This window comes from Notothenia rossii (genome assembly GCF_949606895.1).
Source record: "Notothenia rossii genome assembly, chromosome: 4".
In the NCBI taxonomy this organism is placed as follows: domain Eukaryota; kingdom Metazoa; phylum Chordata; class Actinopteri; order Perciformes; family Nototheniidae; genus Notothenia; species Notothenia rossii.
The window spans coordinates 29010412-29134374 of record NC_136902.1 but is presented as its reverse complement, the minus strand read 5'-3'; the positions used below and the strand labels follow the sequence as shown (position 1 = coordinate 29134374).

Here is a 123963-nt window from a genome sequence, read left to right as displayed (position 1 = left end):
AAATGCAAAACACATCACTACAAGTATATTCACTATTAACGAGAGTTCAGTCTACTATTTATTATTTTTGATATCAAGGAATAATTGCTAATTTATGAAAGATATTTCAAAGATAATCCACATAATTTCCTCTACACTGGTAGACTGATGATACATCCTTTATAAACCTTTACACTCACCAGTCCCTTCGGTCAAAATGGGCTGGCAATGGAAGTTTTTGTTGACAAGAAATTTGCCATACTTTATGGTGTATGAACTGATGTCCCTGTGCACTATGCTAAGAAATCAGTGGGGATTTTCCTCCAGTGCTTAGTGTTTATGGGTGGGCCATCACTGCAGCACAGAGATGACTTGATCATTATTATCACCAGTAGTCTAGGTAGAGTGCTCTGAGGAGGGGTTAATGCTCAGTGGGTTAAGTCGTTACTTGGAGACGTGGAACACTTTAGGATCCACCGGGACAACAAAGTGTGTATGGGCTTGGTCCGATGGGGGAAAACAAAAGCATCATCAGCTATGGTTGGGATGAAGAATGCTCCTGAGAGAGAGACAATGTTCTGTCTACAGTAGCCCAGCATTAAAGGATGTGTACTGTTTGTTCCTGATCTATTTAGCTTTTGTCTCTTGACATCCACATTTTGCAGATAAAATAATGGATATATGCACTCTATAAAATCCTGCGTCACGAACAATTGCTAGGGTTTCATGGCGAATTCTGTAAACCTCAAAATTGTAGGATGAAACCAATTGCTTTCCAACAGTTCTCTTCTTTGGGATGGTCTGTATCCCATCTTAATGTAACAAAGACATACCTTGCACATATTAACTGTCAGAATATAAGATAGTATAATGTATACTTCCCAAAAAATTATGTTAATTGTCTGTAACTGAAACGCTAAATATCTGATTTTCTGCCAGTAGGAGTCTCTAAATCAAAACAAAAGATGGAGTTAGGTGGCGCCGTAAAGTAGCGTGGGGTGTTAAAATAAAATATTACTTTACTGTCAGATCAAGTCTAAAAATGTTCTTGCAAAACAGTGACTCCATTTGCTACATCAACAAGGTAAGCAAGGAAACAGACATCTAACACAACATTACAATGACTAAAGACAATGTACAAGACCCTTTATTGTACATTTGGAAAGGAATTACACTCTGTATTCATTTTAAGGACTGACTGGTGCACAATAGTGGTGCATCAGTCAGTCCTGATGGGCAAGAGTTCTTAATTTTAACCTTATAAAAGACTGGAATCTTGAATTTGTCGATTTGATGGTAGGAATACATATTGGCTGTTTTTAATTGTTCCCATCAAATTGTAGATACAGGTTGTTGTTGTTGTTGTTGTTGTTGTCGCCACCACCATTGCAGTCAGTTTACCCTGTAAGGAATACTTCATCCTTCAGGAGGTTATCACTGGAGCAGAATATTCCCCAGGGGTCTCCTATTGTCCCAAACAGGCTCACCCAGTTATTAAAACCAGGAAATTAAAAGAAGTTTCACATTGAAATTCAGTTTTTATCCAATGCAGTTTAGGTGTCGCTAACATTCACTAAACTAGTTCTTCTGAAAAGATGATTTAAATCTTTTTTCCAGTAAATAGTTAAAAACAAACAACATCTAAGAAAAGTTTATCATGAAAATATGGATTAAAACCGGATAAAATGTCAATGTATTACAGCTTCTGGCAGACAACCACAACACGTGTAAAAGGGATATGATGCCATTACAGGTTACCAAAAGTTACATGGTAATTTGATGAAATTATCTATAAGTTTGAAAAGTGTTGAAAATATTAAGGATCATATAAGGACACAACTGTAGTTCTAGTTTTTTTTGAAGGGTTAATGTGAAAATGTTACAACATTAACTTTATAAAGAACAACCAGTGGTAGACAGACTCATGCTGAAAACACCGCCCAGTGCGTGTGCTTGTGTTCTGGGTGTGAGTTTCCACCGGGACTCATCGGCCCAGGTTAATGCTGCTGAGATTTAGTTGCCCCTGGATACACCCCTGCCTGTCTGCTGCATACATGTGTTGTGAAGCTTCTTCAGCAGAGCTCCGGACCACCTGGGGGAGGAAGATTATCGTCTGCATTCAGCCTTGTGATGAGCAGGGAGGAAAAAGAACGGTCCACACCTCGATTCACTTTCAATATCAATGTCAATTTTTATTGTCAAACAGTGTTGTTAATGGTCGCCAATAATTTGAATAAGGAGAGTTTAACAATTGCTTATATTCTTCTGTAAAGAAAATCCCTAATTGTATAACTAACTCAACCTCTTATATGATGATGATGAACATGGTAGCTTTTTATGTCTTGATATAGCAACTGTTTAAAATAAAAATGTACATTAGGGCTACATATACAAGTTGAATAATTGATTAATTGATGAACAGAAAATGAATCAGCAACTACTTTGGTAATCCAATCATTTAAAAAATAAATGTAATGGAAAAATTGTTGAAAATGCATTTTATTATAGCCTAAGATTTCTGTATTTTATGTAATTAGAATGATTGTATTTTGGTTTTGACTGAAAAAACAAGACATTTAAATGGACTAGAGAAACTGGCATGACATTTCCCCTTTTTTCTGACATTTTATCGACAAGAAAATGTATTTAAAAAATATTCATACGATTTATTTATACTGAAAATAATGGCTTGCTGCAGACCTATTTAAAATGGTCATAGAAAGTCAACTTTTTTTCCTCCAATACATTATAGGGTCGCTTTAGCTTACTCTATGCTTTGCGCTCACATGCAGACAGATACACAGTAAGTAGCACTATCTCACAGTATTAGCGAGAGCTCAGAGTAGAAATCAGATTAGAAAAAGAGGCAAAATGGCAATGCAAATATTGCCTAATATGATCTCATACAGTTCATAAAACGGGTGACATTACACGAGGCTAAGCCCATAATGACCTTGCTTTTTATAGGCAGGTTGGGGTGCAGTAATCTGATTTAGTGTAATCTCCTACAATCTCTGATAAATGCTTACAGCATGTATCTCTGAGAGGTCAGATCCTATTGGTCCGCTTTGAGCCATTACTGACATCTGCTGTTCACATGAACAGGGCCTGGTTCACATGGAGCTAAATCGAGTTAGTGCTCATCTTTAGAAGAACTCAACTATTTAAATGTGATTGAGCAATGCTGTAAAATAACATAAGTGAGGATTATTCCTAATATCAGATCATGTTTTCAATGTTTTGTGAATGTCCAATATGGTTGAATTGTTTCCACTACATGTATGTGACAAGCCCTCTCTTCATTTTTTATCTTTAAAAAGGCCTAAAATACACATGAAATCCATATCTAATATATTCATTTTTCAAATTCTGATCTTTTACACAATTTGTTATTGCACCATGAAGTCAAATTTGATAAAAACAAATGTACATATTGTGAATGCCGTCCATAAAAATACCCGCTTTAAATGCTTTCCCTGTAAATATTTTCAACATAAAACGATTCATTTCAGTTTTTCCAATTTGTGAAGAGGGGCAAATACTCAGCCACCTTGTATGTTTTGTTTTTGGGCCCCATATATACACATATATATATTTCTTTTAACCCTTAAATTTGTTCTGCATCCTTGGGGATAGTCATTTGACAGGCTGTGTCCATGTGCGATATGGGTGTAGTATTGTGTAAAAAGGGTGTAAATGTTGTAATATAAGTGTTTTGGGGTTCAATAACAGTGTAATATCTGTGACATAACGGTGTAATATGGGTGAAGTTTGGGTGTAATAATGGAGTATTATGGGTGAAATAAAATAGCAATCCGAAATATTAATATGTGCTTGCCCATTTAAGGGTTAAGTGTTGTCTATGTATTCAATAGTTAAAACATTGTGTCCACTTAGAATATAATAAGAATGATCAACGAGTAGTGTGCAGATATTTGTACCTCTTTTGTGCTTATTCTTCAGTTCTAGTGTAGACACCTGTTCATAAACCACTCTAATGATTTTGGACTATGCCCAGAGTGGTAAGTAATCCGGCCCTAACTTACTTACAGTATTTCAAATAGGCCTACACTACAACACTTCCAATGCCATAACATTCCTGGAATTCCAAAACGGCTGGAGGGGCCAGTGGGGACGTCAAGGAGTTCCTAACGGACGGTACGTGTTAGTTCAGCGATCTAGTGCAGTACTGGGCCCGGTCCACAGGCCTCAGGATGGGAGTGACGGACTGAAGGGATTCAGGGGAAATATAGTTTGATTTTCATTCTGAATCAGTCATCAACCAATACGTTTTGTGCATAAGTTGAAACATAAGGGGGGTGTTAGTTAAACACCGTGATTTCTGGGGCCAAATGCAAATATTTAATTTATTTGTAGCATGAAATTATCTAATTCGTGATTGATGAATTATAATAACATGCTCATTGGTTGGAATATACATGATAAAGACTGTTATTGTTGTTATTCACAAAGCATTTAAGCTTACAGCTCCAACTCCTGCTATTATTACCAATACATTTGTTCATAGCTGATAAATAGGATGTAGTTTTGTTTTACGCATGGTCTTTATACAAAATGACTGTTTTATATTAATTATCTATATAATTCATATTTGACAGACTGCACCTTGTTTGGCCTCAAGTGTGAACTCTGCCCGCTGAATTTGATGGCTCTAGCACCAGCAGTGCTACAGTATGTACTGTATACATCTGCTGGTTTACATCAGCTGACACACCCTGAACCATGATATAATACAGCTGCCGAGATGGTGGTGATGTACCGCCCCCCCCTGGTGGTGGGATTAAATATGCAGTCATTTGCTTCAAGCTTTATAAATCAATTTAGAGCGAGTCAGATTTGTGAACAAAACTTAGTTTAATATTTCTTAATAAATAATCTACACATTTCTTAATGTTGGCAACATAAATGTACGGTATATCAAATGTGTGTGTGGTATGTCAGTGTGTGTGTGTATGTGTAGATTTAAATCTGGCTAGCCTCCAGGTACTTTAGACTAGAGGTCAGTCAGCAGCCGAGGAGAGCGTGGCCATCAGGGTGACTCTGTAAACATTGGTCTCGTCCCCCTTCAAGGTAAGTGGCACACATGTCTGCACCACCTCGTAGGGCTGAAACACACACACACACACACACACACACACACACACACACACACACACACACACACACACACACACACACACACACACACACACACACACACACACACACACACACACACACACACACACACACACACACACACACACACACACACACACACACACACACACACACACACACACACACACACACACACACACACACACACACACACACAGGTGTTGCTATAAAAGCTGATTAAACAAGTCAATTGAACTATTTCTATTTAAAAACGTTTGTTCAGTGTTTCCACCAGGATTTAAAATCCACAGCCAAACCCTTTCATACTGTGTAATTCAGCATTCATTTCTTATTGATGCTAACACACCGTACGTATATATATACATTTTTACTTTTCTCTTTTCCTCCGTACCCAAATCTCTAAAAACGGGGGTAAAACGGAGCTGATCCAGATTTGCGTCCGATATGACGTAATATCGGCAATGCAGACCCAAAGCACTTTCAGAAACGTTGCTATCAGAAACAATTCCCGACTGTTTTGGACGTAATATGGTCGGTGTTTACATTAGCATTACTAACACTCAGAGCTAACCTGTACTGGAGAGCATGTGTGTGAAGAAGCAGGAAATAAAAAGGAACTCACCTTGTGGTATAACCGGCAAGAGAGAAAGCCTTTGAGCTCCATACTGTTTCAGAAATAATCCATGATATGGCGTTTCATCACGGCAGTATTTAGTTTAGACAGTAGCTGCCGGGTCCCGCATGAGCTCAGCCCCCTCCTTTTTTAATTTGGTATCAATTTATTATTATTATTTTTTTAAAGCTTTATACCCCAAATCAGCACTTTTGAAACAGGAAGGGAAATAGAGGGATATGAGGCATGGCTAGAATGGCTGATCTGTTTGGTATTTTGAGCAAAACACTTCATAGACATGTTTTTTATATATTTTTATACAGTGGGGCAAAAAAGTATTTAGTCAGCCACCAATTGTGCAAGTTCTCCCACTTAAAAAAGGATGAGAGACGCCTGTAATTTTCATCCTAGGTAAACCTCAACTATGGGAGACAAAATGAGAAAAAAAAATCTGGAAAATCACATTTTTAAAGAATTTATTTGCCAATTATGGTGGAAAATAAGTATTTGGTCAATAACAAAAGTTCATCTCAATACTTTGTTATATACCCTTTGTTGGCAATGACAGAGGTCAAACGTTTTCTGTAAGTCTTCACAAGGTTTTCACACAATGTTGCTGGTATTTTGGCCCATTCCTCCATGCAGATCTCCTCTAGAGCAGTGATGTTTTGGGGCTGTCGCTGGGCAACACGGACTTTCAACTCCCTCCAAAGATTTTCTATGGGGTTGAGATCTGGAGACTGGCTAGGCCACTCCAGGACCTTGAAATGCTTCTTACGAAGCCACTCCTTCGTTGCCTGGGCGGTGTGTTTGGGATCATTGTCATGCTGAAAGACCCAGCCACGTTTCATCTTCAATGCCCTTGCTGATGGAAGGAGGTTGTCACTCAAAATCTCACAATACATGGCCCCATTCATTCTTTCCTTTACACGGATCAGTCGTCCTGGTCCCTTTGCAGAAAAGCAGCCCCAAAACATGATGTTTCCACCCCCATGTTTCACAGTAGGTATGGTGTTCTTTGGATGCAACTCAGCATTCTTTCTCCTCCAAACACGTCTAGTTGAGTTTTTACGAAAAAGTTATATTTTGGTTTCATCTGACCATATGACATTCTCCCAATCCTCTTCTGGATCATCTAAATGCTCTCTAGCAAACTTCAGACGGGCCTGGACATGTACTGGCTTAAGCAGGGGGACACGTCTGGCACTGCAGGATTTGAGTCCCTGGCGGCATAGTGTGTCACTGATGGTAGCCTTTGTTGATTTGGTCCCAGCTCTTTGCAGGTCATTGACTATTTTTGCTCACCGTTCTTGTGATCATTTTGACCCCACGGGGTGAGATCTTGCGTGGAGCCCCAGATCGAGGGAGATTATCAGTGGTCTTGTATGTCTTCCATTTTCTAATAATTGCTCCCACAGTTGATTTCTTCACACCAAGCTGCTTACCTATTGCAGATTCAGTCTTCCCAGCCTGGTGCAGGTCTACAATTTTGTTTCTGGTGTCCTTTGACAGCTCTTTGTTCTTGGCCATAGTGGAGTTTGGAGTGTGACTGTTTGAGGTTGTGGACAGGTGTCTTTTATACTGATAACGAGTTCAAACAGGTGCCATTAATACAGTTAACGAGTGGAGGACAGAGGAGGCTCTTAAAGAAGAAGTTACAGGTCTGTGAGAGCCAGGAATCTTGTTTGTTTGTAGGTGACCAAATACTTATTTTACCGAGGAATTTACCAATTAATTCATTACAAATCCTACAATGTGATTTCCTGGATTCTTTCCCCCCATTCTGTCTCTCATAGTTGAGGTATACCTAGGATGAAAATTACAGGCCTCTCTCATCTTTTTAAGTGGGAGAACTTGCACAATTGGTGGCTGACTAAATACTTTTTTGGCCCACTGTATATCTGAGACCTAGGCTATTGCCTAAAAATAGCATGATAGGTGACCTTTAAAGTAAACTGAATAATAGGAGATTTTGCTGTAAAATCAAGACTTGTAAGAGAAAAACCTTTAAGACACGTCTTTAAATGAATTCTGATTAATGCTAACATTTTAACCTGCACCCTCCTCTGTAAAGGTTGGTTTCTCCTCTATAAAAGTGGTGATACTGTCCTCACCTTGTATCCACTGTGGGGACTCCATGTGATGGTGACGGTGCGCTTGTGGCCCGTCTCCACGATGCCTTTGCTGGGCTCCACAGTGAAGCCTTGCTGCTGCAGAGACGCCACGTTCTCCCAGTGAAACTCACCACTCTGGGGGACAACAGAGAGTGAGTCATCACACACACACACACACACACACACACACACACACACACACACACACACACACACACACACACACACACACACACACACACACACACACACACACACACACACACACACACACACACACACACACACACACACACACACACACACACACAATAATATTTTAGTTTGAATGATGATCCTAAGAGAAACCCTGACTCTTATTAAGATAAGATGGACCTTCATTTTCCCCGTGTGGAAATTCAGGTGTCATAGCAGCAACAGCAACGAGGGTAAACATAGGACAGATATGAACTCATACAAGGATAATAATAATAATAATAATAATAATAATAATAGATGAAATAAAGAAATGTAAGAATAAAAGTGTAGGAAAAATATGTGAAAGAAAAGTGACAGTTTAAGTTAAAGTTGTACATATATTCAGATACCTATAGTTATGAGATTATTCAATATATACATTCTCGTCATTTGGAAGTATGAGTCCCACTTTTACATAATTTTGAGAGTCGTCATACAGACAGTGCAGGTTATTTGGATCGAGTGTTATGATGTTTTATGAACTCCCTTATGATGCACTGCAGTACACATGATGCAGCATTTAGCAGCATCAGTACCTTCTTGCTGGGCTGGGTGGAGCGGATGGAGCCCACCTGAAGCTCCCTCACAGCGGGGTTGATAGCCCCCCCGCTGTAGCCGGCCCTCAGGGTCACCAGCACAGGGATGGTGGGCTTCTCCATCACCTCTGACTCTGCTCCAAACAGACGACCAGAGGACAGTTAGGTCTATTTATAACCAATAATACGTACTTTCACCGGACCAGTGGCAAAAAACAACATTTTGGTTGGACTAAAATACCTTAACCACTATGGGGTGGAAATGAATCCAACTTTGTACCAATATTCAAGGTCCCCTGAGGATGACTTGGGGAGCCCCTGACTTTTCAAATAGTGCAGTTTTAAGTCAAAAGTGTCCGAAAATTTGGTCACTTGCATAGACCCTCCAGAAAAACGCGGGCAAAAATCCTTGATTATGCGATTAAACATGCGGGGGTTTTATGTGATTTTATGCGGTGAAATTGCGGGAAGTTGCGAAATATGCTAAATATGTGGGGTAAAAGAATAACAATTTTTTTAAATATTGAGCTGTCTTATTTATTCTCTCTCACACACAACCTGCCACTAACATTAAACCCCTTTACTATTCAATTAAACACATTCAATGTTTATATATTGTAAAAGCAATTGGGCTATTTTAATCTCACACACACACACACACCCCCCCCCCCACACACACACATACACACACACACACACACACTTCTCCACCTCATTCTGTTTTCATTTACTCGTTCGTTATCTGACCAGCTTCAATCTTGTAGGCTACTCACTTCGTTTTTTGTAGCCCTCGAAAGGGTTTTGGAGGTTGAGGCCTTGGTGAACGTGAGTTGAATGGCTTTCTTGTCCGCAGCAGCAGAAAGCATTTTCGAATGTTTGAATGAATCAGAGCGGGTCGCCACCGTCGATTTTCTCTTATGCTCCAACACACAGTTGCACGGGGTGCAGAATAGTTTCCCCCCCCTTTTTGCCCGGTCTTTAGTAGAAATGTTCGTCGGTAAATGAGATGGATTAGATTTTTTTCATCTTGGTGTTTTCTCTATCGTGTGAGCTCCACACATTCACTCTATACAGTGTTGTTTACATTCTGTGATGCGCGAGCTGATGACGACGAGTTCACTTTTTTCCCCCTCAATTTTGTGTGGAAAAATGCGGGGATTATGCGGCCTTTTGATAAATATGCGGCCTTTTAAAAATCTGCGCCATTTTGATGATTATGCGGTAAATTCTGCGATCGCAGAATCGCGTTTTCCTGGAGGTCTAAACTTGCAGCAATGCCAATGCGGAAAAAAATTAGACTTTACTTCTAGAGAAATATTATGTGACATAAAAATCACCGTACAAAAATGACAGTACGAATTCTAGCAAAGCACAAGCTCTCCTCCAAATACAGATGCTGTCATAATGCTCCAACAGCACTTGGATTTACTGTTTTAGTTTGGGATTTCCGGTGACCTAATCCAGGAAGTGCGCCTATTATCTGGAAGCTGTTGACAAGCACACTCTCAGCTCCTTATGATTAGCTTCAATGACTACAACACATTCTTAGTCATATCTTTAGTTTCTGTGTCTGTATTTTCACTGCCTTCAGTATCTTTGAGACCATTTTTGCATGGATAATTTCCAATTTCTAACAGAAGGTGGAGGATACCTGTGATTTGAGGTTGAGCGGTGATCAGTGGAGGGAGGAGGGATTCGATGGGCACCGTTAGAGGGTCTCCTCCACACAGATACATGTTGTGTGAAGAGGCTGCCCCCCTCAGATCCAACACACACACTACACTCTGAGAGACAGAAAGGATACAGGGTTAGGTTGTATTATGTCATCAAGTGATTATAGAGTCATAAAGTGATCAGCGTATAATAATAATTTTGCCCGAACCATGGCATACTTTTAAAGGTAAGTCACGTTTTCTATATAGCACATTTCAACTACAAAACTATTGAAAGTATTTACACAGCGTGCACAAGAGAGAGGGAAAACAGAATAATCACATATGTTGTTAGTATGTTGGAGAATAAAAACTGAACGCTGATATTCAAGTGCGTAGAGTCACGTTTTTAGTCCTGTGGGTGGGAGTGTTTCTGTGTGGTGTTCTGCTCACCTTATTCCTGAGCTCTACGGTCATCCTGTCAGAGTAGCAGACAGACGGGTGGTCCGGCTGGAAGCTGACCATGAGGTCCTGACTCTGTCCTGGAGCGATGCTGCCCTCTGCTGGCAGAACGCTGAACACACTCAGCCCGCTAAGGTTCTGAGTTCCTGCTCAGGATATAACAGAAGTGATGTAGTACTGTCATTTGTTATTATAAACAGTATTTTAAAAAGTAACAAACAAAGTATGACATTATAATAATAATAATAATAAGACAAGTATTTGTTTTGTGTTAATTATGGCCAAAATAATAATATTCTATAAAAATACTATGTACTTTTTGGATAATTCAGGACTTTATTTATAATCTTGAGTATGTTAATACCATAATGTTTCTACTTTTACTTTGTTAAAGGATCTGAGTATTTATTGCAACCCTGGTTACAAGTGCTGCTTTTCAAATAAATTAAAACAAACATTTTAATTGAGATATCAAATGAGAACTCTTATTTTATTTTCTATTTCTGGCAGAAAACACATTTTGCTGGAAAGGTAGCCAAATGTTTGAGTCCTGGTTGGTTAAGGGGAACCAATAACATGTATATATTTTAGGATTGACCCATTATAAGATCTTTCTGGGTCTTCAAAAAAACTATTAAAATTACACTTAAAGGGGACCTATCATGCAAAATGCACTTTTGTACGTCCTTTATACATGAATATGTGTCCCCGGTGTTCCAGGGAACTCACAAAGTGTCAAAAAACACAACCCTCTCTTTTCCTCCATACCCAAATCTCTAAAAACGGGGCTGCAACGGATCTGATTCAGACTGATACAGATTTGAAAGTTCTCTGATGTCAGGAACGAGGAGCTCCGCCTATATGGCCAACTCTCCACCTATCAAGGGAATGTGTGGGGTTGGGCCACGGCCGGCCTTTGCCGCTCGAAAGCGCTAGAGACGCTGTAGTACATATGCCAGGCCTGTAAGTGGCGCTGTAGTCTGCCACAAAAGCAGCGAAGAAGACTTCCCGCGCATGGTTGCCATGGTTGCCCTTCTGTTTATTCTCCGCTGTGGCACTTTTTCTCCCTCCCCGAGGCAAGCGTTTGCTCCTGCTGCTGTAGTTCAATGCAATCCCTCCCTCGCTATAATTCTCTCCGGTAGTCCACCAACAGGTGACAAACACCCACCTCTCCGCCTCTTCCAAAGGAACGAGCAGAGTGTGGCAGAGTTTCAGTTAGATTTTTTTTCGCCGGTCAACATGTCCGTTAAAAGTTTAAATCTTCCGGACAAAATTAGAAAAGTGCCGGTCAAAGGTCTTGTTATTTATTGAGTTTTAAAACAAATGAATAATAACTCTATATAATCAAATAAGAATAAAACACGGAGGACGGAGATCTCTTTTTCTCCCCCTCTTCTGACAGCCCAGCAGCTGATATCAAAGCACGCTCCCCTCTCCTGCAGGGGGGCGTGGTCAGCTGCAGCTAATTTGCATTAAAGCTACTTCACAGAATCAGCCCCTTTAAAGACAGGGCTGGAAAGAGCAAATAGAGCAAAATGAGGCATGGCTAAAAGGCAGGATCTGTTCGGTATTTTGAAAAAAAAACTATATTTATATACTTTATATAGGTATGGCCCTACAATATATTGTTCAAATATAGCATGATATGTCCACTTTAACACTGATCTGCAGCTGCAATTTCCCATATTATATTTAGGAAGTATTTTCTGGTAAAGCGTCCAGAAAATGAATGACAGCCCAACCTATAGTGGATTTAGAATGATCTGAGAATGACATCTGGTCTCAGGTCACCTGTTGAATGGTGCAGCGTTAATATATCTTACCCACAGTAGGCTGGAGCTGAGAGCCTGAGTAACGCCCCAGCAGTGAGGCTACACCATCAGCTCCCCCCGGAGGCCTGGAGGGGCAGAGGCTGGCCAGCTGCACCCTGAAGCCCACTGCCACCGCCGAGCTGTTCTGCATCTGCACGAAAAACAGGAATTAAAGTCAGTTAAAGACATGTCTGCTCAAAAGCATCAGGGTAATCAGTGCAGCCGAATCCAGTTACAGAGTTCATTGTTTTAAAGGTCCGATATTATGAAGAAATTCACTTTTTCATGGCTTTTAAACATAAATATGTCCACGGTGTGTAAAGACATTCACAAAATGTTCAGAAAAAAACATACTCTATTGTACTTTTTGTATAATATATATACTTTGTCAATTATAGATGTGTTTGTAAGTATCAGCACCACCTGAAACTTCTCTACCTGGCGGCCATTGTGCTTTTTAGCCAACTGATTAGCCCCAAAATGTTAAAGGGAGAAAAACGCTGAGCTTTTGTTAGCTGGACGTGTTCCAATTATCCTGGACGAGTCAGCACTGGAGCACTTCCTGTTGCCTTATGTTGAAGTCAATGGGTTATTAAATTAGTTTGGTGAGTGGATAAACTTAATATTTGACAAAAATGTGCCAAAAAGTAGAACATTTCTGAATGTGTGAACAAAACATTTTACCGTGACATGTTTGTTGGCCGGGGTCAGTGGACGACGACACTGCCTATTCTTTCAAAAAGAGGCTTAAGAATCGGGCGATAACAACTCTCTGTAACTACTGATACAAAAAGAATCTTGCTGTCAGCACTTTGTTGACTGACCTTCAGGACGTGCAAGGTGCTCTCCTTCTCCAGCACATAGCCAAGGTCCAGGAGACCTCCAGGGTGAGAGCAGGTGACAGCGGGGAGCACCCCCTCCCCACGAAGAGTCATCTCAAGGGTCATCTTCTGGCAACGCACCTCCAGAGTCTCACTGAACTGCAGAACAGTAGAAGGTTGTTAAATAACGTTGGAAAATCTAACAGCTAAAACTAATAAGGAAAAACAAGTACTGTGGGAAAAGTTTGAGGAAACAGCCAGCCATCTGTGGTCAATTCAAATCCATGGTCAATGGAGAGCATATCAAACCAGTATAAGCTAACCTTTTTGGCTCCCTTCTTCTTTTAGGATTCATTTTCAAGTTGTTTTCATTGGTTTTAAAGGCTCTTAATAGTTTAGGACAGGGGTAGGAGTCACAATGCTTGCTTTGCTATTGCTTATTATTCTTATTATCATCTTCATTTCTGTTTACACCACTTTTAATTCTTATTGGTTATCACTTCCGGCAATTGTCACATGGGTGTGGTTGATTTGTATTTAGGTCACCTGTGGGAAGCCGGTTTTGTGTATGACGAAGAGGAGAGGGTGAATTGCTCTGACACTTTCTGTTGACCGTGTGTTTGGATATTGTTTTTTCTGTGTCTTTATTAAACACCATGAACTGACTACGGACTTTTGTACAGAACTAGTCACAGCGAAGAGCAAGTTTCAGCCTCTCAGCGGAGTAATTCATAGGGAGTTGTTGCTGCTAAAACAAGCCTTCATTGCTAAATCGTTGTTTCATAATCATTACTGAAGCTTAGATCCTCTGCTGCTAGATTTAAAAGAAACAAATAATTAATTAAATAAAATAATTTAACATTTAACATTTTCAACTACAATTGTAAAACTTTTATTTATCATTGCTTTAACTTTCATTCTTCCTTTGTATTTATTATTATTATTTTTTATGTTCTTTTACGTCATTTGTTTCATTTCTATTTTTAACATGTTCTTTTGCTTGGTTTTATTCCAACGTTTTTATTTATTTAGCTTGATTCACTTTATTGTAAAGCATTTTGAACTATACGTTCGGTATAAAGGGAGCTATATAAATAACGTTTACATTTTTTTATTTTATTCTACACAGTTAACAGACCTTTTTCTCCAGAGATGGACTGAAGGCCAGCACCAAAGTGTGTGTTTCCCCAGGTCTGATGCATCTGAGAGCATTCAGGAGGGAAAAAGGACCGTGGACATCCAGCACTGACGACCTCAGCTTGGAAACAGTCAAAGAAAACAGTGGCAAACAGTTCATATTATTTATATCATAATGTGTAGAGCAAAGTAGTATAGGGCCAGTTTAGGGTTAAGAAATACCAGTTTCATTCGACTATTAAGTCAGGACAAACAAAGATGCCTTATCTATAGAATATTATAAAAGGTAAAACTATTTAGGATTCTTTACCTTTATTTAGTGTCATTTTCTAAGTCAATTCAAGTAGTTGTTTATGCTTTTATTTTGAAGGCAGCTTTGAGCATTTTGTATTTATTGGAGAAAGGCAGCAGGGCAAGATAGGTAAACAGTTGTCATTTGACGTTTGGATCATTGAAATGAAATGCACAAAGGACATTGTTGGGTGGACATAGGACAATGCCTCAGCAGCAGTTTCAATTCAGAGTTTGTTTTTTTTGTTTTATTTAGTTTCCTGCTGCTGTACACATCAAGTGGGATTTTGTAACACTCTTTGCATTAGCCCTACAAAACACGACTCCTCCTTCTGTAGTAATGTGTTAAAAGGTTTAGTTTGATCAGGATACATCCAAAGATTCCTTTGAAATGTTCTGGACTGTAAACCTCTTGACCACTTTTTCTCCTGAGGACACAAGACAAAAACAAAACACAAGGGTAAGGATGAGAAAAATAAAATGTCTGTATGGTAGATGCACGTGTGAACACTTTAAATCACTCACCCACTGCCACCTGATGGAAGTCTATGCTCTTATGCCCGTTGTTGGATGTGACCACCAGAGGGGGCTGTACAGTGGGACACTGCAGCTGCAGGTAGAGCGTGTTGAAGGAGCTGGGGAGATATTAGCAGAGGTGGGAGAAGTACTCAGATCTTGTACTTGAGTCAAAGTATAAGTACCAGAGTGTAGGAATACTCTGTTACAAGAATAAGTCCTGCAATCAAAATGTTCCTCAAGGAGAAAGTATTGCCATCTAAATATACTTAAAGTACTCATTCTGCAGATTGGTCCATTTCAGAATAATATATATGATGTGTTTTATAATTATTGTTGCATTACGTGTTATCAAAGCTGGTACAGATGCAGCTAGTTTGAATGACTTTGAATACTGCAGGGTAGATGGTGAATTTACTCCAGGTGGAACTAAAGTCTGAATTAATACTTGATTATATTTCACATTATTAATCCAAATCTGTAAAGTAATTAATACTAAAGGTATTAAGTAAATGTAGTGGAGTAAAAGTAAACCATTTACCTCTGAATTGTAGCGGAGTAAAAGTACAAAGTAGTATAAAATGAAAATACTCAAGTAAAGTGTGCTCATGCTAAAAACATTTTACCACGAATACTGATATACATTTTTTTTCTCTCTTGTGTGTACAGTATGACTTGGAAAGTTAGAGATAGCAAGTTAGGTAACATAACTCTCCTGCCTTTATTTGGTTAAAATTGTACTCTTAGAATGTTAATACTCAGTTTGTAGTTAGAGAAATTAAAACTCACAAGGAAAAAACATGAATGCTTTTATTCCTAGTTCTTCTTTATTAAGCCTGTGTCTTTTTGTCCCAGATGGGTTTATGCATTCTTACGTTGGTTGCTGTATAGTAGCTTGGTATAGGCTTGGTAGAGATATGTTACTTTGGTCAAACAGCAGACCTTATTTACAGCATGAATCAAAATCTAAGGCAAACAAATGGTAGTGCAGGTAGAGAAAAGGAGTTTGTGGATTAAAATGGAGGTCTCATATTTAGGTTTTAGGATCAAAACTGATCTGTACTGAATGAAAATCACCCGGCACTCGATGGAAACAGATATAAGATATTGCGAAACGAAATGTTTGCCCACAACACGACTACATTGTGACAGGGTCCACAGTGTGTCCACAGCTCTGTAGAAGCTGACTCAGCATTACCTCCACGCCGGCTGGGCCTGCAGATCTTCCTCCGGAGGATCTCCGTCCGACACGAAGCAGGAGACGGTGTGCTCGCTGTAGCGCTGGGTGAAGGAGTACAGCAGAGACGCCCTGGCCTCCTCAAAATGCTCTGACCTGGTAGGAAACAACTCTTTATTTCATCAAGTCTGCCAGTTCTGTTGAGATAATACTCTATATGGTGTGATCACTGCGACACAAAATAAATGGGAATACTGATGAAAGCGTTGGAAGAACAGGGAACGCTTTGTGTTTCAGGTTTGTTGTGAATTGGGTTCAGCCTTCTTCCCTGTGAAAGGAGCTTTCAAGGAGATGTATCCCGGATAACAATGTATTCTCTTTTGGCAGTACTACTCTTTGAAATTTGATTCATGAATATTTATTTATGAATATTTGCTTTGCTGGCCTTTCTGTCCAGAAAACTGGGTTTTTCAAGGTCAATTGTACAGACCCGTGCTACAGCGGTCCAAAACACTTACATTAGGGTAAACGCGCTGTACTTTCAAAAACGATGCAAATATCTAAACACAAATGTGGCAAATCACATGCAAATATAGAAGAAACATCATCACAGAACATGCACAGCTTTTACTAAAAGCGCTGCATAAAAGAAACGCTGCAAACACTAAATACTGCAAATAGAAAATGCTGCAAGAAGCTCAAAACACAATGCAAACAGGGAAACTCAAATGTGATGGGACTGGGACTAGAGCACTTGTTGACATTTGGGGATTATTCAATTGGTTAACAATCACGGTCACTGTTGGCACATGTTTGTAGTACACGTTTTATGATTGTAAATGTTTTGTTAGATAGCTTACAGAAAAACTGTTATACAAGTGGAAAGGAATCATGTAATCATAATATTGAAACAAGCCAATTAATGGTACATTTAAGGTAGGCTTCCAGTGACACGACAGTTGGCCAACTTTATGATCCCCGAACGTCAACAAGCACTCCGGTCCTATCTGTGCGGATCACGTTTGCCCTTGTCAGCCACCGTACATTTGTGATACTAAGCAAGCAAGGTTGATGACATCAAGGGAATCAAAATATGTCTTTGTAGAAATAAAAACCCCTCCTACCCAGGCTGTATGTCGGCAGGTTCTGGTGATTCAGTTAGTAGTTCGGTCTGTGGAACGTCTGACACCTTACTGTTCTTTGGAATCACTGGGGCCTTCTTCCCTTTACTGGTCTCCACTGGGAGATCCTTTTTAGCCTTGAAACACACAAACACAGTAGCTGACGGGTTCATACTGAGGTTAGCTTCCGCATTCTGTGTAAACACCAGCTTGTTCAGGAAAGTGACAAATAGAGTAAACTGGGCGAGAAGTGCTTACATGTAAAGCCCCTGACCCCACACCAGCAGGAGGTGACTGGAGCAGGTGTGTGTGTGTGTGTGTGTGTGTGTGTGTGTGTGTGTGTGTGTGTGTGTGTGTGTGTGTGTGTGTGTGTGTGTGTGTGTACCTCCAGTTCAGCTTGTCTGCTCCTCTCCAGCTCCTTCTCACGTAGCAGCTTGGCTCGGAGGAAGAGACGCAGCGCCTCCTCTCTGATGTCGTCGTCTAACAGTCTGGGTCTGAACGTCACCTGGATCAGGCATCTCTACGCGAGGAGAGATGGTGATATGACAAGAGTTTCTCACATTTAGAATATAAAGCTTCTTGACCAGTTTTCTTCCTCACTGAGGATTTTTATTTTAAGCCTGTTCTTCTTATAACTCATTTAAGGTTTAAATGAGTTTCGGGGAGTCTCCTGTTGTGGAATTTCTCTAGCGTGAAACGAGGAGGATAATCGCTGTTTTCAATTGCAGACTATTTACTGGATTTCTCCCACTGGGCCACTGTTATTGGGTTGAAAAAAAACAAAATAGAATGCAATTATTTCCGTAAACACAACATTCTTCCACTCTAGTGATGGAAACTTTTGAACTGTCGCAACCCAAAAACAATAAACTGAAATCTTAAAGGAGCCATGTCATGCTAATTTTCAGGTTCATATTTGTATTTTGTGCCTCTACTGCAGGGGTGCCCACACTTTTTTGGCTGGTGAGCTACTTTTGAAATGACCAGCCCCCCGAGGTCTACCATCCAAAAATAAAATCCCAAATTGCAACGGTTGCTGAATAACACGTTTTATTTATACATGGGATAACTACAATAGGGCTGCAACAAACGACTAATTTGATAATCGATTAATCTATCGATTAATGAAGCGATTAATCAATTAATCGCTCTTATTTAGCCATCAACTTTTAGATTTAGCTTGAGGTTGTTTTAGGCATGTGGAAACTAACAATGAAGAAAATAAAGATGAATACTTGATACAAAAATACATATATTATTCAATTAACTTAAGAAATTGTGAACAAAATTAACATTGCTTTTTATATAAATTAAATAAATAATGTTTCACATCAAAAGAAACAACAATGTTTTAACAAATCGTATTAAATAATGTGATGACAGAACTGTGAACAGAATAGCTGAAACTTTAACAAAATAAATAACTCAGTTACCTCTAATCATTAACCCATGTTTGTTGAGTTAACTCCGTGTGTTGCTGCTAGCATACATAACACCTGACGTGGAAACGTTACTCGTGGATGGGGCTAAAGAGCTACTAGAAAGACAGTCGAACCCGGTGCATTCCTCCGTCTGAATGTGGTGCACTTTTGCTAAATGTTTAGACAAATTGTTCGTGTTACCGCCCTTACATGCTAAACTGTTATTGCACTCTTGGCAACGAGCATTGTCCATATCGAGATGGGTAACATTTAACCACACCTTGGAGCGCTTCTCTCCGCTATCCCCGCCGTGTGTTGCTGCATGTAGCAGCCGCGTGTGTGTAAACTGCCCCGCCCCCTCGCACACAGACGGGGGAGAGATCTCGTCTGGATTTGTCGTGTTTATCGTGTTATTAACTCCTGAATTAAGTGCCAGGGAGGTCAAGGGAGGAGGGATCATGTTTATTTTAACGGAGCTGGATTTTTTTTTTTATGAATGACTCGCGATCTACCAGCATTGCCCCCGCGGTCGACCGGTCGACCGCAGTCGACGTACTGGGCACCTCTGCTCTACTGTGACCTGTCTCCATGCTTTAATGTTCAAAAACCTCTTTATTTTCATTTCATTTCAAACCTTTATTTATCCAGGTGTATCCCATTGAGAACATTGATCTCTTTTTCAAGGGAGACCTGCTCAAGTTGGTTCCGCATGAAAAATAAAAAAACATAAACAGAACAACAAAAGGACATCATACAGCATCAAGTGAGTATTTTTCTCATACTGCCTGTGCTGCAGCACCTCTTTTCACCCTCTGTCTAAAACCAGAGCACCAGAGTACTGTCTGCTCTTCCTACTACTACTGAAGTAAACAAAGGAGTTCAAGGGAGGCGTATCAGGCAGGGGGGGGGGGGACTTTGGGATTTTAGCCTTTGCAGACCATTTACATGCACACAAACCTATGTAACACACTCCAAAAAGCATAATAGGCCTCTTTAAACAGCAGCTGTGTAGATTTGCTCAGTTACTTCCAACACCTCTCCTCCACATTTTTGACAGGGGCTGACACCAAACTCTTTAAAGAGCTTCAAGCAAAGAGGTCAAAATGAAACATTTTATGGTCATTGCAAAAAAAAATCTTTATTTTTCCAAAACGCCTATACTGAAATGAATCTTTGTCCAGAAAAGCCATTGATATTGTAGCACAATTAAAAACCACATGTTCACTTCTGTTAGATGTCCAGTAGAGTGCATCATCACACCATACAGGAATCTGTGAGCCAATGGCAGCTGTAATGGCAGTTTGTATCACTGTAGTTCTGTTGAAGTCAAACTGGAAACGTTCCTCATATATCCTGTAGATTATTACATGTTTTTGCCAGTCCCAGGTTTGGTGTCTTGTCTTTACATAGTAAAATTAGACATCACATTCAAAAGCTCAACTCCATTTTGATCTGATCTTATGTAGCCTACAGTTTGATTGCGGTTTTGCAACACAAGGTACATTTATATTTTGGAAGCTAATGATTAAATGAAAAACACAACCTTTGGAGATCAGCAGGGACAGGATGGGGGGAAATTAATATTAGTGCTAAAATATTCTTCAGCTGTCCCAAAAGTGCTAAAAACATGATAGTTTATAGAAGTTCTCACAGTCCATATTAAAGAGGCATTCCAGAAATGTAGTATTGCTCTTCCATGAACTCCAAGGAATCACAAGACATTTTAAAAGACTTGCAATTTAACAATTATTTATCAAATATAAATATTTAAATCTATTTTGTATTGGAGATTTTACTATAACTTCTTATGTTTTTAAAAATATCTTTATTTGTACTTATTTTGTATTGGACATTTCCCTTTAACTTCGTATGCTTATGTCAATACATTTATTTTATTTTAACTTTTTAATGCAAATTCCATCTATATTATTTTTGCATCATTTTTTATTTTATTATTGTAATCTTTTATTTGTTTTATTCTAAAATTGCCAATTTCAATGAAACCCAATTTCCCCCGGCATAAATCAAGTATTTTGATTGTGAGTCAAATTGGTGACGTGCCCCTTTAATATCAAGGTAAACAATAGAGGTGTGTTACTCCACCTCTCCAGGCAGCAGGCGGCCCGCGCTGGGGGTGATGCTGAGGTCTGAAGGCTGGGGCAGGCTGAAGGAGAACATTCTGGGGGGAGCCATGGTGTCCTTGGTTACTGGAGGGGCTGGTTGTTGGTTCTGGTGATTGATGGTTTGATGGTTGGTTTGATGGTTGGTCAGGTAGAGCATGGCAGTGGAGCGGTCCCCTACTGCTGTGGCCCCAAACTGCACCAGAGAGTGGGAGAGCTGCAACGGAGGGCGGACCCCCACTGCCTGGCAAGTGACGGGGAAATCTCTGGTGATAAAGACAATAAGAGATATAGATCAAACATATTGAATAAGCTGAACTGAATCATATCCATCAACTGATGCCATCAGGGACATATTGGTCTATAAATCATCAGATCCATCTATGATATCAAATCAATCAGAATACTTGATTTACAATCAAAAAAATCAAATAAACCAAAGATAAACAATTTTTAATATAAAAATGATTATATTCATATAAGAAGTTATAGTAAAATGTCAAATAAAATATGTAATAAAATAGAATAAAATATTAACAAAACAAAAAAATGTGCAATAAAACTGAAAATGTTATTAATATATTTCTAAAAACATGAGAAGTTATAATAAAATGTACAATAAAATATAAAATAAAAATAAATACAATAACAAATATTTGTATAAACATAAGAAGTTCAAGTAAAACTCGGCACATTGAACTACAATACATAACATGCATAAAACAATACACAGTGATGCTAGCACAGTGTTAGATTGAAAGGTAACCTGTTTATTCCTGATTTGCAGTGGAGCTGGAAGCTGTACTCCTTGGCCTTGTTGGCGCTGAAGATCAGATCAACCTCCAGAGTCTCTTGTGGGAGCAGAGTGCCGAACCCATCGTTGGGCTGGACCTCCATGAACTGCATTGCAAAGAAGAGAAACCTACAGAATTACTGTCATGACATTAACGTTTTTTGAGTAAATCAAACCCTCTATTTTGGGATCCTTTCAATGTAATTACATTCAGTAGTTATCTCTCTATTGACTGTTTGCATTGAATAGATCAAATATATCGACCAATTTAGTATTTTAACTTCCTGTTTGCATTGGAAGTGGGAATGTGTCCATGTGTGGCTTTACATCTACTTCTTCTGCCTACACTTTAGCAAATATCTGGGGAGTTTATATACTATAACATAGAGCCGTAATAACTGCCAGAGCCAGATAAAGCCGGATCAAATTAAAGACAACAACTGGCAGCTATTTTTATTGCACCCCTTATTAGATTAGTGCCATTAACACAGCAATAAAAGCAGAAGTCTAGGAAAACACTGGAAAATTAACATTCTAAAATTGGGTCGGCAGTTTAAGGATTGTGGTGTTTTTTGTTGGTAATGTCTGAGTACACCATTCCCAGGTAATCAAGTTGATTCAATCTCATTAATACTGTTTACTATCCACTCTTTTAAATGAATCAGATCTGTACCAGGTTATAGCTTACAGTGCTGCTGCTTCACATTCCAAATATCCAACTGTTTTATTTCTACCAAAGCAGCTCCTCGACGAGCGTTTGCTGTAGTGCTGAACTGCATTTGCTGTTTCCACGGTAACCACAGAGGTTGCCAAATCAACCAGGACTGAAATCTAAAGGATTTGCAACTTTAAAGGTTGAACAAAAAAAGCAAATCTAAAAAATAAATGAATAGGAGAGCTGTGAAAGCAAGAGTAAGGAGGAATTTCCAACAGTGAATAGATATTTATTGAATAACTAAATATGAGTCTCCTAAGCACCTGACATCATGAAGTAATCAGTTCTTAGCAAAATATTGGTTTATACTTAATTGATTTGAACAGTCAGTTGTGTCAACACGGTCAGATGAAGGTTTTTTCATTTTTTGTCATTCTTTTAAAGAAACATGTGTTGTTATTGTGTTTATATATTATAACACCACATGAACTACATGTCATATTTATTTTTTAAATGAAGAACACTGATTATTTATACTTAATATTTAAAGTTAATGTACAAAATAAAGGTATTTCAAAACTGGGTTTTTCAAAATGGTGTGAATTCACAAAGAAATCTATGAAATGAATCTATTTCTTATTAATAAACCCTAATATGACGTACTTGAGGACTTTGAACTATTGTTGAATTGATTAAATGAAACCATGACCTTTATATATGTATTATTTAAAATAAGTGTATAAGTATTTAAAAAAAAAAAAGAATATGACCGAATGCTTGTTTTGTCCCTTATCTCAAGAATCAGTGGAAAAAGAAGAAATTAGATTTAGTGAGTTTCCTATGGCATGGATCCAAGTGACTGTACATCAAAAGTACAGTAATATTAAACACAAGCCTATCGCAGTACTACAAACTGAAAAGAGAGAAGCTCTTGAGCCGTGTGCCGTACGTCTGGAACGCCCAAAAAGCCAAAGTCCTGGGGCAGCAGGGAGGTGTTGGTGAGGCGGACGCTGCTCCTCACCGACTGGTTAACGGAGCAAAAGCCAAAGTCCACCTGGGCCCGGTCAAAGAGCAGCTCTGAGCAGGTCACCACGGCCTGCATGGTGAAAGGGACCGGCTTCACCTGAACGCACACACAAAAGCAGCTTTACAGATCTTGGGATATTTTTCTTCAATGAATAATCAAAAAAGAGGATCAGTTCCCTTTATACATGTTACAACACCGCATTAGTTTCTCTTTACTTCATTCTAATTTCATAATAATGTAATGATGGTTGGTTTATATAACATACATGGCTTCCAGTGGCTGTTCTGAAAAACTGCTCTGCACTGGTATCACTTTTTAAATCTTAATTACATGATTTAATTTGCAGACTGAAGAGAAAAGCATTGCCAAGAACAAAGACGCCTCCTTAAGTCCCTGATTTCAGAAATATGAGCTTTTTGGGGGATTACTTTACAGATGACCAAGTGGCTGTTAAAGTCAAGATGCAATACAACATTCCTTTTGAATTCATTAAGATCAAATCTGTATTCATATTTTCCACTTATTCAACAATATATGCCAAGATAATAGTTTTGTTGTAATTTTACAACAAAATCGAATCATTTTTCTTTTTACGTGACCTCATACCAACCGATTTCAACCAATGATAAACATAAATCATCCACAACTTTTAGCGGCAACATAGCCACAGTCCTCTTTAGCTCCATGTCGTGCTACATTCTAAGCCCACCCACTTTTAACAGTCCAAATATTTGCGCATGATTTGATTCAAATCCCTCTTGTTACTGTACAGTGCTCAGATATTTGTTACACTGGGACTGGGAAAAAAGTCTCCCAGTGCGACAGGGTGGCCAATCCCCCAGGAAGTTAGTTGGGCATTGAAGCAAATTTGTGTAGTGGCCAAACCGTGGTACTTCAACTTCCATGTCAGTCGTGTGACGTGATTGGGCCCTAAAAATACTTTTTACCATAGTGAGGCGAAGTCCCTCCCCTTCCGGGGGAGCTTCATGGGACCTTATTTCTGAAAAAGTATGTATTGAAGTCAATGGCGAGAGAAAGATTATCTTTCGATCCCGTTTGAATTGTGCAACGAATTACACATATGATGTTTGTCAATTTAAAAGATCATTTTGCCAGTCAAAACAATTAAAATGTGTCGTAAAACTATGAAGTAACACTTTTTTTTGTGTGAAACCGCTCAGTGAACTAAACTCCTGCCTCGCACCACACACCAAGACGGCCGTCACGTTAGCACATTTCACTTCTTTCTTTCAGAATGAGGCGAAAAGTATTAAAAGAGGTGAAAATCACTACAAGTCTGGCCATGTTGAGAGCTGTACATACAGTACACACAAGGGGAGTTAGTCGGTTCCGTAAGAGCCAGCATGCGGGACCGGGATTCTGGGATTTGTAGTCTTTCTAGTTGTGTATTTTTCATAGTCTCATATTTCAACAGTTTTACAAGTGACAGTGACTTTTTTGACATGGAAATTATTTTTTAAGATTGACAAACATCATATGTGTAATTCATGGCCCAATTCAAACGGGATCGAAAGATAATCTTTCTCTCCCCATTGACTTCAATAAATAATTTTTCCGAAATAAGGTCCCATGGGTCGGAAGTAATGGGGCGGATTTCGCCTCTCTGTAGACTTACATTGGGAAATAGACGTCTGTAAATCAGCTACTACTATACTTACTATATATACTTTTTGGGAGGTAAATAAACTACCCACCCAATAAGAACACTTTAATAGCCGTAATATAAATAAGTGATTCTTGACTGAACCCACATTTTTGTATCTTCATTCAGGCCATTTTTGGCTCCATGAGCCACTGAGTAATTGTCAACGCTGCACCCAGTTGTATTAATACATCCATGATTGTGGCTCATTCTGTGCTTAAAAAATAGTTCCTTGACACTAAATAAGGCTAAGCTCAAAGATTATTGAAGATAAATCAATAATGGATGCACTGTCAATATAGGTTGGTATCAAATAATTGGTTTTGGTCTTTTTATGGGATTGATTGGCAATATGAAAATATATTGTATTATCAGCCTTTTCCTTTAACAATTCTTTATGTATGAGCAGCACTACTTTTGAAAACTAAGTAATCTTGGGAGCTGTGTTTTTTTACTCAAGATCACATCTTCCTGGATCATGTCAACAGATGAACTTGTTTATAGCTCTCTGCATCATTGCTGTCCTGGCTGTTCTGGTGTCTGGTGACCATACGACAGCGTGTGTGTTTGTGTGTGTGTGTTGGTCTAATGCCAGGGGCTCAGGGTCTAGGGCGGAGGGCAACAGCTTTGGTGCTCCACATGAGCATCCTGGCCCAGTCTTTGGCTCTGCTTCCCCCCCACAATCCTCTCCTCTCAGGAAGACTTGGAATATGGGCTGGATGGGGGGGAAGGTGACGATCTGGCAAGAAGACCAACCAGATTTAGATTAGCTGAGAAAGAGGATTGGCATCGATGCAACACTAATGTTTAAGCAGCTGCTCCGTGTTTTTGAATAAAGGCTGCTGCTGACGAGCTGAAGGAATTCAGTCGCTAGGAGATATTTATTTTGCGCTTCAAGGACTTCTGGGTTTATATATTTCCAAATGCAAGTTTGTTTTAAAAAAAGGATGTGTTAAGAGATGTATGCCTCTTGAGGGAAACTATTTATGTTGTTTGACACAGATTGGAAAACGGTCTCCCCGACAGTGTTTGTTGCACAATAATGCCCCGTTTAACAACAAATTCATGATGTGGACCGTTCTAAAGACACAGCTCTGAGACCACTCAACATTTTTCTTAAATCTCAATCTCTAAATGTATGGCAGCCATTCCATTCCAGTACCAGATCAATTTTGTCAGTAGTTTATGGAATACAATTTAAAAAAAATCGATTTACACAACTCATACCCATAGATAATTTTGCAATGGTCTCTTAATTTCTTTCAGAGCTGTATATTGTAATATGTTCATCGCATTAAGACACACCTATTATATGTGATTATTGAAAACTAATTAGGAATAAACTGATTCCAGATTGAGCATCTACATGTTTTAGTCCTCACTGAGTGCAAACAAATAAATAAAGCCTAGATCAGATATTATCAAGCCCTAGGTATCAAAAAAAGTTTGTGCAGCCATTGGAAAGCTGCAAAAAAACATTTAAAGTGGCCACATTATGGTCATTTTCAGGTTCATATTTGTATTTAATGTCTCTACAGTGACATGTCTCCATGCTTTAATGTTCAAAAAGCTCTTTATTTTCCTCATACTGCCTGTGCTGCAGCACCTCTTTTCACCCTCCGTCTGAAACCAGAGCCCAGTCTGCTCTGAGTGGTTAGCTGACTGGCTCTATTGTGATTGGTCAACCGCTTAGAGATGTCCCAGCCCTTAGCCTATTGGAGCGCTAGCCAATAGGAGCGCGAGTGTGACATAGTGATGTCATTATGTTATGGAAGTAAACAAAGGAGTCCAATGGAGGCGTTGAGGAAGGGGGGGAGTGTGTGGGAGAAAACCCAGCTTACATCAGTTCACTTTCAGATTCTTGGACAGTTTTATTTATTTTTCTAACAATGAACCATTCTGAATTCCACTCTGATTGACTTCTTCTCCAGAACAATAACTGTTTACCTCAGTAATAAGAGCCATTTGCCAGGACCAAACATGATTTATTGGCAATAAAGTTGATATAATTGAAATTGATGACCAGGACAGATGCCTACATTAAGCTGACATTCATCCATCTGCTGCCTGCTGTGTCTCAGCAGTTTGTTGAGAAACATCGTCAAGAAAAATGATTGCATTTGTTTCTGAAAAGTGTTTTTTTCTGTTACTTTAGTATGACGGATGGCGCTGAATAATACAACAGCCTCAGGTGCTGCTGATGAGAGGGGAAAGCCAGAGCAGAGATGTGAATCACAGCTTTTTAGTTGCATTTGGCAATAAGACACGGGGGAATGTTTTTCTCAAAATGTGCCCAAAATTAACCCAGAATAAATATATACATCATATAAATGTGAACACATTTCAGCTGCACATTGTTTTTAAAAAGTGTCATCTCCAAGGCAGGTAATTAAATTGTTCCTGACAACAATGTAACATAGATGACTTACCAATTTACATGTTGTATCCACATAGGCTTGTACCTTTTTAAGAGTTTATTAAAAATCACTTTGTATTTATTCTGTAAGCCACAAGCATTACCACATGTTAAAAGGCATGAGATTTAACAAAAGTAACCACAACAAAAATGTAATACATGCCAAAAATGGCCAGATAATATGTACGCAATGGAACAAGAAGAAAACACACACTCTGTTCCCTTTTGAGCTTTGAGAGACATTTTCAGTGAAACCATATGGGGTAACCTTTATGCTCGGCTTATTAGCACCCATAGAGTAACTGGGCCTTGGGGGTATGAGATAATTTTAGCTTGTTACCAGCAAAATGGGTTACAACCTTCAGCCGCTCTGCCTCTATTAGAAACAAAGTAGGACATAAGCCCTTTATTTTGCACAATAAGAAAGATGTTTTCAGATAAAAAGGGAGGTTAACTGTAAAATACACTGCGTGTGTTTTATGTTACAAACCTGGCCTGCTACTAGCACTGTTAGAGGAACCTCTAGGACTCCTGTATCTTCGTCAAAAAGCTCCATGGCATCTTTGGATAAGGAGATCCTGTGAGAGAGTGATACAACATGCAGGTACACTGTGAGGACACATGCTATCATGCACACAATCTCATCATGAACTGAATAAAGCAGAGACCCCAATACAGTGGTGCAGTGACGACGTATTTCTGTAGGCCGACCCGGAACTGAGCATTACAAGCGCTCCCTCTACTAAAGCAATAATCCAGTGGATTTTTTAATAATGCAGACAAATAAGCTTTGTGGCAACCAAACCTTTATGCTATTTACATGTTTTGATCATCAGGATAATCTTCACATATTTACACCACTTGAGTAGTTTTTGAAACGAAATGCCTGAAGAAAATTGCGTAAAACTAACTACATCACAGTTGCATGACCTCACCTTAAGACATCCAAGCTAAAATCTGACTTGTTTTTGGTGTTTGCATAAGAGGGACTATTGACTTATGGAATAGACAAGCTAATTGTGTTGCTAGGAGTCAGACAGAATATCTGGAGATATTGGGATTTACGAAAACATGGCCGCACCCGGATATATCTGACAACATTATTTCCATTGATTGCTTCCTGACAGTTCGGGCAATGTTTCCATCAACAACGTTTCCAACTTTTCTTTTGATGGTTTCCAGACTTTTGATGGTTTGGGAAGACACTGAGTTCCATTGGCTACACTGAATTTTATTGCACGTTTTTATTTAAAACTATGTTTGTTTACATATTCAATTATTTCATTCTAATATGGTGCAACCCTACTTAATTTCCCCCTAGGGTTAATAAAGTATTTTTGATTGATTCAAGTATTTTATGTCGTAGAACAAACATAAAAATCGTATGAGCTTGTATTAACCTCAGATCTTATTTCAGGCATCTAACCAATAACACATACAAAAAAAATGTTGACCTGGAGACAAGGGAACTAGAAGTGGTAATATGCCAAATCATTTTAAGATTTAAGGACTCATTCCGGCACCACCCCCTTAATAAAAAACATTAGGTGGAGCTTTTCAAAGAAAGACAAAGATTCAGACCCATTACTTTAACCCACGACTGTGGGATCGGCTCACCAGGGAAAGCATGGGAGAGATGTAGAGCGCGCCTCCACACTGCAGTAGGTTGTAGCCATGGTGATGGGAGACGTAAGTATGATTCAAAGAGGCCCAGCAGTCAGGCGTATGTAAAACTCCAGTCCTTCTACATAACATGTACTATATATACACTGCATATATGTAAGTGTGTAGAGTTCATTAGCATGTAAACAGTGGTCGAATGTCAAATGCAGTTGGTGGTTCAGATCCACCCCCGCCTCTCACGTCCTCTCTTCTATTTTTTTCTTTTCCCTTTTCTGTTTTTCTCCTATCAACTGTCTTCCCTGTCTCTAGCTTTTTAATGCTGGAGAGCTAATGCCCTAAATGTCAGTGGTTTTAAGGCTCTCCAGATGTCAGCTTTTTTTTTTTTTTCAAAGTGCTACAACCTCGCCTCCGACAAATCTGTCAGCTTCAGGTTGGAGGGCAGGCTTTTATTTCCTCCTGTGTCAGCTGCAGCTGCTGTAAACATTCCCTACTACACCCTTCATGACTCAACGCTAGAAAAAAGGTTGCTTCCTCGTAGAATTTAATCCCCTTCATTTACAAAGGGGACTAATGAAAATAAGTATTTTTCCTTCCCTTCATTGACCAACAGGGACTGTATTTAAGGAAGCACTCTTGTTCTGCCTGTAAATAGACTCGCTGCTGGGGAGTCACTCTTGAATTAGCTTGGCAGGGCAGAGTGGAAAAGTGCGGCGGGAAATCGCCAGGCCCATATGCCCGGGAGAACTTTGCGGACGGATGGAGTTTTAGATTTGACACTGTCCTGCACAGATTTACTTTATCTATGACCAGATTATCCACACAGCCTCATCGACAAGTAATTCTCCTTTATAGTCTTTAATGATACTACTGAGATCAGCTAAGGACACGGTCAAGTTGAAATACTTTGAACTGTGGGTACTACTAAGAAATCTTGAGTGGGAATCATCGAGGGATTTGACCTAGAGCTATTGAAATAACTGGTTAGAACTTTATCTTTCTGTCGATTACTAAAAAACGTTGGATGTGAAACAAAAGATAATTATGACCATCATGATAATTATCACCAAAGGCTGATCATTTTAGCATCTGATTTGAGGAAACTGGGTATTTGTACCTTTTGCCTGATGGTAACTTATACAACATATTTGAAATATAAATTCCTTTTCAATATAGACGCCTGCTCTGATTCCACTTCACCATTAAAAAAAAGTGATGATGAAACGGATTACAAAACAGATTAAGAGGTTTAGGGATTGACCGCTATGCGGAAATGCACGAACAAAATATACAGTAAATGACTGTAAAACAATTTGAAAGTGTTAACCACACAGGTTGTTTTGTTAATTTGTTTTCCTGGAACTCATGGATTAATTAAAGTTTCCATTTGTTGGTGTGACTGATGAACTATTAGTGAAATCACTGATGGAGCCGCTTGTTGTAATCTGTAGTAAATCATCCGTGTAATCTCCCTTTTATCAGACGGGGCGGGACACATTGCCAAGGCTCTCCAGGGATTACACACATCGTTCTACCAGTCGTAGTCAAATGATCTTGTCATCAGTTTAAAATGTACTTTACAATAAATTCTCTAAATGCCGACACACTCTTTCCCTTGACCTCCTTACATAAATTATAATTGCTTTCAAATAACTAAACCATGTCTTTTCTTTCACAGTTTTAGGTTGAAGCACGCCAGGTCACATGGATGTGGTGATGTGACATGATGTCTGTTCTGAATTCTGCCTATCCCAGTTGGAGACACAACTAATCAATGAGAGCTCTGTAGCCGGGATTAAAAATGGGATCATCATATTTTCATATGGCTCATAGCCATGAAAAAATTCCAGAAAAACAATTGATATAGCTGTAAAGGATGTTGTAAGATGTTTTGAAGTAGGGTTTTTGAGGGACTTATCTATAGTCAGTGTATTTATACAGCACTTGGCGATTGGCAAACCCCCAGTTTGGAGAAACAGACAGGAAGTACAGTCACTGAGCAAAGCAGTATACAGCTGAGGGCAGTCAAATAATTAAGCTAATCTAAAAAAATGTCTATCTAAGAAAACTGAATATCTGTGTCAAGAACAGCATTTCTAGAATATTTCCGCTACTTCACCACGCAGTCAGCTTTCCTTTCATATGGGTGACTAAAGGTGTTATCCATCATCTCTTTAAAGGCACCAGACTGGACAAAACAAATGATTGAAGAAAATATGTATTTTGACCTTGTAGAACACAAGAGATGCTGGAAACAGCAGCGACCACAAACTATTTTGTTTTGGGAGCTAAAATAAGAGTTGTTGTCAAATATAAAGTGTTACAAATATTTGAAAAAAATATCGTAAGCTTGAAGTGATATCGACTTTTCAAGGTTGGCCATCTTTTTGATGGTAAAAATATGGTTTGCTTCTGCACCCATGAAAAGTAGTTAATTGCTTTTCTTTGAGGTTGTAACTCCTGTCGGTTTATCCCAAAAAGGGGCGCTACTATGGAAACAAATGTCATACAACCCCATCTGAAACACTTCAAAATATCCCTTTAAAACTCCATATTTTGTCAGTTATACTGAAACACTCCAAGGAACAACCAATGTGAATCGTATGTGAATGACAAAATAACCCCTTCTCCCAAACATTAATTGGTTACACAATTTCATGTTTTCTGTTTCCTTCTGAATTCCTCTTAGCTGCACAAGATCGCAAACAGTGTATAGAACAATGCATTGGATATGTGAGAGGAACATGTGGGTTGCATGGTGACAAATAAAAGTGGAGGAAGGCAGGCAGAGAGAGATGAAGCAAAGGAAAGACATTGACGGATGTGGGCAGGTTGAGCACAATCCTCCAGAGCAGGAAGCGAGAATGTGCTGCTCACCCTCTCCCCAAAGCCCGAGGAGGGGAGGCAAGAAGCAAGCACCTGAGTAAAGAATGAAAGCTATGAGTCATTTGGAATCCAGATTTAACTGTGTATGAGTATGTGTGGAGGAGACAGTGAGTGAAGGCAGTGCTGCTAATGAGGATTTAGAAATCCAATCAGGCTCTGGGTAGGAAAACATTGGTAGTGCCTTTTTAATGACACACCACCAGTGAATAAAACAAAAGCCAATCTGTCAAAAATGTGACGGATTAGAAGGCGAGATCCAACTATGACGGAGGCAAAATAGGAACACAATGTCAGACTAAATTACAGGAGTGGAAAAAGATTACAAATATTTAACTCAAATTAGTTAAACCACACTGTAAACATCCTGCACTTAAAATGGTATTTAAGTTAGTATAAATACGTAAATATAATCAGCAAAATATACTTTAAATATTAAACATAAGACTAACAAATGCAAAACAAATCATAAAAAAACACCTTAAAGGGGCACTAGTATGGTTTTTGAGGTTTTCCCTTTCCTGTAGTGTGTTATAGGGTTGTGTGCATGTGGTCTGCAAAGGCTAAACTCTCAAAGTTCCCCTCCAGAGGCTGAAATTCCGCTATTTGACTACTTTGCTTACATCTGTAACATAATGACATCACTTTGTAACGCTCAAGCTTTTATTGTCAGAGGGAGCTTGACCAATCACAACAGAGCTGCCAGCTGACCAATCAGAGCAGACTGGGCTCTGGTTTCAGACAGAGGGTGAAAAGAGATGACGCAGCACCTGCAGTCTGAGAAAATACAGATCCTTTTGAAGATTAAACCATGGAAACATGTCGCAGTAAATGAGCAGAATAGGGCCCCTGGGTTAGGGTTAGGTCCCATGTCATGCTTTTCCGGTTATTATGAAGGTTGTTATGCATGTAAACGGTTTGCAAAGTCACAAACCCTCGTACACCCTGTAGCGAATAAAACTCTAACACAAAAAAGACCTGTCCATGCTGCCCCAGAACGCTTCGTTGGAGATGTCTCTTTTTCCATTGTTCTCTTCCTGGGTAGTGACGTGCCCATACCCAAATGGACCCATTAGTTCAAATGGACCAACCCGTTGAGTTCCACACACACACACACACACACACACACACACACACACACACACACACACACACACACACACACACACACACACACACACACACACACACACACACACACACACACACACACACACACACACACACACACACACACACACACACACACACACACACACACACACACACACACACACACACACACACACACACACACACACACACACACACACACACACACACACGCTGGGGGTGGGGTGCTAGTGGAGCCTCACAGCGGCGAAACTGTGGTGCGCTTACACTGTAGGTGTGCCACGTTTGGGGGTGCGGGAGGGGTTGCGGTTGCTAGTGGGGCCTCGCAGATGGGGGTGCTGCAGCCCCCTCAGCAGCACCCCCACCTTCCCACGTCCATTCGCGATGTCTCACTGTCTCGCAGGCTCCACGCAGCAAGAAGGAAATTAACCCAGCTCACACTGTCTGCTCCTCGCTGGTTGCTAACGCCATTGTAACACATAATCACTGATGTTCCGCTGTAGTGGTGGTAGACTCATCAGAACAGAGTGGGCGAGCTGACCAATCAGAGCACACTGAGCTCACAGGGAGCGGGGGGGCAGGAGCTCCAACAAGCCATTTAGGTTTTAGTGTTTTTAGGTGCCGATTAACTATCTCTTAGTTGGCTAGGTAATTAGTCAGCCTTATCACACATTTGAAAAAAGAAATATTTGTAAACTTTCGTTTCTTTTGCAAACAAATTCATATAAAAAATACCAAATAACGACAGAGGTAAGAAATATGTAGAGAAGTAAAAAGTACAATGTTTCCTTTGGAAGTGTAGTAGAGTAAATATATAAACTAGCAGGAAAAGAAAATACTCCCATACTCAAGTAGAAGTACTAACTTTAATTATTATTACAGTACTTGTAGTACATGTACTTGGTTTCCACCACTGATAAACAATAATGTGAAATTCAGGCTGTTGTCAAGCTTATTTTTTTCGCAATATCAATCTGTTCCACAATCTCAGCAATTATCTCAGTAAGACGATGTAATAAACTGGATTCAACCTTTGAAGCTGGCTCGGGTGTATCAGGTTATGTAATCAGAATCAGGTTCCAGCATATAAGCAGCGGTGGACGGTGGATACACAGAGGGACGAGAGGAAGAGTTTGAGAGTGACAGAGAGAGGCAGAATGGATGCAGAGTGAGAGGGGAAGTGATAGAGGAGTGTAGAGAAAGGCAATGAGAGTGAAGCATAGTCAAGAAGGGAGGTGAGAGGCCAAGAAAAAGAGAGTGGGAGAAGACAGCGCAGGAGCAGATAGATGGAGACACAGAAGAGAAGACGTGTGATACAGAAAGAGTAGGGAGGGGGTGGTAGCTGTGGCTGCAGCGTTAGTGCTTGTGAACGCTCAGCAGCACGAGTAATGCTGTACTCTAAGCCGCGCATTAAAACCTCTGCTGATTCACTAAAGCAGATTACTGACATTTTCCCACTTTTCCCTCCTGCCCCCTTCCTGAACGATGACTGCTGCACGGCCTTCATTTTTATCGTATTTGAGGAAAAATGAATGTATTGTTTTAGCATCAGCTATCGATACACAAAGAACTGCAAAGTAAAAAAAAAAGGAGGGAGGGCAGAAGAGTGCCCACACTGAGTTTTTACATACTGCACGCCTCTCATATTTGCCCTGGGGGTCTCCTGTCCGCTCTCCTGGCATTCAAACTGCAGTTCAACTCCTGCCTCTCCAGCTAAATATAGAGCCGGTATTGTTGTAGGAAGAATTACCATGTCCTCCAAAGTCATTAGAAACCATTACGCTCAGAGTGCAGGTGTGTGGAAGCAAGTCTTTTAAACCAGCTGGCTGTTGACTGGCTATAGATTGTACCTCCGTTAGACCCCTAAGCTTGTTTATATCAAAAAGGGAAGCTATCATATAAGCTTTGCAGTAACACACGTACCAGGCAATACTGTCAACATTATATATTTAAGGTTAAGTGGTGTCAAGAGTTATTTGCTAATTGGGGTCAACTAACACCTCTACAGTATAAACATCCAATAACTCTTAACACAGACTTTTCTACTGTATGTGCAGAATGTACAATCTATAGCAGTTTTTCAACAAGAAAACTAGCTTGAAGGGAAAACAGATTGCACTTTAATAGAAGGTTGATAGAATCTTAACAAGCTTAAGGTCTAAAATAAGATTATGAATGCTCCAGTGGTTCCATTATCATTGCATCCTCTGCGTGTCCTTCCTTACCTCGGCAGGAACTTGAGTTGTGCTTTGAATCTCGATTGAGCTTGGATGAAACCCGTCTTTGGAAGGATCTCCATGTGTTTCCTCATTTCCGGGCACACCTCAAAGGTCAGCTTCAAGGCTGTGCTGGCTCTGTAATGCAATAGTTTCATTAGCTTAATGCAAACACAGCAAGTGCATACCGGTAAAAAAAAAAAAGGGGGTTATGAAGGGCTGTCTGTACTGCTACTGAATAATAATGCACAGACAGTAACGCTCAGGCAATATTGCACAGGATATATTGCACAGGAAATGCTTTTGACTTTTTCTGGCATAAAAAAGACAACGTGAAAGCAGCATTGAGGTAAGCCATCCATTTCATATAACAGCAACAAAAACAAAAGAATATCTGCCAGGTGCAATGCCCAGTGGACCTTTACCTTTTACCCCCCAGGGACTGAAGAACAGACAGAGAAAATACTTTTAGTTTGAGTGACAGACAAATTGCATTTTATGGATTGATGTACCACCGAATCCAAATCATTTAGGTCACCAAATTTTCCAGGAGCTCCAGATGGTTGTGCCTGTGGCTACAAGCCTCAGTTATAGCTGAAGCTATTTTATAAATGGCTCTTCACCTTGGGAATTCTCCAACACATCCAACCACAGCCCACACGTTTACACCTTCAGACAACGATGACAGCACAAACACAATGAAATAAACCTGTTCGCTGGAGGTGAAATGCGTGTAACATTTTGTTATGTCTGCTTTCATCCTCAGAGATACAAAAGGTGAGCGAAGAGTGAGCTGTGGCGCAATCGACCGAAGGGAACCCTCATTTTTCGATTCCCCCTCTCAAACGAAATGCCCCACTTTGAACAGAGAGGTCAACCAGATGGTTGTTTCCCCGAGGCAAGGACTCTCAGGAACACGTGGGGGTATTAAGTCGCTATCTTTATTCAGGCCAAATGATAACCTTCAAGAAACTCTCAGAAGAGTATTCATGGGTACATAATCATTTAGGGCAATTATAATTGTAATTAACAGGGGCATTTAGCTGATCCTATCTTTTTTACTGGCTGCATTACATTACATTACATTGTATTTAGCTGACGCTTTTATCCAAAGCGACTTACAATAAGTATAGTACAGGAAGATACAACCTTGAAGAAAACAGAATCATATAAGTACATCAGGTTTCATAGCTAAAACATTTCAAGTGCTACTCAACTGGCTATAGATAAGCCAGTCCTTTATTAGTATATAAGTGCTCTGTTAGCAGTTCTTTGTTAGTAATTCTATCGCTCGAAGTGGAGTCGAAAGAGATGAGTTTTTTCTGCCTGTGACTAGCTTATTTCTGAAGCAATGTCTAGTGATTTAAAGGTCACTAAACATAATTTCACGTCATTTGCTGCCTTGGGGTAAAACTCACAATGATTATGTAATCAGCAACATTATACAATTTTATTTGGTTGTCGCTTTACATATTAAAACAGAAACTGTGTTCTAGGAAAGCATTTCTTAACTGACAATGTGAGATTCACCTCCAAGAGGATTTCCTTAATACATTATCTTTCTCACTCACTCATTCCAAACAACAAAGAAACAAAGCCTCTCGACTTCCCTCTGTTTTTGGCCCATTTCTCTATGGTTTCCCCAATGTGAGGTTTGTGTTGGAATTCTTTCTCTATCGTCCTGCGCCATGTTATTTTGGTCCTCCCTCTACTTTGCTTACCTCATGGGGTGCAGAGTAAAGCGACTCTAGGGATTACTTTGAAGTTGATTGTGAGCACATGGCCAATCCAGACCCACCTGCCTCTTTTCAGTAAGGAGTGTATGTCATCTTTATGGGTCATTTTGAGACAGTTATTATTGCAGATTGTCTTTGGCCAGAACATATGCTAGCTAGATCCTACATTGGCATGACGTTTGAAAGGTGGATATACAGTGTTGTGTTGATGGAAAAAAGTGTTGGTAGATTCATAGTTTGGTTTTGGTGGTGTATTGCTTGGATTTCCAGATGTGTTAAAGCTTAAGAAGGTTCTGAGTGCTTTATTGATCTGGTTTAGAATACAAAGGATTTAATGTCTTTCATATATATTTTTGTTGGTTGGTTCATATGGATGCCCGGGTCTTCTGCAAATTCTTGTGTTTCTATTGGATGTTGGGGAGATCTCTGTAGATAAAAACCTCTGAAATGCTCTGTCCATTTTTCTCCTGTTTCTTTTCAGCGTTAAGTAGTTGTCTCTGCTTGTCATGGATTTGGTTCTAAATTGTGTTCCACATATCAGATTGATGATTTTGTAGGATGTTCCTTGATAATATAACAAAGCTGCTTTTTCAGTTGCATATCCTCAAGGTAGACCAACTCCTTACTGGCCTTTTGAACTGTTTGTTGGTGTTTTGGTACTAAACATGTAGGCCTTGTTTGAACCTAGGTGATTTGGTAATGTTATTTGTGTTTGTTGTATAGTCTCCCATGTTCCATCTCCACGGCGTTTCTTGATAGTTTTGTAGATTGCAAATATGTTTGCCTAATGTTTGATGATCCTGGCCTCATGCTCCTCATCATCTTTCCTTGCATTATTCGAGGGGGCTTGATATCTACTCTGGGCTTGTATTGGGATTTTTCTTCTTCATGGATGGGTCTTTCAGCATGCATCCAATCTTTGAGATCCTCCTGTTGGTGGTCCTACTCTCCTTTGCTTCAATTTGATGCTATATCAGAGTGGTGGTCACTAGAGACTCCTCTTTACACTTTGACATCTCTCAACAAGCATCTCCTCTTAGTTGATCATCAAATGGTGTATGTGTTGATGTCTTCCCCATTTGGTGAGAGCCGTGCCATCCATGTCAGTATGTTGATGTTCTTGTGGGGAAACAGAGTGCCTGCAATAACCATGATGTTTTATAGCCAGAAGTCAGATCATTTCTCTATGTGTACTCCCAAGCCTCAAGGGAAACCAAGCCTTCACGGAAACACTTGTATGGAACCATCCCGATAATGCAGCACTGTCTGCTTATTGACGTATCGTATATTTCAAAAATAACCACATGGAAAAGAAAGATATAAATCTATTATCACAACATTTTTAATAAAAAATAACTAACATCAAATACTAACACAAATTCCTCTTGCCAAACAACATAGGAGACAGGATGGACGAAGGCACAGTAGGCATATGAGACATACAGAGAGAAATCAAGGACAGAATGTCACGATCTGTCTGTGTTGTGTTTTGTCTTGTCTTTTTCTGTCTTTGGTTTCATGTTTTATTTTGAAAAGTGTTCACCCCCTGTCTTGCATGTTGCTTTCTGTCTGTTTTCCCTCCTACTTGATTACCCGATTGTGTTCACCTGGTGCCCCTGTGTTTTCTCCTCCCTCCTCACCTGTGTCTTGTTTGTGTGATTAGTCTTGTGTGTATTTAAGTTCTGGTTTTTCTGTCTGTCATTGTTGGTTCATTGTTTGTCGTTGACTGTGTTCACGAGGTAGTGTTCTGTTTTGTTCCTTAAGACCTTGAAATAAAGGTATTTTTTCCTGTTTATTCTGCATCCTGCCTGCTTCACTCACCCCAAAACAGAAGGCTTTGTGAAGAAGAAAAAAAGCAGCTTGGTTGTTTTCTTTGTGGCCTGAGTTTGGGCAGGAATGCTGAACTCCAACAGGTACCAAGGGAGGAGAGTTTGAAAGTCCAGGATGCAAAAGAAAGCCTTGACGTTCCACATTTTTTTAAAACTCTGCCAACTGTTTGCACTATATTCCAATGATTTGCTGGCAAAAAATGTTAAAATCCCTGGCTCTCAGAAAATAATAATATTAAATTATGCTTATAAAGGTCTGTCACAAACTAAGGAGGACTTGTGCGATATCTCATCTACTCAAAGGAAGAAGTGACAAATTGTACGATAAAAGCAGCCACTCGTTTATTGATTCCCCAAAAAACCTGCCAAGCTATTTTTTGTTCAAATTACAGTGTTGGAGGAAGAGTGACATATTGCATGGTTTGCTGGTGCAAGCGTCAACATTTTTGTATTTAAAGCCTGCTGTTCACACTGATGCCGTCTTCGTCATCTTGTCACATATGCTGTTGTGCCAGCGCACCAGATGGCAGTTGTCACAAATCCTCCACCCCCACACATGCACTCCCTCCCCCACGTGATGTGACACAATGACAGGCTAGGTGGTGGACCACACGTCTGCAAAATGTCTCTGCCCCCGTTGACTTTTTAACCTCGTGTGAGCATTATATCGTGGCCATAATCACAAAGGATTTCCTGTTACCATGTGCTATTGTGTGGACCAAAGAGGATTGTGGGGATGTGAGCTTATCGCTCGATTCATTGCGTCATCCTTTGTTAAAAGAATATTTATCAGATAATGCATCGGTATTTTATTGAGGCCGAATATCTCAATACTTGGCTCTGAGCATGGTTAAGAGAGTTTTATGTTGGAACATCTGAAAAGTAAGCTGGACTGGTCCGTTTTAAGGGATTTCAATGAGCCGGTTTTCTGTGGAAATGATTGCTTTGGCAAAGAGTGTGTGAGGGAGTTTTAGTATTGCATTCAGCACATAAGCCAACATAATACATCAGCAGTCCATGCCACTTTCCAAACCCTAATAAGTCAGCATGATGACAACTCAAATGAAAATATGACATGTAACACTCCCTTCTGCAGTCATATCATTGGGCTGAGGGGTTTTAAACTGTCTCTCTCAGATATAGCCGGGATGTTTTAAGTGGGTTTTTATAATGGTACACGGTACAGTAGAAGGCTGTCAGTGTGCCAACAACAAATGGCAAGGAAATAAAGCCATTTACTGCTTTAGGTGGGGGAAGCCACAAAACCAATAAAATAATAATCACTACTAGTGCATGCTATATTTAGAGCATTTTCACTGCTCCACCTTGCTGATTTCTGGTGATCACTTACACTCATCCTAAAAGAGGTGATTTTGATTTATTTTAAAGAAAAATGCCCAGACTCAAATTTTTTCAAAACTTGACCTAAAGTAAAGAACGATGACGTTAACTAAATGTAATACAAACAAGGACATTTGAAACAGTACGAAGGCTTAAAGAAAGATTGAACCTGGCCTTAAAATAAAAGCCACCCTGAGGTCACATTGTCCTTCACAATTACTGTTGCCTGTTGTTTTAATTACAACCTTTACCTAGCATTAAAAGTAATGGAACTCAGATAATGCTTCGTCTAGTTTCTTGGCACACTATGTTTGCCCTTGATCCATTATGTTCTCCAACTGTGAACAATGATTACTTAAAGTGACACTGATATGAAAACTAATGACGTCTCGCTGCCCTTAATTCGTCAAGACAGATGTGTCAATGGATGTAAACCAATTGGGGATCAACACGGGATATAAAACATGTTGTATTCAATAAAAAGGACAGAGCGACTGTTTTAAATTTCTCGGGTGGATTTCTCCATTAAATTACATTTATTGTATTATAGTGTTAAGTATGACACAGGAATTAAGCTAACAAGGTACGCAGCTACATTTTAAACTTTACTGTAGGGATTTCCTGATTAATTTCAACAACAAATAAGTAGATATACAAAACATTTTCAACTTCTAGGTACTGTTGTATAGATGAAAATAAGTGAGACGTCAGAACACAATTCTGGGTTATGATTGGGAGCTTAGCAGGAAACTAAAATAACACAAGTGCAACAGTGCAGGTTTCACAACAACATTTCTGCATCAAGGGGTTTATCTACATGAAAAATCAGTCAGCAGTCACAGTGTATGGGACCCACCTGCTTTGGACCACGATGCTGTCTTGATAGAGGCGATCAAACATGCAGATCTTCAGGTCAATGCTGGGCTGAACCACCCAGACAGGGACGCTGACTGCCACCCCCTTCACCTGGATGGGTATCTGTAGGTACAACCGTTTGGTTTACATAGAATAACAGTCTCTCTATGGCTCTATCATTTTTTTAATGTCTACCCTTATCTTGTTTTTAATTACATTCCCAAGGTGATAGGATCGTAGTGTCTTACTGGTTTGCTGGTTAAGTCAGAGAATCTGATGTGGAAGTCCAGTTTGCTCTCTCCTGGAATGGTTGGAGTGAATATGACCTCCAGTCTGATGCTTTCGAAAGGACCAATCTCCCCTTCTTTTACCTAGAAGGAGGGTACATCAAACATTACATATTGGATGTTACAGTCGAAAACTTATTCCACAAAACAAATGTGAGATGACCATTTCCTCAGATGAACCTCTCACTAAAACAAAAGTTAGCCAATGACCTTGAGTGTTTTTAACTGAGCTCCAAGAGTTTTTATCTGGCTGAATTCGGTTGAACAGTTTTATCTGTCTAAATAAAGGTTTGAAATGAAATGAAATGAATTCCACGACACAAACCATTTCTGTCAATGTAGGGGAAGCTGAAATCTCTCAGTTCTCTTAAATAGCATTTAATCATACCACAGTGAGAAGTGAATGTTTAGTCAGCTCCAAGGCATAAAGGTAGTGAGAGCAATAATACAAAAACTAAAGAGTGAGCCAATCGTGCAGCAACAGACTCAATATGGTGTGACAACAACAGCATGATGGATAATCTGCCACACAAGACACCAGCCTTCAACCACACAATGTGAAAGTATCACTCATAATGACAATAATCGAGCCACGGGCATGCAGACATGCCGCACACACACAGCCATAACAGGCGCAGAGGGAGAGGCAGCACACGATTAGCCCCCCACCAGAGAGACGTAATGAACCCTGAACAACTCCACAACTTCACATGGGCCATAAGGCACACTGAGCTAAAAACAAAACGGAGAGGCAGGAAGCTTTCCACAGACACAAATAATAATCTGTCTAAGAAATAGATTGAGTATCTCTCTGGTCTAGTTACACAGATAAGTCCAATAACTTCAAATATAACCATTTCCTATACATGCAGCCAGCCACAGGGAAGCTTTTATCGGTCAAGCAGTCGTGAAACAGCTATTCATCATCATTAATAGATGATGAATCTATGAATAATTCCCTGACATGTTGTCTAAAGCCACCTACACTTGTAGTCTGTATCTTAACAAGACAGGTGAGTAAAATGGACTGTAGCATCATGAATTGTACAACACATGTTGCACAATGATAATTGGAAATGAATTGGATTAGCGCTGAAGGCTAGCGTCAGCTAACATTTTAACAGAGACAACGCTATAAAATGCTTATGTAATAAGCACCAAAGACAAACAGAGCAAAAACTAATGGGAATGCCATTCATTTTGTCAGGGTTTGAAGTTATAAAATAATTGTTATAAAAAAAGCAATGGAATCGTCAACATCGTTTTGACTGTAAAAGATAAGATTGAAATACTTACATTTCCTAGACTTATGTCACCAAAGTCGGAGTTGCTCTGGTCCATCTGGGCATCCACATCAGTGGACACACAAGTCTCAGGAATAGCTCCTGGACCTGCAGCCTCACACACACACACACACACACACACACACACACACACACACACACACACACACACACACACACACACACACACACACACACACACACACACACACACACACACACACACACACACACACACACACACACACACACACACACACACACACACACACACACACACACACACACACACACACACACACACACACACACACACACACACACACACACACACACACACACACACACACACACACACACACACACACACACACACACACACACAGGGTTAGGTCCCATGTCATGCTTTTCCGGTTATTATGAAGGTTTTTATGCATGTAAACGGTTTGCGCACACACAGGGTGATCAACCTGTCTTGGGGTAACAGCCAACCCTCCAAAAACAACACTGTGAACTCGATAGATCTATGGTTTGAAAAAACCAAAATTCGGCCTCATGGTGGCACTAAGGGAAAGCTCATGAAGGCCACCAAAATCAGATGCCTTCTTCAGACTGGCAGTATGAGAGAGCACTTCAAATAGTGTGTTATTATAGCAAGGTACAGCAGATACAGTAGCACATCAGAATTTGGACAGATGGCCTAGAAAAATAATAAACCTTGTCTCGGGAGCATGAATAGGCGCATTCAATGTGATGCAATCAGGCCATTAGTTCAAGAGATATTGGTGGCATTAAAAGAAAATACAGGCAAAATATTCAGTAACTGTAGCAGCCGAAAAATTCTGCCTGGATCAAACAGCCTTTCGCAACAATGGTGAATATAAAAAAATAGACTCAGTCTTTTACAAACCAGCAGAACAGAGAAAGACTGAGCAGCTTATCAAAGCATCAGTGGAGGAAACTGCTGAGTGCAGCGATGAAGATTTCTGATCTGAGGGAACATTCAAGAGAACATGCCTCCTTGTCATCAGCTGTGAGAGCAAGGTGAACCCTCCACGTTCTGTGTGTGCACTCTTTTTTTCTTTTCTTACAAGGACTGCATGTCCTAACAGGAATAAAGAGATGAGAGAAATCACCCACAACAGGAGATTTTGTTCTTAGTTCCTGTGTTTCAGAGGCTGTTTTAGGAAACAGATATATTAATAAAAAACTGCACATGCTAATATGATTAGTATACTGCTGTATTTTCATATTTTCATATTACTTTATGCTGACAGATAGAAGGCCTAACCTGTCCAGAATGCAAAAGTTTGGGTGAGTGTGCTATACCTATAAGCAAGACAAAAAGAAACTGGACTCAAGATGTGAGGAGGGAATTTTTGTTGGATATGACAAAAATAGTCCAGCCTACATGGTCTATTTCCCTCACAGTGGAAAAGTGCAAAAATCTAGACTTGTGAAGTCTGTGACCAAGACCAATTCAGAAAGAGAAACACAAACAGAAACCGTCTCTGATGATGACTTTGAGGTACAGAACAAATCTGGCAAAATCAAGCGTGATACTAACGTTAGTCCAGTATCTATACCTGTGGTAACAGAGACAGAAGACGACAAGAGTGAGCTTGGGCCTTATCCTTCAAGAATGAGGAAGAAGCCAACTTACTTATGTGGCAGTGTATGTGGTAAGGAAAGTGAGAATCAGCTACTGACAAATATTGACTATTGTTACAGATTAATGTGCAATATCCCTTTAACATTTAGGGAAGCTGTAACTTCATCTGAGTCAAAACAATGGGTTATTGCAATGGATGAGGAAATGCAATCACTAAAAGAAAACGACACATTTATCCTGACCAACTTACCTCAAGGTGAGAAAGCAGTGGGGTAATGGGTGTATGATATCAAAACCAATGTTGATGGATCCGAAAGATACAAGGCACGATATGTAGCCAAGGGATACAGTCAGAAGAGGGGTGAAAACTATGATGAGACATTTTCACCGACCGCTAACCTCACCAGTATCAGAGTGTTAATGCAAAAAGCAGCACAGGAAAATCAGATTTTATACCAAATGGATGTTAAAACTGCTTACCTACATGCACCAATAGACTGTGAGATATACATGGAACAGCCAGAAGGTTTTGAGGTCAAATCCAGTAAAGGTGAAAAGTTGGTGTACAAGCTAGAAAAGTCACTATATAGGCCTGTTAAGCCCCAAGGTCCCCGCCGACCTTGTTTTTTTTTTCCGGACACTGTGTCTCAGGGGATCTTAATATTTAAGAACCTATTAATGTGTTCTACCAGATTAAGGGAAATAATCTCAGCTAACTGACGATATAAACCATTTTTACCAAAACAAAAAACACAAGTCTCATAAGAAGCATCTAAATGACCCCTTAGCGAAAAATGCTAACGGACATTGGCACAGAACTCAAGATGAAAGTACACTTATGACTTATCGTAGCTGCACATACAAGATATCCGATTAAAGCTGAGGTTCCACAGATTATTTAGGTATATAGTATCATCACTGAGTGATCCGAACTTGCGACAGGGGAAGCAAAGACAGACATCACAACACGTACCTTTACGTAGCTTCTAGGGAGATCGTCTCACCGTAGCTGTTAATCTGATCAAAAGACGTGTTCAATGGCATTAAAACGAGAAAAAACGCGGCTGAATCGGTTAATCCATAGGTTGATAAAGTTTCTGGGCAATAATTGGAATTATTTATAATCCATAATTCCATTTTTTTGTAAAAATCGCAGGGCAAAAGTTAGCTGCTAATGGTAGCCACCAGAGTGGCTGCTGCCTCCGGTCTTGGCTATGCGGCAGTATAATACACACACATGACCAAATAAGGACTATGTGGGAGTTCCCCTCGATTCCATTGGCTCTGACGGTTAGAAAGAGATGTCACATGTCAAAATCCAGCAGGGGGAGCCAGAGATATGAAAAATCCACCCAAATGGCCCCAGAAGAGGTTTTTTGCTAAATCTGTCTAAAAATGTCAAATATCACTTGTTTTGCATCAATCTTGATACAGGGTACTTATTATATGTTTTATTTTGGATTCCTAAAGCTTTTAGTCTACTAACCCATCATCCAAGGTTAGTTTTCACTATAAGTACAAAATATTCTTTGGACGGACACTATAATTTACAGTTTTTTACCATGTTCAATCTGAATTTTCTTTAAAATAAAAAACATCTATATTGAATCTGACTTTTCTACATCCAACTGACAGGTTTATCATTACTTTGAGAAAAAAGATTATTAATTTAACCCTTTTAGAAGGGAAGATATGGTCATTTGTTCTGGGAATGTCATTTTCGAGCCTGAAACCTGAAAAACAGGCTCGGGGTTTACAGTCAGGCAGAAATTGGAAAAACATGTTGCATGAATATCTGAGTGAAAATGAGTTCCTACAGAACCCAGCTGACCATTGTGTTCACGAAAAATAAATCAGATTTATTGTCCAACAGACCAGATGGTGGTAGATGTTATGACAAAACCTGCACCAAAGTTTAAGTTGATTAAGTTTGCAAAGTTTATGTTTGGAGAGTAATAATGCCTGTAAGCTAGAGTAACAATTTCTGTAAGGTAGAGAACCATATAATGTTTTTATTTGTTAAAAGACCAGAAATGTGATATCAAGTGGGGGTGTTAACATTCAGGTAGATTTGTTACCAATTTTATTTGTTTTGCATGACCGGAAGCCAATAGCGTAACAGGTTATAAATAAAGCCACGCTTCCAATGGGAGTGTCCGTTGAATGAAATGCCACTGTCTCTGATGTTTCGTTATTCCTCCGCTTATTTGGATGCTAAACAGCAATGAAGTTATGCTTACTCTGCTAACAAACATAATAGTAAAACGTAAAACTGATTTTCTGTCAGTCTATTTTTCTTCCTACAACATAGCTTCTTGTAACTAAAGCCTGATTATGGCTGTTTAGCATTCAAAACACTTGGCTAAGGCCAGGGAAAGATTGTGGGTGTTAAAGATTGTTACATTTTGAAAAGGTCACTACATCCTACTGCAAACTTATAGTTGGCATTGATTTTGTTCAAAACTCTGATAAATATTATACAACGACACCAGGAGTCTACAGCCATTTTAGCTGCTCTGAGGAGAAGGGTCTAGCTAGAGAGCTCCAGGCTTGGGGCCAACCTAAACTGTTGGACCCTTTAGAGACCTTAGCTTGGAGGAAAAAGTGAAATCTGAAATTGGGTATGACAGAGATAATCATCTGGGCCCAGGAGTTCAAAACTTTTAATCTCAATCAGATCCGATCAGATTTTGAAATCCCATTTTTTGTGATCCAGGATCAGACAAGTCGGCCAAATGTTGTCCCTGGAGTTCAAAGCAATTCAGGATAGGATCAGCCTGATCCAGATTACGATTTTTCAAGATGACTAGATCCTCAATATCAATGCTTTAATCCTACCGATCACCATCTAGTGGACATAAAAAATAATACAAGGGAGACAAGAGACCACATTGCAGAGACATCTATAATGTCTAATTATATTTTTTTATTTGAAAGGTGATGACAGATGGACTTTTTTTTTTGTTGAAGATACTTTTACTTTAATCTAAATTACATTTGTGATTGACAATCTTTGCTGTGATACTTTTATGAGCATAAACATTTATGTCATCAACATTTGGTTGAAAACAAAATAGGCCACCACAAACGTGAGCAAAAATGGAAAAAATAAAATGTATTTCCCATGAAGGCTAAAAATTGTGTATTATTTCAGTTAACAAACGTTGCCATCTTATTTAAATTGAAACATATTTTAAAATCAGTGATGCAAACACAGTTATGGTGAAAAAAGAGAGAACTATTCGAAGCAGAAAAAAACTGCGTAATATACCATCTGACAATGGCCTGTGCTATAATCCTTCAATTAACTGGCTATTCTTTATAATTTACTCAGATCAATAGGAGACAGAGATGTTAAGTTATAAATCAAGGGTTTTTATTATTATTTACAGCAGGGGTGGGGAACCTTTTTCCTTTCAATTTGTACAACATCCTCTGAGGGCCGTACAAATTATTGAACTCAACCTCTGCTTAAAATAACTAAAATCACAGCCCATTCATTAGGCCTTTCTTTCATGCTGTGCAAAGAAAAAGCAACCTCTTAATCCAGATATCTCACCATGACTCATGTTTGACGCATGCATGCATGCATTAACGTGCACTGTTGTGGCATGACCACCAAAAGAGAAAGATATGGACACAAGATGTGTGCAAATGTATTTAGTATCCTATCCATGTGAACATGATTTAAGTGGGGGGGACCTAACCTCCTCTCGGGGGGTCCAGGTGCATGCTCCCCCGGGAAGATTTTTTTTTTAAATATTGAAGTTAAAAGCATCAATCTAGTGCACTTTGAGAGCAACATGAGGAGATCTATGGATACATCTTTCAACACCCATATGAAACAGAACTGTAAGCAGATTTTTCTTTTTGGATATTTTACAAATCACTCTCCCCTTTCAAACTCTATTCTTGTTATTTTTAACAACTTTTTTTTGTTACTGTCATATAGTATGTTATACCTGTTAATAATTTAGTCTCTAATGTCTCATTAATAACTATAATGATCATATCAAGGTGTGCCTTAACCTCACTGAGCTGAGGTTATTTGAGCCTCTCAGGAGAGAGCTCTCTTCCACCTGGTTGTAGAAAAGCTCTTTAAATTCGTTAGCATAGCTAGCTAACCAGATGCTAATAACAACAGATCGCCACTGTGCTTACAACTAAAGACACAGCCTCGCAAACACTGCGGCATGTGTACGGCTGCTTATGGGTACTGCAATATTTGAAGAGCTGGAGCGGCGTTCCGATGCTCTCCGTTACTCTCCGTTACTCCTTTCCGACGAGACATAACCACGTGAAGACCTATGCTGGAAAAACAGGCACTCGCTTGTTTAATTATTTTGCGATCTAGATTTCTTCTTCTTTTTTGAAGTGAGAAGTTGTCCGTCCGTCCATCGGACGGACCCCCCCCCCCAAAACGAAAACTCTTCGGTTCTCCACAACAAGTCACCCAAATCAGCGTTAAAAAAGCGGGAGGCGCCGAAAAGCAACTAATTTGCATCACTGTAAAATAAATTGTACAGTACATTTTGCTCGGGTAATCCACTGGAAATCCACCCCTCTGGTGGGATCAGGATAATCCAGTTTTTTGGGATCAAACTGAACCACCCATTTTGAAGATTTGATCCAGATTAAAGCTTGGATTGGATTTCCTGATCTGATCGGATATCAAAGTGATCCTAATCCTGCTTTTTGGTTTTGAACTCCCCAAAATCCAAATCTGATTTGATCAGATAGGGATTAAAAGTTTTGAACTCCTGGGCCCAGGGTACGATAGCACAACACAGTCTCACGGCATTTCGTGTTATAGTCACGAAATTAATCTATTGATTCGTGTTCACCAACACCATTTCGCCATTTTTTTCGTGTCACACAGAACGATTTTAAAAGCAATGTAAGTAATAACAAATTAGAAGGAAAAACAGATAAAAAACAATAAAGATTTCAGTATTCTGACACAGAACGCTTTTAGAAGCAATGTATTTCTAATGGTAGTATGTTTCGTGCCTGCACCAAATAATAACAAGTTAGAAGGAATTTTTTTTTTTTAAATACAGATTTCAGTATTCTGAGGCTCTGAGCCCCGTTTCTTTTCCTCGTGGACGGCAAAAAAACTCAGACATTATACAATTTTAAATAAAAGGGATAGGGTTAGGCTTAGGGTAAGATATTGAGGAAGAACATGTTTTTATGAACCAAACAGCTTCTGGTATTCCAAGACCCGACTGGACAGAAAGACGTGGTGAAGGCACGAAACATACTACCAATAGAAATACATTGCTTTTAAAATCGTTCTGTGTGACACGAAAAAATCGTGTTGGTGGACACGAATCAATAGATTACATTAATTTTGTGACTATAACACGAAATGCCGTGAGACTGGGTTGTGTGTTCATCTATGTGAAAAACCTGTAGAACCTCAACCAATTACACCCAAGTAAAAAAATAAATAATATAACTAAGTTTATAAAGTGACATCAAAGAGCAAATAACTTGGAGTTTGGAACTTGGAGCTAGCTAGCTAGCTTGTACAGTATGTGTTGTGCTAAAGTTTGTTTGCTAAGTTTGTTAGCCTATCTAACATTAGCAAACTTACAATGTTAGTACAAGTTAATTGCTGCTTATCTTGACCTTTTATCTTGTATTTGTGCCTAATTTAGTTACAGTTATAGAGAAATATTAATGTTGTCATGTTTACCTGGATATTACTGAACAACACACTCTCACTCCATAATCGTCCAGGAGCGACGTTTGTTCAGGGTCCCGTGGCGTGCAGTTGTGACGCTCCTAGGCTCCTTCAGCTTCATAAAGGGACGCAAATAACTTTCAACTGATTGCAATGTATTCCCATCTGCGGCGGGATTTGAGGCTCATGGAAGCACGGCATTCGTTTGTGTCGGAGTAAAGGACGGCAGAAGACACTACACTACCCAGAATCCCCAGCTATCGTTTAAGACTACACCTTGTGCTCTGTTTGACAAACCCCGTTTTTTTTTCACCATTCATTCCAATGGCTGGCGTCTATGTCACGTGATCTTCAAATTTCTCCCTGCAGAAAAAAAAAACATGGCCGAACTTCATTTTATTCTGGGTGGAAAATGCCTATTTTAAAGTTAGTTTGGCCATTAAAATGCGTTTTGATGTCATTTGATGCGAGAAATATGAGTTGTTATTTCAGATTATGTGTGCAGTGGATGTACATGATCTTTAGTTTGCTAGTTATTACGAATATTACTTCAGGAAATTGCGTCCATAGAACGTTTTCATTGTTACCAAGGTGGTTGCTAGGGACGCTGCTATCGATATTATTTCTGTTATGTTGTGTAACTGTTTAATGGTGTTATCTTTATTGCTACCCCCTTCCCCGTCAATGTATAGTGTTGGTCCACAGCGCAAACGTATTAGTTTAACAAAATCCGCATCTAAAGATACGTTATTTTCGCATGTGCAATTCCAGTCTCAAATCTCACATCACATCGTCATTAACAAATAGACCGAAAACATTTAAGAAAAATAAAATAATACTTTATTCCGAGTGTGCTTGCTTTTTTCTTTGGAGGTCATCACATAACGGCATTGTAATACACGGTTCGGCTGCATTAAATGTTACATATCTGCCGTAGTTCTCTATTTATAGAGCCCTGATGAGAAGACTTCTAGACAAACATGAGGAACTGCCGCCAACACTGAAAACGTGACGTGGATCATAAATATATCAGCAATTAAACAACATCTTACATTTCTTTTCACACAATAAGTCTCCTTGCAGGATCAACACTAATTCGGCTGACTTTTATATTTGATCCAATTGGTAGATAGGCTGTATTTACACCATAAAGGTGCACAGCTGATAGAAAGGGACACCTGGTGGTTAAAGCATGTTATTGAATTTCATTATTTGTATTATTAGATATTAATAGGATCCCTATAAAGTATATTCATTACTCGTTATTCTCTACTAATAGTTAATTAAAGACTGTATATAATGACTATTTTGCACATCCCTTTCAAGATTTCAAGATTTTCTAAGGTTTATTGACTATCATATTCACAAACGGTGTAGTTATGCAATGAATGAAAAACTTGGGTCGCAGGTTCCTCAATAGTGCATTACAAGACATCTATCAATATTTGTGCATAACTCCAGCAATGTTAACTATGTTGAAGCACTTATTTTAACTGATATTATACATATGTATTATACTCTTATAGGATGTATATAGATATTTCATCTCCGGCCTTGTCAGGTATTGAACAATCAATAAATAAAGAACACAGAATTATTAAATATAAAACACAGAATTTGTGTGATTATATTAAATGATTTACAAATAAACACCACTGCATATTTACAACTGTTACACATGCTGATGTAACGCAAATGTTTCCAACTTAGGATCAATAAAGTATATCTTATCTTAAGATGATCGATGGCTACTGCCATATTTGCAAAATTTGCCTCTAAACCTTGACAAGTGCATGTTTCAGGCTTATTAATGAACAACAGGAGGGGTCACAAACATAAGACCAGCTGTTAAATAAAGCTCTTCTGACCTTAGCTGGCATGTGGGTATATATTAATGCTGCCCATTATGGGCACAAGCAATTTTCACCCATTTATTAATTTTATGTTTTAAATTTGAGTGTTTCCTATCCCCTAAACCTCCAGGGATGTACACAGTATACTGGCAACTTCTTATTATGGGAAATACGAAAACGTCTTTTAAAACTACAACTCCCAGTAGAGACGTGCCATAGATAGAGAACATGTTGCGAAACACAGTATCGATAGCAGCGTCCCTAGCAACAAGTAACAAGTTGTTAATAATAATAAAAGACATTAAGAAAAAGGCTTTTTAAACAGTCATTAAAAAGCAACACAATCTACCTGCATTGCATTAACGTGTAATAACGTGCCAGTAGGTGGTTTGGGTTAAAAAGCTGTGAAGTTTACAGTGTTACCAAAATAAAATATACTGCTGTTTCTGGTTTAGTTTACGACGGATATATTTAGTTATTGTTTTGATATTTGTAACACAAAAGCGATGGAAAAAACCCACAGCAACACAGAAAAGATGGTCTTAACATGACCCAGCGGTCTAGTAGTTAATAAAAAACAATAATATCAAAACAAAATATTACTACTAACTTTATTGTGAAATTCAAACTGAACGGTAAAAGAATAGTTTCCGGTCTATCCTGAGCCCGATCTCTGTAGATAAATACGATGTGTAATATATTTAATGCAGTCGAATCATTTATTACAATGCATTCATGTGATGACTTTCAAAGAGTAAAGAAAGCACTGCTGAATAAAGTATGATTTTATCTTTTACGAAACGTTTTTTTTCATATGGAATGCAGTTGGAGGTCAACCAATCATAGAGCTTGAGAACTAATCACGGGGTTTGTCAAACAGAGCACAAGGTTTAGTCCTAAAAGATAGCTGGGGATTCTGGGTAGTGTAGTGTCTTCTGCCATCCTTTACTCCGAAAAAATATTTGTTTCTCCGAATCGAAGGGGAAAAATCCAAAAGCATTGCACACAATTTAAACCAATCAATGTTGTGTAATTAACAAGGATAATCTGGTGTTTTTTAGTCGATGAGTAGTGCAGATATCACTGTAAAATCAATCGACAGTAAGGGGAATACTTACTTCCGGGTGTACAATTCTCCTTTATCCAATGGGAATGGACGCTCACATTGCCTTTAAGGGCAGCCGACACAAACGAATGCCGTGCTTCCATGAGCGTCAAATCTCGCCGCAGATTGGAATACATTGCAATCAGTTGAAAGCTATTTGCGTCCCTTTATGAAGCTGAAGGAGCCTAGGAGCGTCACAACTGCACGCCACGGGACCCTGACCAAACGTCGCTCCTGGACGATTATGGAGTGAGAGTGTGTACTGAAATGTTGTGTGGAATGGTCATGATACATATGGGTAGCGGAGAAAAAGGAAAGAAATTATACCAAATGGAGCATCACCAGTTAGCATGACATGGATTGGGTTTTGAGTGACAGGTTTCAGTTCCAGTTTTAAAAATTCATATAGAATTTGAATTTAGGGTTAACAAAAAAATGAGCATTTAATAATATTTTGTGCATACTGAATGTTAACAACTTTTGTTTGTGCTTTTCTAAAACGTTTTATGTTTTGGGCCGTTTTGCTGTTAGTATTATTATATAAACACAACAGTAAAAACCTAGGAAGGGGGGAAAGAGACAGGGGATGAGATGAAGCAAAGGGCCCCTAGTTGGATTCAAACCGGGGCCCCAACTGTTTAACAGATTTACCTGGGTGCTCAGACAGCTCCTGACTCTCCTCCTCTGCTTGGAGTTTGCCAGTCCCCATGGATACAGAGCTGCTCTGGCTGTCAGATGTTGTGTTTGGACTGCTTGTTTCCTGTCAGCAAACAGCAACTCATCAGACTTGATACATGAACGTTTATTTATATGAGTGTCTTTGGACCTGGTTATTTGAATTGACTACACATTCATCATATTATGCTGTATCTAGTTTATAATTTGTAGCATTACATTTTCTCCATAAGGCCATCACAAAAAGCAACTCTCGAGTTTCAGATCAAAAGGCTGACCTGGCTGGTGTTGGCAGAGACATGGGATGCCATCTGGACGTGGCTAGTTTCTGGACTGAGACACGCGGAAGTGTCCAGGCTGAAGCGGCTGGCCAGAGCTCCCTTGTTGGTCAAGGTGATAGTCCATGAAACAGTTTGGCCGACTACGTGCGAACCAAAGTCAATGAACTGGTTGTCAACTTTCATCTAGAGAGAGGATACATTTATATACAGAAATTAGCGTTAGCAATGAAGATTTTTTTAAGTACAGAGTTTAACATACATAACATTCATATTTGTTCCATAATTATTGTTCCAATTTTCCCTTATATTAGATAGATAGATACTTTATTTATCCTATTTTTACTTATATTACTATAAGGCCAATAAATACAATGTGGTATACCCAAACGCTCACAAAAATATGCAAAGCTAGAAAAATAGCAAAGCATGAAAATAACATAGGTCATTTGAATGTAATTTCCTCTAGGAGTGCTACACAGCATGACTCACATCACATTTCTTTATGGTGCATCTGACGGGCACAGAGAAGGGACACACTGCTGATGCAAACCGGACCTCTCCCTCCAGATCCTCGTTGATCTGAGGTGATCAGATAATGGGACAATGTGTTGCTTCATAACACCATAACCTTGATATTTGATAAATCCACAGACATTTGATTCTTAAATTCGAATAACAGCGAGCAGATTGTTCTTTTGACTTTGTTGATGAGAAACAGAAGAAAGCTGTATACAAGTTTAACAACTTCCAATATTTTCATTCTTCACAAGGTTACATGTATGTACTGTTTTTGGATTGAACTATCATTTTAGATCTTATTTGAAATAATATAAAGGTGCTGCAGGGAATATCTCAGTCCTCTGTACCTCTTGTTGCCTTGCACAGCTCATACATATCTAAGATTACGATATGCAGAGCCACAGGATTAAGCCAAGACTCCATTGTGTAACTCTTACACTGTTCATCTGATGTGGATGTAAAAACACGCAAATAAAACGCTAACACCATAATGTGTTAATTACTCAGTTTTAAATCCAATGTGGTAAAGAACAGTCAACACAACACAAAATGTGCCATTGATTGCACTGAAAGGAAATACATGTATTATGTATGTACAGTATTATGAAAGTCTGAACAATGGTTTATTCCATTTAATAACTAATATATGTTTTAGTTTTTGTAACATTTCACAGATATAAAAAGTCTTCAGTCTTTTAACAATCAAATGTGTAGAAGTTTGAAAGGAGGGGGTGTTACTAACCATAGGTTGAAAAACAGCCTGCGTGTCACAGGACATCCCAGTGGATAAAGAACCAGGTGGATCAAAGCTGAAAGGCAAATCACATTAAGCTCTGAATAAGAAAATCTGCATTTTTCAACAAAAGAAACCCCACAACAGCATATAAATATGGATATTACACAGTTAAGACATTTTCTTCAGAGTTGAATAATGTAAAGATATGAGTAACACAATTTAAAAGCAGTGTTTGTTTCGTCTTTGCGTGGCTTCACACATGTAGATAACATACATAACAGAAAACAAGACAAAACAAGAACACCACAGAATGCGTACAACTTCAGGAGGAAATACATTCAACAGAATACCAGCATTAGCAGCAGCTTCAGATAAAATGCGAAATCTCCTGAGAGCGGATGAGATGAAGAGCCGAGGTCATCAGTCAACCTGATGCTCAGTTTCAACCACGCACAAGACGAAGAGGAGAACAAAAGCTATTGTTCCTAAGGAAAACACTGCACTGTAGAACAGATGGTTTGGTATCATTTTATATTATTATCGCACTGTTACCAAACGTTTCTTTCCAGTCGAGAAAAGAACCATGACCACTGTGAGCTATTTCAATGCAACATGTGTATCTCATCTCACAGCACATAGATAAGCTCGAGAAATCAATTCAACTACTACCATAATGAGGAAGAAGCTACAGTTAGAATACATAAAAGATACCAAGCCTTTGTCTTACGGCCTTCACAAAGGTTTCATCGTATTCATTTGGACATTTTCATGCATGCAGTGGGTGTTTTCATGTATAAATGATGAGGTGTTGGCCTGCAGGTAGTTCAAAACAAAGCTGGAAAGGGTTCATATTAGTCTACTTGCCAAACTCTTTGAGGAAGGAGAATTAATTCTGCACTTTTCCTTCTGTTACAAATCAATCAAGGATAAACAGATACACAATTAATACAGGACAGCATGGGGTGAATAAAGTCAAAGTGAAATTATTTTTTTAACACATATGCAAATATATCTATGTGCATTTTATTTTTTTACGTACTTATTCAATGATATCACCAAGAATAAGGCATTCAAGTTTTGTGAATCTTTCTGTGATTACAGTGCCTCCTTTATTAACGTCCTCTAATATTTGCAGGACGTTTTGTCCCAAATGACAGAGCTGTAAACGGATTGTTCCACTAATTGTTTACACTGTATGAACAAGAGACAAAGTAAGCTAACCTTCGCTGTTGCTACAAGTCATGGGAAAACAGCGAGTTGTAAGGACCACACTAGCATCTAACATGACAAAAGTGACATTGACATGCTTTTTAATGGGCTGCAGCTGACTAGTCAATTAGCTCTCTAGCCTGACGTTAACAGGGCACTTTTCCCTGGTGGATGATTGTTCTGTCACTTCAGCTAAAAGTGAGACACACATGTGGTCATGTTTGCTAATATGATTAGTAGTATCATTTAGCAGGAAAGCTAATGGGTTGTGGGAAGTTGTTTGAATTCTGTGGATCTTGTGTTGTGTAGCAGGCTGCCGTCTACGATACAAACAAACTTTTCCAGAACTAAACAATGTTTAAAATGTGTCTGTAGAAGAACAGAACATTTAAAGACATTGAAACTGCTAGTTATAAATGTCATATTGAACTTTCATCAGCATTTATTTTTCTTTAATGCTAATTTCCATCCTTATTGGTACCATTCATCTTTCATGGCTTCAGGACAGCTGGTATGAAAATACACGTGAAGATAAAATAGAGCAGTTCACTTGGGATTAAATGCTAAGTGAGGCAGTGTTTCAGAAAGCCCGTTCCAGCCTTATACAGTATAACGCACTGCAAACGAGGCCATATACTTTACACCATATTTATTGCAGTCAACTGAAGTGATGAAGCTGGGACCGTGGCTGTACAGTATCACTAACTATGCCGGGTGTTCTATTTTAAATTCAGGCCCATTGGTTTCTCCTACAGTAAATCAATAAGCATTCTCAGATCATTATTCAGTTCAGCAGAGCTCACACCCCCCCATGCTCTTAACCATGTCGGAAGGCGATCTACAGTTAAGCATCAAGTCTCTGAAAATGCTTGTGAAGATTACCTGAATACTGTTTCTGTAGTGTGTGAGAGCTTGATCTCTTGACTTAGAATACTTTGCTAGAATATAATGCTTGTTCCTGCATGGTAATGGTATTTGCCCTACGAGAAAAACGTAGTAGTCCTAGGTGATTGTTTTGAATACGAAAGATACACTGGCATGATATAGGAAATAAAGCTCCACTGCGGTTTTGACTGATGTTCGTACTAAATAATACATGTTTGGACTCACTCTGTTTATTTGCTCTTCATTAGCAAAAGTTGTGGATAGTAAATGATATCACCTTGGTTCCAAAAAACAGTAGATCACATTTTGGTAAGAGAATAGCTTGACACGTCCTAAACAAATCACTATTTTTAAATAGCCTACCTATTATCAATAGCGACTGCAATTTTCTATATTACTCCACCCAAGTGAGAGACATGTTTTGTTGCCTTTGAAAAGATTCAACCATTTTAGATCAATTATTTTACAGCAGTTTCTATTGGCATCAAAATAACTATTAGGATACCTTACAGATCAGATTTAGTTGCTTTTTTTGATTACTGAAACACAGTTTAAAAGGTTTTCTTACTAGTTAATGCTCCATTGTCCTCAAATTGTTAAATTTTTTCGAGTACCAATATTAGTACTAGTTAATCGAAAACCAATTCTGGCAGTCCTGGGCTGTTGTTTTGACCTAGTGGAGAGGGGATACAGCAGATCCAATTATTGAATGAAATGAACATACACAGAATGCCCTAAATGAAAGCTTTGTTGACAGTTTAAAAGGTTTTTCAATGTTAAGGATTCATCTTTATTAAGTTATCATAATGAATCCAAATAGAAGCTAAAACATCAATACAGTACAAGTTATGATAAAGCAATTTCTATTCGATTTTGTTTAATTAAGTAAAACATTCTAGACTTCTACTATATGCAAACACAGAAACAAAGTCAGACAGGTGTTAAGCATCAAAAAACTCAAATTACTAAGACAAAAATCCATTGGAGTCAATACAATGCGAGTACAATCAACACCTGCTGAATTGAAGCTATATTAAAACAAACATTCTCAATAAAACGTTAGTTCACTTTACTGCTGCTGAGCAACATTTGTGGCTGGGGAAGAAAAATTGCACAACTTTGGCTCAACATCTCTCGTGTTGATGCATACTTTAAACAAAGAAAACTGTCTTTGTCTTGGTATTTGGTGTTTTGATTGGTAACATCATTTTTCCCAACACCTTGTAAATATGTACAAAAACTGCCTGCCATCTGGGGAGTTCAGGATCTGCTGTAACAAGTGATATGAGCCAAGAGTGACTAAAATGTCAGGTTTCTGGGAGATGGCCATCTAACAGCATGCTGGTTGACGAGGGCTATAACTGGTCAAACCATACCATGTAAAGCTGTATAAGCAAAACCCCTGATTGTATTGATCTGAATTAGGGCTTTATAGCTTTTGAATTTAATTAATTTTCTATTTTACATTTTCAGTAATTTCAGGGAATATTAATGAAGTGGCTGAGTATGGCACATTATTGCGATATTACACAATAACCCTACTTGTCAGGCTTCAAGGAATACGTTTCAGAAGCCTGGACAAATGAACATCTACAGCGTGTTTGAATTCAAAACGTCAATGGCGGCTCCTAGAGAGGTTAGAGAGGCTGCATCATTACCAGTTATTTCCCAATTTAGAAAGAAAAGCAAAGAATGGCACTATGGGGTTTCTAGAGTGGATAGATATTTGTATACTTCATTAGATTGTTCATCCTATCACATGGAAAGTATTTCTTGAAAGTTCCTCCCCTTTTCCAAACTGTTTCCATTGACGGCTTCTCCAATGTCTTTGTGTAACAAACCATCTGGTGGGGAAACTAATAAAGCTTTATCAAGAAGACATTTTGTTTGTATCTTTCAGAACTGATGAATCTAATGTAAAAAAATAACAGCAGGGAGCTCCTGTTGTAATTATGTGTATTAATCTTATTCATTTTCAAACCATTTTTACTTTCAAATTGTGTTTTATCCTGAACTATCTGAAGAGAGATTGAGTGTACTGTCAGTAACATGAAAGAAAGATGGCAAGATGAGTGGATTTAATCAACACTATAACACAGTAAGTGCATGTTTGCTACATGTGAGTTAAGATCAGAGAACTATAAAGTGATGTGTTCAGACAAGTGGTCCAGTGCTAATGCTGGAGAAGAACGGCATCAGTAGTTTCCGGCTGACCCTGCTGTAGCCTGGGAGACTCTTCGCTCAGCCAGGCAGAAAGAAGAGAGAAGAAGAAACCACATCAAGTCACGGGGGAGCTGACGGGAAAGTGATACACAGCGAGTGACCTGGAGAACAATGCATCTCTTCCCCTGCCTGTGGGTTGCTGGCAGGCGTAGAGAAAGAAGCAGGAGAAGGCAGAGACGTAGACTGACTCATTGAGTCTCATGAGAGGAGCTGAGATCGTGTGGAGCCAAGCTGGCGTCCATATGTGGGAGGAAAGGCTCTGCTTTCACGTCCACTCCATTGTCTCTTTACATGACAACAAGTGGTGGTATTGAGTGGTGATGCATCAACAGATGTTCCCATGTGGTAGTTAAAGCTGTCAAAAATGCAGTATGTAGGAGCTTTAACATTTAAACCCAACACCTGTAGCTATTGTCACAAAACCTGAATTTGAAACACTCAAGCATCCTTTGCTTTTCTTTTGCCTGATAATCCATAAATAGAATCAATCAATCTGATTTTTAAATAGCTACATTAAAGAGTGCCTATTATGATTTAGAATAGAATAGAATAGAATAGTTTAATGTCATTATTTATACATGTACAATGAGATAAATAAATGCTTCTCCCTTTCAAGGGTGCCATCAAAACAAAACACATCACAACATAAGACAACAAATACACGCAGCATACATACTTAGGAAAAAGGAATATAAAAATAAAATCTGTTGGGGAAATATTTTCCAAGGCCCATAACTTTGACCCAGTTTATCAGTTCAAACTGTCCTGACTGAGCACAGGCTTGGCAGTGTTTTGTCTCCCTGTTCCTGCCTGTTGGCGTCAGCTGATAGAGGTGTTATGATTCTATCTTGTTATGCACAATGTTGATTATTCTCTCTGAACTAGCTAAATAGATGGGCCTGGGGTAGAGTTCTTCAGATTTGACGTGGCAACTCTACCGTGAAGTCAGAACCTCTGGCTCTTGGACTTGTTTTGTGAATTCTCCGGCCGAAGCTCCTAAATAAACCATCAGTGTTTGACATCAAAGCTCCTGCTCTTCCCGTGTCTCCTTCCTGAGTCGGTGACTCCCACTGCATTGCTACACAGAAGTTTCCCCCACAAAATCTATAATGTAATAAATAATAATAGTAGGTGTGTATTTATAATAATAATAATAATAATAATAATAATAATAATAATGATATATATGTATATATATACAGAGTCACATTTATTTCACATGTAGGATGAGTAAGAGGTATGACTTTCTGGTGTTAAGAGCAATGATGGCTCTTGGGAAAAAACTGTCTTTGAGTCTGTTTGTTTTGGATTTGATACACCTGTAGCGCCTGCCGGAGGGCAGCAGGTTGAACGGGGGACAGCCAGGGTGTGAACTGTCCTTAAAAATGTTTTTGGCTCTTCTGAGGCAGCGGGAGGTGTAAATGTCCATCAGGGAGGGGAGAGGGCAGCCGATGATCCTCTGTGCTGCTTTTATGACTCTCTGGAGCCTCATCCTGTCGGCCTCAGTGCAGCTGGCGTACCACACTGGGATGCAGTATGTTAGTAGGCTCTCAATGGTAGAGCGGTAGAAGGTCACCAGCAGCTTAGTGGCCAAGTTGTTCTTCCTGAGTATCCTCAGGAAGGGCAGACGCTGCTGGGCCTTCTTGATGACAGCTGTGGTGTTGTCCTTCCAGGAAAGGGTTGTTGGTGATGAGTACGCCGAGGAAGTTGAAGATATGGACCCTCTCCACACACTCGCCGTTAATGTCGAGGAGAGCGAGGTTGGTAGTATTCCTCCTGAAGTCTACGATTATCTCTTAGGTTTTTGTGGGATTCAGTGCCAGGTTGTTCACTGAATACCATTCTGAGAGCTTCAGTACCTCACTCCTGTAGGCCGACTCGTCTCCTCCTGAGATGAGCCCCACCACAGTGATGTTGTCAGCAAACTTGACGATGATGTTCTCTGGGTGGGCTGGACTGCAGTCGTGGGTGTAGAGCGAGTACAGGATAGGGCTCAGCTCACAGCCCTGAGGAGAGCCGGTGCTGAGAGTGCGGGTGGAGGAGTGATGGGGGCCAAGTCTCACACGCTGGGGGCGGTTAGTGAGGAAATCTTTGATCCAGGAACAGGCGGGTGGGGGAAGGCCTAGGTTTGATAGTTTGCAAACTAGAATGTCCGGGATGATTGTGTTGAACGCTGAGCTGTAGTCAATAAAGAGCAATCTGACGTAGCTCCCACGATGCTCCAGGTGGCTCAGTGCAGAGTGGAGAGCTATGGCTATGGCGTCTTCAGTGGATCTATTTGCTCTGTAGGCAAACTGGTGTGGGTCGAACGTGGGGGGAAGGCAGGCCTTTATCTGATGCAACACCAGCCTCTCAAAACACTTCATGATCACAGGTGTTAAGGCAATGGGGTGGTAGTCATTAAGGCTGTCTGTGGTTGCTTTCTAAAGGCCCGGACACACCAATCTGACAACAAAGAACTGACACAGATGGACCCTGACTGTTGCGTCGCCTCGCGTCTCTCCGTTTTGGCCATGTGTTGCACTGGAACACACCGCAAAGACTTCAGCCGACGGCCAAGTTGCACGTACGAACTGCGCATGCGTGAGTGGCAATAACTCTCCTTACCAACAGGCGGCGGTAGTGTGTATTCGTCATTCTAAAGAGGCAACAATCCGATTACAGACTGCGTGATAACCGAGAGAAGAAGAACAGACTGCGTGATATAAACAAACAACAAATAGCGTGTGCGTTCCATTTTCACTATACAACGAGAAGCTCATGGGGCTTTCCCGAACCTGTGTCGAGAGCTGGAGTTAAATGAAATCTCAGATTTGCCTTCTTAATAGTTTGTTTGGGTCCCTCACTTCCGTTTCGCTTCTCATGCACTGATTCGCTAGCTGAACAGCCAATAAGAGTGATTAATTTTGCCAACTGCCTTTGGCCGACGGCGGGTTTTCGGCCGAAAAGGCGTCGGCACGGCTGAAAAGACCCAACGGTGCGGGACACACCAATCTGAGTAGGGCGTGTCGACGGTCATCGTCGGCCTGACGCCCACCAACGGCGATAATCGGCCTGGTGTGTCCGTGCCTTTAGGAACAGGAATGATAGTGTGGCAGTTTTAAGGCAAGGTGGGATAACAGAGAGTTTCAGGGAGAGATTAAAAATGCTGGTGAAGACCTTTACTGTGAGAGCTGGTTGGCACACGCTCTGAGCACCTTCCCAGGTACTCCATCTGGACCAGCAGCCTTCCTGGGGTTCACTGCTTTGAGCACCTGTCTCACATCATGCTCCTCCACAGTAAGTGGGGGGGTGCTGGAGGCGGTTGGGGGCTGGGGTGAAGTTGCTGATTGCTGCTGTGGTGTCTCGAAGCGAGCAAAGAAGCAGTGCAGTTCCTCTGCTAGCGACACGCTTGAGTCCCCAGTTGTCGTGTCACACCCCCTGTAGTTGGTTATGTTCTTAATGCCCTGCCACACCTGCCTAGGGTTGTTGCTTGTGAGGTGGTCCTCAATCCTTTTTTTGTAGTCTGTCTTGGCTTTTGTAATTCCCCTCCTCAGGTCGGCTCGAGCAGCACTGCAGAGAGCTCTGTTTTAGCTGTTTTCCCTTTTCCTTGTGTGTTCTATATCTATTTGTGTGCATGTAAATGGTCTTCAAATGCTAAAATCCCTGTGTTCCCTCCAGAGGGAGTTTCTCTCCCACACATTACCCTCCCCTGCCTGAAACGCCTCCATTTGATGAATTTGTTTACTTCAGTAACATAGTGACATCACTATGTTACACTCGCGCTTCTATTGGCTAACGCTCCAAACTTATCGTACGTGATGGGCTAAAGGGCGGGACATTTTCAAAAGAGTAAGCAGTTGACCAATCAGAGCAGACTGGGTTCCCGTTTCAGACAGGGGGTGAAAAGATGGTATTATGAGTGCATTGTAAAATTGTAGATTAACTTTCAAAAGACAGGTCAACAATTATTTTCTTAGACCCGATGTAGAGAGTTAGGTCCAAGTTATGTGTCGCCAAGTTTAACTCAAAGACTAGAAGCAGGGAGAAACAACATAACACAATCAAACATTGTTATGTAATTGGTTGAAAGTCTCTGTTGCTTTGTATTGCTTGTTTAAGGGGTACTTGGGAAGTTCTAATGCATACTGTAGAAACACAGGCGTCAAATCTGATCTATCGCCTCAAGTGATGTCATCTGAAGCATTTATTTGCATACTGTCCTAGTGATTGTGTTTGTCATGATTTCAGGAACACTTTTTGCCCCATGTGCCCTGCAGTGTGGTCACTGGTGTGTGTTTAGTGACAGTGTAACATCTTACTTGATAGTGATGAAATCCTTCAGGTGGGTCGAGACCCCAAGCAGCTTGCAGTGGTTGGTGATGTAGCTAATGTTAGTCAGGACGATTTTCTTCTTATACGTTTTACCCAATTCGAAGTCCTAAAACAGAAAATGTAGTTAGACTAACATAGTTTTAAATGGGAAACGTGTACATGACACACAAGACATTTCAGGACGTGTTTCTACAGAAGCAGTAGTGTGGTACCTTGAAGAGGATGACTTCTGGTTTACTGAGGAACGGAGGGCCTTTCAATTCTTTCTCAAGAACCTTTTTAGGAGGGAGGTTGAGCTTTCCAATGGCCATTGCCGGTTCTTCTTGCTTTACTTCTGCCTGTTCCAATGTTGTTTTTTCATTCAGGAGCTTCTGTAACCACACAGGGAAGCAACAGCTAGTGAAGTCATTTTAAATAATAAACATTTTAAACTAAATTTCTCACATCGTAAGATTATTATCTCAAACATGTTTTTTACTTTTCATATTTACTTCATTTCCTTAGATTTTTCCTGCTATTAAAAAATGTTCTCCTTTGAGTGCTAGGGGCTATACTATGCCTGAATACTAACTGTATATTAGTCACGTGCAAACAAGATGAAACCTCTTTAACATAGTATTATGAAATCCTTTAATGAGATTATTACAATGTACTTCCTATCGGCTTGGTCTGCTGTAATATAGACATGTAGCTTTATCTTTAGCTAAAGTCAATTTGACGCTTATTGTTGCTATGATATCAGTAATCTGCTCCATCTTGAGATATAATGGGACACTAGCTTAATACAGATCAGTAGTCATACATGTTGTTGATAGGAAACAGGAAACTGCATTACAGGAATGTTAGGGATATGTTTAGTTCTAGAAAAGGTGTTAGCAGAACGCTCTGGATAAGTTTTTATGGAGTTGGGATTTATCAGTGGAAATAATAAATAATAATAATCAATGGAGCTAACATTTTATGTAGTTTTTTATGTTAACACTTCCAAATGTCAATGGTCAAGAATAAATACTTGTTTTAAAAAAAAGTTTGACAGAGGAATTTGATTTTCAACAGTAAAATAATATCCATCTTAATTCATAATGTTATTACATTTAATTAAATATTTGAAAAAGGTTATACTACTTTGTCAGCAAGGTTCTAGAAAACCATTTTACACCAAAAAAAGTTTTGTTGAATACTGGAATAACATGAGTATTCCAACAATAAAGCTATTGTATACGTATATTAAGGAGAAACAAAGGAGTGAAATTATGTTTTAAAAGCCATGTTTCACATAGCAAGGCTTATTCTGAGGATGTAATGTAAAGCACAAGTGACATGACATTACATCATCATTCTCCGCCTCATGAATGATCTTATGAACTGTGTTACGTTGCTGTGCTGGTCTACTGCACTGGCCATTACTGTGTTGAGAAGTAGCCTTTAACAGGGAATGAGTCTGATCTGCACCGCTTCCACCTCACTTGTCTCCGGCTCAGAGCTCAGAGCTCGGAGCTGTAGCACCGCGTTCGCTCCGAGGCCTCAAGCGCACTAGCGCGATGAGAAGTGATGCCTGTCGCCCCACATTCAAGTGTGTAGTTATGTGTGTGTTGAGGGGGGGGACAGGATGGGAGAGAACTCACCTCGGTGTCAGCAGGTTTCTGCTACAAAGAAATACCACGAGAAGCCCAATAAATCATTTTGGTGCTGTCAATGCACTGCAGCATTAGCATTCATATTGCTATCATATTTATATAAATTACTGTAAAACCTTTAAATTCCAAAATATTTGTAGGAAATGAAGCTGAAGGTCAACTGACATATGCTGGAAAAGGTGAAAAGTAATAATAATATATCCATTGTTTTTAATAATGACAAGCATCATGGTTGTATCATTGTTATTCTATTAATGATGTATTTAAATGGATTAATGAGCTGAGCCAGGAACTATTTCTGGAATTGTTAAAGTAGCATTAGCCACAGTTAGCTGGATAGATAAAGAGCAGGGGCAGAGCTGAGGTCAAACATCGAACATGTCACAGTTCCATTTTCTGGTATGGAAGAGAACTCCAAGTGTGCATGGCATGTGAGGGTTGTATACTGTAATATGTTTTGCAAATAATAATTTGATTATAAATAACAATTAACATCATTGTATTAAGTCAATAAAATGACAAAAAATAACATTTTAAATATTTTTAGAGAATTCAGAGGAAATGTCTTCTAAAATCATACATATATATTTTCTTTATTCTATATTGATGAATCAATGAATTGTCCTTTAATTGTTACAGCACTAATGACTCACATCACTAATGTATATTGTCCCGTTAATGAATCTAGTTGTTGGCAAACAGAAACGCTCTTTTATATCCTAAATTCCTATATATCATTACAAGCTCTAAAAAACCTGGATTGTTCCAACCTGTCCTATTTTCCTCAGCGCTGTGGCCTGATTGTTGTCCTGGGAGAATGAAAACAGACTGTGTTACCTATGTGTCTCTTTTCACTTGCAATGTAGAGCTGCAAAGATTAGGAGATCAATTGATCAGCTGTCAAATAATCCCAAACTTTTTTGATCATGAGTTATTGTTTAAGTAATACTTCAGCCTGTCAAATATTAAGATTTTCAGTTTTTCCTCTTCAAAAAATCATATACAAGTAATTATCTTTGGGTTATGGACTCACAAAAAAGACGTTTAAACTTGAAAAACCCCAAAGACCCCAACCCTGACTAACAAGTAGGAGTTAGTTGTGCAGGAATGAGAACAATCCCTCACTGGTGTCCCATCCTTAAACACTGACCGCTGTGTGTGAACACACTAACAAGCCAGAGGTACAGTATGGCTACAGGGAATTGAACTTGTCCCTTATTAAATCAGTGAAGAAGTCAGTAGAATCCTCTTTTCTGTTAACTTCCAACACGCTACACAACTATTTCAAATCAGTGAAGTGCCTTTAAATAGAATTATTCATGATCCATGCGTCAGTGTGCAGGTAGGGAATTCAGCAGTGGAAATAAATGCAATAAGCACATCCATAGAAAAAGCATGTGTTTGCTGTGAATAGGACATGATGTATGAGTGTTTATATATAGCCGCTTGCAGGGATTTTCTTTTGTTCAGCTGTGGTGTTTTCTTTAGCGTACCTTGTAGTTCTGGTCCCAAAGGCCAGAGAACTCAGGCTCAGCCAGGCTGTCAGAAAGGCTCGGGTGGTCCTCTTCCTGGTTGGTGGATTCCTCTTGGTCGTCAACATCAGAGGAGGCTGATGACGAGCTGCTAAAGTCTCTCAACTGCTGCAAAAACACACATCGGGTCATGATTGATGAAAATACAGTGGACCACAGTGGTGCAGTAATGACATTTTTTCTAGGGCGAACCTGAAGTTAGCATCGCAGGAAGTCCCTCGACAAAAAGCAATGGGATTTCGTAGAAATTGCAGAAAAATGTGATCACACATTTATGATACCTACACGTTTTGTTTAGCAGGATGATATCCACCACTCATATGATACATGCAATTGCCAAGTCGTAAAATAGCTAACGTTAGGCTATAAATGCAGAAGATTACGGAAACATGGCTGCGATCATCACCCCTGAGCTAAAGGCGCCTAATGTTCGACGTGCTTACATTTAGTCGTCTCATTATGTTAACAAAGGGCGTTTTTATGACATAAAGAAGGTTTGGATATTCTCGAGTTGGGTGATTTCGTGTGACAAGACGTGACAATCTCTTAAGTGTATGTTAGCCACCGACTTTTTTTCAAGCATCAAACCTAAAACACGTCAAAAAAACATATACTATCAAATGAAGGACCCGGAAGTGTTAACATTCTGACTCATTCCCTTTTTTAGGACTCCTTCCTGCACCACCCTATGAGCCACTCACGATGGCAGCTCTCTCCTCTGTGGCCGTTGGGGGTCTGCGGTCCAGGTAGTGCAGCAGCTTCTCTCTGGCCCTCCTCAGAGACGGGTACTTGTCAGTTAATGACAGTTTAGGCGTCGGTGGCGGGTTTCTCTTTCTGCTCTCCACCAGCGGGCCCTCCTGAAGGATCTTCTCCACAATCTCCACTCTCTTTGACTTCTGCCTCTCTTCTAATTGCCTGAGAAAGAAGGCAAAGCAACCATGGTACGATGTCAACAAGTACATTTACTTAAGTATTGTACTTAAGAACTATTGGACATACTAGTACTTTAATCGATATTTCAATTTAATGCCGTTGATCACTTCTATAACAACACATTTACAAGTCAAAAATTGTACTCCATTACACTTATTTATACCTCATAGTCAGTGGCAGCCGGCCCATAGGGGCGCCGCCCCACCTCTTCCCACATACAATTTTTTTCAATTTTTTTTTAATTAAATAAAAAAAATATATATATATATATATATTTCAAAAATATTTTTATTTTTTATTTTTAATGAACAAGGTAAATATCATACAATTGGTATCAGTAAAATGTATAATCTACAATAAAATCTTGTTTAAAATTGTGTTACGATGTCTAAAGTTACTGATAAGTCACATGTTTCCTGCCCGGCCTTGCCCTTGGCATTAGTTTATCATTACGGGACGCTGCCCCCGAGCCAAACAGCAGCAACCAGCACGTTGCAAAAGTCTCAATAGTAAACTGTGCCGCCGAAACATAATTTCAGCCAATCAGCGCCGTCAAATATTTTGGTCACGAGGGCGCTCACGTTGGCGCCCACGTTGTTCACGTGCGTTGACGTGAGTTGTTTTTTAGACTCGTGAGGAACTGGGGTAGTATCTATAGTAACGCAGTGTAGGTGGAGCCGTGACGTCATCTTCAATGAGCTCCCCAGAAAAAAAACACAGCCGTTAGCTCTTAGCACTCAGAGCTCACAGCTCTTCATATCTGTTCAGAAACTAGACAAAAGTTAAACAAGTACAAACCACATACTGTCTGTGTCATGGCGAATACAGTCGCTGGTTTATTTATGTCTGTATAGGCCGTTGTTGTGAGTGTGGACGGTCGGAGCATTTACAACGTTAGCTTAGCCAAATCTCCATTAGAAAACACGCATTTTAAAAGGTTTTTTGCCTGCCGTCTGTCTGCAGACTTGTCAAAGCCTTAATTCATAGTTTTTACTATCCGGTATCAGTATGTTGTTACTTCGGCATCATTTTGAAACGTGTATTACAATTAAATCACGGTCAAATATGTTCATCTTGTTGTAGTTGTAGCCCCCTTGACAGCGATTCTCTCTCTAGTTTAGCATACTCAGCCCGACTCAGCTTGGTTGTTCCTGGCCCTAGAACCACGATTTTATGGGGCCATTACATCACCAGAAGTCCCAATTTAAGGGGTCATTTTTCCCCCCAAAATGTTTTTACTCACTATATCAACAGCCCCACCAAAGATATTTTCCACCAGCCGCCACTGCTCATAGTAACTAGCTATCAAAAAATATAATAAGACATAATGACAATGATCGTGAAGATGTATTTGACTGAATAGGCTTAAAATATATTGTGAATCCACAGCTTAGCGTTAGTAGACAAATAATGAAAAACGTTCAAATTCAAATATTTAGGAATGATCTTTGATACCAATTAGATTTTTTAGCCATTAAAAAAATAAAACAAATGTAATTAAAACATTTTTGGGCAATAACTTTTGAGATTAATGTATTTTTATGCATCCTCCTTGTTGGATTAAGACATAACAATAGTTAAATAAATACATGATAATACAAATAATAACAGCAATAATACTAATATTATACAAAATAAAATATAAATAATACAAATAAAATAATAAAATCTGCTCCACATTGACAAATCGCAAAATGATATTGATAAAAACAAAATAATAATATTGTATAACGGTTTTAAAAAAGCCATTCTGCGTAATGAGAATATATACTGTAATATAGTATTATAAGACTATCTACTTTAATTAAGTAAAGCCTCTGAGTACTTTCTCCACCTCTGCAAATCAACAACACTGAATGATACTGAAACGCGGCCATGAGCGAGAGAAAACACCCACACGCTGCTGCACGGCGTGGGAGTGGAGGACATGCGTGTGGGAGAAGAAAGGGAGAGGAGAGGACATACTCTTGTTTTCGTTGCATCTCCTCTAGCTGTTTCTGCTGGTACATATGCTGGATACTGTTGAATCCCTCGGCCTGCAGGGACTCTCTCAGCTGTCTCTGTCGCTGCTCTTCCTTCTGAGCCTTGGCTCTGGCTCTGCTTTGATTGACCCGTAAGCTCTCCTAAAGAAAACACATCAGATTAATGAAGGTTTAGTTGACAACGTGATGTATTTGAACGAGGAAAGATGCTCCAAAATGATGAAAGGTTCCTGTTGAAATGGCAAATAAAGCCTGATGATGGTAGCATTGCAAGATTGTGATGCATATAATTGCTCGTAGTCCAGAGCTGAATGACTGTATTTATAATGAGGGAGTGTAATGAGAATACAATGATAATGTGGCTTCTGCCTCAAATCTCTCCCTCAGTATGTTAAAGGATCATTTGGTCAGGATGGATGGAACAAATACAAGTCCTAATGTCTCAAAATATATGATGATCTCTTTATGCTTTCTAATGTAGTTGACCAAAACTTACAGCCGTGTTTGAAGTAAGACTCGGGTAATCAAAGGCATTCATTGCAACTTCAAGTCATTTTATGTCCAAATGTTTGTGCATTTGCCTCATCTCAGAAATATGCTTTTATTAACTGTAAAAACTACGGAGGCACACAAATGAGAAGTTCATAACCTCAAATGGACTTAATAAGTGCACACATTTGGTATTTTGTGCACATATATGAATGTTTTGTTACTATAACAGCAGGAATGGAAGATCCAAGTTCTGGTGGTTTCTCTGCTTGGTTAAAGGGAAACATTCACACTTTGAGCAGAGCTACTGTAACTGCCTAAAAACTCTGCATTAGGGCTGAACAAATGTAAAAAAATTGAATACAAAATAAAATGTGGGCTGGCACAATGTTCATATCGTAGGAAGAACAATATTTAAAGGGGCCCTATTATGTTTTGGGGGGTTTTCCCTTTCATGTTGTGTGTTTAAAAGGTTTCAGTGCACGTAAATGGTCTGCAAAAGCTAAAATCCCAATGTTCTGTCCAGAGGGAGTTTCTGTCCCACACACTCCCCCCCTGCCTGAGATGCCTCCACTGCAGTAACATAGTGACATCACTACGTAACACCTGCACTTCTATTGGCTATCGCTCCAACACATTGTACGTGATAGGCTAAGGGGCGGGACATCTCTAAGCGGTTGACCAATCACCAGGGTTGGGAGGGTTACTTTGTAATCAGTTACTGATTACTGAATACATAGCTCTGAAAGTAATCCGAATACAGTTACCGTTACGTGTCTTAAAAAAGTAATCAGATTACTTTTACAATACTTTTGGATTACTTTCTTTTTCCATCACAGATGGGTATGTTTTGGTGAACAAGAGACACAAAAAGCAAAAGGAAACGGAACGTGTTTTTACTGTTTTAATGGCTTATCAAGAGCACTACTGAAACATAACATCTGAAACGATGTAACAACATAATCAACTTTTTGGGGATGCAGCTTGGGATGTGAAGAGTGAGGGACACGGCTTAGAATCGGCGTGTCGCCTTCTGTCCTAGGACATGAATTCAAATGTCGAACTTGGACTTCAGTTTAAGGACATTTCGGCCAGGGGTTTAACGCGAGCTGAATACAGTTACTTGATATTTGTATTCTGATTACGTAACGCCGTTACATGTATTCCGTTACAACCCAACCCTGCCAATCACAGCAGAGCCGGCCAGCTAACCAATTAGAGCAGAATGGGCTCTGGTTTTAGACAGAGGGTGAAAACAGAAATCTTATAATGATAATGAGAATAATGATGCTAAATAATCAATCCCTCCAATATTGTGAATCATATCGCAATTATAATGTTATAAATAATTGCAATTACTTATTTTTTCCAAATCGAGCAGCCTTATTTTGGATTAGTTCCTTCTTCTTATTTTGATAATATAAATCAACACACACAGTTGTGGTGTTACACTGCCTGTGGTTTCAGGAAAACTATAGTTTACTTACGTAACCCCAGTTCTCAGAGTAACATGTAGTGAGATGTCTCACTATGGGATGCGCCTCATCGCGAAGCAAACAGAAGCATCAATCTCATTACGCCAATCCTGATTGGCTGGTGACCTTGACGTTAGCGACAGGGAATCCACCCACCCTATAAGTAGCTTGCGCCACGTCGCAGCGTCATTCAAAATAAGCACCTCTTCTCGCTTCACCTTAGCAAGGAGGGCCGTCTGGTGAGACATCTCACAACAAGTTACTCTGAGAACTGGGGTTACGTAAGTAACCTATAGTTCTCATTCATAACACTCGGTTCGATGTCTCACTATGGGATATTGAAGCTCCCATATTGCCAGACAAGCTTATCTCGAAAATCACCAAACCAACCAGAACTTAACAGGTAGAGCTCTGACTCAACACGGGGCCCAGCACTGCTCGGGCCACACTAGGAGCAGAGACGTCTAGCCTGTAAAAGCGGACAAAAGTGAGCGGCGAGGACTAGCTCGCCGCTGCACAAATGTCTTGGATGGAAACACCCTTGAACAACGCCCAGGACGTAGCCAGACCACGAGTCGAATGAGCACGCAGACCCGTAGGTGCCTGCAAACCCTGACTCGCATAGGCCAAAGCAATCGCTTCCACAATCCAGTGGGAGAGCCGTTAATTGGTAACGGGCTTGCCCTTCTGAGGGTTAGCCCAGGATATGAAGAGTTGGTCACTACAGCGAAACTCTTTTGACCTGTCCATATAAGTGCATAAAGCACGAACTGGACACAGCAAATTCGGCCGCTGTTCCCCGGAGGAACACAGCGGCGGAGGAAATGCCTCAATGTCAATTGGGGTACATGAACCAACCACGAGAGTGTTGCTGAAGCCCAACCCTGCCTTTATACCTATGTATAAAGGCAGGGTTGGGCTTCAGCAACACTCTCGTTTGCCCCGGGGCAAACTGAGTGCACGAAGGATGTACAGAGAGCGCATGAATATCACTGACTCGCTTGGCGGATGCCAGGGCCAGTAACAGCACTGTCTTCAGCGACAGCTGCTTCATGTCAGCTCCTTCCAGGGGTTCAAATGGGGTTCGAGTGAGCCCATCTGAAACCACTGTCAAGTCCCATAAGGGCACCAGTGGCCTGGAAACAGGGAGGAGCCTGCAAGCTCCCTTCATAAAACGGCAGACCAAAGGATGTTGGCTAGCTGTCTTACCCTCAAAGCCCACATGGCATGCAGCAATAGCAGCCAGGTATACTTTGATCGTAGAAAAAGCTCTGTGTTGATCAATTAGGTCCTGTAGAAATGATAAAATCACCCCGACAGGACATTGAAAAGAGGTGTGCCCTTTTTGAAGGCACCATTCCTCAAACACCCTCCACTTACAGTCATAGAGAGACCTGGTGGAGGAAGCTCTTGCACTCTGAATAGTGTTTATCACCTTCTGCGGGAGACCCACTGTATTCAGATTGTACCACTCACGGGCCAGGCGAATAGGGCCAGGTGCTCCGGGTGTGGGTGAAAGATCGTCCCCCCCGCCTGAGACAGTATGTCCCTGCGTAGGGGGAGCTGACACGGCTGTCCGCACAGCAGCTGATAAATCTCCGCCAGCCAGTACATTGCAGGCCAGTGCGGAGCTATCAGGATCAGTGTGTGTCGCTGTTCTGTCACTCTGGCCAGAGTTGGGGGTATCAGAGCCAGGGGTGGGAACGCGTACAGGAGGACCGGAGGCCAAACGTGCGCGAGCGCGTCCACGCCTAACGGTGCGTTTAGATCGCGCATTGAAAAGAACAGCTGACAATGAGCATTTTCTTTTGATGCGAACAGATCTACCGCGGCTCGGCCGTAACGCATCCACAGCTGACTCACAACCATTGGATGTAGAGTCCAGTCTGCACACAGTGGTACACCTCTGGACAGCAGGTCTGCCCCAAGGTTCATCACTCCTGGTACGTGCGTCGCTCTCAGAGAGAGGAGACGACCGCAGCTCCAAAAGATCAGTTTGCGTGCCAGCATGTGTAACTGGAGAGAACGCAAACCCCCTTGACGGTTTATATACGATATTGTGTTCGTATTGTCTGTCCTCAGGAGGACATGATGTCCTCTGAGAAAAGGCAGAAAGCGTTTCGGGGTGAGGAACACCGCTAAAACTTCAAGGTCATTTATGTGCGACCGTTGGAGGTCTCTGCTTCAGAGACCCCTCACCGGTCGACCTTCGTAAATACCTCCCCAGCCCGTCAGACATGCGTCGGTGGTGACCACCTTCCGCGATAGGACAGCACCCATAGGCACGCCCCGTACTAGAAAAGTCGGGTGCAGCCAGTTGCACAGTGCCATTACGCATTTCACAGTGACCATCCCTCTCCGCGCGCCATGACGCGCGGGGTTTAGTCTAAGGGCGGCTACCCAGCGCTGAAACTCCCTCATGTGTAAGCGTCCCAGTCGTACCACCAGGATGGCTGACGCCATGAGCCCCAGTAACCGCAGACATGATCTGAAGAGAACATATTTGCGCAGCCGGAAATGAGAGAGACAATCCCTGAAAGCTTTCACTCTTTCCGCTGACAGGCGGGCTGTAAAGGGCACCGAGTTCAGGTGTAGACCTAGGAAGAGTACAGTCTGGGCTGGGGACAACATGCTCTTTTCTGTGTTTTTTATGAAACCCAGGTCGAGCAGGTGTTTTACGAGGATATTTGTCTGCGTAATAGCCTCCTGTTCCGACTGTGCGAGAAGCAGCCAGTCGTCCAGGTAGGTTGCCAGGCGAATACCCTGTTGTCTTGACGGGGCTATCGCGGCTTCCGTACATCGCACAAACACTCTTGGACTGAGAGACAGACCGAAGGGAAGTACTCTGTACTTGTAACAGACACCCTGAAATGCGAACCTCAGATATTTCCTGTGTGGGTAATTTACTGGGACGTGGAAATACGCATCTTTCAGATCGACTGATGTGAACCAGTCGTTTTGTCGCACGAGACGTAGCAGAGATGTGTGAGTGAGCATTCTGAATTTGTATCTTTTGAGATAGTTGTTCAGAGCTCTCAAATCCAGTATTGGCCGAATTCCGTTCCCTCCCCGTTTGGGAACGAGGAAATAATTGGAATAAAAGCCGCTCTGACTCTGTTCGGCGGGTATTATAGATATAGCCTTCTTTTTCTAGTAGCGAGAGAATCTCTCGCTCCAGAATATGGGCTGACTCTCCCCGGGCTTGTGAATACAGAATGCCCGAGAAGCGAGGGGGGGTGACAGCGAATTGGAGCCTGTAGCCCGGGGTTAGTGTCTTGAAAAACCAAGCAGAAGCTGTGAGCATCTTCCACCTTTCGCTCCTTAAAGTGAGCGGAGATGTCACGTCTCTTTCCCTCTGAGTCTCTATTTGTTGTGTTATAGGGCCCTCTAGCGTCTGAACACGGCGGTACCCCAGGTTGATAACCCCAGCCGACACTGCGCATGCGCGTGGCGGTGGTGCCTTCACAGACCCGTCTATTATCCGCCTTTTGAGAGATGCCGTAGCTGCTCTCAAAAGAGGGACAGGTGACAGACTGTTTATTGTTTTTCATTTTTTTGGACTGCGCCCTCGGCTTGAAGCCTGGATGCGACAGTGAATAATGCTTTATTCGAAAACAACGGTATTTGTGACATGTGTTTTTGTGACTTAGGCAGATAGCAGAACTCGCTGTCTCTGGTATTAAGTCTGTTTCCCTTCTGGCGCGAACTTGAGGATGGCGTTGCGGCATCACTCGAGGCAGCGGGAAGATGGGGGCCTGGTGGCACCCCGAAAATCTGAAGCTGGGGAAAAGGGAACTTCCAGCTCTGTCACCGAGGAGAGGAGAGGAGGCAGTCAGGCTGCCCGCTTCTTCTTCCTCGACTGGTGACTGAAAATCTGAGTCGGCTGTGCCTGAACGGCTGCTGCCGGAACCGGAGATTTTCTCGGCCAGCTCGTCCTCGTCTCCTTCCTGGGCTGGGGACTTGGGGCGGGCTGTGGCCTCTGCTGCCTCGGTACCTTGAACCGGGCAGGACGTGAGGCAACTTGGGCGAAGGACTGCCGCGAGACCGTCGCAGGTAGCGGCTGGACCCTTCGGGGGAGACAGAGGTGGAGGGCCTCGTCTTCCTTCTTTTTCGACTCACACCTCCGCTGAATCGAGACTAAAGCGGAGCCGAAAATAACCTCGGGAACGATAGGCATGTCGAGAACATCCTCCTTTTCCCGGTCTGGGAGGTTGGTCAGGTTGAGCCACCTGGCTCTCTCCTGTACCACCATTATGCCCATGACTTTGCCCGTGGCCTGGACTGCACAACGCTGAACACGGAGGCAAATGTCCGTGATTGCTGCGATCTCATCCCATATGGCCGGCCCAGGTTTGCTCGACAGGTCCTCGCAGAGCTCTGCCTGGTAGGCGGTCAGCAGTGAGGATACGCTGAATGCCCTGGCGGACAACGCTGCGGCTTTATAGGCCCGTTCCGTCATCGCTGACTGGAATCGGTCTGCCTTCACCGGTAGCGTGGGGTTCCTACTTGGTGTCAGAGCCAGCCTCGGTTGGAGGTGGGCTGCCACCAGCGGTTCCATGGGCGGTATGCGGAGCAGGCCGAGCCTCTCCATACCTTCACAGTCCAGGGAGGAGGCACCCTGGATTGGGGCCTTATTACTGAAGGGGCGGTCTCTCCACGAGACCGACACCTCGTCCAGCATCTCCGGGAAGACTAGAAGGAGCTGCCTGTTTGTCCTCGCTGCTTGGGGCAAAGTCTTCCCCTCGTAGCGAGACCTGGAGGTCTCCTTGGCCATTTCAGGCCATGGGATGTCCAGCCTGGACGCGGCGCGTTGACACACGGCCTGCAGGTCCATGCTCAGACAGGGCGAAGCTGGTGCGCTACCGCCCGGGAGAGCAGCCATCGCTCCCGGCTTTGCAGCCTGAGCTGATTACACGAAGATATCATCTTCTTGCTCATCCGAGTCAGACAGGAGGAACTCAGAGGCATCCTCTTCGTCCTCCATGTAGTCCAACTCCAGGACATCCTCCGCGGGCGAGACCATGGTGAGGTCCAGTTGGGAGCCCCAGCTTGACGAGTCCCTGACTCCTCTGGTGTGAGGGAGAGAAGCGTCCATCTCGTTCGCTGTGGTGATGGCGTGGAGAGGACCCGCTCGTAACAGGTACGTTGCCGAGAAAAAATTCTTTCCCCACCTGTCGTTAATCCGGAGAAAAAGCGACGATGTAGAATTTTATTCTCAAAGAATATTAACTGGTGTGTTAATACCTTTTTATCTTCTCCTCCTCTGGTGTGAGAGAGAAAAAGAAAAAACTTCCTCGCTACCGTGGTGTCGGTAGTGAGGGAAGGCAAGCTAGCAACAGGTGTGTCACTAGCTTGAAAAATCCAAACCTTACCTTTATTTCCGAAGAAAGAAACGGCGAAGTAGATTGCAATACTAACTGGTGTGTTAGTATTAACAGTCTTCTTGCGAAGCAGAAAAGTAATCGGCGAGCGCCCGTCGACTGAAAGTTAGCTTTGGGTTCAGTCTGTGGACCGTTAAGCTAGCCCGGCTACTGATATGTCGAGATGTGCTCTGAAGCGAGAAGAGGTGTTTGAATGACGCTACGACGTGGCGCAAGCTACTTATAGGGTGGGTGGATTCCCTGACGCTGACGTCAAGATCACCAGCCAATCAGGATTGGCGTAATGAGATTGATGCTTCTGTTTGCTCCGCGATGAGGCGCATCCCATAGTGAGACATCGAACGGAGTGTTATGAATGAGAACTGTCCAGCTTTTGCAGCTGTTGGACGAGCACATCTGTGTGGGCTAATTGTAATGCATTATCTAAATCAGGGGTTGCCAACACGTCGATCGCGAGCTACCAGTAGCTCGCGGAGGTTTTCCGAGTAGCTCACCAGAGGGCGCTAAAGTGCAGTTGACATGTTGAGACATATTTATTTATGTAATATATTTTGAGATAAAGAAAGATAGAGAAAAAGAGATGTAAGATGCAGTCATGACAACTGAGGAAGGTCCGTCAAAGAAGAAATCTAAAATATACTACTTTCATGACGAGTGGGAACATGAATTTTTATTTACGAGCATCAAAGACAAGTGTGTGTGTTTAATTTGTGGCTCGAGTGTTGCGGTGGGGAAGAAGGGAAATGTCGAGCGGCACTTCACAAAACTTCACAAAAACTTTTCAAAGGAGTATCCCGCCGGCAGTTGCCTTCGCGTTGAGAAGGTACAACAATTAAAAGCTACGCTACAAAGGCAGCAGTCATTGTTCACGAAGCCTGCCAAGAAAGCTAGCCTAGCTACAGAAGCATCGTTCCGAGTCGCTCAGTATTTGGCAAAGAACAAAAAAGCTTTCACTGATGGCGGTGTTCTTAAGGGAGCGATGTCTGTTATGGCAGAGACTTTGTTCAGAGACCACAAGAGCAAGTCGGAGATAATGTCTGCCATTGACGATGTGCAACTGGGAAACAACACTGTGGCGAGGAGAGTGTCGGCGCTGTCAGTAGATGCCATGGGACAGTTGGAGCGGGACATGGTCAGGTGCAAGTGGTTCTCCATACAGTGCGACGAGTCGGTGGATGCGAGCGACACAGCTCAGCTGTCTGTGTTCATCCGGATGGTGTTTGAGGATTTTACGGCGAAAGAGGAATTTCTGGCACTGCTTCCACTCAAAACAACAACAAGAGGTGTGGACGTGTATAATTCTATTAAGAATTATTTCATAAATAAAGGCGTGCAAATGGAGAAGCTTGTATCCATAACAACTGATGGAGCCCCGGCTATGAGAGGTCGCCACAACGGTTTTATCGCAAATTGTAAGTCAGATCCATATTTCCCACGTTTCCTGAGTTACCATTGCATCATTCACCAAGAAGCACTTTGTGCCAAAGTTATGGACTTCAATCACGTCATGAAACCTGTGATACAAATAATAAACTCTATCCGAGCGAAGGCAAAGCAACACAGGAGCTTCAAAGTTTTTCTTGAGGAACTGTCAGCTGAATATGGAGATCTCCTTCTCCATGCTGAGGTGAGGTGGTTGAGTAGAGGGAAAATCCTACAGCGCTTCCTCTCCTTGCTGAATGAGGTAAAGCTCTTCATGGAAGAGAGGGGGGAGGACACCTCCATCTTATCTGATGCTGGTTGGGTACTTGACCTGGCCTTTTTGACTGATCTGACAGGAAAATTAAACCAGCTTAACCTCCAGCTACAAGGCAATGGCAAAACAGTATGTGACATGATTAGTGCTGTAAAGGCCTTTAAAGCAAATCTGTGTCTATATCTCCAGCAAGTAAAGGGAAATAAATTGCATCATTTCCCCTCTGTTCAAAAAGTACTGCAGGAGAATAAAGCTGCTGCTGGCTTTCTTGACTTACCAAAGTACTGTGACTGCTTAACTAAGCTTGGGCAGGAATTTGAGGACAGGTTTCTTGACTTTAAACAGCTTGAGCCCTGTGCAAGTTTCCTTGCTAACCCATTCAACATCGTGGATGTTACTGACATGTCTGAGCAACTGGCCAGCCTTTTCAGTCTCAGTGCTTCAGAGTTGGAGCTGGAGATAATCAATCTCCAGAATGACATTCAGCTGAAAGCACATCAGATGGACAAAGATTTCTGGAAGCTATTGGACCCAGAGAAATTCAAAAACATTCAAACTGCTGCACTGAAACTGTCCTGCTTATTTGGGTCAACATATCGCTGTGAATCAGCATTCTCTGATATGAACTTTATCAAATCCAAATTCAGGACAAGACTTACTGATGAACACCTCAATGACTCAATCAGAGTGAATTTGTCAGGATACAGTACAGTGCAGTGCTCTGGTGGATGCTATGCAGTGCCAGGTGTCACATTAGCCGAGTCAGGAGAAAGACAACAATGCAGTGACAGACTGAATGTTTGAAGACATATGTTTGCTTGATGCAAGTTGAGAAAAGCACAAGCCATATTCCCCTTTTACATGTGAAAGAAATTTGTGAAATGCTTGAAATAATTTAAATTATAGAGCTAGAAATGTTATTATTACAATTAGGAACTTTGCACTCTTATCTGTAAAACTGTTTACTGTAGTTATTGATGTTAAAGCAGAACTCAGTATTGCATGGTGATTATTTGTCTTTTTTTCTCTTCATGAGAAAGTCAAGTTTATTCATGTTAATGTTAATGTTTCTGCTCTTGAGTCACGAATGTGATATGTGCACTGAAATCTATATAAAATAACATGAGTAGCTCTTGGCCACTTTCTTTTTTCAAAAGTAGCTCCCGGTTAGAAAAAGGTTGGAGACCCCTGATCTAAATGAACTCTTCATTTGAGATGCACGTTTGCCTTTATTTTCTACGAGGTATGCAGAAATACTTATGCTCATTGGAATAATCTTATATAGCTTTATAGATATGGAAGCTATAGGACATGTTAATAATACATACTGTAGCTCTACAGCTCATGTTCCTTATGACTGCTGAAACAACAAACATAATGCTACAGTATTTATATGAGAGGGTGCTGGCGCTCACTTGTGTGGCTGCGATGTTGGATTTCAGCGATTTGACAGCCTGCATCCGCTTTTCCAGTAGCTCCCGGTTCTGCTGCTCCTTCTCAGCCTCTTGCTGCTGCATGCTGAATGAAACGGGGACAATAAAAGCATGTTAAAGATCAGAAATAGTTTAGTAGAGAGACAAACAAAGAAGCTGACACTAATTGGGTTTGTAACTTCCAGGAGCATTAAGGTTCATTATCATGACTCTGAGGAATGCTTTATTGTGTATAGTTGTATTTAGAGTATTATATGAAAGTACCATACACTGATACTGATTAGGGAGCTCAGGTTCAATTTACATGTAGGCATTTAGAGTTTAGCGTCCCTGCGCTGTGCAGGACGTTCTGCATAGGCGGCGCGTGAGGCTCAGGTTTGGGAAGGCTAAATAACTTTTTTTACCTGACGCTGCCCGACTCCAGCGTCTATAGAAAAGAGATCAACTCAGTGACCAATCAGAGCTCAGTGTGCGGAGTTATATTACAGGATAAAGGAAATACAGTTTAAACTTGGAGAGGGTCCGAGTCCGACCCTTGTCAATTAACTACAGGGGTCCCTCAGGGCTCGGTTCTTGGTCCCCTCCTCTTCTCCCTGTACACAAACTCGCTCGGGTCTGTCATTAGCCCGCATGGTTTTTCATACCACTGCTACGCTGACGACACCCAACTAATTCTGTCCTTTCCCCGCTCAGAGACCCAGGTCGTCGCACGCATCTCTGCTTGCCTAGCAGACATCTCTCGGTGGATGTCTGCTCATCACCTCAAGCTCAACCTTGACAAGACTGAACTGCTCTTCCTTCCGGGAAAAGATTGTCCCACTCTTGACCTAACAATCAACATCGGCACCTCTGTTGTTTCCCCGACTCAGACTGCAAGGAATCTGGGTGTGGTCCTAGATAACAAATTGTCCTTCACTGCAAACATCGCTGCTACAACCCGCTGCTGCAGATACACGCTTTACAACATCAGGAGGATACGTCCCCAGCTGACCCAGACATCAGCGCAGATTCTGGTCCAGGCTCTCGTCATCTCACGCCTAGACTACTGCAACTCCCTCCTGGCTGGTCTACCTGCATGTGCCATCCGACCTCTGCAGCTCATCCAGAATGCAGCGGCTCGTCTGGTCTTCAACCTTCCCAAATTCTCCCACACCACACCGCTCCTCCGCTCCCTTCACTGGCTTCCAGTAACTGCTAGAATCCACTTCAAGACACTGGTACTTGCGTACCATGCTGTGAATGGATCTGGCCCTTCCTACATCCAGGACATGGTTAAACCGTACACCCCAGCACGTGCACTCCGCTCTGCGTCAGCCAAACAGCTCGCTGCACCCGCACTGCGAGGGGGACCCAAGTTCCCGTCAGCAAAAACACGTGGGTTTGCTATCCTGGCTCCAAAATGGTGGAATGAGCTCCCCATTGAAATCAGGACAGCAGATAGCTTACACATCTTCCGACGCAAACTGAAAACTCATCTCTTTAGACTCCACTTCGAGCGATAGAATTACTAACAAAGCACTTATATACTAATAAAGGGCTGGCTTTCTAAATGCCAGTTGAGTAGCACTTGAAATGTTTGGCTCTATGAAACCTGATGTACTTATATGATTCTGTTTTCTTAAAGGTTGTATCTTCCTGGTCGAATGCACTTATTGTAAGTCGCTTTGGATAAAAGCGTCAGCTAAATGCAATGTAATGTAATGTAATGTAATGTAAACTGCCGTATGCAGGGAAGACGCCGACGTGTCACACTTATCATTCATATCACGTCATCAATCAGATCATCGATCATTTAATATTGATTCATTGATAAAAAAAAAATTCGAACAAGTAAAATAAATAATTACAAAAACAAAACAAATGTTGCAGTGCATAGTCATGTAAGAAAAATCAAAACAAAAAATGACATTTACAACAACAACAGCATTAGCAACATAAACAGTGCCACATCTAGTGTTCGAAAAGGAGTGAGAAGAAGTATAATTTATTTAATCTCACCCCCTTGTCCCTAAATGATTTATTTATAATCTATAATCTGCAATAATTATCATTTTTATGCATTATTATTGATATTATTAGTATTATTAATCGGCTTTACCTGTTGATTGACATATATACATATACACATATATATACACATGCATACATAGTCAAAAACCTTCCCCATCGCTGTACCTCGAGAAAATAATTTCTCTGTATTTCCTCTTGAACTGGTTAATGTCTGGACATCGCTTTAGCTCCACATTCACACTGTTCCATAGTCTCACTCCACAGGCTGAGATATAAAAAGTTATTCTGGTTGTACGGACCCTATGAATTTCTAATTGAAATTGTCTCCTTGAACTATATCCCCCCACTCGTTGAGTGAATACTTTTTGGATGTTTCCTGGTAAAACGTTATGATTAGCCTTAAACATGATTTGCGCCGTTTGGAATTCTACCAGGTCTGTGAATTTTAACAATTTTGACTGCAGGAATAATTTGTTAGTGTGATCAAGGTATTTGGCATTGTGAATGATTCGTATGGCTTGTTTTTGTAGAATAGATACTGCATGTATAGAACTTTTGTAGTTATTGCCCCAGATTTCAGCACAGTAAGTCAGATATGGTAAGACTAGTGAACAGTAGAGAATGCAAAGTGATTTCTGATCTAGAACTTGTTTTACTTTGTTTAGTATGGAAATGGTTCTTGACAGCTTTGATTGTACATGTTTTATGTGTAATTTCCAACTTATTGTGTCATCTATTATTACCCCAAGAAATTTAATTTCATGGACTCTTTCAAATTCAACCCCATCTATTTGTTTTTGCATTTGTTTTTTTGTTCTATGTTTACCGAACAGCATTAATTTTGTTTTACTCAAGTTTAATGATAGTTTATTTTTGTCAAACCTTATTTTTAATTTGTGCATTTCATTTTCTATGTTCTCCACTAGCTGTTCTAAATCCTCCCCAGAATAATTAATTAATATCATAATATATAATATATTTCCTTATCTGAGTCAGCTTCTTGAGCCGTATCTGGCCGTGCAACACTTACAGTGTCACATACTGTATGCAGAAGTATTATTTTAAGCAACACATTAAGTTGACGAAACACTCAACTCAAATGTAATTAAAGTCAGATCCACTCGTGTCTAGATGGGGCAGTGATATCATAAAACTGTTGTAACGCTTTCAAACACCCGGTAGTTTCTTTATTTTTTAAACAGTTGTTCTATATTCACCTTGCAGGTGCAACTATGTGGCTTGTATCCTGGATGATATGTTTAAATCATGGATGTTTAAAGTTCATATTTGTCTAATATTAGTTTACTTTTCATTAATGAAGTATGACGCTGCGCTGACAGTACACTTGTCCCAGATACGGCTCTGACTTGTCCCTGTTTGTGATTGGTCAAATGTTGCTAACCCCGCCCCTTTCACGTGAACGCGCTCTCAGCTGGAGAGAGAAACCCTGGCTTGATTTACCGAGTTGATAACCAGCGTCGCAGGACCGCTTAGCGAGATCTCGTTTGCTAGGGCTCTGGGGTTAGTTAAGATAACTCAAACATATCCAGGGTCTGTTGAACTGGCTTCGTAGTACAGGGCACAGGTGGCTGCATAGCAACGCTAATGTCAAAGACACAAACATTATAGGCTACAATATATTTTTATTTGACCAAGATGCAGTGACAAAAATATTTGGGAAGGCTTAGCCTTCCCTAGCCTACAGTACCCGCCGCCCCTGACGTCCTGCCTTGTTCCTGTGCCTAATATCTGTGGCTACAAGGACTTTTATTGCATATGTGTACTTCTGTTTATATAAATAATGAGTTGATTTGACTATGTTCCGACTTTCCCCAACCGAATTCCCCTGGGATTATTAAAGTATTTTCATTGATTGAATATAAAACCAAACCGAACAAATCTATTTACATGTACGGACACAAATGTTACTATGATAACTCAGAATTGAACATAAACCATACTTTTTGAGCTACAATGGAGCTCAATATTCAAAATAGAATAAAATACAGTGCACCGGGCCTTTGCTACTTATAATTGGGATCAGTTCATCGTTTGTTTTGGTCTTTTAAGAGGTCATTTTGACAATTAAGATAAAGTGTTATAATGCGAGGCTTGAGGTTTTCAATGGCACCTATGACTCATGTTATCGCTTGTGTGTTACATTGGGTGCATGTATAATTAACTCAATAACCAAATAAATGATATATGTTCATTCTTAATGTTAAACCAATATATTGCATATTCATTATTTCTTCCTGCCTCTTCTTTATTTAAATGTTTTAATATGAGTGTCTTTGTTATGAAATGTGCTTTATACATAAAGCCGCCGTAACTTGCCCTGTATGAAAGTCGGCATCAAGGACACTTTCGTTAGAGGTGACCCATCAAAATCATATAAGCCAACTGTCACATGGACTCGTACTAACCAGAAAAAAAACGACTTCTAGTACAGTATTTTTTGGAGGGACATTCCTTCACTAACTTGAATCACTTTTCCCTCCTCAGATCTTTCAGCTAGAACTTTTCTGTCAATTTGAGCTCTTGAAGCATCCTATCAGGCCTGCTGCTTGTCATATGTTGTGCCAGTATGAGTGAATGATCAATAGGATGTGTCAACTCTCCAATGAGTCCTCAGAGATATGCTTTTGTTCCACCCTGAGCCCAGTTTATTGGCTTAAATGCTGATTACCTTTTAATGGTCTCTTTCAAGTACTTGGCAGCTACCTTGCGGCTGGCCCGGCCCTCTTCGATTTTCCTCTGACATTCAGCCTCCTCTTTCTTCAGCATGGATGCCTGTTTACTATCAGAACACAATCACAGAGACATGCAGAACATATCAGTCTCAATATGGCTGTTCAAGGTTGATACAGCTGATTCCCCATAGAGGCTTCTCATAAAAAGAATCAATAAAGAATGGCATGGATGGTGCAATATGACAATACTTTCATAAGGGAGTGATACTTTGAAGTGCAAAAATAATTCATTTTTAATTGTCTCCCGAGGCATACAAATGCCATTTCGCTGTTTGACATCTTCTAATCACTTGTTTATATACTGAGATGAATTTTTTGTTTGCTCGACACACAAAAACGATAGAGCGTGAATGGAAAATATGTTTGTTTTCCGTACTCCCTGAGATGCTGCATCCTGAGCTGCTGGTGCTGGCTGGCTTTCCTCTTCTGCTGCAGCCGTTTCGTCGCCTTCTGCTTCTTCAGGACCCCGAAGGCCCGCTCCTCCTCCTGCACCTCCTGCCGGAGAGAGGAGAACCTGCCAAGCTCCACCTCCACCTCGCTCAGCTCCAGTCTGAGGAGCAAAGATGTAGGAAAAAAAAGGAGAGAAAGAAAGTTGGAAATGCAGACTGATAGTGAACGTTTCCTAAATCTATTTCTCCAGTACCGTCACTTAAAGGTCACCTATTATGAAAAATCCACTTTTTCATGTCTTTTCTACATCAACATGTGTCCCCTCTGTGGAAAGAGATTCTGAAAGTTTCAGGAAAAAAGATTCTCTCTCTTTTTGTCCTGATCCATTTCTACAAAAACCTGTCTGAAAATGAGCTGATCAGATTTTGGCCACTTCATGATGTCATATCGATTTTTTAGCCACATTAGCCAATCACCAACCAAGGTAACCCCCCCCCACCTTATCACCTGAATCTCCTCCTAGAGCACCATTGTGTTCTTTTTAACCAAATATCTCTCAGAGGGGCGTGGGGAGTGGCTCCTTATTTTCATCTAAAGTAGCAGACAGAGAATCAGCACTTTTGAAACAGGGCTGAAACAGAGGGGATTATGGGATTCTGCAATGACCTGTTTGGTGTTTGGAGCCAAACACTTCAGAGACATGCTTTGTACATAACTGAGACCTATAATATATTGATGAAAAACAGTATAATAGGGGACCTTTAATGTGGCTGAGAGAAGAAAACTAGACGTATGCAGGGTTTGGAAGCACAATGGCAATTTGATTTGGTACTTATCAAATTGGTAAACATAACTATGATTAAAAATAGATCAATCAACTGAATGAATTAGTCTAGGCAGTGATCATTTTTAAATCCTACAAAACAGCATTCAGACAATTAGAGCAAATCATTTTCAAAGCAGTTCCTTCATACTTATAGGTTTAACAACAAAACTGCCCCAGAATGTTACACATGACAATGGCAAAGCTTTTCTTGCTAATCAAACCAAAAGACGATCATTCACAGCATGTATGACTGTGATGAAGCTGACAGAAAGTCAAATAAGCAGGGATTTCTGATTAAAAAGAGCATTAAATTGGGATTAACACGAGTGGTGTTTGGTTTCATCTAGCATTGAGATGCTAAACACAACCAACAAGTCTGGTTTGAGACGTAGATAAGAGTTTAAAGGTTATTCAGGTGGGTAAATACTGCGTAGCGGTTTCTGTTACTAATATAGTGAAAAAACATGATATCTTTGCAGATTACACTTTTATTATTACAAAAGTATTATTTTTTCTTTTTTTATCGAAAATAGACAATGATAATGATGATAGAAACATATCATGTTGTCATTTTTTTGTTATTTTGATATTTGTACGTGTCTGTATAGTCTGAAATGCACTTAGAATATGCCCTTTTCTCTTGATTTGAAACTTTTGAACAGCTGCTACTTGCAGCTACTTAAATCGATGGGAGTTGCACTGTTTTGTGAGTATTCAGTGTAGAGATGGTGCATGTCTTTATAATACATGTTTAAAATCTTTCTCCGACTATAAAAGCGTAAAGAATGGACAATATCAATGTATATCAAGGAACGTACATGAGGGGTTCCCGATGTATTCTCTACCTTATACTGTAAGGGGGCGGTGGCTTTAAACAATGGGGATCTTCTGCATGGTGGGATTTTGTTTCTGTTTTTGCTTTCTTAGTTATTTACAGGGGCCATTTAAATATATGAAGGGGGCTAATATTTCCATACACCTCTGATGCTTATCAAAGCAAGACCATACTGCCAAACCACCTTCTTCTCGGACTCACTCTTGTTGCTTCAGCTCCGTGTTGATGTGGCCCTCCAGCTCCTCTTCACTCTGCAGCTTTTGACACAAAAGCTTATGCTGGGCTCGTGTACGAAACACTGCAACGCTGCAGAATAAAATACACAGAATAAACAGAGGTTATGCAAAATGAAATAGTAGAGACTAGTAGCAGTTTGCTCAACTCACCTGTTATCTGCTGCTTTCTGTTCCTCCATCTTTTCCTCCAAGTTTTCCCTCTGCTCCAACACACTTTCAATGTTCTGACGGCAGAGTTTAAGCTCTTCTCTGGAAACAGTAAGACAAGTTCAAGTGTTGACATAGAGACACATCCCAAACCAGAGCAAACCAGAAATAATTTTCGGCCATTGCAATAAAAGGAAGGTCATTCTGTCGGCTAACAAGGTAATCTAATGAGGATATTGAAAAGCTGAGAGTGGACACAAACACACCTCAACAACTTTGAAATAGCCAATGTTCTTTGTGCAGTTTAATGACGTGCAACAGAACAATCTGTGTATCGTGAAAAAAAGAATCACAGCACATGGTACAGTAAAAGCTGCAGATTGGTTAAAAGCCAGGTGTGCTTGGCTTCCATTAAATTCATGTTGATCAGAGCGCAGTGCAGCTCCACTCTGACCTCTGATGTTTTGTGCCAAAGGAAAATGACAGCCATTTCAGATGGAGACCGCACACACACTTAATCGGGTACTTAATGGCTTGCGTTGCAGACAAATAAAAAGAGGGAAGAAAAGTGTGAAGAGAGAGGACATTATGGGAAATGTTCTTTCTGCGGCTGAAATGATTTCCGGCAAATAGCTGAATCAATTGGTACAGAAACGATTGTTCCTGTGTGAAGATGTGCGCTCCACTTCCTACTTGGGGCACCGGTAACTTTCTTGTGCGCACGAAAAAGTATATAGTGCGCACAAATTAATCAAGTCTGCCTTGATCTATGAATTCATGTCTGTGACTCTCACAGTATCTGCGCGCAGAGGGCTGTGTTTACCTTCATTAGAACAGCTGAATAGAGATAGAGGCTGCTACGTTTATAACCACCGAGACACACACAGACACACACCTTAACGCACATCGAACTGCCCGATTATTCCCCCTATTATTATTTTAATGGTTTCTCTACATTTGACCCATAATAGTGTCAGGAGCAGTGGGCTGCCATTATGAACGGCGCCCGGGGAGCAGTGTAGGGAACGGTGCCTCAGTAGCACTTGGTTTTGCCGGGACTTGAACTGGTGACCTTCCAGTTGCCAAGCCAAGTCCCTATAGACTTTGCCACCACCGCCCTATTACTCGTTTTATGAAGGAGATGTACGGTCACCAGGCACACGATGTGTAAACAACCCAATTTGTGTTCTGTGAAACTGAAAAGTATATTACATTGTTTTTGTTACTTTCGTTGCAGTTGTAAATATGTCTTAAATGTAATTTAGGTTAACTTCCTGTTTTATTTAGATGCTTTTATTTTGAAGGCGAGTTAACGCTATTGACAGGAAGTTGTTGTTGCTATGGAAACAACGTGACGGAGAAAAGGAGCGGAGATGAATGGAGAAAAGTCATATCTACATATAAAGACGGAGAAAGTAAAGGATAAAGTTTATGTTTAAGTGTTAGCACCCCCCGAAGAGGCACAAGCTCTTACGTTGCTCTGCTCAGCTCCGCTCTGTGTGTGTTCGGAGTATGTGTGTGTTCGACACCGGCATTTGTTTTCAAATTACCATGAGCAGTCATTTACACCCATCTGGCTAACTCTATATGCGTATTCCCAAGTGAAAGAAATGTGTTTAATCTTAATCTCGATGTAGGCTAGTGCTAAATGCTGTCGGAGTGCACCGGAACGAACGCCACTATCATAATATCTTCTGAAAACCAATGCGCGCGCACACACACACACACACACACACACACACACACACACACACACACACACACACACACACACACACACACACACACACACACACACACACACACACACACACACACACACACACACACACACACACACACACACACACACACACACACACACACACACACACACACACACACACACACACACACACACACACACACACACACACACACACACACACACACACACCAGGGATGCAAACACAGGTATGGTGAAAAAAGAGAGAACTATTCGAAGCAGGAAAAAAACAGCGTAATATACCATCTGACAATAATAATAATATAATGCTTCAATTAACTGGCTATTCTTTATAATATGCTCAGATCAATAGAGACAGAGATTTTAAGTTATAAATCAAGGGTTTTTATTATTATTTACAGCAGGGGTGGGGAACCTTTTTCCTTTCAATTTTTACAATATCCTCCGAGGGCCGTACAAATTATTGAACTCAATCTCTGCTTAAAAAAACTAAAATCAGAGCCAATTCATTTTGCCTTTCTTTCATGCTGTGCAAAGAAAAAGAAACCTCTTAATCCAGATATGCAAGCATGTGCACAGTGTGGCATGAGCACCAAAGCAGAAAGATATGGACACAAGATGTGTGCAAATGTATTTAGTATCCATGTGAACATGATTTTAGTGGGGGGGACCTAACCTCCTCTAAAAGCATCGATCTGGTGCACTTTGAGGGCAACATGAGGAGATCTATGGGTACATCTTTCAACACCCATTTGAAACAGAACTGTAAGCAGATTTTTCTTTTTGGATGTTTTACAAATCACTCCCCTTTTAAACTCTATTCTTGTTATTTTTAACTACTTTTTTGTTACTGTCATATAGTATTTTATGCCTGTTTTTCATTTAGTCTCTAATGTCTCATTAATAATAATGATCATATCAAGGTGTGCCTTAACCTCACTGAGCTGAGTTTATTTGAGCCTCTCAGGAGAGAGCTCTCTTCCACCTGGTTGTAGAAAAGATCTTTAAATTCGTTAGCATAGCTAGCTAACCAGATGCTAATAACAACAGATCGCCACTGTGCTTATAACTAAAGACACAGCCACGCAAACACTGCGGCATGTGTACGGCTCCTTATGGGTACTGCAATATTTGAAGAGCTGGAGCGGTGTTCCGATGCTCTCCGTTACTCCTTTCAGACGAGACATAACCACGTGAAGACACGTTACGCTCGTGTTGTGTTTAAGGAACCTGTCCTTGGCCAGGAAAAACAGGCACTCGCTTGTTTAATTATTTTACGATCTAGATTTCTTCTTCTTTTTTGAAGTGAGAAGTTGTCCGTCAGTTGGACGGACTAACGGACGGACTAACGGACGGACCCCCCCCCCCCCCCCCAAAACGAAAACTCTTCGGTTCTCCACGAATTACACAAGTCACCCAAAGCAGCGTTAAAAAAGCGGGAGGCGCCGAAAAGCGACTAATTTGCATCACTGACACACACACACACACACACACACACACACACACACACACACACACACACACACACACACACACACACACACACACACACACACACACACACACACACAGGCTAACCGGACATCTTCTTCATAAAACTAATAATATGGCATAATAATCGGGCAGTTTGATGTGTCTAACAATAAGAAAGTATCTGAAAAAGTATATCGTGCACACAAATTAATAAAGCGTGGCCTCGTTTTATTTAAATCGAGGCCACGAATTACATCTTGTGCGCACAAATTCATAAAACGAGGCCACGTTTGATCAATTTGTGCACACAAGATGTAGTTCGTGGCCTCATTTTATTTAAATTGAGGCCACGAATTAATATTACGTGGCCTTGTTTTATTTATTTTTCTTTCTATGAACCCTCCAGGGCTCCGTACATACTGGGTAATTTATTTGGTTAAAAAAAAAATGATCTGCTGATTTACAGACGTCTCTTTACCCCCAATGTTAGTCAATGGGGAAAAAAAATTCTGGGCCGGGTGACATCACGGACTGATATGGAAGTTGTGGTACTGCCGTTTGGCCACTACGAATATTTTCCTTAGAGTCCGGAGCACTTCCTGGGGGCTTGGCTCCAACGCATTGTAGGTGAAAGGCTAAGCCGTTGACCAATCACAACAGAGCCGGCCAGCTAACCAATCAGAGCAGACTGGGCTCTGGTTTCAGACAGAGGGTGAAAAGAGGGGCTGCAGCACAGGCAGTATGAGAAAAATAAAGAGCTTTTTGAACATTAAAGCATTTAAACATGTCACAGTAGAGGCAAAAAATACAAATATGAACTTAAAAATAAGCATAAAAGGGCCCCTTTAAGTATTACATTTTTTTTGTGTGTTTAATGGCCAAGGTTAAGGCAAAACAGGTTAATTTTCAGTCTTCGACGGAAGACGTGTAGACTTATAGTTTTCCTGAAATCCATTACATGTGCTTGTTTTATAAAAGTCTTAAAAGCACATGGATCTCTTATCTAGGCTATGTTGCTAATTTTACTATAACGGTCAGTTGATTGCCAGGCTCAGACCTGGCTTTCTGCACGTCGTGCTCCTTCTGTCGGTGAAAGCAGTCCAGCTGGTCCAGGTTTCGTCTCAGCTTGAACATCCGTGCTGTCTCGGCATAACTCCTCTTCTCACCGCTGACGGCCGCAACCGCAAGGTCACCATCACCATCGTCCTCTCTTCACGCAAATGGAAAATTACACTTATGAAAGGTGGCATGTAGATGGAAAATGACACTTAGGAAAGGTGGCATGTTTAATGTAATATATGACTATGCATGTACACACATGTAATACCAATGTTGCCTGGATTTGTTTGTAATGAGGTTTTAAAAGACTTTGAATGAAATAAAAATAATAATATAATAATAATGTATCTTTCTTGTTAACATAGTTTTCAACTAAGTTTTTCTATTATTTATACATTTGCTCTTTTTATTGTATCTTTTATTTATTTTGTGTTAAAAAGAGATGTTCTGAAACCGAGTTAAATAAAGTAATGGTGTTTATGTATGTGCCACTAATTGTTTGTAAAAACACAATACACCCAATTCTGATGATTATGTTCTCTAAATGTCATATTAAGAATCACTAGAGTCAGAGTGACTTTATATTCAAACTACAATAGCATACAAAGAAAAGCAACACTCAAAAACTCACTTATACAACTCTTCTAACCACTCGAAATCCGGAGGGAGGGCAACCTCTTCTTCTTTAAATGACTCATGGCCTGGACCATCTTCTCAAAATGAAAATATGTTAAGTTAGTATATCCCAGTCTCCTAACACCAATGAATAAAAAAAGACATGGCTTTTATATGACTATGCTATGAAGAAAAGGTATCTTCTAGTGGCTGCAAGTACAGTAGAGACTACAATCTGCATTTTGCAAACAATGGAGCAACAGCAGCTGTCACTCACCCTCATTGTCCTCATCAGTGCTGTCTGACGCTTCATCGTCAAATGGACTTTCCCTGTCTTCTTCAACGTCCATTACACCTGATTTCTAAATGACACAGGTGCATTACGTCAGACACATTTCAACATATCCCCGAAAATGTACTTAAGGGTAACAGACATCTTTTATTTGCCAGAAATGTTACCTGGCAATGCTCACTGACTTATTTTAAACCAATTATTTTCATCCGGCAGATACAGCTTATATTCATTATAAGTCATCACGGCTAGCGTTAGCTCATGCATCCCTCGTTTAAAACGTTAATATTTCATTTTGAAATGTTATATGGTGGATTATATGCCTGCCGATTCAAAGAGTGCCTGTCACTGAACTGCAGCAGACAATAACTCTTATTTTACAGGTGTGCGACTTTGCCAATTAGTAGGGAAACATTCAGTAACCAGATTTCTGAATGGACTTTGGCGTGTCGTCTCTCGATAGATGAGATTGTCTCCACTTTCTAGAAAGCATGTCAACAAGTTACGTAAAATAAAAGCTTGAATTAAGCTGTTTCACATTTAGTTAATCAACAAACATAAGCTGTTACCTCGTTGTGCTTGGCTTTCCTTCTCTTGGCAAGATATCTTCTCAAAGTTACTGTGTCTAACCGCAAAAGTTAACCCGCCATGTTTGTTAGTGTTTCCATGGAGACTGGACTCAGGGAGCGGGTTCTTGAAGCCCCACGAGGACGTTAGCTGTCAACTGGCCTACCAACTGAAAAATGCTGCTGGCTAATTAGCTACAAGAGAGGCTAATAACTGAAATGCCAAAAGTTGTGCACAAGTGTTCTCAGGGACAAAAGATGTGTAATTTTACCTCATACAATATTTGACTTTTATTTGTGTATGCCATTATGTTACAATATTATGTTAAAGTTTGAACCCATGGTGTCTTACTTTTGCTTCAGGCCTATTAATCGAAGCATTAAAGGAGTAATGAATGCAGTGGAGTAAAGTAACTACATTTATTCAAACTTACTGTACTTAAGTACACTTATGAGATACTTGTACTTTACTTGAGTATTAATTGTATGCTACTTTGTACTTCTCTCCACTAAAATTCAGAGGTAAATAGTGTATTGTACTCCACTACATTAATACCTTAAGTTACTTTACAGATTTGGATTAATGATGTGAAATATAATCAACTCTTAGAAAGGACTTTATTTAAACCTGGAGTAACATTCACATGCTGCTACTGCAGCATACAAAGTCATTGAAACTGCACCTTTACCAGATTTGATAAGACTTTTGCATCAATCAATCAAAACATGTCATATTATTCTGAAATGGACCAATCTGCATCATGAGTTCTTTTAATTTTGGTACTTTAAGTTTATTTTGATGCTAATACTTTTGTACTTTTACTTGAGTAACATTTTGAATGTACTTGTAAAAGTATTCCTACACTCAGGTGTGGTCTACTTCTACTCAAGTACAAGATCCTCTCCCACCTCTGAATGAATGACAATCTTTTTATCAAACAACAGTGACCTTTTCTGACTGCTGACAGCTGTACCTTCCAATATTATTCCCTTATTTGTTCCGGCTGATATCTGTCAGTCCACACTCAGCAGAAAATAGCTCAGCTGGCTCAGAGAGAATGGCAAACCTGGGAGTTATGCACAAATCTTTTGTCAAGCATGCAATATATTGTTTCTGGTTTACACTCCAAAAATATATTCATTTGTAGTTGATCAGTATTGGACAATGAGCTTTGAAGATGTTCCCTTATTGGACACAATAAAGCTTAATCCTTCACAATGTTGAAGAGGAATCAGAAGAGGAGAAAGGAGAGAAGTATGTCTAACATATTCAAATGTTGTGATACAGGAACATTTTGTATCACCATGGGGGACTGAATCTATATGGAGGCAGGTTTTGTTGGAGAGATAAAGGCAGAGCATAGTAACAGTGAGGAAAACAAAGACTGCAGCTGACATAATCAACAGAGGAGACCAGCGTGAGCGGAGACATGGAGAAAGAGAATACATGAGGGTGAGAGGACTGAAAGGAATATGAGATAGTTGAGAGACTAGTACATCCAATGGAGTACATTGCAATGTGTACTGCAGCCTGGTATCTTCATATCAAAAGATAATTGCAGTGGAAATTCAAGCAGAAGGTCCGGTGGGAGAGACGGTGGTTTGAATTCACAGCCACTGAATCTTAAGTGAGCTAGCAGAAACCAGGGCAGGTCCTACATAAAAAATAGGTTACTTTTAATAAGGACAAAAATAAAGCCATATTTTTCACAGAATCATACATTTCCTATCAATCAATCTGATTTTCAATCACACTGAGAGGAGATTATAATCTCTGGGACTCATATATTGCCTATAAATCCCTTGGATTTTCATAGAATACTTCCCAAGGAGCGAGATGTGCTTATACCTTGTTGTTTTGGTTGTTGCTTGGGTTGGAGTTCAAAATGTATAGATCAAACCTAAATTACATGAATGTACTCACAGATGTTGGTTCATTTCAGCACAAATGGCTGGCAACTACACATTCAGTTATTATTGAGCCAAATTCACTCCCTAACTGAGGGAAATGTGGTGTTGGTCAGATATTGTTAACCTTTAAGGCTGCACCATGCACCATTGTTGGATTAATAAACTTTGTATATACTTCTTTACTTGATGATTGAAAATAGGCAGATAGATGTGTGATGATGACAAACAATGAAGGTTCCTTGATGCGATTCGCTCCCATGGTGTGCCCCTCATATTCTTGAAAATGTTTTTGTATCAGTATTGGTCGTATTGTCCTCTGTGACAAATCTCCACTGGGTTTTTGTTGAACATTACATAAACAGTGTTATAATCCCATGGGTTAAGGGGTACATCCAGATGTGAAAAGTGTATAATGCTTTACTTCTAAGTAGTTTCTCCTTGTGTTGCTGTCCAAAATTATCAGCTGTGGGTGGTTCCAGGGTCCCATTGGAAATTGGAAACTCACCAACTTCCGTATCGAAGACAAAATACATTATTTAAAATACATAAAATTGACTTGAAAGGGCCAAGTGAAAACACCCCATGTTAACCTTCTTTAATATATGGGAAAGTCCCCCAGGAACTTCAAGACTTCTGGGTAACCCACTTGTTCCTGTTTCCACCAGAGTGAAATACGACATTATTTCAGACATGTTAATGCATTCGACCAAACGTGTCAAACATTGCATAATAAACGGAAGTCCTATATTCATGATGACATCAGCCGCCTCTCTGTCCAGATTGAATCTGAGGCCAAGCATCGGAGGGAATTGAAAGATTAGTCTCTCTCTCTTTCTCTCCATCTCTCTCTCGCACACTCTCTCTCTCCATCTCTCCCTCTCTCTCTGCTGGAGGACAGACGGTAGCGGAAGCGTTGGATCGGCTGGTTGTTGCGGTCTGCCCGGGTATCCTCTCCTCTCCCTCGGTGCGCTCTGCTCCTGTGCGCTACCGGACGCGGAGGAATTCTGTGGAGCATCAAGATGGGGTCATCTTCATCATCAACTTCAGCAGCATCAGCACAACACTTTACTTTCTTATCTGCTGCGCCGGATCACGAGGAGAGCGCGCTAAAATAAAACTGTGGCTTTTTCTCTCTCGACGATTTCTATTCCGGGAAAGTTTTAATTTTGTTACCCCCTGAATTATTTATCACAAAGCTTGCGCAATGGAGATCCCAACTTTCCTGCTGGCGACTATTGCTGTGCTATTCGTTGGAGGGGATCTTTTCACCTGGTGAGATCACCTTTTGCTTTTTCACTTCTTGCAGCTGTCCTATTATGTCGTGCGTAAGTGGAGCGATCCCAAAAAAAAGGAAATAAGTTGGATATAGCCTACCTTAAACTTAGCCTGATCAGAATAACATATCGGTAACATCATTAAATTAACCAAATCTGCTGTACATCACGGGACAATACAAAACCAAAATCACCTTTATAATAAATAATACACATATAAATAGAGCTATCTATTGATATCCTCACTGCTTCCCACGACTTATTTTACTAATAGTAATGTACAGTAAGATTACAGCTTAGTACAGTTGATATACGTGGCTTTAACCTTGTATACTTTTCCACCTGCTGTCTGCTTCTCCTCTGCTTAACCTCCGGGCACATGGTGAAACTATTTGCATAATGCATATGCATAGAAAGAGGTGATTTTTTTGTGTTTTTATTACTGGAGATGAATGCAAGGTGAGGTGAGTGGGTGCATTTTTGTCACCTACGAGTCCTGTTCGATCAGGGTCAAATCATATAAATTGGGCCTAACTGTGGATGCTTACTTAGAAAGAGCAACCCTTCTGCTATAAACAACACAGAAGCCGCTGCCATCACACTCCACCTCCTGTTTGGTGCTAAAATTAGTCTTTAAAAATGAATCGATCACATTCAACTGTAAACCGAAAGTGTGGTGAGATTCACTTCCATTTGGTTTCTAAGAAAACCTTAAAGTGTCACATCTTAATGTAATCCAACCATGACCTCTGGCTGTCAGTATTATGCATTACCTTCGTACACAGCCTTGCTTGTCTCAGCTGCGTAGAGCAGGTGCATCTAAGCCAGACTATTTTAGTCCTTTAATATATGTTTTCAACAGAGGCCTACACTGGAAATGCCCTTTTGTTCATGAGCTTCAATTGTTAGGATAGCCAGCATCCACTGCTGAGCCCAAATTTCCCCTAAGCCCATATTCTGGCAAGTGTCTCCACTGAAAAGGTGGAAGGGCTAAGATGCTGAAGCTTTGGGTAAAGTTGGAGCAAATCACTTCTATTGTCCCTCTTGGCTGTCCACCAGCGGAGGGAGTAATAGCTATAGTAATTGGATTTCCCTGCCTCTAGTCACGGCTGGTATTATTACTATTATTACTTTGTTGCCAGTACAATGCAGAATGAAGGCTTTTTCTTGCACCTCATCATGTGTCAGCTCTCTCCCTCAGAGTCATGTTCTCTCTCACACACACACACACACACACACACACACACACACACACACACACACACACACACACACACACACACACACACACACACACACACACACACACACACACACACACACACACACACACACACACACACACACACACACACACACACACACACACACCCCCTGCTGTTTGCCTCTGTTGGTTGAAAGTTGCTAACTGCTTCCTTGCCCGCTCTCCGAAACAAAATAACTCCAGTTCTTCCTTTTTTTTTATAGCACCTAATTTCTGCATTTCACAAACAAATGTGCCTAAGTTATCTTGCTACTTTTGGTGTGGTGTAAATCTTGCAGCTTTTTTTTTTTCCATGCTGAAGTGTCACTTACCCTTCGCTTCCACACACACAATCTGCAAATTGATTGTGTAATATCTGCAGTAGGACAAGGGCTTAAAAATACTGTAACCTAGTAGAGGACAAGTAGAAAACAACACAGACGAGTGTGAGGGATATAGAACATACCAACACATCGTACACAGATTGAAATGTTCTTAGCTACAAACGTTCCCAAAAATAAAGAAGAATATCATTGGTTTTCTTCACCTAAGTTAGTATAATAATAATAAGGGTCTAAGGATTTTTGGTGGCAGTTTTTGTTTTGATTGGCTTTTGGGTCAATGATAAAAAAAATACCATCAACAAATATCAAACAACAAGGATGGGCATGTTCTATATGTTTCCAATTGTCGACAAATCCAATGAAATAACCAAAAACCCACAATTCACAGCCGGTTCACTTCAATTCAGTTTTTCGGCTTTATCCGAAAAAGACACATTTCCCTTGAGTTGTTTACAAGTTTTTCACTGTCGGGTCCCCTATTTCATACTGCCACCTTCTATGCATTGCCATATTTGTGCAATTCCCAAAAAAAGTTGGTATATCACAGCCTTTAATAACTTTTAAAAGGTTTATAAAAGGATGTTACAAATCTTTAGTTCCGCCTCCGATTAGAAATGTTATTTTTTTGGCGGGGGTCATGCGTTTGCACACCAGCCTTGCAAACTGCTGGTTAGGCGGTTTGAGTCTGTCGCACAGACATGACCGTAAACAGGCAAGGTGGTTTAAGTGATGAAAACTATTTTCAAACCTAACTTGAGGCTCTTATTTGGAATGAGATATATGCATAATTTAAAGAATGGTCCAAACACCCAAAATACATCAGCATCTCCTGATTTTCCCTTTTGGAAAAATGCTATAATCGCAAAAAGGACTGATTTGAATGTCAATACAGAATTTTACAAGTGACCAACCCAGTCTCTGAAATCTGCAAACCAATAACATGACTTTGCTGGCCGTTCACGTGCAACCCCTGCAAATAAAACCAATCGTTACAAATGAGTCTGGATCAGTGTCACATATATTAAAAGTAGCAAACTGTGGTTAAAAAAACAACTTCCCATATTCTGAATGCTCTGTATCCATGTTCAAAGAACACTCCTAAAACCTGAATAATAGTCATTTGCATATCCCACATGTCTTCATTCGAAAATCAGGCACGATTGGAAATATCCAAACAGATTATACAGTTCACATCACCAGTAACATTTGGTTTACTGTAATATTTATAATAGTAGTGTGCATGTAAGCATTGTCACTGCATGTGGTCCAGCGCCCAGTTTACTAGGGAATTACTTAACGTCTTTAAAAAACAATGTATGTCTTGATGAGCTTCAGTCGGAACATGCTTGGCTATGTTGGTTATATACACAAACATTTAAAAAATAACGTCAGCCTTGCCATTCAATCGCAAAAAAGTGTTGCCGCAGACTGTTCAGTATGTTTTGCACTAAAGAACTAATGATGTTACTGCTTTGTTCCATACGGTGCAGTGATTTTAAATGTCACTAAAACACCTATGCTGCTATTGGATTTCAAATCTTAAGTTGCGAAAAAGGCCTAGTTGTCAAATAAGTTAAAACAAACCCTAACCCTAATTTCTTACAACTACTCCGTTGCAAAATGTATAACTTATTCCTGACAGCAGAACAGTACAACAAAAATATCCATTTATGTTGACTACTTAGGTGAGCTAACACCTCCTGTAGCATTAGAAGTATTAATATGTGGCATATTTCTAAATAATATGTATTTGTACAATTTCCAGAATCTATTTCACAAAAAAAAGTGAGGCAGGGTACACATTCCACAAAAGGTGGTTGTTTTCTGAGGCTCCAGGCAAAATATAGTAAAATTGAAATGAAGCTAGGAATGTATCATGCGTAGTGCGCTGTGGGTAAGAAACAGAATGCATACACAGTACATAGAGAGTGGGAGGAATTGGGGTCAATGGGAGCCCTGCATAAGAGCTGTAGTTGTTGAATGCTAACATTATCAGCCTATTTTATCATCCAGTCCAACAAGAGATACTCATTTATGTTACACCAAATGCGTTTTTAGCTTTTCAGAAAGACATGGGGAAGATTTTAGAGTGTGTTTTGCCCAAACATGGAAGCAATATATGTTGCAGCAGCATTTAATCCCCAACATTCCATGATCTTTCTGGTTAGTCACACTTGTCCTTAACCCTGAACTCGAGTGACACAGTGATCCTGACCAATCAAGGCTGAGTCAGCAGTTAAATCCCTCCTACTGTCCGGGGAGTACATTTCCCAATAACAACTTGATTTGATCATGTTCCTCTGGCAGCGCCGGGCGGCTCTATAAGCTCTGCTCCTGCAGCAGGGACACTTCATTCCTTCCACTTACAGTAAAGCCTCCTACTCCATTTGAGGTGATCCAGCATACTGTATAAAACACTAAAGAAAATACTCTATTCCATTATTCTGTGAGCAATTTGTTGCTTGTGTATAGACATTCAAATTCTGATTATAAAATATTTTGAATTTGGTTTTGTTTTTTATTACTTATTTTTCATTTGAAGACACTTCTCCAGGATGGTAATCTGACAGAGATCTCAAAGGCATATTGGAGATATACAATTTTGAGAAAACCTTCATTTTGACTCTCATACAGTATAAAGTGAGTAGCAACCAGAATTCTTTGAAAGCACTTTGGGGTGAATTCACTCCAAAATGTAAAGCTTGAGAGATATCTTATACGCTAATTCCAACATTAAATGCATTCTAGATAACATTTTTGAGTCTAGAATATTGTATGTTCTGTCTTGCATAAAAAGGATGAAAATGAATAGTAAGAATTTATCACATGAGCTCAGAGTCACTTATTTTCAGTTGATTAAATAACTTGATTATTAAATTAAATACCTCAAAAACATATTGTTTTATGATGTTGAGATTGAGAATAGAGCTTCACAATTAACCAAACACAGCTGAGCACCTTTCATGTCCTCTGTGACTGAAGAAGACATGTAATAATTCAAATTTCAGGAAGTTCTTTTTTTCTGGTAAAATTACCTTGCAGGAGACTGACTTGAACATTAGATCTGTAGCATTTCAAATTGATAAAGAGAAATGATAAATAGAAACTTGCTTTATTGTAAATATTTCCCCTAAAGGGCTGCTTGGTTTGTTGACCTAGGAGTGGGGCAGGGAGAACCCCCCCTGCCAATTTACCATATTGCCTTATCTGTAGGCTCTTCGTGCAAGATATCTTACTACTAAAGTTTATTGACAGACAGCAACCTCTAGTGGCCGTATTAATTGTGACGGGAGCAAAGGTGTAAGTCAGGCGACGTTATAAAGACTATAGTCCGCGTAGGGAAAGGTTGGGATGGATGTATAAAAATCACACCGCTGTTAGTCTTGCGTGTCCCGGTGATTCATGTAACACACTTAACTTACCTCAACATTAAGTTACGCAACAAATGTTGTTATTTTAACCTAAAACGTTTGGTAAATATCATGTTATTTTGTTGCGTAAACCTAACCTCGTAGTTTTGTTTCAATTTTACAATGTTAACCACGTGTTGATAACTGCGACTATTTCACATCGCTATTAATCTTTCGAATTCTTTCCAAATCCAAGTCCTGTGCACTCTTACATCCACCAACCACCACAATCACTTTAATAAATGTATTCCACTTGTAACTATGTTATTCTAAAATGTATTTGGCAAATAAATGTGCGGTAATAAGCAATAAAAGTTAGTTACTTGAGAATCACCTTAAATGTGAGGAGTTTCGACAAACACACATTTTTTAAACGTAACTTTTTCCTATTCCTTTTTTTCAATGGCAGAAATAAATATCCATTTTGTAACCCCATATTGTCTTTTTTTGCTGCGTACTTCATAGTGACAAGGGTGTTGGGAAAATATGCATGTGTAGTGATAACAGATATAACCTAGCCTGTTAAGCATTACGGTGACTCTTGTGTCCTGAAACGTGTGCTTTGATGAACAACTCTAGGAATAAACAATTGAATAGAAATATAACGTTAAAGATACATTATAGGAATCAAATGTTATTTAAAAAAAGCAAAAATATTGTCACTTGTTGGACTCCATATTTAAATGACGAATATGTCAAACACTAGAGTACTAATGTAATCCATAAAAATGACGTGCTTGCCGAATGAAAAGCAATCTATTAGTCATTTCTATGTCAGTTATGGCAGCACACACATTTATCCTTTATTATGATTTTTACAAAAGGGTTTTGCAATGCTGCTCACCTCACATCAATGGCAATAAAACAAATGACACAGTGAGGATCAGGGGACAGGCTCTCAGGTAACTAGCAGTGTCAGTTTATAAAACTAATTTAGCTTGTTAGTGCACGCTGCACATTACGTTCACAAAAGAGACGCCATCAATTTGAGAGAGGCTGCTGCTCCTTTTCTCTCCTCTGCCTCCTCTCCCCATCTGTTTAATGTTAGCTCATAAACAGACGGCTGCAGATCCAGGCCTCCGGAGGGACGTTTAATGAAAGTGGATTACAAAAGCAAACGGCGCGTCGGGAAATAACACACACTCCACTGTTTGTCATGGATGGAGGGGTGAGGAAATAGAGAGGTGCAAATGTTTTGTAAATCTCCACAGACACCCTTTGTATGTGTTTTTAGCAGCAAACAGGAACATTTTGTCTACCCCCAGCGAGCTGCATGTGTTTCCTTTAGGCTTCTTTTTGCCTTAAAAATGCTAAAAAGAAAGGTTGAAAAATCTTTCTCAAAATCTATTTATTTCTGGAGTCAGATAACATCTTTAAATGGCTATATTTAATGAATTAATATGTTTTACATTTTAACTAAATGTCCAATTTGCTAGTTAGAAGCAATTATTGATTTACAAATATTCAAGATTTATTAAGTCGATAGAAACGTACACATTCAAGTCTTTTAGAAAATCTTCTAAAGTGACCCACTTCTAATGTGTTTCAAATAAAATGTAGATTATATATTAGCAAAGCATATCAGATTGCATCAGAAAATCTAAATCAATCCAACCAAAAAGCTGTTATGCTTCTCTCTGTGACATAAAGACAAATAAATTTATATTTCTGTAATCGGTAGCTATTAAAGGTGGGGTAGGTAAGTTTGAGAAACCGGCTCGAGATACACTTTTTGTTATATTCCATGGAATGCTCTTAACATCCCGATAGCAATGAATATCTTAAGTGCTTTGACAAAAAATCAATTAAAAAATGTCATCTGTGGAAGCCGTAGTACTGTAAAAAGCACGACCAATCATTTTAGCCGGCCCGACTAAAATAACTGGATGGCCTACCTGCCTGTCAGCCTTCCATCTGTGCACAAACTTATCTTGTGCCCTCATTGGTCATGTGCGCGTTCGTGTGTGTTGGAGGAGGGGCTCTGTAAGGAAGCAGCAGATTTCTTCCGGCTGTGTATTTTCAAATTCTAGCGCACTCGAGCTGGTTTCTCCAAAATTACCTACCCCACCTTTAATACATGTCATATTGGAAAAATTTGAAGACAGGCTTTTAAAAGATAAAAAAGGAAAGATTTGTGATACACCTAAAAAAAATACTTTTAAATCAAAGCTGACTCGATCACCATGGAAACATGATACAGCAAGCGCCTACAAATGAACATGAAGTTACATAAATCAACCAATACTGTAGGATTTGTCTTGCAAAAGGCCTGTTTGACCTTGGTGTGTTAACACACTTTTTGGAAGGAAAGCTCACTATTTCCATATTTAGAAAGTACCAATTAGTGCAGAAATCCAGTAGTCACACAGTGATTAATTAATTCACTCGGTGCTCCCATTTATTTCACACACGACAGTGATTGCCATACTAAAAATACATCTGCCTGCAAAATGGATTAGCGAGGAAAATGTTAATGACATGGCAGAAATAAAATGTTTGCCTGGGTTTGTTTTTGCAACCATTTGTATAGCAGATTATTGTTTCATGTTTTGCTGTGGAGGTCAGTTTTCCGTTGCTGTGGATGTAATGCGTCGCTCTCTAGGAAGTGGACTTTCTCAAAATGTCAGGCTTATTTCAAAGGCCACTGAAAGGCTTTTCATTTGTGTTCAATTATCACGCGTTCGATCAAGGCCCCCATATTTCCACGTCAATGTCACCACCAGCCTTTGTGACTCTAAATGTCAGTGAAACCTTTCATTTTATAACATTTTTTTTAAAGTCAGCTCTTTGTTCTCTGACCCAATTTAAAAACACATACAGAAAGGTCCACACTGTGCTACACACCAGCATGGTGTCTATCTGCATGTCATCTGTTTACGGGCTCTTTTTCAGAATGCAAAACTGCCACCTGGTGGTATCTGAGATGGGCTGCTTTTATATCCCACACAGTGCCAGTGTCTGTCAGTCTGGGCTCCGGGCCCTTTAGCAGTCCCCCAGGGCCTCTGGGGAGTTTTATTATATGAGGCAATCTTTTTTTTATTTCACTTTTATTTCCCTCGTGTGAGGTTAGAGGAAAGAGGAAAGCCTACTGCTTGAATTGAGGTGTGATGGTCCAAAACTAGAGACGGTTATGTAATAAGCTGCTCACTCAAAGACTTAATAAATGTGGAAATGTAGTCTATCAGACTTGTTTTTAATGTGGGAAACTACAGGACATGTTTTTGATATTTTGGTCAATTTTAAGAGTTTTAAAGGGGCTTTTTTCTCTAATAACATGTTTTATTTCAGACACATCCACAATATACACACTTATGGTTCAATAAAGTAACTGTCTATGTGGGACTTTTTATTTTATCCTAAATTAGTTTATGCTTCATTTGCACATTTAAAACATAAGCCGTCTGAATGTAAGTGATGAAATGGGGAAGTTTCATGGTGCATTATAATAATAATAATAATAATTATTATATTTATTATAGCACTTTATCAATGACTCTCAAAGTGCTTTACAAATACACATTACACATACAGATCATACATACATCTAATGGTCATCTAATGTGGACAATACCCACAGGAGCAAGTTCGGGTGAAGTGTTTTGCCCAAGGAGCAAGGACACAAGTTCAATTAGTTCAATTTACCCATCTGTTGTGTCTTTTAAAATGTATGGATTGTACCATATATATTTTTTCTCAAAGATAGTTTTATCTTTTTCATATATCCAGTTCAGCACCAGTCTCTCCAGTTTCATTCCTTTCTATTTTCTAGATATGTTCAGAGAGTGGTGTTGTTATATATAACTCATACCCTGATTATATATTCTTTAAATGGCAGAAATAGATTGTTTTTAAGCTGTTTTCAGAATTTTCTGATTTAAGGATTGATACAAAGACATATTTATACATGTTATTTCCTCTGTAAAGATCTTTGATACTAATATGTCAACCAAATGGAATTATATTGAGCCTGTTCCTTAAACAAATCAAATACCCCCATTTCTGTCCTGGAAATATATGCAATATAGCAAATTCACATGCCTAATTTGTATATTTAAACATCACATTTCAGAAAATCTATCTAACTAAAGGGTTAGTTAAAAATGTTCCCGCATTAAAATAAAAAGGTACTGGGGGCACAGCATAATGTTCAGTTCAGTCTCACACTGGGAGAATCAGTTTGGCCTCCATAAGACAAATGCACCCTGGAGAAAAGAATATAAGTATCAATGCCAACCAGGCTTTATCCAATGTGGATTTTGCATGCTAGTATAGGTAATTTAAAGGATGCAGCTAATGGCTGGAAATGTATTATGAAATTATCACATAATTTGTTCATGTTCAGGCTGAAAAAAGTTAAATTCTTCATTGGATTTATGTACATGTACACAGTAAAATCTGGAGTGTTAATTTAAGATAAGGACCATATGTTCACTGGCTCAGTGTTAAAATGTACTCTTTAAGTGTTAAATTAACACTTAAAGGGAGGGATTAACACACTTAAAGAGTCCATTTTAACACTAAGAGCCAGTGAACATATGGTCCTTATCTACACTCTAAAAATGAATTCAGGCGACCTTTCACCTCCACTTAATTAAATGCATGGTTGCAAGATAAAAATGTGAGTTAATTGATTTAGATAAACATTTTAAGTTGCAAACATAAATTTATAAGTTGTGTTGACGTAATAATGTTGGTAATTACATCAACTTAATATTGTGTGTAATTTGAACTCTGATTTCTGCGTTAATTGACATACAACAAAATTCAAGTTGGAGTAAGTAATGCAATTGGCTTGATAACTTAACTGTTCTACACCTTGAGTTAAGGATTTCAAGTCCACTCCCACTTAACATGCCTGGACAAGTTTTGACAGTTAAGACAAATAGAAATATAAAAAGGACATTTTAAGGTGAGTGTCATCTTTTGTCATTCAAATACAGTAGATAGCCTTGGAGTTGCACTGTATAGGCAAATTGCTGTTTGACCAAAATTAGCAGCCTTTGAACTATGAATAGTTCTGTGAGAGGGTACAAAGTAGTAGAGTCTACTGTGAAAGTAAAAATACTTTGGTTACTATTGTGATATCGCTTTTTATTAAAAATGAATCTCGGTGAAGCAGATCAAGGACATGCTTCTTGAGGTAGGATCGTTATTTAGAGTTGTCATTGAAATGCAAGTTGGCAGTCACCCATTCAGAATATATTAATTTAGGTAATTTCTCTTTTTTTCCTTTTTCAAAAATAGCACAATACAATTGAAGTACGTAGAGAACTATAGCCATACGCTGCCTTGTCGTGTACCTTGGAGAAAAGGAAGAGGACCTTTTCAAGGAGTTTTGCGACGTAATTAAAAATCTTGAAATAAAATATAATCCATGGGCCCAGTGTAAAAACACAGGACAAAGGCACTGCTCTCTGTCAGTTACATTTTGAAGCATATTGCACTTTTGGCCACACCCCAATCAATAATATCTTAGCAACGTTCAGCATGGATAGGTGTTGACTGCAATGGCATGGGAAAAGGATTGTGTACAATTTGAAAAGTGTCTTCTGCTCTTCACTTAACCAGTTCAAATATTGTATTGAACCTGCAAAAAAGATGAGAAGATACACTAAAAACTTGCACCGTTGTGATTGACAAAATCTGTCCACATGCTTTTAAACACTAGGCAAAGTACTCAAAAGCACCTCTGTGTGTCTTCAGGACCACATTGCCATGATGACACACACATGCAGACTCAACAGGTGAAAACAAAACCAGCGTTGCTTTAGCAGCTGGTAATAATGGCTCTGAATTCGCTAAGAGTGACAGTTTAAAAAGTATGCAGTTACCTAATTCATTATCTCTTATGCGCTAAGCTATTATTTAATGTGCTTCAAAAGGACATGAATATCGCCTACATCAGTGATGTACATCAGATCCCGGTCCACCCCAGGATCTGACCATACGATGGCAACCATCGTGGTCGAGGGAAACAAATGAATGAGTAAGCATTCTGCGTTAAATGTGTTCATACTGTTTCAAATAATGACTGTCGGCAGTGTAAACATCTTTGTCACATCTTTTGTACAATTGATGTGTGTGATCTGCAGATTGGTGGCCATTGAGTTTGTTACTGTAGTTTTACAAAACCTTTACAGATTTTACATATTTGGCACTGGTTTTAAATATGCAAAGGCCTCGAACTTCGTTGTGATGGCAGCATTTATTTGCTGTGTCCCCATTTCCCATGGTAATATGGCTAATGTGTTTATTTATTATTGGTGGGGCAATTTAAATGTGTTATTTATCTTTTTTTTCAATATTTAAATGAAGCTCAACGCAAGTTCTTTCAGGAAGACTGGGGTTGCGTTCGGATAGTTTAAAAATCAGCTCCTAAGTTCTAACCCTATCTCCTATTCCTTGACCTAGGAGTGAAACGTCACGGGGTTAAGGGATAGTGGAAAGGAGAATTCAAAAGGACTTAGGAGAAGAGACTGCGGTACTTTAGAGAATCCGAATGCACATTCACTATCTGACGTGTTTATGATGCGCCAGTGGACGTCATTGTGTGCGTCTGCTGCTGTGGGGAAACTATGGAAATTAGAGTTTTCTATACAACGGACCATAACATCGATGTTTAATAAGAACGACGAACTCATCTGGAGACTATGCACCGTGCTCTGATGCTGTTGCTTTATGCTTTATGAACAACAGAGAAACATATTCTTCATGACCAAAATTGGAATTGAAATAAAAAATGAAAGTGAAACTTATGCTTGTCACCCTCTCCCTCCGGTCCACATTAATACAAATGATCCCAATAAATATGATTGTATGAACTATGAAAATATCTTAAAATCAATACAAATGTATTTATTATAAACGTTAGTCCTTAACACCTATCACTGTGTATATCACCATTCAAACATCTTTTAAAAGTTGAACAAACCCCACACAGCTCAGTGAAATGTTGACTTTATTTGATCATTTCAGTAAAAACTAACGTTCATATTTCTCTTTTTGATTATAATACTGATGAATGTGCAAAACAAAGCACTTTGGCAACTTACCACATACGTTTTAAAATGCTTAATAAGCACCGTAACTTTCATGATATCATTTCTCCGTCATAATCGTTTGTGTCCGTGAACGGCCGACTGTTGTGTGACGTCAAATGCTGCGGCCGCAAGGCATTGTGGGGCAGCATTTTCTCCTCTCCTTTCGGTTAGGGAGGTCCAGTGGTTCCTAAGCTAAATAAGGTTATAAAGGAAGTTTGAAACCTCCTTTCCTGTCATTCTAGAGAATTCGAACGGCACTTATCATGTCTGCCATTGAGGGACTTCCGGGTCATTTCACTCGGTTAGGAAGGTTCCTAAGCTAAATGGACTATTCAAACGCAACCTGGGTGTATACATTCACTCCACAGCTGCATATAATCAGCTCATCACAGGCGTTCTCTTTAACCTATTACATTTCACCTCGTTCTCCAGCAGCCAATCAACGTGCTGCAGCCAAACTATAAAATGGATCTCCTCTCTCCTGCAGTCAGCTGTGATTTCAGGTGTTCATGCACCTTATCATATCGCATGTGTCAATAAATGTTCAAACTAAATGAATTCTCTCCTGATTGAAACATCATGTGTTTAAATAAACAACTGCAGTTCAAAATAAAAAGTGAATTGCCTAATATTTTTGTTGTGGAATCAATTAATTTCTTTCTTTAAAAGGCAAAAACATGAAAAAGCTAAGAAAAAAACTATTGAATACAATATATTTGGAGCAACTTAATTTATAAATGGTTGTCAACTTAAAAACGTGTGTTCACAATGATGGTAATTAAGTACATACAACTTAAAATTCCTTTTAAATGATGTGGTAAAACTAGTCGGAACAACTTAATCTTTTGAGTAATCAACTTCAAAACTTGTGTTTATGCCACCAATTATTAAGTAAGTGGTAATTAAAAACACCTCTGATTGTAGAGGAAAAGCCTTCTCCCCTAACTCAAATAACTTTGTTGCTTTAAGACAATTTCATGAGAAGTTGTCTTAACTGAATAAACATTGATGCAAACTGTTGCGTTGATTTTCTTTGTTGAGCCAAGGCATTTGTTTTTAGAGTGTACAGTGTTAAATTATCACTCCGGATTTTACTGTGTAGGAGCACATATATAATATTTAATGACTCATAAATGTTTTAAAATAAAGTTCTTAGTGACATTAACTAAATAGACATTTAAACAGAGTAAAAACAGAGGTGGCTTGAAAAAGAAAAAAGGGCCAGCTTTATCCCACTTTTATCTCTTTATATATTAATGTGGTCACATTTACCCTTAGTGTTGTTGTAAGTTTAAGAGACTCCATGCAATTAATTCAATAATGAATAATTTAAAGGATTGGAGCAATTAGGAAAACTTGAATTTATAGTAGGTGGCAGAAATATGTAAACATATTGTAGCTTCTTGAACTGAATTTCCACACATGGCTTTCAACTTTATATTATATAATTTGTGAAATATAATCACTGGAAACATTGTGTTGAGGACAATCACAATTCTATAATTAAAATCATGATTGAATAGGTTTGCAATAAACCTTAGAATTAGATGGAGATCCCTATGTTTAACAGACCACATTTTACAACACTCAAATTCAAAGCTGCACTATTCCAATATCCTGTATGACCATCAGATAAAAGGACTTTGTTGTACAGTGAAAAAGGGGATTATGTAGTGACAAACCTATTGTATGCTATCAGTTAGCTGCTAGCTTGGACAGATATTTCCTTCAAGAGATGATGGAGACCAGGAGAGAGCCAAAAGGAGAGTGAATATCAGACTTACATTTATCAAGAGAACAGGAACACAGCTCCCAATAAATGTCTATGTTACCGGATTTGTAGATTAACACTTGACATGTTGGTCCTAACAACTTTACAAGGTGATAATATGTCCTTGTTGCGTTTACAGCTGGTTCTGCTGCCCCCAAGTGGCCAAAAAGGGTAAAACTATCTCTGAAGCCCATGTCTATTATGCATCTTCATTTAGCACTGTTTAATTATAGTTTTAAGCACTAATATTCATAATGCTTTTAGGGCAATATGAATTCATTCAACATTACAAAGCATTAAATTAGGTCAAGTATCATTTTTTTTTTCTTTCGGTCATTCAATTACATTTGACTGACTGTATGATCACGTACAGTGATTTATAATAAGCTTGTAATATTTCTGCCATATAATTGTATAACTTAACTTACGGCACCTAATCACCACTTATTTCATTTTCATTTCATTTGTATTTGTCCCGCTCATGGCACGCAAAACAAAATGTACAATAATTGCCAACAAAACATGACTCTACCAAAACACCATTGAGCGAAAAGGAGCAGGGAGAAGAATACAATCTTATGTGAGCTGCCCCTTTCTAAAAAAAACAAAAATAAATACAAATAGTTGGTCTGCCCTTCATAATAAAAAATGTGTTCACAGCCAAACATAACAGTATCTTAGGATACTAAGAGAAACACAAAAAAATACTTATTTCCCACTTGACGGTAAACGGAAAGAAACAAAACACCAAAAAATAACACCAAAACATCACATGTATAAGGAAAAGAAAAGTGCAACACCCTCATCTGAGTCCTACTGGAGAAGAAGGTGGAAAGCGGCGCCTGATAATAACAATAACAACAATGACAATGGGACCTGCAAATAAAGAACAGACATCACATCAAAGACATCAAAAACATTTAAGAATGCAGGACCAGAGTACATAGACTTATTCACATTCTGCTTCATATAGTCCCATCTTTCTTAATTTATACAATTTCTTTAACTCAAAAATACATATACAATTCTTTAGATCCTTTTGTTGAGAAATCCACAATTTTACATTGTGTAAGATGTAATCACATTACTTTGCATAATGATTGTGATCATTATGCGTTTAAAGAGATTATATTATGAGAATGGGAACTATAATACACTGCTACTTAAAAAATGATGAAGTTGTATGTCACTTGACCTTTTAAGTCGTTCTAAAATTATTTGCAATGTGTTATGATGATACTTTTATAAAACATTAGGCAAAGTGTTTGGTGGTCAAGAACCACACATAAAAATAAGAGGATTGATTATGTATGCCCAATTTAGCTATAAGTTATATGGCTCTAAATGGAAAGAAAGGCATGCTGTCTCAGTGGTTCAAGTCTGCGTTGGTATAAATACAATTATACAGTGAATATTATAACTATATAATTAATTCATTATAGACATTGGCTTCACAAAAAGTGCTACCTGATGAGGTCATGCAGGTGCAGGAAAAGTTTATTTACAGTGACTAACACTTTTTTCTTTCAGAAGGTAACACTCTCTCACCTTTCAAGGCTTATTTCCCCTGTGTTTGTTCCTGAATGTATCTGAGACTCTCCTGTGGACACATGGCGTGGCCGAACAACCGCTGAAGCCTCCTGTGTTTGCTGTGTGTCTCTTTTAGGGCCATGCTGAGTGACATTGGGGACTATGTAGGTTCAGACATTGAAATATCCTGGTTACCTAATCTGGATGAATTAATGAAGGGCTATGCCAGAAATTTTCGCCCTGGGATAGGAGGTGAGTATGAGATCTACTGCTCGTGGCGTTGGGTTGCATTTCACCCCCTCACATTTACAGCCATCCTTAGCATCCCCCCACTACAAGCTACAGCACCGAGGACATTTCCTTTTCTAATTCTATTCACCTGAGAGGTGCCTTTGTTAATTTTTTCCCGTTAGAACAAAGCCGTATTTACCTCCTGTTAATACCTGCTTTGGAAACACATCTATTCTAAGAGATGCTTTGCTTAACGGATTATGTGGGACGATGCCCCTCAAGGACGGGTGGTGCAAACAATGAGCACCGCCGACTGACTTTGCTAAGAATGGCTGCAAGATGTGAAACATCCAATGACCACAGCGATAGATTTCTCAATCTCACAGCTTAACTCAGCTGAGTAAAAGGTGAAAATGTGGAGAACCACACGTCTCCCAGTGCTCCACACAGACCATCATTACACAGCATCATGTGGTGACTGCATTACTATTGGTGTGACATCTTAATGCGCTGAAAGCTGTTTGTGAACAGTAAGGAATCATGTGTGTTATTGGGAGAGATTACCGTCATTCAACAGATATCCTATAGACCTTTAGTATGGTTTGTGTCATTAGACAGTAAATATCAAACTAACACAGATATGCTGTATAGAAAAAGGATTCATAGGCATGTTTTGCATCCGGAAAATAAGAAAAGATTCACAAATATGACTCCACATGAAGTAAAAATGCCAATTAATTTGTTTATGAAATTATAAACAATATTCCTGATTTACATTATTGTTTTGGGAGACATACAAAAGAAAGAAGTTATTTTATAGATGTTTTATTACTTTAACCAACCTTCTTGTGCAATCGAAAATGTGCATGTATTTATTTGGGTAAAAGGAATATTTATGAAACAAGAAGGTTGGTTTCTACTTTACAAAATTATTTGTAAAAGTTATGGCTTTTTAACAATTATTTGTATTAAATTATATATATATATATATATATATATATATATTATTATTATTATTAATTGCATGTATTTACATTAAAACAATTCAGTTTGCAGATACTTTTTTCCAAATCAACTATTAAATGGCATGCCTCCCAAACAAACACAACAAGTCAAACAATATATAAAATGTTGACCTCTCTTGGCCACCGTATCAGTAGCAGAATCCAGAGTTAAAAACCTACTTGTGCTTTTTCAAGGCACTTAAAACATCTGTGAATCTCATTGTGTGTAATATTCATGTTATTTCTTCCAAGCTTTATGACACAAAACTAATGACAGATTAGCATAAATATAACAGCATCGTTATGGTAGGATTGTTGAAAGCAACATGTTCTATTTAACTACATATACATTTGTATAGTACATATATGTATATTACATGTTACACCCTCTAAACTCGCTCCTGGTGACCTTGGCATGTAATTACAGTGCCATTGTAAATCACCGCACATATACATTTGATCAAGTTCATGGCCAATTGAGAACGATTTGCTAGAAATTGTTATGGGAAGGTGTTGAATGGTGGGGAATGGTAATGTATGATTCCTTAATGTTCAGTATAAATAGCCTTTCTGTTCTGCATCAGTGCGCTCCCCTGTAGTTTCTGCCCTCTAGCATCCGATCACAGAGACACACTCCATGCTAATCATATGGCAAACTGTTGAGTGGAAATGCTACAGTGTGTGTGTATGTGTATGTGTATGTGTGTGTGTGTGTGTGTGTGTGTGTGTGTGTGTGTGTGTGTGTGTGCAAATGTTGGCAGCAGCTCACTTAAGTGTGAGTCCACGAAAACCCAGCGCTGTTTATGAATGCCCATAGTGTGATGTGCCACTTAGGATGGTTAAACTGGATAATGCTTAATCTCCATGCACTGTAGGATTGTTTGTGACGTGGGAGGATGGTAGGTGGGAGGGAAATAGATGGTTGATGGAGCTGGAAGGGATCGATGGGTTTAGAATGAGCAGAGAAGGTGTGTGTGTGTGTGTGTGTGTGTGTGTGTGTGTGTGTGTGTGTGTGTGTGTGTGTGTGTGTGTGTGTGTGTGTGTGTGTGTGTGTGTGTGTGTGTGTGTGTGTGTGTTTGTGTCTTGGCATAGGGTTTGCTTTCTTTTTCTGACTTTTCCACCTCGCAGGTCCACCAGTCAACGTGGCCATGGCCATCGAAGTGGCTAGCATCGACCACATCTCCGAAGCCAACATGGTAGAGTATACAGTCACTTTCACACTTCCTTCCACACTAAGATTGTCTATCATCCCTTAAATTCACTATTGCGGCAAAGATCAAAGATTCGCTATTTGCATAATCCTGATTTATCCCACTGGAGGATTTGGAAGTACCCAAAGTGAGCGTGTGTGACACGTTGGCTGAGTTGTTAGATAATTTCATACTTTCAGGGATTCTGTGGTGAGAACCAAATATAGTGGGGGGATCCAGTTTTATGGAGGAAACACTGATTCTTTTCCAAACAAGTTAATATTTTCCTTGCTTCAGAAGTTGAAAATTCAACTATAAGTATTCAAATAAAGGTGTATGAAAAGCACATCACAGGGATTCTCACAGAAAGATGTGAATAGGTTGAATACAAGAGTAGAAATTAAACTAGGATCTACATTTTGGTCTCTCTTGAAAAAGAGATCTATGATCTCAATGGGACCAATCTGGTTAAATAAAGGTTTGAAATGAAATGAAATGAAATTCTTCCTATTGAAGTTAATTACTATGAACGAGTAGATTATTTCCGACATTATCAGTCTGTTTGATTTGAGCAAAGGACTAATAGTTATAGCAGTTGCAAATGTGCATATAATAATAATACATTTAATTTATATAGCGCTTCTCATCTGCTAAGACAAATCTCGAAGCGCTTCACAACAAAGGATACTGATCAAATTAGTTAATTAATAAAAAATAAAAATAGTCAGAGATAGCATATCTCCTTCTAAATCACAACTCGCTCCTATGAAAACACTTTCAAAAATAACTAAATTAAATAAGAAATGCTGGTCTACAGTAAGATTTGACACAGTCACTTAACTTTATATACACTGAATTGAGTGTTAGTTTAATATTAGATTGAGTAAAGTCTACAATTAAAGAATTAAATACAGATAAGGATTATACTGGAACTCAACCTATATTAATAAAACATGAAGATCATTTACAGGTTGTGAGCAATACTACCTTTGTCAACTCTTTAAAGTTAAAATGCCTTTTGGGATCTCTAGTATTCTGTGTTTTTGGAGCTTAACTCATTAAAGTCTGGATTTTTCTACCTCTGATGCGTCAATTTCAACCATTCACTTTTTCAAACCATCAATCACATGTCAACAAACTTAATGGAACTGTAAAGTTTAATTGTTGGAGAACTCCTTTAATGACTAAATGCTCATGTTAAAGTGGACCTATCATGCTATATTTGAATAATATAGTGTAGTACCATACCTATATAAGGCATATTTATACTTTTTATTTTCCAAAATACCAAACAGATTATGCATTTGAGTCATTCCTCATTTCGCTCAATTTAACACTGTCTTTGGCTGAATGATTCTGTGAGAACAGCACCATCTACAGGCCTGGCATATGTACTACACAGCGTCTCCAGCGCTTTCGTACCTCAATGTCCGTGGCTGTCTCCTCCTGATTGGTGGAGTTGGCCCAATAGCCGTAGCGCCACCTTTAAAGGTGACCTATCATGCAAAATACACTTTAGTACGTCTTTTATACATGAATATGTGTCCCCGGTGTTCCAGGGAACTCACCAAGTGTCAGAAAACAAAACCCTCTCTATTTTCCTCCGTACCCAAATCTCTTAAAAAGGGGCTGCAACGGATATGATACAGACTGATCCAGATTTGAACACTTCTATGACGTCACAGAAGTGGCGCTACGGCTATTGGGCCAACTCCACCAATCAGGAGGAGACAGCCACGGAGATTGCCGTTCGAAAGCGCTGGAGATGCTGTTGTACATATGCCAGGCCTGTAGGTGCTGTTCTCACAGAATCAACCCGTGCAAAGACAGTGTTAAAGTGAGCGAAATGACGAATGGCTAAAATGCATGATCTGTTTGGTATTTTGAAAAATAAAAAGTATAAATATGCCTTATATAGGTATGGTCCTACACTATATTATTTGAATATAGCATGATAGGTCCACTTTAAACCACACAATTTGCATAGAATTTTGTTTAAAAAAGATTCTTGATGTAAAGTTAGTTTCCTTCTTCTAATACTGAAACTAGTATACGAAAGAATGTCTTCCGATGCCGATGACTCAGCCTATATGTTTGTGTCTGTGTGTTTGAATTTGTATTGTTCATGCCAGGATTACACCATGACCGTGTACCTGCGGCAGAGCTGGAAAGACGACCGCCTGTCCTACAATCACACCAACAAGACGCTGGGTTTGGACAGTCGATTTGTGGACAAGCTCTGGCTACCCGACACGTTCATCGTCAACGCCAAATCTGCTTGGTTCCACGATGTCACTGTGGAGAACAAGCTGATCCGCCTGCAGCCAAATGGAGTCATTCTATACAGCAGCCGGTATGAGAACACTGAGTATTGTCTTTGCTTCTCACACTCAGACAGTCAGACAACACAACAAGGGGGGCAGAAAGCACTCCATGATGTGGATCTTTGTATTTGTATGTAGGAAAGTCCCTGCTTATTTTATTTTTCTTCAAAGCCGTCAAAACCTTAGACATTTGAGAGCAAAGGCATTTCTTATTTGCAGTTTTTGGGTTTGAAAATCCCTCATGATCCATACCATGATCTGAAAGTAAATATCTTCTCTGAGGTGACTTCAGAAGCCTTAAGAAAAGTTGGATATGTTCTGATGTGACTGTACAAAGAGACGTCGGATGAGGGGGAATATGGAAAGGTGAAGGTAAAATGGATCAAGGTGAATCTTCACAGAAGCTAAAGTGGTACTGTCAGTATGTCTGCAGAATCCATGACATTTTAAACAAAACCATTCGACGGCTATAAAAATAAAAACACTCCGATAGAAATGACAAACTATATGCTCTTTGTCACTGCTTTTGCAAATATCCCTTATGTATTTTTATCTGCCGTCTCTATTGGCAGAATGACATTGCTTGTCAGTGCCTCCCAAAACTGCTAATAACAAAAAGTTTTCTGTTGTTTTTCTGGCAAGTGAACATTTTAACATAAGCTGCTATAATCAATACTTCTATCTCAACAATGGATGTAATGAGTAATGTAGAGGTGACCCTGAATAGTCAACTATGAGTTGACTATACTATAGTTGAGATGTCTTGTTTTTTATATTTTATGTATGTACCATGACATCAAGTCAAATTCCTAGCAATTCCTGGCAATAAACCTGTTTCTGATTCTGATCAGAGCTTTATTAACAGTCAGTCCCACAGTTAAATCGTTGTAGTAGAGGTTACATATTCTGCTTCTGAAACAAAGGATCATTCAATTTGGGCTATATGGGGGAGTTGAATGAATGACTTGCATATAATTGTTTGGTTTCCTCCAATAAATCAGGATACAAAACCTACAGATGCAGAAGAATCTTGGTGATAGCCTCAGAAATGCTAAAAAAGCAACATGAGGCTACAATGGAATTATAGCTGAAAGTTCAAATTACAAGCAAGCTAACAAACCATGTTCTGTCCAATGAGAACAAAACACATGATTCGAAAATCAGTCAACAAAAGGCAAGACTAATCTGATTGGATAACAAACAAACCCATAAAGATGTATCACCCACCTATTCAGTTCCCCTTAGCTCTTGGGAGCTTTTTGGCATTTTAAAACTTGTTCTAGTTTTACGTTCACTCTTGTTGCTCTTAACAATAGCATATGATGAAGCAGGCAAAGTTAGCGTCTGGCTCCTTAGTATAGTCAAACATAAAGTAAGCTTTATTTCCAAATATTTTCTCAGAAGTTGGTGGAAACCAAACACAGGAGATAAAAGGAGAATATCGGAATTGCATCTGCCAGTTGGCCAACAACACGACTCCAAGTGAATGTTAATGGTTGTCTGTTTCTGCAACATCAATTAGTACTTCCTGTTTTTTAAATATGCACAATTTACTTGATATGTCCAAATTGTAGTTATAGATTATTTTCACTTTCCCAAAGTTGCCAAAGAAAATCATCAAATGCAGCTCAAAGTATTGGGTCTTTCTGTATCTTTCTCTTATTAAACAACTTCTTCTTCCTCATTATTTACGGTAACAAGAGGATGGCGATGTCTCTAGAAAGATACCAGGTCTGACAAGTTGTAACCATGTGAATGATAACCAGGAGTTCTTAGTAATACATGTTGGTCAGTAGATTTGTAAAGAATCAACAATATAGGTTGATTATTTGGGCTGTTTTGTTCCTAGAATCACTTCAACAGTGGCCTGTGACATGGACCTGACTAAGTATCCTATGGATGAACAGGAGTGTATGCTGGACCTGGAAAGCTGTAAGTGGTAACATCTTTTCCCTCCTTTACACATTCACGAACAACTATGCTCTCAGGATTCCTTTTGACGTGTTCATGCCAAAGTGAAGTGACACCAATGAAAGGTTACAATGTTACAAGCTTTCTCCATTACCGCTACAACCCTCAGCACCTTTGGACAGATAAAATGTCTTGACATCAGTTTTTTATTTCTAGATGGCTACTCCTCAGAGGACATTGTGTACCACTGGTCGGACAGTCAGAAGCACATCCACGGCCTGGACAAACTAGAGCTCTCCCAGTTCACCATCACAGACTATCGGTTTGTCACTGAGATGATGAACTTCAAATCTGGTTAGCATCCATCATGTTTTTCAAGGTTTTCCTTCCCGTAGAGCTGGTTTGCAAGCCCTCTGCATGTGAGGGAATGTTCTATGAATAATGTACGATTTTGAGTTTTGGACTTGGCTTGGATCTTGTGTTAGAAGACTTCTTGATTTTTATTTTTATTCAAGCACTTCTGTGGTTATATTCTATGCATAGAAGGAATGCATGAAGCCGTTTTTCAACTAGTCTGTGCCCCTTGGACTGTGAAAAACAATTGGATATTTTCATAATGGATAATAAGCTTCTTCGGGAAAGCCGTTAAACACAGTATCTGTTTTCTGTCTTCCCAGCTGGACGGTTTCCAAGGCTCAGCCTTCGCTTCGAGCTGAGGCGTAACCGAGGTGTCTACATCATACAGTCATACATGCCATCCATATTGCTGGTCGCCATGTCCTGGGTGTCCTTTTGGATCAGCCAAACAGCAGTCCCTGCTCGTGTGTCCTTGGGTTGGTATTAGTTTGATTGAGTTTACGTTTAAGATTACATTTTAAAAAGTGGAACCTCAAAATGGCTGTTTATTCATCTGTAGAAACGTGCAGAGCTTCAGACCGTTCTTTAACAAGAGTTAACTTAAAAAGATTGTACATTTTCAGGTTAATATTTTTATTTTTTGCTTCTACTGTGACCTTTTAAAATGATTTAATGTTCAAAAAGTGCTTTATTTTCCTAATTTTCATTGGAGACTGACATTTAGATAAGAGTTATTTTGTAAATGTCCTGAAAATGGCACAAACTCATTAAATGTCCCAGGTGGAAAAAGTTAATCCTGTAAGTAGCACAATATACTCAATAATATGTATGGCAATAGGCCCATTAGATATTGATTTGTTATGTGTAGAAGTGGATATTTGAGATTGATACCTGGCCAGAAGTGTCACCAAGGCTGCAAGCATCAAAAACCATTAGTGCTTAGTGCTTTCTGTTTGGTATTAGTATTGTGAACATAATCTATTTTTCCTCTTGAAAATGATGAATATCAATAATGAAATGTAGCAGAAGACAGAATATTGTCTCTCTGTTCACAGCCTGTGTGTTCTGTTAATGATACTATTTTAGCGGCTTTCTACAGCTATACTTAGGCAGTGTTGCTAGCATGGCAAAAAAACAACAGCATCCTAATCTGTACTTTAAATCTGGATCTTTCCACAGGGATTACGACTGTTCTCACTATGACCACCCTGATGGTAAGCGCCCGCTCCTCCCTTCCTAGAGCGTCGGCCATCAAGGCATTGGACGTCTACTTCTGGATCTGTTACGTGTTTGTGTTCGCGGCACTCATCGAGTACGCCTTCGCTCACTACAACGCTGACTACAGGCTCAAAGAGAAGGCCAAGGTGAAGGCCAACAAGCTAAACTCCGAGGTGAGGAAATATTTCCCATCATGTACTCCCATCAGCAAGTAACAACGTATGGGGGGGGGGTGTAGTGAGTGATGAGCGCGCCTTTCATACATAGACCTGGGCCGGCCTTCTCACTCCTGTGCATCCATCCCACTGACCTTCAGCACGACAATCAATCTCTATAGAGCATAATGGGGAAATGGAAGACTTCCCTTCAGGGAGTAATAGTGATTCTCATCATACTGTCTGTTCGTTTTGCGGTTGATATAAATCATGCTGAGATACACCATCAGATGTGTTGACTCTTTGTATATTGAATGTCCAAATGGAATAAAAGAAATACCACAAGACGGTATGACAGAAAAAGATGAGTGAAGTGAGTCACATTAAACCTCACCGTGATGTGATTACAAATGTTTGGGGACCCTGCATGCATTGTCAAAGTGAGCACAGCTGCAATGACTGTAAAAAGTTACCAATGCAGCTACAGTCTCCCACAACCTAAAAAGAACACGTTAAAGAGCAACTTGCAGGTTAGAGACACCAGTGAATACATGTGTAGGAAAATGATGAATACACTAGATTTTCAAAAAAATATACAGAAATATACACTACAGTGACATCTGGCCTCGTTTTAGTAAAACATTTTTACTTTCGCATAAAAAAGCCTCCGTACGTGACCTCCCGCGTGTGACGTAACATGGGGGAGAGCGGCCGGTCTAACATATGAATAAACATGGATCACAATGCTAGTTTTGACACAGAAGAGGTTGAAAATATATATTCGAATGCATATGATTATAATTATGAGCCTGCTATGCTTCCAAGAGACCAGGAGCAGCCAAGGATTAGAAGAAATAACGGCCATTGGCAGAGAGGGAGTCCGAGAAAGTTGCTCCCCCATGTGACGTAATATGAAGCGTTTGACGTTAAAAAAAGCAGTTTTTAGTAGCAGAGCTCAAAACGGCTCCTTTCCCTCTGAATTCCTGCCCTTATGTCTTGTAAAACATATCAAATCCTGCATTAACTTTTTTAATTGTAATTTTCAGGCAAGGTTAAGCATAAATGTAGTAAAAAACCTGCAAGTTGCTCTTTAAAGAACATTGTTTCTTTAATAATGACTCACATACTAGCCAATGTGTTGTGTGACAGGAGTTGTTCTTTGCTGTTCTTGATTGTTGATTCATTATCATTATATCTAAAGTAGATGGGTCAAAGTTTTATTAAAACTAAAATCCAAAAGATGATGTTGTAATATGTAAAAAAGCCCAAGTATTTCTATAATAAAGTGAAAGGAGTGTAAACAGATGGTGCTAAACATTCAAGGTGTTTAATCAAGAAGTGTTTCACTGTTAGATCTATTGGGAGTTTTTATGAAGAAATTGTGGAAGGTGCAATATTCAAATTGCGTAAACATGCATTTTTAAAACATCATTCCATCTCTTTTTGTCTTTTAGTATTTCCTTTCTAGACTACTATTAAACTAGATGACTGATGGTTGAAACAACCATTTTGCAGGATTTGACTACATTTGCTGCTGATTGATTAAAAACTGCCTGTAAAGCACCAGAAAGTGCTGACACGCCTCTCTCTCTTTGCCTCCATACAGTCCATTGTGAAGAACGGCAAACAGGCCATGGTTCTGTTTTCCCTGTCGGTCACCGGAATGAACCAGGGCGTGATGATTTCCAACCGCCACGGGCGGCCCAAGCGCTCCAGCAGTGAAATCCCCAGGGAGGGCGGCAGCGAGGAGTCCGAGCCCAGGAGGAGAAGATCCCGGCAGACGGAGGAGAGCACGGAGGACAAGAAGTGCTGTTCCAAATGCGTCTGCAAGCCCATTGATGCCGACACCATCGACATCTACGCCAGGGCCGTGTTCCCTTTCACTTTCGCCGTGGTGAACGTGATCTACTGGGTGGCATACACCATGTGAATGGCTGACATCCAGGGCTGTATATAAGAAACTGCTGGAGTCTCGTCACTTCAATGCTGGCAGACTGGTGCGCCCCAAATATACTGCAGGCCTCAGTAAAAAAAGTTAAACGAAACAAGACAATCTTCAGACAAAAAGAAGTGTCACGGTCTCTGAATATGGAAATACGGTAATTAATGGAACTAGTTCAGAGTATAAAAAGTGTTAGCAGGACTATATATATTTAAATACAATTACAGAAATGTGCTGTATAAAGGACTGTATTGCCTGCACAGTTACAGTTTAGCCAATTTCCACACGTCATCCTGTTATAAGAACGTAACACAGGACTAAACATCTACCTGCAGTACTGACCACAAGCTCACATCTCGCCAACACCAAATAGCTCAACAAACTCAAAGCAACAATCTGGAGTGAACCGCCTGTTATCTTGAGAAAAAAAGAAGCAAAAGCGCCGCCCAAACTAGAGATGAGGTGTACCACTATCCTGCATGGCTGATAACTCACTCACCCTCTTCCCGCGCCATCGCCACCCCCTCTCTTCCTTTCTTCCTCTCTCTTTTTCGGTCCTCCACCCATTTTGTTTTCAATTCATTTTTCGTACAGAACACCGTCTGCGGGGTCTTAACTCCTTCTGCCAGTTCTGCCTGTTTCCTCACCATTAAAGGACTTCCTTCACTACAGTACCTGTTTGTGTCTTTGTGTGTGTGTGTGTGTGTGTGTGTGTGTGTGTGTGTGTGTGTGTGTGTGTGTGTGTGTGTGTGTGTGTGTGTGTGTGTGTGTGTGTGTGTGTGTGTGTGTGTGTGTGTGTGTGTGTGTGTGTGTGTGTGTGTCTCTCTCTCTCCTGGCTTCAAACGGTCACTTTAACCTTGAAATACAAATGCTGAAATCCCCTCTGGCGGCAGCAAATTTGTCAATGGAAAATATTATGATATTATTTAAAAAAGAAGGTTGTCTAAAGGCTCTAATTTAATGGATTATGAATTATTGAATTGTTCAACTATCAGAGGTCAAGAATTGTGGTCTATGAATAATTGCATACTTTTATGTGTCTTTTTTGTGAACATCCAAATTGATTTTCAGGAGGATTAGGTATGAGAGAGCATTAATGCTTACCCTTGAAAGAATGACCTAGTTTCCTTATTAGATTCAGCAGCAAAGCATTGCCTATGATAATCTTTTTAACCTCAGGTGTCTTGTCTTAGCACATTCTAATTTTATCTTTTGGGGTTTAGCAAATATTATTAGAAAATAAATAAGAAAACATTGTATAATTCATATAAAGCAGGGGTGTCCAAACTTTTTTCACCGAGGGCCACATACAGAAAAACATACGAAGCGCTGGGCCACTCACTAGAGGTGAGGTATATTCCCGATAAGTTAAGTTATAAATCAGAAAAATAAATCAAATGTAGGTAAATTATGCTTAATCCTTGAAAATGCTGTAAGAAAAAAACAGCTTATACTGTACATCACAGCTCTCCATAGGGTTTCATTTATCTTGTTAGCAGCTCATTCCTTAAAACAGGAGATTCAGATTGATTATAATAAGAGGAAATAGGAAGGGTTTATTTCGAGCGTGTTATGGAAATAAGTTACTGTTTTTTTTTCTTATCAACTTAGATTTGATAGAAAAAATGTTCAACTTTAATTGACTGAATTGTTT

The 123963-nt window shown here is 39.8% G+C and overlaps 3 protein-coding genes and 1 long non-coding RNA gene across 8 annotated transcripts; 3 read left to right on the top strand and 1 right to left on the bottom strand.

Moving 5' to 3' along the window:
- Positions 1–4835: 4835 nt before the first annotated feature.
- Positions 4836–93561, bottom strand: cfap74 (cilia and flagella associated protein 74). Of its 4 annotated transcripts, none has more exons than XM_079674862.1 (39): positions 93458–93561; positions 92874–92958; positions 92613–92691; positions 91980–92132; positions 87727–87825; positions 87542–87646; positions 85666–85839; positions 85226–85336; positions 80509–80611; positions 70036–70193; positions 67839–68052; positions 67099–67245; positions 64181–64339; positions 63956–64074; positions 55344–55410; positions 54572–54661; positions 54080–54265; positions 53778–53886; positions 42881–42975; positions 41546–41668; positions 41299–41420; positions 35546–35674; positions 28195–28282; positions 23548–23721; positions 21917–22050; positions 21134–21416; positions 17995–18129; positions 17613–17746; positions 16510–16644; positions 15321–15430; positions 15168–15223; positions 14506–14625; positions 13371–13526; positions 12559–12697; positions 10727–10881; positions 10273–10405; positions 8622–8755; positions 7849–7983; positions 4836–5105 (listed from the first exon to the last, which is right to left on the bottom strand). In XM_079674862.1, exons 2-39 carry the CDS (start codon positions 92944–92946, stop codon positions 5001–5003), a joined length of 4941 nt encoding a protein of 1646 aa, XP_079530988.1. In that variant the 5' UTR covers positions 92947–92958; positions 93458–93561; the 3' UTR covers positions 4836–5000. The 4 variants fall into 4 exon arrangements, with proteins under 4 accessions (XP_079530988.1, XP_079530990.1, XP_079530989.1 ...); XM_079674864.1 differs by having other exon boundaries at positions 67099–67242; XM_079674863.1 differs by lacking the exon at positions 93458–93561 and adding an exon at positions 93056–93173.
- LOC307035492 lies at positions 18021–23180 on the top strand. 2 transcript variants are annotated; one of them, XR_013807120.1, is made up of 3 exons: positions 18048–18146; positions 19679–19793; positions 21938–23180. It is a non-coding gene; the product is annotated as an uncharacterized lncRNA (long non-coding RNA). The 2 variants fall into 2 exon arrangements; XR_013807119.1 differs by lacking the exon at positions 19679–19793 and having other exon boundaries at positions 18021–18146.
- Positions 81053–82231, top strand: LOC307035491 (uncharacterized protein). The gene is made up of 2 exons (XM_079674866.1): positions 81053–81139; positions 81220–82231. The coding sequence occupies exon 2, from the start codon at positions 81273–81275 to the stop codon at positions 82026–82028; it is 756 nt and encodes a 251-aa protein (XP_079530992.1). The 5' UTR covers positions 81053–81139; positions 81220–81272; the 3' UTR covers positions 82029–82231.
- Positions 93562–96224: 2663 nt separating the features above from the next.
- On the top strand, positions 96225–122980 carry gabrd (gamma-aminobutyric acid type A receptor subunit delta). The gene is made up of 9 exons (XM_079679054.1): positions 96225–96637; positions 112114–112229; positions 114341–114408; positions 116535–116755; positions 118576–118658; positions 118854–118991; positions 119315–119470; positions 120174–120385; positions 121974–122980. The coding sequence occupies exons 1-9, from the start codon at positions 96570–96572 to the stop codon at positions 122295–122297; spliced, it is 1386 nt and encodes a 461-aa protein (XP_079535180.1). The 5' UTR covers positions 96225–96569; the 3' UTR covers positions 122298–122980.
- Positions 122981–123963: the final 983 nt, after the last annotated feature.

Coding starts and splice junctions, on each gene's coding strand:
- LOC307035491 (XM_079674866.1), top strand. CDS start 81,273: ATGTCTGCTCATCACCTCAAGCTCAACCTTGACAAGACTGAACTGCTC.
- cfap74 (XM_079674862.1), bottom strand. CDS start 92,946: ATGGACGTTGAAGAAGACAGGGAAAGTCCATTTGACGATGAAGCGTCA. Junction 85,337..85,665: donor AGGATGCAGCATCTCAGGGA/GTACGGAAAACA, acceptor GTGTTCTGATAG/TAAACAGGCATCCATGCTGA. Junction 68,053..70,035: donor GAGATGCAACGAAAACAAGA/GTATGTCCTCTC, acceptor CTTCTTTCTCAG/GCAATTAGAAGAGAGGCAGA.
- gabrd (XM_079679054.1), top strand. CDS start 96,570: ATGGAGATCCCAACTTTCCTGCTGGCGACTATTGCTGTGCTATTCGTT. Junction 114,409..116,534: donor ACATCTCCGAAGCCAACATG/GTAGAGTATACA, acceptor TGTTCATGCCAG/GATTACACCATGACCGTGTA. Junction 116,756..118,575: donor GTCATTCTATACAGCAGCCG/GTATGAGAACAC, acceptor TTTTGTTCCTAG/AATCACTTCAACAGTGGCCT.